Below are 122,479 nucleotides of genomic sequence, written 5' to 3' on the forward strand. Positions count from 1 at the left end.
ACTGTTAAATGAGCTAAAATGGATGAAGGCAAATGACTTGCCATGGCTTTAGGTAAAAAGTGATGCTGAGGCTGGACGGATAGTAAAAACCAAGTGTTACTGGACTCAAACATAAAACGAAGGGGTGCATGTTTTGATACAATTCCAATTATTGAATAGCTTCTATAGCAAGATAAAACTATAAAATTCTGGACCAAAATAGAGTAAAAATTCTAAATATCTACAAAATAATATGGATACTATGAATAGACTTGTTATTGTTCTTGTAGCTATGCACAACCTGTGAAACAGTTAAATTCAAAGATTTCAGTATAACTTTTGAATTAAAATAATAAATTTCAATATATACCTTATAGCTTTATTCTCACTGAAGATTTCACCAGTTTTATTCTTGGCACAACTTATTTCAAATTTGTAAACTGGTATAAAATCACTTGAAAACAATTTTGATCTGACATGCTAAATTGTGAATTGTTGTTTTGTCACAGGGGAAGCTCATCATAACTCTTTTGTGCTGGAATAAACTGGAGGAGTTCCATCTAGGGGCATAACGCCTTTAGCTACTCCCTTTTTTGCTTCTTTCCTGTTTTAGCAAACTTGCGGTAACAAAGGAGAAAGCATTTTGTGGTGACAAATACAACAGTTGCCACACAGGCCAGCAGGAACCCAATCACATCCAGAGAGTGGTACTGGAACCAGGTGAGGTTGTGGGCGGCTGGCCTCAGGTGCTTGGCTCCTTTGTGGCGCATGACAAACTCAATCCAGAAGACTGCTCGGTCCAGGGGCTTTATAGGCTGATTGCGTTGAATGGTGGATAACCACATAGCCTTCTCTTTGTAGCTAAAGGAAAAGCAAAGAAACATCAATTTATAAAATGACCTAGCTTGTGGGGCAATTGTTGTATTTGTTATCACCAAATGTAGTGAAACAAATATACTCACGCAGGATTGTTAATGACTTCCTTCAATGCATTGAGCAGATCTCTTGATGACATTGTTTCCAAGTCCACTCTGACAGCTGCTCCCTTGGCTTTCACTCGGGCAATGTTATCAGGTTGATCAGCAAACAAAGGAAGGCCCACCATAGGGATCCCATGGTAGATGGCCTCATAAATGCCATTGGTACCACCATGAGTTATAAAGGCTTTGGTTTTTGGGTGACCTAGAATTGAGTGGATTTCAGTAAAATTATTAATTAAAAGTCTTAAAAATAAAATGAGAAATGAGCATTATAAAGCAACTGAAATAAGCAGTGTCTTTTAGATAACATATGAAACTGTATTTAAATTGCTTAGAAATCCCTAAGTCTGCTGGAGAGGTAAGTGAAGATTTCATAAGGAGCGATGTTACTTGAACTTCACAAATGAATCCAAGATTGGTAGGTGAAAAACCTGAAAGGGAATTCTGGGTAAAAGAAAACATTTTTGCAACAAAAACAGGGAGGGCATGTCAGAAATATAATCTCTAAAACAATAATGAAGCCATTTAGTCTGATAGGAAGTGTGTCAAGGAAACAAGAAGGGTAAATGGTAGTGGCAGTGGAACCAGAGGAAGGAAAAGCTACAATTTATCTTGAAATGTGTGACCACTTGATGTAAAAGATATGGATGTTTTATGATAGAAAATGGAATGCCACAGGTAATAAAAAGAGGAACTCTTATTTTTAAGTATCATTTAAAACATCCCTAAGGAGCGCTCAAAATTCTCCAAGGCAGGCTTCAGCAATGCGTGAACTGTGAAATTCCAGATTATTAAGCTGGTTTTAGAAAAGGCAGAGGAACCAGAGATCAAATTGCCAACATCTGCTGGATCATCGAAAAAGCAAGAGAATTCCAGAAAAACATCTATTTCTGCTTTATTGACTATGCCATAGCCTTGGACTGTGTGGATCACAATAAACTGTGGAAAATTATGAAAGAGATGGGAATATCAGACCACCTGATATGCCTCTTGAGAAACCTGTATGCAGGTCAGGAAGGAACATTTAAAACTGGATATGGAACAACAGACTGGTTCCAAATAGGAAAAGGAGTACATCAAGGCTGTATATTGTCACCCTGCTTATTTAACTTATATGTAGAGTACATCATGAGAAACACTGGGCTGGATGAAGCACAAGTTGGAATTAAGATTGCCGAGAGAAATACCAAATACCTCATATATGCAGATGACACCACCCTTATGGCAGAAAGTGAAGAAGAATTAAAGAGTCTCTTGATGAAAGTGAAAGAGGAGAGTGAAAAAGATGGCTTAAAGCTCAACATTCAGGAAAGTAAGATCATGACATCTGGTCCCATCACTTCATGGGAAATAGATGGGGAAACAGTGGAAACAGTGTCAGACTTTATTTTGGGGGGCTCCAAAATCACTGCAGATGGTGATTGCAGCCATGAAATTAAAAGACGCTTACTCCGTGGAAGGAAAGTTATGACCAACCTAGGTAGCATGTTAAAAAGCAGAGACATTACTTTGTCAACAAAGGTCTGTCTAGTCAAGGCTATGGTTTTTCCAGTGGTCATGTATGGATGTGAGAGTTGGACTATGAAGAAAGCTGAGTGCTGAAGAACTGATGTTTTTGAACTGTGGTGTTGGAGAAGACTCTTGAGAGTCCCTTGGACTGCAAGGAGATCCAACCAGTCCATTCTGAAGGAGATCAGTCCTGAATATTCGTTGGAAGGGCTGATGTTGAGGCCGAGACTCCCATACTTTGGCTGCCTGATGCAAGGAGCTGACTTATTGGAAAAGATTCTGATGCTGGGAAAGATAGAGGGCAGGAGGAGAAGGGGACCATAGAGGATGAGACGGTTGGATGGCATCACCGACTCAACGGACATGAGTTTGGGTAAACTCCAGGAGTTTGTGATGGACAGAAAGGCCTGGCATGCTGCGGTTCATGGGGTCACAAAGTGTCGGACATGACTGAGTGACTGAACTGAACTGAACGGAAGGAGTGGAAAAGATAGGTGTAAGGAGGGAATTCAGAGACAGAACAGTGCACAGAGTTACTTAAAAGTTCACAGTGAAAAGTAATTATAGCCAAAGTAAACATATCTTGCTTCTGGATGTGAAGGACGTGACCATGTATAACACAATGCTGTTAAATTTTCTCCTTTCTTCTTCCCCACCCGCCCTCTCCCCCCCCCCCCCCCCCCCCGCCTCTGGGCTTGGAAATAACAATGAAGAAATAAAGTTTTCTTACTTAAACTCAAAGGAATGTTGGATGTTTGTTTCCTATTGAAGTAGTATCACTCTGCTTACCTGTTACTCATGTTTTCAATATTTTTCTGCCAAGTCTTACCAAGAAGGTCGTTTTGGGGGATCCACTTATACAGACGGGTATTGGGCCCTAGGGTATCTGGTTTCTTGCCATCATATCTCCATAGAACCTGTTAAGGTAAAGGAAATACCTTATTCCATGAATTAAACCTCAGAGTCATAGTGTTAAAATTTTAAGCAAATAAAATTTAAATGCCTCTGTATAACAGATAAATAAATCTGAACATAAGGCCTTAATTGATAATAACTGCTAATATACTACTTAATAGCAACACCCACAGTTGATGTGCTCATTTTTAGGTTCATTCTGAGATGGAATGCAATCATGTCACATATGATGACATAGACAAATAGGTTTTCAATGACAAATTCAAATATTTAAGAAATTTTTAGATGATCTTATTTCTAGTGCAGAAAGACTATGGCAAATTACTAATAAACCACATATTTTTGTTTTAGTTTGTATTCTAAATCTCATTTTCAAATGTATTTACCAATTTCTTTTTAACTGTTATGGAAGTGCTTACTTATATCCAAATGTTAATACAATTTATTTTATTAGAATTTTACAATTTTTGATTGCAAAGAACAAAATGCACGCAATGTGCAAATTAAGAGAAATGCTCTGCTTATTTATAGTTTATTAATAATAAGTTAATTAGGGCTGTCTAGAAAATATAACTTCATTCATATTACAAATTGTTAAACACTACTTCCAAAAAGAATGACAACTGGAATTTTTTTTTACATAAATCCAGATTATTGGAGAAAGAAATGGCAACTGACTCCAATAATCCCACCTGGAGTATCCCATGGACAGAAGCAAGGTGGGCTACAGTCCATGGGATCATAAGAGTCAGACATGACATTGACTAAACCATCACCACCAGATTATTACCACTATTATCATACTAGGCTTGGAAATGTTTTACCTTTAGAAAAAAAGAGTCGGTTGGTAATTTGTAAGGGACAACAAGGCTGTTGAAAAAGTTTCAAAACTGTGTCACTAAAGTTATTCAACTGACCCTGAATGCTTCAACAATGAAGCAGAAAGCACCAACAGCATTGATTAATATGGTCTCTAGGTATCGTAGCAAAGTAAGGACCAGTTTTGTAATTCCAAGCTATTCTCATAATAGATTATAATTTATTAGTGTTTAACTTTTATTTGCTCTGTGAATGTAAAGTAACTTAGTTTTTCAGCAAAAAATTAGCATAAACAATTAAGAGAAGCCAACCTTTCTCTGACTAGCAACCTAGAAAGCAAACTGATTAGATCTGTTCCAAAACTTAGGGAATGTAAAAGGGACCAGGAATTCCTGGCAAGCACAAACTGCAAGAATCACTCCAAACTTTTATCAATATTGCTTAATATTATTGAGAGGCTACATATACCATGAAAATTCAACTCCTAAGAACATCTGTGTGTCATGTCTTCAGGAGTCCTTCAGGAAAATAGGCAAATAACAAGACATAATTTAGTGATTTCTTTTCCTGTCCACACTACCATTACAATACCAAAATTCATACTGCATCTCTTAAATATTTTTCTTTGTGATTACAGTGTTAATCCAAATTTAATGTCAGTTGAAGACATTCTATGTACTGTTCTACCATCTACCATATATATTTTGTCTATATATATATATAATCAGATAATTTGGAGATATCTTAGTAGTTTGTCCTTCTTGCATAATATATCTGTAATCAGGTTTTTTACAGAATTTAATAGTTTCCTTAAGTACTCATCCACTATTAAGTTACTTTACGTACTTTTTGTGGAATCTGGGCAAGAGCTGATGCAATTACATTGACTTTTTCTTCTGTTATGTTACTGATCATTGACCCCAAAGTAAACACCACAATACCATTTTCTCCAGAGCTCTGAACAAACTCTTCCATTTCCTGTGAAAAAGAATTTACTTCATCACAAATGAGCAACAACAGCATAGCAAACAGTATTGAAAGGTTTGCCAAAAAAGAAAAAAAAAAAACAACTAAAGAGACAAAATCAGATATAGTCTAGAAATCATTAGTCACTTTTTTTAATATCATGGTAAAATGAATACAACATAAAATTTTACCATCTTAATCATTCCTATGTGTATGGTTCGGTAATGTTAATTATATTCACATTGTGCACCAATCTCCAGAACTTTTTCATCTGGCAAAGATGGAAATTTGTACCCATTAAGAAACTCCATTTTCATCTTTCCTTAGTCCCTGGAAACCACTACTCTACTCTATATTTGCACAGATTAGTCTAGATACTTTTTTCAAGTTGAATTGTACAGTCTGTCTTTTCACCTCTGGTTTAATTAACTTAGCATAAGATTCATTCATGTTGTGACATGTGTTCAAATTTTCCTTTAAAGACTAAGTAATACTCCATCTTTTTGTATCTACAAAATTTTATTTATTCTGTTTATGGACATTCAGTTGCTTCAACCTCTTGGCTTTTATGAATATGGTGTGAAAATATCTCATTGGGATCTTCATTTCAATTATTTTCGATATATAACCAGAAGAGGAGTTGTCAAATCATATGTATCGGTGCTAGGCTTCAACAGCACATGAAATGAGAACTCCCAGGTGTACAGGCTGGATTAGAAAAGGCAGAGAAACCAGAGATCAAATTGCCAACATCTGTTGGATCGTAGGAAAAACAAGGGAATTCCAGTGAAACATCTACTTCTGCTTTATTGACCATGCTAAAGCCTTTGACTGTGTGGATGACAACATACTGTGGAAAATTCCTAAAGAGATGGGTATACTGCCTTACCTACATTCTGAGAAACCTGTATGCAGGACAAGAAGCAACAGTTTGAACTGGACATGGAACAACGAACTGGTTCAAAATTGGGAAAAGACTAACTCAAGACTGTATCTAGTCACTCTGCTTATTTAAGTAATAGACAGAGTATACCATGCAAAATGATAGGCTGGATGAAACATAAGCTGGATGTGTCATAAGCTATTGATATTGGGAGAAATATCAACAACCTCAGATATGCAGATGACACCACCTTAGTTACAGAAAGTGAAGAGGAGCTAAAGAGCCTCTTGAGAGTGAAAGAGGAGAGGGAAAACACTGGCTTAAAATGCAACATTCAGAAAACTAAGATCAGGGTATTTGGTCCTATCACTTCATGGCAAAGAGATGAGGAAACAATGGAAACAGTGAGAGACTTTATTTTAGGAGGCTCCAAAATCACTGTGAACAGTTACTGTAGCTATGAAATTAAAAGATGCTTGGAAGGAAAGCTATGACCAACTTAGCATATTCAAAAGCCAAGACATCACTTTGCTAACAAAGGTCCATACACTCAAAATATGGTTTCTCCAGTAGTCATGTATTGATGAGAGAGTTGCATTATCAAGAAGGCTGAGCACCAAAGAACTGATTCTTTAAACTGTGGTGCTGGAAAAGACTGTTGAGAGTTCCCTGGATGGCAAGGAGATCAAACCAGTCAATCCTAAAGGATATCAATCCTGAATATTCATTGGAAGGTCTGATGCTTGGGCCAATACTTTGGCCAGCTGATGTGAAGAGTTAATTCAATGGAAACGACCCTGATGCCGGGAAAGATTGAGGGTGGTGGGAAGGAATGACAGAGGATGAGCTGGTTGGATAACATCATTGACTCAATGAACATGAATTTGAGCAAGCTCCAGGAGATAGTGAAGGACAGGGAAGCCTGGCATGCTGTAGTCCGTGGGGTGGCAAAGAGTCAAACACAATATAGCAACTGAATAGAAAGAGTAACCTGTATTGACAGGTTTAAATTAAGAAGTGTGTATTATTCTTACCACATAGTATATAGTTAGTATATAAAGTGATTTCCTTCCTGCCCTCTTGATTCTGGAACATGCTAACTTCACATCTTTGACTTTGGTCAGTTGTGGTACTCAATATTAAACACCAAAAATTCATTTTAGAAAATTTTGAGGAAACTCCATACTGTTTCTGAAGGTGAAAGTGTTAGTTGCTCAGTCCTGTTTGACTCTTTGTGACCCCATGGACTGTAGCCTACCAGGCTCCTCTGTCCATGGAGTTCTCCAGGCAAGAACACCAGAGTGGTTTGTCATGTACTTCTCCAGGGGATCTTTCCTACCCAAGGATCAAACCTGGGTCTCCCTCATTGCAGGCAGGTCCTTTGCCATCTGAGCTACCATGGAAGCCCCTACTGTTTTTAGTAATACCTGTCTTTTTTAGCAGATGACATCCCTGAAGTCCTTGGGAAGGAAATGGATGAGATGAGATCAATTTCTTCTATTATGTGTATTTCTACAAACGTGTTTGTGTATAAGTGGGAAATGAGATAGAGCCAATACACAGTGGTGACAAGGAGATACTGTGAAACAATATTATAGAGAGACTCTTCATCAGTTATGTTATTAATTACTAATCGATTCTTGGAAATTTACAGTGCAGGGTTCATTTCACCTCTAATTCTTTATTACTATAGATTTACTAAATCATTTATTTATTTCAGACAGATTTTCTGAAGAATTATTTTAAATTTTAGTTTATTCATTATGATTTCATTTTCCTTACTGTGAGCACTAAGAAAAATCCATGATTCAAATTTGTTTATGTCTGTCATTTTCTCATTTTCTTACATGAAACTTTGTCATAATTTCCCCAACTCTGTCTTGCTAAATTACTAATTACTGATATTGAAGAGTCTGGCTTGTAGTTTGAAAGTTCTATGAAACCGTCCTATGACTCTTATATATAACCCAGAGATATGCTTGAATAGCAAAGTCAGACATGATTTAACAATTGAACAACAATAGCAATGCTGGAGCAGTTACATTTTTGAGTTACCATATTACTGGGTTTGTTTATATATGACATCCTTTGTCATGAACTAATATTGTATAATTGATGTCACAGTAGAATGTGCTATGTGTAACCACTGTGAAGGAACCTAACATCATCACCTCAGTCCCCCCAGGAGCACAGTGGGAGAAATACCCTTTGGCCTTCTGCAGTAGATGTCTGGTCACATTTTAAGTTCATTTCAAACTAAATAAAGCTCCTCAGAAGTTCAGTTCAGTCACTCAGTATTGTCTGACTCTGTGACCCCATGGACTGCAGCATGCCAGCTCCTAGTGAATCCGTATTTTCCTGCAACTGTTTCTGAATTATTTTGTCTTGTGATTCTTGACTCCACTTCATTTTTTAAAATTGTTGCATTTTATTCTACTATTAACAGAGGAATTCCACATTTCTCAATATACTCTACTACAAAAAATATAAATGAGCAAAATTTTCCTGGATATCTGATGTAATCCATGCACTCACCTTTTCTTATTTCTTTCTTCTGTTCTAAATTCACTATTCTTTTCTCTCTTGAGATAATGACTGAACTCCTCTATCATAGAATATATACTTTCTGATCTTAATTTTTGGCATAAATTTTTTTCAAAACTATTTTTAACAGAAAAAAGAAACAAAAAAAAAAAGTTCAGACTTTAATACTGCAGACTACATATTGTTTAGCACATTTTTCAGAATTTAATTTGACCCTAATGATATCAGTCACAGTGATAAGGTCACTAAATTTTCCTATGTCTCACATAGTGCATCCAGGTAATGTATGCATTCTAGTGACCTATAGCAGGATTTAAAGTTACTTGTCTTCAGTGTTTCCTCTCAATGACTTGCTACCCAATGGTGCTTCATCTATACTCTGAAAAATGCATCTGTTTGTTATTATTATAATATATTCTCTTTTCACAAATTAATTACTGATATGTACTGGCTAGTCTCATTCCCTGATAATTTTTTATGAAAATAATACAGTCTTATTGCAAAAAAAAAAAAAGCAAAAGCATAGAAAATTAAAATAAGAATAGATTTACTAAACTCTCTATCCAGGAATTCCTTAGTTTCAAATTCACATGTTTTTATAAGAAATTGAAATATATCTTATACAGAAAATATTATATAATTTCAGAACTATAACTTAATTTGATACTTTATATTTTATAATGTGATTGCCATTTTATTATTTATTGAAACTCTATTATGTCTAGTAATTATCATTACTTTTTGTGGTGAGTATTATTAAGATATATTCCCTTGGAAAATATGATTATAATATTATACTGTTGTGTATATTCACTGTTCTGTAGTTTATATCTCTAGGACTTATTTATTACAAGATGCAAACTTGTACCCTTAAATATCTCTCCTATTCTCTTGTCCTTTAGTCCTTGGTAATCTTTATATTACTTCTGTTTTTACAAGTTTGGCATTTTTAGATTCTGGGTCCAAGTGATATCATACATTGTTTTTTCTGTTTTTTCAAAAGGATAAATAAAACTGACAACATCTGACTGTATTTACCAAGGAAAAAGGATTCAAAACATGAAAATGAAATAGGAGACATTACAACTGATATGACAAAAATTTGTAGGCTCATAACAAACAACTATGATGAATTACATGATAACAAACTACACATTGGAAAAGAATAGACAGCTTCGTAGAAACACACAATCTAAATAACCAAGACTGAATCAGGAAGAAATAGAAAATCTGAACTGTCATAATGAGTAAAGATATTGAATCAGAAATCAAAAATCTCCTAGCACACAAAACTCAGAACCAGACGCGTTCACTGATAAATCATATGACTATTGAAAGAAAATTAATGTTAGTCCTTCAGAAAAATCTTCCACAAAATTAAGGGGTTGGAGGGAACGTTTTCAAACTCATTCTACAAGGTGAGCATTACCTTGATACTAAATAGATAAGCACATTACAAGAAAAAAGCTACAGGCGAATATCCAGACTGAATGTATATGCAAAGATTATCACTAAAATATCAGCAAACTGAATTTAAGAATATATTTAAAAGATTATATACCATCAGCAATGGAATATTTCTCTGGGAAGTAATATGGTCCAATATACCCCCAAAATATTTGTAATACATTGCAATAATAGAATGAAATATAAAATAACTTGGTCATTTTAACAGATGTACAAAAAAAAAAAAAAAAGCATTTGAAAAGATTCAGCATTCTTTCATGATAGAAACCCTCATTTTTTAGGTATAGAGGGAACATACCTCAATGCCCAAAGCTAACATCAGAGAAGGCAATGACAACCCACTCCAGTTCTTTTGCCTGGAAAATGCCATGGACAGAGCGGCCTGGTGGGCTGCGGTCCATGGGGTCGCTAGGAGTCAGACACGACTGAGCGACTTCACTTTATTTTTTCACTTTCATGCATTGGAGAGGGAAATGGCAACCCACTCCAGTGTTCTTGCCTGGAGAATCCCAGGGACAGGGGAGCCTGGTGGGCTACCGTCTATGGAGTCGCAGAGAGTTGGACACGACTGAAGCAACTTAGCAGCAGCAGCAAAGCTAACATTATCCTCAACAGTGAAAACTTGAAAGCTTTTTGTGCAAGACCAGGAACAAGAAAAGGATGCCACTCTTACATTGATTCAACACTGTACTAGAAATCCTAGTTAGAATAACTAGGCAACACAAAGAATAAAAGGCTTCTTAATCAGAAAGGAGGGCTTCTCAGTGGTAAAGAATCTTCCTGCCAATGCAGTAGATGTAGGAAACGCAGGTTCAATCCCTGGGTCAGGAAGATTCCCTGGAAGTGGAAATGGCAATGCATACCAGTACTGTAGCCTGGAAAATTCCATGAACAGAGGAGGCTGGTTGAAGTGGGTAGCCTATAGTTCAGAGGGTTGCAAAGTCAGACACAACTGTGTACTTGAGCACACGTGCATGCACAACAGAAAGAAAGAAGTAAAATTGTCAGTTTTTTTTGCAGATGGCATAGATTTTAGCACAGAAAAAATAGATTTAACCACAAAACTGAGCTAACCAGCTATTCAGTAAAGTTGCATGATATAAAATCAATATAGAGAAATCAGTTACATTTGTATGTACTATGAATGGAAAAGCTACCCCATTTACAATAGGACCAAAAATAAGAAAATAACTAGAAATGTAACCAGTAAAGTGAAAGATCTTTACAGTGGTAACTCCAAGACTTTGTTGAAAGAAATAGAAGAAAACATAAATAAATGGAAAGATATCCTATGTTCATGGATCAGGATATTTATATTGTTAAAATATCCATGCTACCCAAAGCCAAAGGCATCACACCTCCAAATTTCAAATTATAGTACAAAATTGAAGTTGCTCAGTCGTGTCTGACTGTTGTGACCACATGGACTATAGCCTGCCAGGTTCTTGCATCCATGGGATTTTCCAGGAAAGAATACTGGAGTGGCTTGCCATTTCCTTCTCCAGAGGATCTTCCCAACCCAGGGATCGAACCCGGGTCTCTAGCATTGAAGGCAGATTCTTCACCAGCTGAGCCACACGGGAAGCCCATCTACTTTGCTATGGTACAAAGGGATAGCATTTAAAGCAATATGGTACTGGCCTATAAATGCACACATACCAATGAAGCATAATACAGGGTCTAGAAAAAATCCCTGCATATATACTGAACTAAAATTCAACAAAGGAGCCAAGATACCCAATAGGGAAAAAATAATCACTTCTTTTACTTTTGAAAAACCTGAGTAAACGTAGGCAAAAAAATGAAATGAGACCCCTATCTCACACCCTCAAAATATTACTTCAGATTTATCAAAGACTTAAGCATAACACCAGATACCATAATACTTTTAAAGAAAATGTAGAGATGATCTTCCTTAACAGTAGTCTTGAAAGTGATTGTTTTTGGATATGACATTAAAAAAAAATCAACAAGTGGGACTACATCAAACTTAAAAGCTTCTGCACAACAAAAGAAACAATCAACAAAATGAAAACACAAACTACAGAATGGGAGAAAAATTTCACAATTACACACTGAGTGAGGAACTAAGGTCCAAAATATATATAGCACTCACAAAACTCAGTAGCAACAAAAACATCAATTAAAGAATAGGCAGATAAACAAAACAGACATTTTTCAAAAGGACATCCAAATAGGTAGTTATCAATATCACTAATTATCAGAGAAATGCAAATCAAAGTTAGAAAGTCTACACCAAGAAGAGAAAAATGTTAATGAGAATGTGAAGAAAAGTGAATGCTTTTACACTGGCAATGGGAATGTAAATTGGTTCCACCTTTACCAAAAACAAAATGAAATTTCCTCAAAAAATTAAAAATAGATCTACTGTATGATCCAGCAGTTCTACTTCTGTGTATATAACCAACGGAAATAAAAACAGGGTAGATGAAATACATGCACTCCCATGTTTAGTGCAACAATATTCACAATAATCAAGGGAACAACTTAAGTGCCCATCAATGGATGAATCAATAAAAATGATGTGATAAATATATACACAAACATGAACACACACACTCAGAATATAATATTAACACCAGTGAGAAAGAAGGAAATCCTGCCATTTTTAACAACGTGAATAAACATAGAGGACATTATGCTAAAATTTGTGTTTTCATTCTAATCTTTATTCTACTATCATTAAATGTGCATTTGATACATATATTTTGAAAATTGTAATTCCAGCTTATATTATGTTTTATCCTAGAAGAAAACTGATCTTATTATATTTATTTTTTCCAACTAAACCTCATAGCTGACAGTGTAATTAAGCATTCTTTGATGAAATCATTGTAATGTTATGATGTAAGCATTTATAAATTATTTAACCATTGCTTTATTTCTAGTGCTGACATTTTTGAATTATTGCCCAGAATATTGTTAGGACATCTTGATTATTTTCTCTGTATAGTTTCATATAAGTATATTATGAACCCAAAATCTATAAGCATTTTTACGACTCGATGCATTTTGTCAAATATTCTAATTCTTTAAAAAGGGCAGAAATTTTCTAGAATCCAATAATTACTGGAAAAGTTAGTAGTGTGAATAAACAGTTTCCTTATGCGATTAAGTCCTTACAGTCATTAGTTGGAATTAAATATTGTTTCTTCAGCTTGATAATAATATAGCAAATATTGCTAATTTATCATGATTATACTACTATTCATGTTTCCCTTCATTCTTCTTTCTCCTCTCCTAACCTCCCCTCTTACTAACATTATCACTTTCCTGAAATGAAAAAGTGGAAATTTAAAAAATAGGGTTAGATAGTACAGAACTTTCACTATCTTATCTCAGCCTTTGGACTCTGGGAAGGTTACTATAGGTAATCCAAACAGTTTGCAATTAAAACAGATATTACATGCTGCTATATCTAAAATGGATAACCAGCAAGGATCTAAATGATAACATAGGAAACTCTGCTCAATATTAAGTGGCAGCCTAGATGGGAAGGGAGTTTTTGGGAAAATGGAGACATGTATGTGCATGGCTGAGTCCCTTTCCAATAAAGTTGGAATCAGTTTAAAAAACAGAGAGAAAAAAAACAACAGATATTGAATTTTACCCTTGTAAAAGATATCAATTTCACTTTGCCACCAATAAAGACTAGACAAAAATGGTCTATTAAGGGTTCACAGGACCTCCCTGGTGGCCCAGTGTCTAAGAATCCTCCTGGCAGTGCAGGGAATGTGTGTTTGATCCCTGGTTTGGGACGATCTCACATGCCTCAGGGCATCCCCAGGGGCAACTAAGCACGAGCACCACAACTACTGACCCTGCAAGTCTAGAGCCTGCAGGCCACCTCGCTGCAACTAGAGAAAGTCGGTGCAGCAACGAAGACCCGGTATGAATAACATTTGATTAATTTTTAAAAAGAGACCACAAAACAGTTGGCTAAAGATTACTTGCTTTCTATTTATGTCTTAAGTCAATTTAAAACAGACTAGATTCTTGCTTTCTTTCATAAGGATTATTACCCTATAAATAGAATTCCTTATATTTTGAAACTACAGATGGTTTTAGATTCAATTGGTAGAAATTGTGGGCCCCCCTTTTTAAAAAAAAAAAAAAAGAAATCTGTGCATTATTTATGGTTCTTATATATGCAGGGTAAATTTTCTCTGGGTACATTCTGTTAAGCATCTATGATGTTGAGACCTGCATTCCTTAAGGGAACTTTTACTGAGGTTTTCTAAAGGGTTCTGGATAAAACTCATGAGAGTCCCTTGGACTGCAAGGAGTCAATTCCAGTTAATCCTGAAGTCAATCAACCCTGAATATTCTTTGGAAGGACTGATGCTGAAACTGAAACTCCAGTACTTTGGCTACCTGATGTGGAGAGCCAACTCATTAGAAAAGACCCTGATTCTGGGAAAGATTGAGGGCATGAAGAGAAGAGGACGACAGAGGATGAGATGATTGGATGGCATCACCTACTCAACGACATGAGTTTGAGGAAACCGCCAAGAGATGGTAAAGGACAGGGAAGCTTGGTGTGCTGCAGTCCGTGGGGTTGCAAAGAGTCAGACATGAATGAGCAATTGAACAATAAGAGGATTAGTGTAGGCAGAAAACATCTGTTCTATTATGATAGATGGAGTTATCTCTTATGCTGTAAGATGTAAACCACTGGGATTTCAAACAAAGAATGGTTTAAATGCTGATGTGAAAGCAAGTAAGGGTTGGATTTAGCTGCAAATTACTAAGGCAACATTTATATTGGTGAAGAAGATTTTTCATTTTATCTAGAGCACTGGTAAGGAGCCTCAATACTTACCAAAAAATTTTTACATCTTGCTCATCTGATTGCCAAAACCTTTAAATTCTTAATATTAAAAAAAGTTTAAATGTCAATTAAACTTTATTTAAAGTAAATTTTGTTGAATTTATTGAATTATATTTATTACCTTTTAATTAAGTTAACTTTTAAAATTTGCTTTTAAAAGATTCCATGGGATATCTATTCTCTGACAGTTTGCTGAATAATATAATCTTGATGATTAGGACTATCATTGCAATTTCAATTAGAAATTAGATCTATGTGGCTGGCACACATTGGATTATTGACAGTATGTTATAGTAACAAAATAAAAATAATAAAAATAATATTTCTTCTGGATCACTGAGTATGGGCCAATGACATTTTAGATATTTCACATGTATTAACACATTTTTTCCCTCAAGGACAATATGAGGTTGGTGTTATTATTATAAATTAGTGTGGTTATATCTCTATGAACATTTTTGTCTAGTTTTCCATCACTGCCTATATCTTGCAACAATCTACTAAATGGTGTCCCTTTCCACTCTTGCCCCTTTACAATCCAACCCTGTGACTATATCCTGTGATTGTTTTTTTTAATGTGATCATCTCTCCCTTTTCTTCACCCTTTTAATTTTCTCCCTTATGTCCTACTAGATGTGCCAAACTTCTTATAATTATGTGTCTGGAACCTAACTCTCCAGCATTTTCTGCCTCTTTACTCAGCCTCTTCCTGTTTAGACAGAACTTGGACTTCTTGGGAACTGACACTCCTATGCTTTTCTTTTGTATCTTCCTCTACCTTCAGTTCAGTTCAGTTAAGTAGAGTTCAGTCACTCAGTCATGCCCAACTCTTTGTGACCCAATGGATTTCCTACTTTAGCATTCCAGTCCCCTATAATGAAAAGGATATCTTTTTTGAATGTTAGTTCTAGAAGGTCTTGTAGGTCTTCATAGAACTGTTCAACTTCAGCTTCTTCAGCCTTACTGGTTGGGGCATAGACTTGGATTACTGTGATATTGAATGGTTGGAATATCAGAGATTGAACAGAGATAAATCAGAGGTTGATGGAAATAAACAGAGATCATTCTTGGAAATGAACAGAGATCATTCTGTCATTAATGAGATTGTATCCAAGTATTGCATTTCGGACTCTTTTGTTGACTATGATGACTACTCCATTTCTTCTAAGGGATTCTTGCCTAAATAAGTAGATATAATGGTCATCTGAGTTAAATTCACCCATTCCCATCCATTTTAGTTTGCTGATTCCTAAAATGTTGATATTCCTTACCTTCGATTATTCTTGAGCATCCTTTAGATTTAACCTTAATTATCAATGTCTCCAAGATATTTACAGGAGAAATATTAATAACCTCAGATATGCAGATGACACCACCCTTATGGCAGAAAGTGAAGAAGAACTGAAGAGCCTCTTGAAGGTGAAAGAGGAGAGTGAGAAAGTTGGCTTAAAGCTCAACATTCAGAAAACTTAGATAATGGCATCTGGTCCCATCACTTCATGGCAAACAGGGAAACAGTGGCTGACTTTATTTTTCTGGGTGCCAAAATCACTGAAGATGGTGATTGCAGCCATGAAATTAAAAGACTCTTACTCCTTGGGCAGAAGGTTATGACCAACCTCGACAGTATATTAAAAAGCAGAGATATTACTTCTCCAACAAAGGTCCATCTAGTCAAGGCTATGGTTTTTCCAGTAGTCATGTATGGATGTGAGAGTTGGACTATAAAGAAAGCTGAGCACCAAAGAATTGATGCTTTTGAACTGTGGTTTTGGAGAAGACTCTTGAGAGTCCCTTGGACTTCAAGGAGATCCAACCAGTCCATTCTAAAGGAGATCAGTCCTGGGTTTTCATTGGAAGGAATGATGTTGAAGCTGAAACTCCAATACTTTGGCCACCTGATGCAAAGAGCTGACTCATTGGAAAAGACCCTGATGCTGGGAAAGATTGAGAGCAGGAGGAGAAAGGGATGATAGAGGATAAGATGGTTGGATGGCATCATCAACTCAATGGACATGGATTTGGGTGGACTCCGGGAGTTGGTGATTGAAAGGGAGGCCTGGTGCACTGCGGTTCATGGGGTCGCAAAGAGTTGGACACGACTGAGCGACTGAATTGACTGACAAGATATTTTCTATGATTCCTGCTGGATGTTTCTTTGGTATTTTCATCTTTCCTTGTAGTAACACATTTTATTATTTGCTCTCATTCTGTCTTTCTAGGTAGAGTGTCAGGTGGCAGAAACTGTGCCCACACCATTCCTCTGGATTTTAGCACTATACTTGTCCCTTTTTATTTAATTCTTTAATGACTATTTGATTCTCTATTATGTACTGAATTATCAAGGCTTTAATTTAACTGACATAGTCTCAAAGTCTCCCAGGTATCCCACTTTATTTTGCAATGATAATGAAATTCAAGTACTTGTGTTGGTATGGAAATATATCAGTTTCTAACTGAAAGGTCACTTTATCCAGCTTCCCATATATGATTCACTGTAATCAAAATTCTAGAATTTTGTAAGATTATTCTTATTGAAAATGCAAAGTTAACAAAGCACAACAAAGAAGAGTAGGTGACCTGAGGCAGGGGTTTGGCAGGTTTGCAGTGGAGGCCTCCAACAAATTCAAAATTTGGCAGCACTGGGCGAGGAAATTCAAAATCCCAGTAGGTTCGAATGAGCCACATATCAGCTTTTCCAACTGTCTCTAATAATGTAGTGGGTCTTCCTTAAATGAAAAGCAAAAACAAAATAACAGCAAATATTAGATCAAATGAAAATATTACCATGTTAAGTAATATGGGGATAGGAATTTGGAATAATATAGAGAAAGATATTTGAAAGTGTATGTTCTTTGATAAAGCAAATATATATATGTGTGTGTGTGTACATATAATATGATATGATATAATGAAATATGATCTGGAAATGTATGCATACATTGAATAATATAATATATATTATGGAAAATGAGCTACACAAGTAAAAACAATTTCTAAATGCTATCTAGATACTTGCACTACAAATGTGTTTGTAATCCCTTAATTTACTTGTCTTCATTTATCAAGATATTTTATGAGGTTTCCAGTGACGTTTTTAAGTTGAAAGATGAAGTTTCATGAGTTACGTATATAATTGTTTGGAGATATCCTAAGTGCTTCAATTTGTGGTTTACAATTTCCTGGAGTGTCCTGTACTAGTAAGGGGCCACAAGGTTCTACGTTACCCTATGATTTAAGTGTTTCCATAATATTTATGGGATTGATGGGTCATTTTGTATTTTCATTCCCTCATTTCCTTGTAAGAGACAAATCCTGTGGCTTTATGTTTATGTGGTCACCTTCGAAGGCACTTGGAAAATTAGGACTTCATGCTACCAACCAAAAAGATGACTTACCCAGTACTTCACTGTAAAACTCGTTCCATGTCTTCTCATCAAATATTTGGAACCAGAAGTCAAAATAAAGTACATATATCATATTTTTGACCCTTTCCATGAATGTCATGTGATCACTTAATGCTGAAAATATAACAGGCACATAGGATGGTGGGAATGAAAGTTTTCCACTATATTTTTCAAACAAATAGCCAGGCGAAAAACGGAGACTGTACACTAAAGGTATTCTAAGTACCTCAGTCAGCAGCTCACCACAGGGTCCAGCGGCATCTGCAAGAAGGACATCAAACCTTGATTCCTGTAGTTTTGTCATAAGTTTCTTTTTTGAAACAACTTCTTTACACATTTTCATAAGCATTCCAGAAAATTCAAAAATTAAGCTTTTCAATTCTCCCAATGATGAAACATTTGTCCAAAATGAATTTTTTGCCATATAAGTCCATTTTTCAATCAAATTCTTGATAGCATTCTCAAAATCATCTTTAGTTAAAGATACAGGGAAAATCTCAAACTTAAAAGCAGATGGTTTGTTGGCATCAGTAATAGTGGAAGCTGAAGATATTAGAACAGTCACCTCATGACCCCTCATGACTAGTTCATCCAGAACTGCCTTCATATTCATCCAATGACTAAATTCCACTGGCCACACCAGCACCTTTCCACAAGTCCCAGAGCTAAAATAGCAAGTCAGCTGTAGTAGCAGCAGAAGTGAGAGCCATTTCATAGACATTTTGCTCACATGCAGTACTTAAAAAGTACTCTGTACTTTTGGTATTGTTCATGCTTATATCCAAGGAGAAATCAATCAGGAAGTTAAAAGTTAACTCCTAAAAAAAAAAAAACAGTTAACTCCTACACTTCAAATAACTAAATTTTATGAGTAGTCAGCACCTATGGAAATTAATTGAAAGGGCAAAGTGTAGAACATTTCATGATAATAAAGTGTTTAATATTGTTTTGTCAGTATTATCACTGATATAAAAGTCAATGATCTTGCACATGCAAGTCAACTATGTTATTAACATGTAAGAGAGAAATGTATAGACTACTGTAATAACAATAGCATGTGAGTGGATCTTATGTCTGCAGTCTCCTTGACATTGAAGTAGATAAGATGACATCCATAAGTTGGAAGGTTAGGAGTTCCAAACACCTGTACCCCCCACAAAAACAATAAACGAACAAGTAGAAACCAATTTAAATCACACTGGGTAAGTTCTGGACTACAACAAAAATGGAGCAGAAACCTTTGCAGAATGCAAAAACTGAGGATGGCCATGTAGCAAAGCCTGGGAAAGCTTTTTAACTAGATCACCATCTCTTCTAGTTCAGAGTAGCTTGCCACCAGCAAGGATTCTCTCAAAGGGATTTCATCCCATGGAGGAAAGGAGAACAGAACTCTGGCAAGTCTCACCATCATAGACATTTGCAGTCTTTGCTACTGAGAACTTACAGTCTTTACCAGCACTGATTCCAGCTGACAGAGCTACCCAGAGTCCTTGCTACTGTGTCCTCCTTGTATTTTGACAAGTCACTGTGGGGATACCTGGTCTTGGGGTCCTGTCACCTCCATACACCCCCATACTTTCCTTGATTGTGACCACAGTGCCCTGACATGTATGGGATAAGGGCTGCTGCTGCGTGCTCTGCCCCCAGCTTCTACCTTAGTGCTTGGTCTTATAACAAAAGCCATGCTGCTATTGCTTGAACCTGACTCTGTATTCCTAGTTGTAGCTTTGACTGGTTATTACTTAGGCTGAGCTGCTGCTGTTCTACAACTTATTCCTGGGTCCTAAATCTCAGCTTCACTTTAGCACTGTTTGGGCCACAGTGCTCCTACACTTTACCTCACTGTGCTAAGTCAGTGCTTTGACCCACCACAACTGGGAACACACCACTGCTGCTCTACAGTCCACCTCATGGGTCCTGACACGTGGCTTTAAACAGGCCATCACTGGGACCATAGTGCTGCTACTCTGTGACTTCTCCTGAGGCCAGAGTTGGAATTTTGACTCATCATTCCAAGGCTGTACTGCTATATGACATTGCACTCCTGGTCCTAAGCTACTGTGGAATTCTGTCATATCAGGGCTTGCACCACTGCTGCATTCTCCCTACTCCCAGTGTTGCTGAAGCAAACAACAAACATAGACCCCAGTTCCATGGGAGAATTATATATGCTTGTACCTTCGAGACTGGTACTGCTGCCCCCCCAGTACAGTTGTACCTCAGCAACAAAGCAATATAATTGTTCCATGTGAGCCTGACCTAAGGTCTTTGGCTCCACTTCCTTTCTGAGTGCCAGTATGAATCTCCTCAGTTACAACTAACTTCCATTGGCCAAAGAGATCAGTAGGACCTCAGAAGCCTTTATTGCCAAGTACCTCAATGGCCCTAGCCAACACTGGAGAAAGCAATGGCACCCCACTCCAGTACTCTTGCCTGGAAAATCCCATGGACTGGGGGCCTGGAAGGCTGCAGTGCATGGGGTCGCTAAGAGTTGCACACAACTGAAAGACTTCACTTTCACTTTTTGCTTTCATGCATTGGAGAAGGAAATGGCAACCCACTCCAGTGTTCTTGCCTGGAGAATCCCAGGGACAGGGGAGCCTGGTGGGCTGCCATCTATGGGGTCGCACAGAGTCGGACACGACTGAAGTGACTTAGCAGCAGCAGCAACACTACCACTACCTGTGAGAACACTCTAGCTTTGGTCACAGAAGACCCATGCAGTCTGCACAGATGTTGATCTATGCTGATGGAGATGCAGAGAAATTATGCAGTCATGCACTCCCGAGAACAAAGATATTACATCCCACCCATCTAGCACCCTCACAGCCAACTTGAGGTGAAAATCTTTCCCCAACAAAGTGAGTTGAAAAAGACTGGAGAAGGTGACAGTTACCTTTAATACAGAGACATCATCAGAAGCAATCAGAAAAGTGGAAAAACAAGGAAAATTAACATCACCAAAGTGACAAACTGCTACTAATAGACCCCAAAGAAATATAGATCTACAAGTTACCAGAAAATAAGTCAAAGCAATTGTTTTAAGGAAGATATGTGACATTTTATAGGACATAGACAATTCAATGAAATCAGGAGAAACAATGCATGAACAAATAAAAAGTTTAAAAATGAGACAGGGCTTATAAAAACAAATAAACAGAAATTATAGAGCTGAAGAATACAGTGAATTTAAGAATACAACTGCTATCTTTAACTTTAACTCTTAAATTATTGCAATAAATTAAAATCCAATGAAGATTTTCAACAGTAGAGTCACCAAGAATTAATAGAAGGAAGAATACTCAAATTTGGGGACAAATCTCTTGATATTATCCAGAGATGGGGAAAAAAAGTAAGTATAATGAAAAAGAATAAAGTAAACCTGTGTGAACAGTGGGATACTATCAAGGAAAGAGTATTCACATTATAGGAATCCCAGAAGGAGAAGAGCAGACAGAAAATTAATTTAAATAGTTAATGGATGAAATTTCCCAAATCTGTGGAAAGCTGAGGACATCTAAGTACATGAAGTCCAAATATCCCCAAACAGATTCAATCCAAAGAGCTCTTCATTGAAAAGCATTATAACCAGGCACTCAGAATTCAGAAAATATAGAATTTGGGAAGCATCAAGAAAAGAAAAGACTCATCATATACAAGGGAATACTGATGAAATCATCAGTAGATTTCTCTGTAGAACCTTTTAGGCCAGAAGAAAGTGTATGTTGTACTTAAAGTACTCAAAGAGAATACCATCAACCAAGAATTCCTTGTTCACCAAGTCATCCTTCAAAAATGACAAAGACTTCCCCAGACAAACAAAAGCTGAAGGAATTCATTGCCAGTAGACCTGCCTTAGAAGAAATGCTAAATGAGGTTCTTCAAGCTGAAACAAAAAGACATTAATTAGTACCATGAAAACATATGACAACATAAAACTTACTGGTAAAAGTAAACATATAGTGCAACATAGAATGCTCTAATACTGCAATGATAAACTCTACCATATAGATTAAAAACAAAAATGTATTAAAAGTATCTGTATCTACAATATTTTATTAATGAATGCACAGTACAAAAATATTTTAAGTGAGACATTAATAACATAAAATGTAGAGGGTGCCAGTTAATATGTAGAATTTTTTCATGGAATAGATGTTAAGATTTTAGTTTAAATTAGAATGTTTTACTATAAGACATATTATGAAAGCTTCTTGGTAATAACAAAGCAGAAACATAGTAACTACACAAGCCATAAAAGAATAAAAGTACACTACTCCCAAAACATCAATTTACAAAGTAAAACAGCAAGAGAGATAGAAAAGAAATTACAAAGAATCTGAAATCAATTCACAAAATGATGACATATGTTAATAATTATTTTAATATAAGTAGACTAAATTGTTCAATCAAAAAATATTGAGTGGCTGAATAAATCAAAAGAAAAAGACAAATCAAGATCTGACTATAATGCTGCTTATAAGAGACTCACTTAGGTTTTAAGGATACTCATAGACTAAAAATGAAATTATGCATAAATATATTCCATGCAAAGGGAAAGGGAAAGCAAAAGAAAGTGGGGGTAACTTGTATCAGACTAAATAGGCTTTAAGTCAAGAGCTCTAACATGAGACAAAGAAGGCCATTATGTAATGGTAAAAGGGTCAATTTTATGAAATGTGTAACTACTGTTAATATATGCACCAAGTATAGAAGCACCTGAATATAGTAAAAAAAGTCACAGATCTGAAGGGAAAAATAACAATGCAATAATAATAAGAGACTTCAATATCCCACTTTCAACAACAGAGAAATCATCCAGGCAGAGAATAAATAAGAAAATAATGGAAATTATGAATGATGTGAAACTAGAAATCAAAAAAAAGAAGAAAAACTGGAAAATTCAAGTGTAAATTAAACAATGCCCCCTTGAACAATGAATGAGTCAAAGAGGAAATAAAAAGGGAAAAAATAATAACAAATATCTGTAAGAAAAATATCTCAAATAGCCTAACCTGAAATATGAGGAGTTAGAAAAAAGAGAATATGTTAGCATAAGGAAGGAAATATTAAATATCAGAGTAAAATAAATGAAATAGAAATCAGAAAAATAAATACAAAAGCAAGGAAACTATTGGTGACGTTTCTAAGAAATCACAGCTGTAAATTTTTGTTATGTTTTGCATTCTCTTGTGTGTATGTATGTGTGTTAGTTACTCAGTCATGTCTGACTCTTTGCAACCCCATGGACTAGTTCTCCAGGCTCCTCTGACCATGGAATTCTCCAGGCAAGAATACGGGAGTGGGTAGCCATTCCCTTCTCCAGGGGATCTTATGGACCCAGGGATCAAACCCAAGTCTCCTGCACTGCAGGCAGATTCTTTACCATCTGAGCCACTAGAGAAGCCCCAAATTTTATTAATTTATTTCCTTTTGGCTGCACTGGGTCTTTCTCTAGTTGCAGTGAGCAGAGGCTACTCTCTGGTTGTGGTGTGCAGGCTTCTTATTACGGTAACCTCTCTTGTTGCAGAGCATGACCTCTGGGGTGCTTGGCCTTCAGTAGTGCACCTTGCGGACTCTAGAGTGCAGGGTCAGTAGTTAGGGAGCATGGGCTTAGTTGCTCTGTGGCATGTAGGATCTTCCCTGACCAGGGTTTGAACCAGTGTCCTCTGCACTGGCAGTCAGATTGCTAGCCACTAGGCACGTGGGAAGTCTCTTCTCCTTCAATATCTTTTGCTTTGTGTATTTTGATCTCTGATGTTAGGTGCATATATCTTTATAATTGACGTATACCAGCTTGGATTGGGAGTGCAGTGAGGCAGCAACTATCAGCACAAAGCTTCCCTACCCTGTTTGTTGGCAAGCCAGCACATGTGCACTCTTTGAGAACAGATTCTAAGCTTCTCTAGCCCTTCTATCTGTCTCAGCAGCCAAAAGGGCTTGTCTCCTCCACATAAGACCTCAGGACTGGGATGTACACTCTATGGCTCCACTTAATCCCCAGGGTGAGGGTCTATCTCTGTAAACCTTCTCATCCTTCAGATCTGTTCCAGGGGCAGAAGTCCCAAACCTGTTTTTATCCATCTTACTCAGTTATTTGTAATATATCATTAGTTGTTAAAGAGTTTTTCCAGTTTCCAATTAGCTTCCTGTGTGAACTGTTGCACATGAAGATATATTTTTGATATGTTTATGGGGAGGTGGTGATCTCACTGTCCTCCTAATCCACCATCTTAATCAAATCCTGTACCATAAATTTAATTCCTACATCTTTAATAAGAAATGTTATTTTCATTTACATTTGAAACATGTTATATTTAAAAATACATCAGGTAAATGTGAAGACTAAAATTATTATGGCAATTTTCTGATGCATTTACATGATAACAGTTAATGCAAATTGCATTTCACTCTATACAGCAATTATTTTTACTGCTTAAAAATGTTAGCACATTCAGTCTTTCATCAACTTCATGAGGTAGTTAATACCAATTGTGTGCATAGCGCTGTTGTGTCCAACTCTCTGGGACCCCATTGATTGTAGTCCACAAGGCTCTTCTGTCCATGGAATTTTCCAGGCAAGGAAATAGAGTGGGTTGCCATTTCCTTCTCCAGGGGATCTTCCTGACTGAGGGATAGAACCCGCATCTCCTGCACAAGCAGGTGGATTCTTTACCACTGCGCCAACTGGGAGGCTCAGTTAACATCACTACCTAATCTGTATCTCACTGAACAGCTGAAATAATGTCATTGATTAACTTGCCAAACCCCACATATGAAACTCCAGTACTTTGGCCACCTCATGCAAAGAGTTGACTCATTGGAAAAGACTCTGATGCTGGGGGGGATTGGGGGCAGGAGGAGAAGGGGATGACAGAGGATGAGATGGCTGGATGGCATTACCGGCTCGATGGATGTGAGTTTGAGTGAACTCCAGTAGTTTGTGATGGACAGGGAGGCCTGGCGTGCTGTAGTTCATGGGGTCGCAAAGAGTCGGACACGACTAAGTGACTGAACTGAACTGAACTGAACTTAACCCCACATAACTCTATAGTAGTTTTACAGGGACTTAAATTTTGGCTATCTCTGTTCCAAGTGCAACCTCTAAATCATTATGGTATGGTGGTTCCCTTTTCTGGGTTACAGTTATTTTCAAAATGTAACATTGACTGTTATATTTTAATTGTAATATTATGACAAAAATGTAATTATTGTTCCTGTTATGTGTTAGTGCATATAATTTGCCCTTAAATATACTGGCTTAGAACAACAATAATCATTTTATCTCTCATAGTTGTAGGTGTTGGCTGGGCTTGGCTAGGTGATTCTTTTACATGGTGTCTCACATGGTTAGTCTTGTGATGACGGGTTGTAATCATCTGAGGGACATACCAGGTGATTGATTTGAGAAGAGTCAAACTGGTGGAAGCCTGGAACTACTAGGACTTCTTAGGCATATCTATGTCTCTCTCCACCAAATGGTCATTTTAATGGAAACTTTGGGTATGGTGAGTAGGGAGATAGAAAGCTGAGAAAGAGAGATAAAGATAAACAGACATAGACATAAAGACAGGGACAGAAAGAAAAATGGAGACAGAATGTGTTGTATTTTATAACTGAGCCATGGAAGTTAAGCTGAAACATTTGTGAGACAGCAACCAGACTTAACTAAAGTTCAAAAGAGAGGAAATTACTCAATGGGAGAGCTGTCATAGTACTTGTAGTTATGTCTCAAAAACGCTATAAATCTAAGTATAGATGTATGCCAGCAGAAGTCCCTAAGCTATTGAAAATTTCATTTAAATATTGATGTTTAAACCACAATAATGACATTTTTGTGAGTTAAGATTTTACAACTATTGACATTGTAAATACAGTGTGGTAATATATCTATTTATAATACTTAAAACATAAAATAGGTGTCCTAAAACAGCCCCTAATTTGATGCTAATATTATCCCAAATTTCTAGTCATTTCAAGTCTTGAATGAAACTAATACACTGATAGCATGATATTAAAATCTTAGAACTTAATATCATGAATTAATATGTTGATTTCACCAATTATTTTTAAAGTCAATTAATAAATGAAAATATAATTGTGAATGTCAAATAATGAAATTTAGAGAAAAAAATTTAAATTCCCATCATTGGAAATTCAGTATATTCTTTAAGATCATTTCCTCTGTGGTTATATAAGTTTGCATATATTTAATTTTATTTCCAAAGGAGAGTGTCATTCTTAGGCTGTGTAATTCCTAGAACTTGTTCTTTATCTAGTAATGTGACATGGAGAGCACTCAACAGTATTTCCTATAATCTACCTGTTTACTCCAGTGACCATATCATTCATGCATACCTACGCTGTAGGTTTGTACACTGACTGCCATTTAAGTGCTAGTGGAAGTATTCAGAATATAATGATGACCATACCAAAGTCTTTCTGCCTGACAGATAACTAGATACAGAGTTGTAAAAACATCATATATTAATGCTTATTTATGGAGTCTAGAAAAATGGTCCTGATGAACCTACCTGCAGGGAAGGAATAGAGGTGCAGACATAGAGAACAGTCATACAGATGGGGAAGAAGAAAGGGGGCAAGTCCAGAGAGTAGCACTGACATGTTTACACTGCGCATGTGTGCTCAGTCATTCAACATGCCCAACTCTTTGTGACTCCATGGACCTTAGCCCACCAGGCTCCTCTGTCCATGGGATTTTCCAGGCAAGAATACTGGAATGGGTTGCCATTTGCAACTCCAGGGGTCTTCCCAACCCAGAGATCGAATCTGCCTCTCCTGCATTGGCAGGCAGATTCTTTACAACTGCGTCAACTGGGAAGCCCATATACACACTACCACATGTAAACTAGATAGGAGTAGAAAACTGCTCTAAACACAGGGAGCTAAACTTGGTGATCTTAGAGAGATGGGATCTAGAGTGGTGGAGTCAGGGGATGGGAGGAAGGCTCACAAGGGAGGGGATATATGTATACATATAGTTGATTCATGATATTGTAGAGCAGAAACTAACAACATTGTAAAGCAAATATATTCCAATAAAAAACAGCAAAGGAAGAAAAACATATGTCCATTTCCAGAGAAGTAGTTCTACCAGAATATTTGTTCCACAAATCACTTGTAGGAAAATAACTAATTGACCTAATTTGCATTTCTAAAAGCATGAATGGCCTTTGTCATTTTTCATAGGTCATTGGCCATTTCACTTGTCAATTTCTTGTTCATATTCTTTCTTTATTTCAGTATTGGACTGTTTGACTTTCTGTTGGAGATTTGTAGTAGTTCTCACTGTACAATGACTACCAGTCATTTTTAGTTTGCCTGTGTTGCAGGATAGATTTGAGGAAGAATAGTTAAGCCTACTGGGCTTCCTAGGTGGCACAGTGGTAAAGAATCTGTTTGCAACGTAGGAGACACTGGTTCAATCCCTGGATTGGGAAGATCCCCTGGAGTAGGAAATGTCAACTCACCCCAGCATTCTTGCCTGGAAAATTCCATGGACAGAGGAATCTGATGGGCTATAGTCCATGGGGTCCCAAAAGATTTGGACAAGAGTTAGCAACTAAACAACAACAAAATAGGAGGCAGGTAACAGCTGCTATTTCTAATTCCACAAATATTCCACTGGGAAATGAGTTATACTGGATGAAGGCAAATGGCTTGCCATGGTTTTAGATAAGAAGTGATGCTGAGGCTAGATGCACAGTAATAACCAAGAAGTTTTAGAGGTCTTACAAGTGAAACAAAATTGTGAATTTTTAAACACAATTCCAATTATTGAACAGTTTCTGTAGCAAAATAAGGCTACAATATTCTGCACCAAAGTAAAGATAAAATACTCTGCATATCTGCAAAGTAATATTTATATTATAAACAGACTTCTCCTTATTCTTGGGTCTATCAGTTCAGTTCATTCACTCAGTGTTGTCCAATTCTTTTGTGACCCCATGAACTGTAGCATGCCAGGCTTCCCTGTCCATCTCCAACTCCCGGAGTTCACCCAAATCCATGTCCACTGAGTTGATGATGCCATCCAACCATCTCATCCTCTGTCATCCCCTTCTACTCCTGCCCTCAATCTTTCCCAGCATCAGGGTCTTTTCCAATGAGTCAGCTGTTCTCATCAGGTGGTCAAAGTATTGGAGTTTCAGGTTCAATATCAGTCCTTCCAATGAACACCCAGGACTGATCTCCTTTAGGATGGACTGGTTGGATCTCTTCTGTCTATACACAACATGAAAAACACTATTATGTTCAAATGTTTCTTTTCAATATAACTTTTGAATTAAAAAAATAAATTTCAACATAGACCCATATAGTTTCATGTTTATTTTATTTTTCATGAGCTTTTCTCTTGGCATGACATATTTCAACTCTTAAAAAGAAAATCCCTTGAAAATAAACTTTAATCTGAGGTACTGAATTGTGAAAAGTTGTTTTGTCACAAGAGGATAGGATCCTTATCATAACTCCTTCTTGCTGGACGAGTTTCATCTATGGAGTAAACTTGCTCCAGTTCTCAGATACAGATATTCCCTTTTCTCCTTCTTTCCTGTTTTAGCAAACTTCCAGAACCAAAACAGATAGCATATTGTGATGACAAATACAACAGTTGCCACACAAGCCAATAGGAACCCAATCACGTCCAGTGAGTGGTACTACTACCAGGTGAGGTTGTGGGTGGCTGGCCACACGTGCTTGGCTCCTTTGTAGCATATGGCAAACTCAGTCCAGTAGACTGCTCAGTCCAGGGGTCTTACAGGTTGATCATGGTGAATTCTTGATAGCTTCATAGCATTTCCTTTCTATCTAATGAAGAAGTACAAAGATAGCAACATTGAAAGAAAGCTACTTTACTTAAGCATACCAATGGCATAGACGGTTTTCAAAAAGAGTCATACAAATTCAAAGTAAATATCATACAATTACATAAAAGTGAAAGTGAAAATAACTCAGTTCTGTCCAGCTGTTTGCGACCCCATGGACTGTACAGTCCATGGAATTCTCCAGGCCAGAAAACTGAAGTGAGCAGCCTTTCCCTTCTCCAGGGGATCTTCCCAACCCAGAGATCGAACCCAGGTCTCCGGCATTGCAGGCAGATTCTTTACCAGCTGAGCCACAAGGGAAGCTACAATTACAGAAGTAATAGTCTATTTTTAGTTGGGTCCTCATTGAAAGTTTGATTTTTACATTGAAATTTTAGATTGACAGTTATTTAAAAAGTGAATATGTAAGGTCAGGTGGAAAAATTCAATCTTTTCTACCATAGGAATTGATAAGAGCCATTCCAAACACTGTAAGTTGGATAGTGGAAAGGCGAGTTCATGATGATATTCTTGTGGAAGTATAATAGAACAGAGTAATAGTGTAATAAAAAATGAAATGACTCCTAACCAGTCCAGGTGCTTTGACTCTTCTCCATTCCACCATCTATTTTCTACCAGTGGACAAAATTATTTTTTGGAGATACCTATTAAGTTATTACATTTCTCTACTCAAAATTTCCATCTGGCTTCTTATCACATTTAGAATAAAACCCAAATCTGTTCTTTGGTCCATAGTATCCTACATGCTCAGACCCCTGGTAATCCCTTCCTTGATCACTTTGTTCGGCCACTCTGTGGTAAGCACATTGGCCTTCTAGCCGTTTCTTGATGTTACAAATGTTTTCCTACCATAGGACCTCTGAACTTGCAGTCCCTTTTGTCCTTCTGGAATATCCTTCCCCACAACATTTTGGACCTTGTTTCAAGCTCTTGATTGAAGGCTTTGTCTCAGTATTACTTTCAGAGTGCAGAGTAGCTTTTCTTGATCATATTAAGATAGTTCAGTTCAGTTCAGTAGCTCAGTCGTGTCTGACTCTTTGCGACCCCATGAATAGCAGCACACCAGGGATCCCTGTCCATCACCAACTTTCAGAATTCACTCAAACTCATGTCCTTCGAGTCGGTGATGCCATCCAGCCACCTCATCCTCTGTCAACCGCTTCTCCTCCGGCCCCCAATCCTCCCAGCATCAGAGTCTTTTCCAAAGAGTCAACTCCTTGCATGAGGTGGCCAAAGTATTGGACCTTCAGCCTTAGCATCAGTCCTTCAAAAGAACACTCAGGACTGATCTCCTTTAGAATGGACTGGGTGGATCTCCTTGTAGTCCAAGGGGCTCTCAAGAGTCTGCTCCAACACCACAGTTCAAAAGCATCAATTCTTCGGCACTCAGCTTTCTTCACAGTCCAACTCTCACATCCATACATGACCACAGGAAAAACCATAGCTTTGACTAGATGGGTCTTTGTTGGCAAAGTAATATCTCTGCTTTTGAATATGCTATCTAGGTCAGTCATAACTTTCCTTCCAAGGAGTAAGTGTCCTTTAATTTCATGGCTACAGTCACCATCTGCAGTGATTTTGGAGCCCAAAAATATAAAGTCTGACACTATTTCCACTGTTTCCCCATCTATTTGCCATGAAGTGATGGGACCAGATGCCATGATCTTCGTTTTCTGAATGTTGAACTTTAGGCTTAAAGTTTTTTCACTTTTTCACTCTCCACTTTCACTTTCATCAAGAGGCTTTTTAGTTCCTCTTCACTTTCTGCCATAAGGGTGGTGTCATCTGCATATCTGAGGTTATTGATATTTCTCCTGGCAATCTTGATTGAAGCTTGTGCTTCTTCCAGCCCAGCGTTTCTCATGATGTACTCTGCATATAAATTAAATAAGCAGGGTGACAATATACAGCCTTGACATACTGTTTTTCCTATTTGGAACCAGTCTGTTGTTCCATGTCCCATTCTAACTATTGCTTCCTGACCTGCATACAGGTTTCTCAAGAGGCAGGTCAGGTGGTCTGGTATTCCCATCTCTTTCAGACTTTTCCACAGTTTATTGTGATCCACACAGTCAAAGGCTTTGGCATAGTCAATAAAGCAGAAATAGATGTTTTGCTGGAACTCTCTTGCTTTTTCCATGATCCAGCAGATGTTGGCAATTTGATCTCTGGTTCCTCTCCCTTTTCTAAAACCAGCTAGAACATCAAGAAGTTCACGGTTCACATATTGCTGAAGCCTGGCTTGGAGACTTTTGAGCAGTACTTTACTAGCGTGTGAGATGAATGCAATTGTGTGGTAGTTTGAGCATTCTTTGTCATTGCCTTTCTTTGGGATTGGAATGAAAACTGACCTTTTCCAGTCCTGTGGCCACTACTGAGTTTTCCAAATTTGCTGGCATATTGAGTGCAGCACTTCCACAGCATCATCTTTCAGCATTTGAAATAGCTCAACTGCACTTGCATCACCTCCACTAGCTTTGTTTGTAGTGATGCTTTCTAAGGCCCACTTGACTTCACATTCCAGGATATCTGGCTCTAGGTGAATGGGAGTGAGCACACCATCATGATTATCTGGGTCGTGAAGATCTTTTTTGTACAGTTCTTCTGTGTATTCTTGCCACCTGTTCTTAATATCTTCTGCTTCTGTTAGGTCCATATAATTTCTGTCCTTTATCGAGCCCATCTTTGCACGAAATGTTCCCTTGGTATCTCTAGTTTTCTTGAAGAGATCTCTAGCCTTTCCCACTTTATTGTTTTCCTCTATTTCTTTGCATGGATCCCTGAGGAAGACTTTCTTATCTCTTCTTGCTATTCTTTGGAACTCTGCATTCAAATGGGTATATCTTTCCTTTTCCCCTTTGCTTTTCACTTCCCTTGTTTTCAAAGCTGTTTGTAAGGCCTCCCCAGACAGCCATTTTGCTTTTTTGCATTTCTTTTCCATGGGGATGGGGTTGATCCCTGTCTCCTATACAATGTCACGAACCTCCGTCCATAGTTCATCAGGCACTCTGTCCATCAGATCTAGTCCCTTAAATCTATTTCTCACTTCCACTGTATTATCATAAGGGATTTGATTTAGGTCATACCTGAATGGTCTAGTGGTTTTCCCTACTTTCTTCAATTTATATCTGAAATTGGCAATAAAGAGTTCATGATCTGAGCCACAGTCAATTCCTAGTCTTGTTTTTGCTGACTGTATACAGCTTCTCCATCTTTGGCTGCAAAGAATATAATCAATCTGATCTTGGTGTTTACCATCTGGTGATGTCCATGTTTAGAGTCTTCTCTTGTGTTATTGGAAGAGGGTGTTTGCTATGACCAGTGCATTCTCTTGGCAAAACTCTGTTAGTCTTTGCCCTGCTTCATTCCGTATTTCAAGGCCAAATTTCCGTGTTACTCCAGGTGTTTCTTGACTTCCTACTTTTGCATTCCAGTCCCCTATAATGAAAAGGACATCTTTTTTGGGTGTTAGTTCTAAAAGGTCTTGTAGGTCTTCATAGAACCGTTCAACTTCAGCTTCTTCAGCGTTACTGGTTGGGGCATAGACTTGGATTACTGTGATATTGAATGGTTTGCCTTGGAAACGAACAGAGATCATTCTGTCATTTTTGAGATTGCATCCAAGTACTGCATTTCGGACTCTTTTGTTGACCATGATGGCCACTCCATTTCTTCTGAGGGATTCCTGCCCATAGTAGTAGATATAATGGTCATCTGAGTTAAATTCACCCATTCCAGTCCATTTCAGTTCGCTGATTCCTAGAATGTCGACGTTCACTCTTGCCATCCCTTGTTTGACCACTTCCAGTTTGCCTTGATTCATGGACCTGACATTCCAGGTTCCTATGCAATATTGCTCTTTACAGCATCAGACCTTGCTTCTATCACCAGTCACATCTACAGCTGGGTATTGTTTTTGTTTTGGGTCCATCCCTTCATTCTTTCTGGAGTTATTTCTCCACTGATCTCCAGTAGCATATTGGGCACCTACCGACCTGAGGAGTTCCTCTTTCAGTATCCTATCATTTTGCCTTTTCATACTGTTCATGGGATTCTCAAGGCAAGAATACTGAAGTGGTTTGCCATTCCCTTCTCCAGTGGACCATATTCTGTCAGACCTCTCCACCATTACCTGCCCATATTGGGTGGCTCAACATGGCATGGCTTAGTTTCATTGAGTTAGACAAGGCTGTGGTCCATGTGATTAGATTGACTAGTTTTCTGTGATTATGGTTTCAGTGTGTCTGCCCTCTGATGCCTTCTCGCAACACCTACCGTCTTACTTGGGTTTCTCTTACCTTGGATGTGGAGTCTCTCTTCACGGCTGCTCCAGCAAAGCACAGCCGCTGCTCCTTACCTTGGATGAGGGGTATCTCCTCACCGCTGCTATGCTATGCTATTTACTCTGTAGACATTTTAAAATTTGTTGTATTTTCTAAGATAAACCCTTAAGTTGAAGCATGCATGAAAGCTGCACAATTTCAAGTAAACAGCTCAAAACTCAAATAAGCTAGAAAATCATCACCAAGTGAAACACAAATATAACTCCTACCCAGATCAGGCTTTAGGGTATTATAAACTCCTGATAGGCATTCTTTCCTGGTAGAAGCTTCCAGACACTTCTCTCTTCTCCAGATTAAGTACTAGCCTGACCTCTAACACCGTACAATGACTTAACTTGTGTACATATTGGAATCATATGGTATGTAGTTATTCCACTGTTGTATAGTATTCTCTTGTTTGATAATACCACAAATTATTTATTCATTGTTTGATCATCGGGCATTTGGATTGCTAACAGCTTTTTGGTCATTACTAGTTATGTGGGTGTAATTATTCTGATATATGTATTTTGGTTTATATATTTATACATGTTTATTAGTTATATATCTAAGAGTGGAATTGCTGAGAGAAGGCTGCATGCATGTTTAGGCTTCTTTAATATTATTAAACAGTTTTCTGAAGTGGTTTATTAATTTGTGTTATCAGCAGTGTGGAAAGGTTCCTTTTTCTCCACATTCTTGTGATGGTTCTCAAATTTTAGTTTTTATGATGACATATAAATGAGATTTAATTTATATTTTCTTGATTACTAGTGAAGGGGATAAAGCTGTATATATTTTGCCAGGAAGTGTTATCTTTTGTATAGGTATTTTAATACATCTATTTTAAGATTGAGGAAATTTCTATTTTTAGTTTGTAAAGTATTTCTTTTGATATCATGAATGGATGTTGACTTTTATCAATTATTTAATCATTAGACTGGTCATAATATTTTTCTCTTTTATGTTGACAATTTATTGAATTATATCACTCATTTTTGTACATATAAACAAACAAACTTTCAATCCTGGAATAAGTCCATTTTGATCAAGGTGTTCTGTACTTTTTATATGGCATTCTAATTCTTTTGTATTTTATTTATGGAAGGAATTGTGTTAAAAATTTTTGTTTTCCTGTAATGTCCTTATGTTTTTGATATTAGGGATTATGGCCTCATAAAATGACCTGTAAAGTGGTAATATGTTTGAATTATCTAGAAGAGTTTGTGGAAGATCAATAGTACTTCTTTTCTTAATTATTTGGAAATATTTACTGATGAAGGCATCTGAGCTGGGAGTTTCCTCTGTGGGAAATTTTAACAGTTTTAACAGATTCAATAAAGTATGGAAATATTTAATTATTAAAAATATATTCAATTAATTTTTGTAAAATATTGTGTTTCAGAGGACACTGGCAAGAGAAAAATAACTAAATGATGGAAAGTATATTTGTGAACCATATATCTGAAAAGGGACTTATGTATATGACACATAAGAGTTCTAATAGCTCAATAATAAAAAAGACAACCAAATTAAAAAAGTAGATAAGGGATTGGAAGAGACATGTCTCTAAAGTGATACAAATGGCCAATAAAAACATGAAAATATTCTCAGCATTAGTAGCCATAAGGAAAATGTAAATCAAGACCAAAGAGTGATCATACTCATTACCATGCCTATAATAAAAATTATAAAAGATAATAACATGTGTTGGCAATGATATGAAGGATTAGAACTCTCATACACTGTTGGTGAAAATGTAGAATGATGTGACTACTTTGGAAAAGAGTTTGGTAGTTTCTCATAAATATAATTATCCTATGACCCTGTGCAGTAAAAACCTGTGTTCACACAAACATGTATAACAGCATATAGATTCTTTTCATTATAGACAAAAGTGAAAAAAATAGAAATGCCCATCAATTGACGAATGTATTATTAGAATGTGGTATGGTATGGATATACTATAAAGTATTATTCAATAACAAAAATACTGGTACATGCTGCAATATAGATCTAACTAAAAACTTTTTCCTAAGAAAAAGAAGTCAGTTGTAAATGACCACATATTGTATGATGCTATTTAAATAAAATGTTCAGAATAAAAAAAACCTATTGAGACAGGAAGATTAGTAATTCTTAGTATTTTTAGAGTTTCAGAAATTTTAAGCATTGAATTAATATCTTTCTCATTTTACAGTCTTATATGGGTAGGCTTTGTATGCTCAGTCAACTCAGTTGTGTCTTAACTCTTTGTGACTGTAGCCTACCAGGCCCCTCCACCTGTGGGATTTTTCAGACTAGAAAAATCCACTTCAGCCCACTGGAGTGGGTTGCCATTTCCTCCTCCAGTGGATCTTCCCAACCCAGGGATCAAACCCATGTTTCCTGTCCCTCCTGCACTGCGTGGCAGATTCTTAACCACTGAGCCATCAGGGAACCCTTGTATGGATTCTGTCATACTTTTAAAAATGCATACTGTTACAATAAGCTCTATAGAGATCAGATTTCTTTTCTTTTCTTTTTTGCATGGAAAATTATTGCACTGATTAGTTGCTCTTTTGGAGAAGGAAAAGATACCCCACTCCAGTATTCTTGCCTGGGGAATCCCATGGACAGAGGAGCCTGGTGGGCTATAGTCTATGAGGTCACAATGAGTTGGATACAACTTAGCACCTGAACAGCAGCAGCTGCTCATTAAATTGATAGGATTAAAAAGCAACTTTGAAACAACTGGTTGAATGTAAAAGTGAAATTCAGATTGGTTATATAATTTTAAGTATTTTAAAATTAGCCTCTTAATAAGGGAAATAAACATATTACTGTTGAAAAAAGAACTTATCAATCTATAGATACTACCAAGTTAAAGAAATGCTATACTCACAAAGGGTCATAAATGACAGTCTTCAGTGCACTGAGCAAGTCTGCACTTGACATTGTGTTCAAGTCTAGTAGCTATTCCCTTGGCCTCCATGTGAGCTGTATTATTGGGTTGGTTAACAAACATAGGGAGTCCCATCATGGGAATCATATGGTAAATGGCTTCAGGAATGCCATTGCCACCACCATGAGTGATAAAAGCTTTGGTTTTCGGTTGACCTAAAAAATATTTCAATGAGAACAATAAATTCTGAGTCCCATGGTTAGAAACAGAAATTGACAGTATAAGTCAACAGAGAAGGCAATGCTTTCTGCTGAGGATTGCTATGTTCATGAGATCATGCAAACATTTGTGAATTTCCAAAGAAAGCCCATCTGAATAAATGAGGGAAAGCTACACATTAGAGGGGATATTAGGGCAGAGTTGCTTTGTCCAGAGGACAAGTGTGGACTGATTCTTGATTTGAAGAATGCCCTGTTCAAAACCATGGAGGTGAAGAAACATTGTTTCTTAGGAATAGAGGAAATGATTCATTCTGATAATGTATGGAGAATCTCAGGGGGCATTTGGCAATAGAGGAAAAATGATGGATGTGCTGTTCATAAAGTCATCTTCTATCAGCTACACTTTGATTTTTAGGCAATGTGAATTACTGAAAGTTCAAGAAAAAGTATGGATGTTTACTATAAAGAAAGCTGAGCACCGAAGGATTGATGCTTTTGAGTTGTGGTGTTGGAGAAGACTCTTGGGAGTCCGTTGGACTGCAAGGAGATCCAACCTGTCCATCCAAAAGGAAATCAGTCATGAATATTCATTGGAAGGACTGATGCTGAAACTCCAATACTTTGGCCACCTGATGCGAAGAACTGACTCATTTGAAAAGACCCTGATGCTGGGAAAGATTGAAGGCAGGAGGAGAAGGGGATGATGACAGAGGATGAGATGGTTGAATGGCATCACCGACTCAATGCACATGAGTTTGAGTAAACTCTGGGAGTTGGTCAAGGAGGCCTGACATGCTGCAGACCATGGGGTCGCAAAGAGTCGGACATGACTGAGTGACTGAACTGAACTGAACTTCCCATATAATCTTAGATAAAAGCACTACAATAGTAGTAGAGCTGAGATAGAAGAGTGAGGGAGACAAGAAGACCAGTCAAAAAGCTATCGAAAATTTATAGATGACAGATAATTATCATCAAGTGTTGATGTTTTACCTTTCTGTTCCACTATTGTCCCTGAGATTTAATTAGAACTTAGTATTTTTTTTTTTTTTTGCCATCTTCTTACCAACAAGATCATTCTGTTGGATCCACTTAAAAAGATGAGTGTTATTTCCCAACATATCTGGTTTCTTCCCACTGAATCACCACACAACCTATTAAGACTAAGAAAAGACTGAACTCCATGAATAAGATCACAGTCTCAGAGCATTTTAGAAGTTAAAATCTAGTAAGAAGTCATTTTGCCCCATTTCTTTCAATGAACAGATGCGGGCATTTCTTCTCAGGAATGTTAAATAATGTTAAATAATAGTTCAAAAAATCAAAGCAGCAAAAATCTGGGACCCTGTTGATCAATTTATCATTTTGTTTACTACAACATGCTATGACTAGTTTTAAATACTTGAGGGAAATTAGCTTGTAAATAATGTAATTTAATAGCTAAAAGCATTCAAGAATCAACCAGGACTGTAGTGTGTACAAAAAGCTGACTGAAATTTCTGCAACTTCATTTCATGTGACTGTCTTATATAACAAACCTGTGGTTTGACTCTAGAAAATACTTTGCTTGCTCAGCAGTTTCTGAAAGAAATCGGTGAAGATATGCTTATGTTTATTTTCTCCATGAAGCATTTTGATGGAAATGTGTCTCTTTCTATTTGATTTTGTGAACAATATTATACTTTCTTCTATGTGGTATAATGAGATAAAATTTCTTCAACTAGTTGAGAGAATATAAATTATTTTACACTGCATATTGGAAAATCACTTCCTATAATCTTTGAAGTATAAAATTGCTAAGACATTTTTTCATTTTGTTTTCCTCTAAAGGTATTAATAGTGGAAATATCCATGCACATATTTTGTACAAACCTAGGGATTGCAGAATAATAAAAGCAATAAATTTTTTAAAAAAGAGAGTGCCACATTAATTTTCATTGATTATTATAAACTGAAATAAGCAATTTAGAAGTTTGTGCTGTTGAGAGATTTAATTGCATTTTTTACAATAGAAAATACTAATTTAGAATGTTTCAGCGATGCTATGTCTACCCCAAAGAAATCACTGATGCTGAAATTCTCATTTCTCAGTGGAATGAAATACCCTCAAATCCTAGATTAGTGGAGTAATGTTTTTTATGTTTAAGGCACATAACTGTATATTACTTGTCAAGGCTGTCAACCTGAATCAAGGTTCTCAAAGATGAAAATAGTCAGGGTTGTTTGGGATAGTTTAGGGCAAGTAGTTCACAGCTAGTGAACGAGTACTGATGGATTTATACTGCCATAAAAATAACGATAGGACTTTAGCAGGAAGCTCTTCTCTAATTTTTTTTCTGCTAACACTGACTCTTCCATGCTTCCCAGTTTTTGCCTCTTCTCTTCCTCCCCACCTCTGAGAAAGTAGTTGTTAATACAGTCAGTCAGAATAGTATGCTGATTAGGTCAAGCTGCTAATGGTCAGGACTAAGAAACCTTAAGACTTCCCTGGTTGCTCAGATGTCTGCGTACAATTTGGGAGACTGGGATTCAATCCCTGGGTTGGGAAGATCTCCTGGAGAAGGGAATGGCAACCCATTACAGTGTTCTTGCCCCCCCACCCCAAGAAAAAGGGGGCTTAAAGAAATATTTGACTTCCTTTGTGGCTTGGATGGTAAAGCATCTGCCTACAGTGCGGGAGACCTGGGTTCAATCCCTGGATGGGGAAGATCTCTTGGAGAAGGGAATGGCAATCCACTGCAGTATTCTTGCAGCACCCGCCCCCCCCGCCCCTTAAAAAAAGGGAGCTCAAAGAAATACTTCTGGAGAAAGAAATGGCAATCCACTCCAGTACTATTGCCTGGAAAATCCCATGGACAGAGGAGCCTGGTAGGCTACAGTCCATTGGGTTGCCAAGAGTCGGACATGACTGAGCGACTTCACTTCACTTTCACAAAAGACCTTAAAGTTGGAGCCCATGCCCCTTCCTGTCATCTTTTTCTGCTTTAACAGGAAAAAAACCTGGATCCCAGGCTTCTCTCTTGATCTGTTCCTCAACGAATGATTTTAAGACACATGCTGTTTTCATCTTGGGAAAAGAGGGAGCAGGAGTAGGAGGAAGGATTTGAATCTTTATGCTCCAACTCAGTCTTTTTCAAAATTCTGTTTTGAATATTGAATATCGAGTGCAGCTACCAAGTGAACTGCAACAGGATACCTCTCAGATGCTCAGAACTCCCAGAGTCCCCTCAGGAAGTCCCCTAGGAAACATTGTGATTTGTGGGGCAAGATTTGGATGTTTTTGTGTTCTTACTGTTAACTTAATAGCACTAGAATCTCAAACATAATCTCTAAGACAGAAATGTCTCTCAGAACAAAGTAAAACTTGAATTGGAACATTTAAGCACATATGTCCCCCTTGTTCCATTTTAAAATTCAAATTCGAAAGAAAAATGAGATATACCAATTCATTTTGATCTAACCATGTTATGATATTCTCTGTTTCTCTCCCCTTTGCAAAAAACATTCTAATGGACCCACTCCAGACTTTAAAGAGATTCATTCAAATAGCTGTTCAGTACAAAGGTAATTGGAATCTGGGCAAGGGTTGATACAATCATATTAGACCTTTCTTCTGGAAGGTTTTCAACCACTGACCCCAAAATCAGTATTACAAAGCCATCTTCTCCAGAGCTTTGGACAAACTCTTCAATTTCCTGAAAAGAAATAATTCATTGTATTCTGAAGGGGAATCAGCAGAGAGAGGGTTTTTGTTTCATTCATTCTTTCTTTAGTTTGTTTGAAGAACATGAATACATACATTTCTAAAGAGAGAGAATTATTAGAATAGCATCATCTTCTAATATGCTAAACTATTAAAACACTTTAGAAAGAGATGTGTGATATGCAGTTCATTTTCTTTAACCAATGTATTATCATTGACTACTAACAAGTACAGTGATTTATTTATCACTTACCAACAAAGGATGTCACTAAAGTGAAAGTCTCCAGGGAAGAACATTTCACATTGTGACAACACAGGTTTGATTTTCTTAAGTGACTTTTGAAGATAATGTAATTTTTATTCCATGTCTCAAACAATAGCAGGACCAGGAATTTTTTTCTCATTCTCTGTTAAATATTGCTAAGATCCAGAAACAATGGCTTAGTAATTTGTCCCAGGATGACAGGATTCTACAAACACACAAGTAAAATAATATGCTTATTAAAACATATGGCTTGCTCACCAGGACAAGATTCAGGACCTTACTGTGTCCAGAAATCCAAAGTTATGCCTTCAACTTTGCTAAATTCCAACCTGTTCCTTACATTACAAAGTCCTCCTTAATATCACCAACCAGAACTCAACATCTTAGGTAACCTTACTCTGACTTCCTTTTACTGAAAATTGATGAAACTCTGTCAAAGTGCTGTTCCTTTTTCTTATAATAAGTTAAATAATCCTAGCCTAGCAAGATCAAGGTTTTTTTTTTTTTTTCTTTTCTTTCTTGGTTTGTTTTGGAGAAGTTGACAAAAGACAGGCATTTAAAAGGACCTGAACTCCTAACAGAATTCTTCAAATAAAATGAAAAACAGTCTGTAGCTCAGCTTCATGAATTTGTATGTCATTCTTTGTCCAATGTATTTGTTACTGAATTGATCTACTTTTCTTCTTAGCAGTTTTCAGGACAGGTCTTCTGATATATAGGCTTTCCTGATTATAAGGCTACCTATGATAATGTAAGGGTAATGGTGCTTCCCTAGTGGCTCAGATGATAAAGAATCCACCTTCAAGACAGGAGACCCGGGTTCAATTCCTGGGTAGGGAAGATCCCCTGGAAAAGGAATGGAAACCCACTCCCATATTCTTACCTGAAGAATTCTATTGACAGAGGGGCCTGGTGGGCTATAGTCTATGGGATGGCAAAGAGTTGTACATAACTGAGTGACTAGTACTTTCACTTTTCCCTTTTTCATGATAATATGAACAGATTAAAGGTTACATATAATTGCTTTGGTAAAAGAAGAAAAGCATTCTTGTTAAATCATCTCTATATAATTAAATAAGAACTCTCAATTTATTAACCATGATTTATTATTTACTTATTGGTGTTTCAAATTCCCAATTCCCACAGTTCCCTAAATTTAAGCCTCAGCTAAGACTCTGATCTATTAAACTTCTTATATTATAGTAATTGTCTGAAAGAGACAAAGACTGCTGAAAGTATTTTTTCTTGTCTTGAAAGTTTATTTCTTTTTTCTTCCTATCTCATGCTCTGATAATACTGGGTATGCTACATTAATTTCATATCTGTTAAGGAAATAGCTTTTCAAAACTTCCCATAGCTTATTTTTCCCTACTTTTTTTTAAAACAATGAAATTCAATATCATATATTATCACTATTTTTATATGGGATGTTTAAATGTTGAGTATAAATTTGATTTTATTTCTGATCTTGGCCGAGATATTTTAAGGATACTGATGCTATGATATACAGTGAATGTGACAAATTTTGCCTGTAAGCTGTTTGTTTTTGGTGGATTTTATGCCACAAGAGTGTGACTTATTGGGTAAAACATCTGATCAAGCTATCTAAGACTAATTATCATTTATGACATTAAGTTACAGAAAACTTTCATCTACATTTGTAAATGTGGGTCCTATTGTGCAGGTTTTGAACTTGGTCTTGGAGAAGACTCTTGAGAGTCCCTTGGATAGCAAGGAGATTAAACCAGTCAATCCTACAGGAAATCAGCCCTGAATGTTCATTCGAAGGACTGATGCTGAAGCTGTAGGTCCACTACTTTGGCCACCTAATGCAAAGAACTGACTCGTTAGAAAAGACCTGATGCTTGGAAAGACTGAAGGCAGGAGGAGAAGGGGATGACAGAGGATAAGATGCTTGGATGGCATCACCATCTCAATGGACATAACTTTGAGCAAGCTCTGGGAAATGATAAAGGACAGAGAAAGATGGAACGTGGCAGTCCATGGGGTGGCAAAGAGTCAGATATGACTGAACTACTGAAAAACTCCAGCAGATCTCCTGACTCAGGAATTGAGCTCACATCTCCTGTAACTCTGGCATTGGCTCGTGGTTACTTTATCATTGGACCATAAAGAAGCCTGGACATCAAAGATTTGATGCTTTCTTGAAACTCAGCATTCATAAAACTATGCTCATGCATCTGGTCCCATCACTTCATGGCAAATAGATAGGGAAACAATGGAAATAGTGAGAGACTTTATTTCCTTGGGCTACACAATCACTGCAGATGGAGACTGCAGTCACAATATTAAAATATGCTTGCTCCTTAGAAGAAAAGCTATGACCAACCTAGACAGCATATTAAAAAGCAGAAACATTGCTGACAAAGGTCCGTCTAGTTGAAGCTATGGTTTTTCCATAGCTTCCCATGGTAGTCATGTATGAATGTGAGAATTGGACTATAAAGAATGCAGAGTGCAGATGAATTGATACTTTTGAACTGTGGTGTTGTAGAAGACTCTTGAGGGTCCTTGGACTGCAAGGAGATCCAACCAGTCCATCCTAAAGGAAATCAGTCCTGAATATTCATTGGAAGAACTGATGCTGAAGCTGAAACTCCAATACTTTGGCTACATGGTATGAAGAGCTGACTCCTAGGAAAAGCCCCTGATGCTGGGAAAGATTGAAGGCAGTGGGGAAGCAGATGACAGAGGACGAGATGTTTGGATAGCATTACTGCTTCAATGGACATGAGTTTGAGCAAGCTCCGGGAGAAGCCAAGCATGTTGCAGTTCATGGGGTCAAAAAGAGTCAGATGTGACTGAACAACTGAGCAACAACAACATTGTGCAGGTTAATACTTTTTTTTAAATTTAATTTTATTTTTAAACTGTACAAATTGTATTAGTTTTGCCAAATATCAAAATGAATCCGCCACAGGTATACATGTGTTCCCCATCCTGAACCCTCCTCCCTCCTCCCTCCCCATACCATCCCTCTGGGTCGTCCCAGTGCACCAGCCCCAAGCATCCAGTATTGTGCATCGAACCTGGACTGGCAACTCGTTTCATACATGGTATTATACATGTTTCAATGCCATTCTCCCAAATCTTCCCACCCTCTCCCTCTGCAACAGAGTCCATAAGACTGTTCTATACATCAGTGTCTCTTTTGCTGTTTCGTACACAGGGTTATTGTTAGCATCTTTCTAAATTCTATATATATGCGTTAGTATACTGTATTGGTGTTTTTCTTTCTGGCTTACTTCACTCTGTATAATAGGCTTAACCAGTCACTTTCTCCTTGGTATTTACCTTACTATATTTGTTTCCAAGCCTGGTTAGTGAGATCAGGCAGGTTGAAAAGTCAAAGTTGAAAATTAGTCTCTCAGTCACATCTGACTCTTTTCAACCTTATGAACTGTAGCCTCCCTGGCTCCTCTGCCCATGGAGCTCTCCAGGCGAGAATATTGGAGTGGCTTGTCATTTCTTTCTCCAGTGGGTCATCCCTACCCAGGAATGAAATCTGGGTCTCCTGCATTGCAGGCAGATTCTTTACCAACTGTGGATTAAAGAAATCAGGAAGTTTACATGATTGAAATAAAACTATACCTAATGAAATTAGGCATTGTGTCATGAGTGCTAAGTAACTTCACTAGATTCCAACTCTTTGCACACCCATGGACTATAGCCTGCCAGGTTTCTCTGTTCATGGGATTCTCCAGGCAAGAATACTGGAATTGTTTCCTATGCCCTCCTCCAGGAGATCTTCCTGATCCAGGGATCCGATCTGCGACTCTTACATCTCCTGCAACGGCAGGCCAGTACTTAACCATTAGCACCAGTTCCTGAGAGAGGCTTATTTTCATGAATTGTATTATCAGGATGCAATGATTTCTGGTCTGTTTTGTGTTGTGAAGTTCTTTCACCTCAGATAAGATCAGGAACAATACTGAAGTGCATTCACAAAGTTTTTGGAAAAAAATATGAGTTTGCCAGTACACACACACACACACACATACCCCAGAAGGAATCCCTCCAGTCTAGATACTGGTGACACTGCTTAAAATTCAAATACTATTTTAATATTTTCTTCGTTTTTCAATTTCAGAGACAAATTCCTTTGGCCAAAAGTTCACTAAAAAAAGAAAGTCTTGAATCAGTTCTAATGAGGTGGATGAAACTGGAGCCTATTATACAGAGTGAAGTAAGCCAGAAGGAAAAACACCAATACAGTATACTAACGCATATATATGGAATTTAGAAAGATGGTAACGATAACCCTGTATACGAGACAGCAAAAGAGACACTGATGTATAGAACAGGCTTATGGACTCTGGGGGAGAGGGAGAGGGTGGGAAGATTTGGGAGAATGGCATTGAAACATGTGAAATGTCATGTATGAAACGAGATGCCAGTCCAGGTTCAATGCACGATGCTGGATGCTTGGGGCTGGTGCACTGGGACGGCCCAGAGGGATGGTATGGGGAGGGAGGAGGGAGGAGGGTTCAGGATGGGGAACACATGAGAAATAAAGGAATAAAAAATTAAAAAAAAGAAAAAAAAGAAGAAAATAAATAAATAAATAAATAAATTTAAAAAAAAAAAAAAAGAAAGACATGGCAGCCAATAGTTATGAAGCACTATGTTTTGGCAGTGTGTAAGGACTTCATGTACATGCAATCTAAGTCGTTTTAGTTGTGTCCACTCTTTGCGACTCTATGGACTGTAATTTGCCAGCTTCCTCTGTTCTTGGGATTCTCTAGGCAAAAATACTAGAGTGGGTTCCCATGCCCTTCTCCAGGGGATCTTCATGACCCAGGGATTAAACCTGAGGTTCTTTACCTCTAGCACCACCTGGGAAGCCCAAGGCCTTTATGTATCTGGCGGATTGTTTTTATTCTCAGTAGTTCTGGCCTATAAAGTAGACCACACTTTTCTTCCTTTATTCTCATGCATCCATATTTTATAGAAAAGGTACTTTGGCAGAATTTGCTTTTGATATATTTTTTACTTATCATAGTACCATGTATTAAAGCACCAGATTCCATCAGTTCAGTTCAGTTCAGTCTCTCAGTTCCATAGTCTTTGAATACTCTCATATATTTCCCATTTTAATATGGCATTATCAGAATTTGATTCTTTGAGATATTTCATTGCAATTTACTTTAATAAAATATGAGAGATCACTTCCACATCACCTCAATCTAAAATATCTTTTGATTTGTACTTTATTATAAGTAATTGTTTAACATTCATATTTTTTCTGGCTGACCAGTCTATAAGATCCCCAAGGACTACCATTGTGTCTCTCCCTTTCACCCCTCCTTCTTCAGTACAGAGTAAAGAATCTGACATCTAGCAGACAAAGAAAACATATTTGTTGAAAAAATAATGTTTCTCATGTGTTGCAAGACTTTATCATAGTGGCTATATCCACATAATATTGCATTTCTCTCATATTTTTATGACTGTTATATAATCCAGAATATTCAGTAATAGTGAAACATGAAACACACAGTGAGTGAAGGAATGGTGTGAAGAAATTTTATATATTGCCCATATAACTTCCAGAAGACAGTATTTGGACTGGGAATGGAAAATTTCCTTCAAGATAAAAATTTTACCTTGTGCAGGGGTTTGGCAGGTTTTCAGTGAAGTCCTCCAACAAAATCAAAATTTGGTAAGAATGGTTGGGGAAATTCAAAATCCCAAGAGCTTTTTATCAACCAAAAATCAGTTTTCTCATTAATTCACAGATTGTAGTGGGTCTTCCTGTAGTGGAAGTTAAGAAAAGGAATATATGGAAATTTGTGAATATATACCCATTTTTCTTAGATGATACAGCAATAAAGCTTCTGTTCTGTGTAAGCCAAGATGAACAAATAATGCCAGTGTTTTACAGTTTAAACAAACATATATAGAGAAAAAAGAGAGGGAAAAACACAGGTAAGTGAGAAACTTATACAGCTCATTATAACCTCTTCCCTTGGCACCTTTGAACCTTTCTAGGTTCATATACCATTAAAGATTAACTCTTGTATCATACGTTACACGTTCACTAATAGATTTTAATTCTAAGTCAATTTTACTCTGTAATTATTTACATATGTGACAAATATTGCATTCTAAATGATCATCTTCTTGTTTTCCACTGTATAGCATTAGATTTCTATCACTTTCATAATATTTGTGCATTTTTAATAACATTCTGACATTTTAAACATTTTTTTAAACTAACTGAGGATCCCATCTTCCAGGGAGAACCCAGCATTGTGTGATTGCCATGCACCCATTGGCAGGGGAAGCTTCTGGTGCTAATAGGTTAGAGGGAGGATTCTAAAATGGTGCTTGCCAGGGTTGGTGTCAGAATGGTGGAACGAGATTCCAAAAATGGCTACCACCAGAGCCATATCCCCAGGTGTAGTCCCAGCTGTACAATGCCTCTCCAGGAGATGCTCCAAGATCAGCAAGTGGTTCTTGCCCAGGTGTCTTTCAAACTACTGAGTCTGCTGGAACTCAGACTAAGTGAGATTTTGTGTATACCCTTTGAGAGCAGATTCTCTGTTTACAGAGTCTCCTGTTTTCTCGAATGGAAGCCACACTTGCTTTCAAAGCCAGACATTCTGGGGTATGTCTTACCAAAATAGAGACCTTGATGTGGGGGCCGAAACCCCTGTCTCCTGGAGGAGGACTTCTATGCTTGTGATATTCCTCCTGTTTGTAGGTGGCCAACCTCAGGTTATGGGTCCCAGTTAGACTGTATCTCTGCTCCTCCTACTTGTCTTGTTGTGGCTCCTTCTTTATATCTGTAGTTGTGGAAAGTCTTTTCTGATACTCTTCAGGTCGTTCTCAAAGATAATTGCTTTGTGAGTAGTTGTATTTTGGTGTGTCCATGGGAAAAGATAAGTCTAGGGTCTTTCTACTTCACCAGCTTGATCTCACTCACATAGGTATTGTTTTCTAAAGATTATTAATGACTTTCCACATCAAATATGGACCAACAGCATGAAGAATTTGCACTTCTCACACTTGTTTCAGTCTGGTCTTCAGGTCACCTAGTCAGCCACCAGAGGATCCTGGTTACTCATGAGAACTTTTCAGAGGATAGATAAAGGTAAGAAAAGACCCTCCAGTAGTTTAAGAAGCCTCCCTAATGATGCAGATCTCGCTGGGAATCAATAGCCTTCCCTTCCATAGCTAAAGTCTCAACTTTTTTTCTGTACGTTTTGAAGAATAAAGCTTATTGTGGGACTAAATTTTTGAAACATCTGTGATCAACAAGTGTATGATGATCGAGATGCACTAAATGAAATGATGGCTTTCACCTCCATCTTTATGTTATTTATTTTTTCTCTCCTAGGAAATTTGAAACATTCTGACTATATCGATTACTACAATCTAATGGCAATGGAAGGCTGCTTGATAACTGCCTAAAAAGGAAAAAAGGATGGGCAGCTAAGGAACTATCTTATGATTCAGTCTGTCAAGTGTGTTCCTGTGTCTAAATTTGTGTCTTTGGTCTCCAGAAAAATTATAAATATTGGAAAAACTAAAAGTAAATATTAAAAAGCACATCAGAATGAGTGATAAGGGAGATTCACCTACTAAAGACTGACAAAAATCTTCCTTTTTAGTATTTATAACTTGGTTAAAGGATCTCCTTTGTTAATTTCTATTCTTAGAATAAATCAGCAATGCTGTGAAGGCTCCTTGTTCAAGGAATGACATAAAAATTCTGGAAAGCCAGGCTAGAAAACCTGCCTTGGTTGCAAAAGTCTATTTGCACCAGTCACTTGCACTTCTGTCCCCGTACTTACCTAAAATTTCTCTAAGCTTTTTTATGGCTTTGGATTATTTGCTTAGTATATATTCACACATACACTCATTCACAGCCCAGCATCCTATTGTGACTTTTTGCTATTTTTTGCCATGTCTTCCTTCACTTTGCTGTGCATGTGCTTATTATGTTACCTCACTTACAAGCTGCTTTTCTATGACCTATGATTCCTGATGAACTTTTATCTTAGAAACTTTAATCTCTGAATTATTTATTTTAGAAACGTTGGTCTTTGGATTATTTGCTTAGTCTTTTATTTTAGATAGGCCTAATCATCCTCCAGTTCATTCACCAACCAGCTTTCTACACTGACTGTTTGGCATGTGATGCCCTTTATCACTTCACATCAACTTGCATGACCCTGCTATGGAACCTCGCCTAAGAATTTATTTTCTATGACCTGTGATTCTTGGTTAATTTTTAGCAGATTTGTTCCTAGACTTTGGTCTTGGTTCTATTTTTCAGGCCTCTACCTCCTATAACCTCATACAATATATATGTAATTTTAATCTTGAATATTGCATATGCAATATATATATAATCTTAAATTAACCTTGCAAATCTTCTTAGCCATTGAGAGCAATAAGGAATTTCTGCCAAGGGTGGTTTCCAAAATTTTTACAATAATTTCCAACCACAAAGATATATATATATATATATATATATATATATGAGTAAAAGGTAGTGAGGGAACATCTCTCTTGGCAAAGATAAGTTTGGTTAGTTGAGTGATATGGAGAATGTCTGTTATAAGACCACCACAATGAAGAGAAACTAACCTTTTCTATACTGTAGTGTACTTGATGCTTACCATAATATTTCTCCAAATCATAGATAAAGTTTTGAAATTAGAGTCTCATGTTTTGTTTTGTTTTGTTTTCATGTAACACATTATGCAAAGTGGTTACTCTGAGGCCAGACATCTATGTTTTAATCCCATCTCTGTCACTTGCTGCTGCTAAGCCACCAGCCCACCAGGCTTCCCTGTCCCTGGGATTCTCCAGGCAAGAACACTGGAGTGGGTTGCCATTTAATTCTCCAATGCATGAAAGTGAAAAGTGAAAGTGAAGTCGCTCAGTCGTGTCCGACTCTAGCGACCCCATGGACTGCAGCCTACCAGGCTCCTCCGTCCATGGGATTTTCCAGGCAAGAGTACTGGAGTGGGGTGCCATTGCCTTCTCCGCATCTCTGTCACTTACTCCCCATGAAAACTTGAGTAGGTTACCTTACTTAAGTTCAGGTATGTATAAAATGAGAATAATACTGCCCGTGAATAAGATTTCTATGTCTCTATCCTATGAATTAATAAATATGATGGACTTAGATGTCCTGGAAGAGAGTAAATTCTCAACAAATATTTACTAATTTCCTTCTGCTCCCCACATTAGTAAACAACAGAAAAGAAGAGGAAGTTCAAAAAGTATTTGTTGTTGAATGGATGTACTCACAGAATCAAGATTAGAAATCATCCAGATATGCGTGATATGTTTTGCTCTGGAATGGCCGATTCACATCAATATATGACAAAAACCACTATAATATTGTAAAGTAATTAGACTCCAATAAATTTTTTTTTTAAGAAATCATCCAGATATGAAGAATCTATTGGACTCTCACCTTTTGCTTACTTTTTCAAACTGAAGGTATTAGAATCAGAAAGCAGACATTGATAATTCAAATATTATCCCCTGATGTTTTTTTACATTCTAATATTAATCTCTGATATTTTAAGTTTACTTGCTGTTCAAGGAACTCTCAAGAGTCTTCTCCAACACCATAGTTCAAAACCATCAATTCTTCTGTGCTCAACCATCATTATGCTCCAACTCTCTTATTCATACATGTCTACTGGAAAAAACATAGCTGTGACTACACTGACCATTGTCAATAAAGTAATGTCTTTGTTTTTTAACATGTCTAGGCTTATTTTAATATGCTGTCTAGGTTTGTAATAGCTTGTCTTCCAAGGAGCATGTGTCTTTTAATTTCATGGAGCAGTCACCGTCTGCAATGATTTTGGGGCCCAAGAAAATAAAGCCTGGAGAAGGAAATGACAAACCACTTCAGTATCCTTGCCTTGAGAACCCCAGTAACAGTATGAAAAGACAAAATGTTAAGACACTGAGAGATGAACTCCCTAGGTTGGTAGGTGCCCAATATGCTGATGGAGCAGAGTGGAATGGAGAAATAACTCCAGAAAGAATGAAGAGGCTGAGCCAAAGTGAAAACAATGTCCAGTTGTGGATGTGACTGCTGATGGAAGTCAAGTCTGATGCTGTAAAGAACAGTATTGCCTAGGAAACTGAAATGTTAGGTCCATGAATCAAGGTAATTTGCAATTGACCAAACAGGAGATTTTGAAAAATTGCTTAGTTGAGTAAATTCTCAAAGTCATGACAATACAAAAAGTTATGACCAATCTAGACAGCTTATTAAAAAGCAGAGACATTACTTTGCTGACAAAGGTCCATCTAGTCAAAGCTATGGTTTTTCCAGTAGTCATGTATGGATTTGAGAGTTGGACTCTAAAGAAAGCTGAGCACCGAATAATTGATACTTTTGACTTGTGGTGTTGGAGAAGAATCTTGAGAGTCCCTTGGACTGCAAGGAGATCCAACCAGTCCATCCTAAAGGAGATCAGTCTTGGGTGTTCATTGGAGGTACTAATGTTGAAGCTAAAACTCAAATACTTTGGCCACCTGATGTGAAGAACTGACTCATTTGAAAAAAAAAAAAACAAAAAAACCCCTAATGCTGGGAAAGATTGAAGGCAGGAGGAGAAGGGAACAACAGAAGATGAGATGGTTGGATGGCATCTCCAACTCAATGGACATGAGTTTGAGTAAACTCTGGGAGTTGGAGATGGACAGGGAGGCCTGGTGTGCTGCAGTCCATGGGGTTACAAAGAGTCGGGCATGACTGAGCGATTGAACTGAACTGAACTGAAACAGGAGATAGTAAGAGTGAACATTGACATTTTAGGAATCAGTGTACTAAAATGGAGCAGAATGAGTAAATACAATTCAGATGACCATTATATCTACTGTGGACAAGAATCCCTTTTAAGAAATGGAAAAGCCTTCATAGTCAAGAAAAGAGTCTGAAATGCAATACTTGGATGCAATTTCAAAAATGACAGAAGGATCTCTGTTCGATTCTAAAGCAAACTATTCAATACCATAGTAATCCAAGTATATGCCCCAATCACTAAGGCCAAAGAAGCTGAATTTGAATGGTTCTCTGAAGACCTACAAGACCTTCTAGAACTAACATCAAAAAATATTTCTTTTTCATCATAGGGGGCTGAAATGCAAAAGTAGGAAGTCAAGAGATACCTGGAGTAACAGGCAAATATGGCTTTGGAGTACAAAAATGAAGTGGGGCAAAGACTAACAGAGTTTTGCCAAGAGAACACTCTAGTTATAACCAGAGAAGATTCTACATGGGACATCACCAGATGATGGTCAATACCAAAATCTGACTGATTATATTTTTTGCAGCCAAAGTGGAAGAAGCTCTATACCGTCAGCAAAGAAAAGATGGGAGCTGACTGTGGCTCAGATCATGAACTCCGTATTACCAAATTCAGACTTGAATTGAAGAAAGTAGGGAAAACCACTAGACCATTCAGGTATGACCTAAATCAAATCCCTTACGATTATACAGTGGCAATGGCACCCCACTCCAGTACTCTTGCTTGGGAAATCCATGGACAGAGGAGCCTGGTAGGCTGCAGTCCATGGGGTCGCTAAGAGTCGGACACGACTGAGCGACTTCACTTTCACTTTTCTCTTTCATGCATTGGAGAAGGAAATGGCAACCCACTCCAGTATTCTTGCCTGGAGAATCCCAGGGATGGGGGAGCCTGGTGGGCTGCCATCTATGGGGTCACACAGAGTCGGACACGACTGAAGTGACTTAGCATAGTATTAGCAGTGACAAATAGATTCAAGGGATTAGATCTGATAGACAAAGTGCATGAAGAACCTTGAACAGAGGTTCACAACATTGTACAGGAGGCAGTGATCAAAACCATTCTCTCAAAAAGAAATGCAAAACAGCAAAATGGTTGTCTGAGGAAGCCTTACAAATAGCTGAGAAATGAATAGAAGCTAAAGGCAAAGGAGAAAAGGCAAGATATATCCATTTGAATGCAGAGTTCCAAAGAAGAGCAAGGAGGGATAAGAAAGCCTTATTAAGCGATCAATCCCAAGAAATAGAGAAAGCATTAAAATGGAAAAGACTAGAGGTTTACTTAGTAAATGACATTTAATCCATTGAGAGGTAAAGAGTAATACTAGATAGTTTCCAGAGAAACTCATTCACAACTAAGCAATTTTTATTCTCAATAGAGATACTAGATAATGGAGATGTTAGAGAGATTAAAATAATAGAAGAACTGAATCTAGATGGAGAAGTCAGGAACTTTGATTCTGAAAGCTAAACAGAGCCTCAGCTATGAGTTCATAGAAATGTTTAATTTTAAAGACAAATAAACACAAAGTTTATACAAAATATCAGATTGCTTTGGACATAGATTTTTTTTTTTACTGATCCAGGTTTAGAAGGATATTTCCTCATGACTAAACTTCATTTGATTTTTAAATATAGTTAATGAAATTTCTTACTATAGCATATCAGAAATGGCTAATACTCTTTGTAATTCCTCCTATTAAGAGGTGGAGGCTATTTCTTCACCCTTTGAATTTGGGCTTTCCTCCTGACCTGGTTTACCAATAGAAGGTGACAGAAGTGATTTTGTGTGACTTCCAAATCTAGTCTAAAACTTTCATGCAACCTATTCTAGAATTCTGCTATCATCTAAAAAGGTCCAAGGTTTTCTGTTGGAGAGGTCACCTGGAGGAGACATCAAAGTATCCTGCTAATCTGCAAACCCCAGCCATGTGAGTGACACTTTCTTGGACTGTTCCACTTCTGTCAAACCTGGTAACTAACAGTAGCATAAAGATTAAGCCCAGGCAAAACCCACTGAAGAGACATTTTCTTATGCCCAGCCCATTTTTCTGATTCATAGGGTCGTGTGCAAACAGTATGGTTTCTCTTTTAAACCATGAGTTTTAGGATAGCTTATTTTACAGCAATAAATAACAGACATTATAATTTATGAAAAGTGCAGTGCATATGTAGCTTTCAAAATAAATAAGCCTCAGGAATATTAACATATTGGGTTATTATTGTCACAGGAACATCTCCAGTGTCACAGAGTTCTAGACTACTTTGCACATTCTCCTGAATAGTTGATACCTTTTGACTAAGAAGTTGTTATATTTCCATTTTGACACTAAACATAAGAAGATACAAATTATACCACTCTAACCCACACAAAGAAGATAAGATTTCTTTTCATCTACTGGAGGGAAAATGTAATAAACCAGACTTACCTAATACTTCACTGTAAAATTTATCCCACTTCTTGTTAAAAGTCTCATGCAAAGTCAAAATATAGGTCATACACCATATTTGTCACTCTCTCCATAAATATCATTTTGTCACTTAGTTCAAATATTATAATAGGTATGTAGGAAGGAGGTCATATAAGCCCTCCACAGAGTTTTCCATATGTATTGCCTGTGGTAAATTTAAGACTGTAGACCAAAGGTAGGGTAAGCAGTTTAACCAGCAGCTCAACACAAGGAGAAATTGCATCTCTAAGAACAACATCACATCTGGACTCTCTCAGTTTTTTCATAAGTTTTTTTGTTTAAAACTGCATCCGCATAGAGCTTTTGAACAGTATCAGAATATTTGTGATATGTTTTTTTGCATCTTTGAATCATATGCCCATAATGTACTCTTTGGTAATTCATATGCCCATATCTTGATCTATTTCATAAAATGCAAATCAGGCTCATTCTTAGTGAAGGATATAGGATAAGCCTCAAATTTAAGGGTAGATGGTTTACTGGGATCCACCAGGATGGAAGCTGAAGATGCTAGCACAGTCACTTCATGATCCCTCTGAGCAAGTTCATCCAAAACTGTCTTGAAATTGATCTAGTGATTCTATTCCATTGGACACACCAGCACCTTTTCACAGAAGTCACAGCTGAAATAAAAAGAAAGCACAAGAAGAAAAGCCCATCTCTTAGACATCTTGATAAAATCCAAACCTTCATAAGCTTCCTTAATTTCAGAGGTAGCTCTCTGTTATATCCGGGACAGAATCAATTAAGTAGTTAAAATATAACTGCCACTTGGTAAGGTCACAATGACTATGAGCTAAAGACTGTTTCCAAGAGTCTGCCTAGGCAATTTCTCTGCAAGCTAATCTCCAGTTTAGAGGCTTTGGAAAGCAAATAGATAAAAGCACAGAGGATTTTGTGATTTTGTGTACAATAAATCCCTGGCTGTAGGGTAAGAGGAAATTGCCTAGGATGTAGAGAATTTTCAGATAAGGAAGCAGCATGTGTCAACAGAGATACATTCTGATTTGTTTGAGCATTCCAAGCATTTCTTTCTGCATATTTTAACACCTATTTTATTAGCTCTATTTCATTTAGCTCACCTTTGTTCTTTTGACTGAAGTTATTCCTTCAGTTCTTTGACTGAAGTTTTTCCTCTTTATATGAACATGAGCATCTTTTGAATATAACTTTAATCAGTTTAGTATAGCTTTAGTCACTTTCCTTTGAGAATATTGCTTCTGAATTATGATCATTTCCTTTTCTGAACATTTGTAACCTTTCTTCTATTCCTCTCACTTCTTCAATACTTTCTCTAAACTTACTCTTTGAAAGAATTTATCCTCTTAAGTACCTTCTTCTGAACTTCATTTTGTATCCTATTTTTGTAATTGAGGTATGCTATATTAAAAATCTTACCAGGAATTCACATCAAATTATAAACAGGAAGGGGAAGATGCATGTAATGGGATAGATTTGTTTTCATGATATCAATAATCAACTGACTTGAAATGAGAGGAGAATCTCTCTTAAGAAGGATTTGAATATAGATTCTAAGCAAAACATTCATTCTGCCAGTGAAATAAGCTTTGATTTCCTGGACACTGAGGAAAGAATTAAAGGGAAAACATAGATGTGAAGATATAGAAAAGGAAAGGGAAATGGATAGTGCATGCCTATGATGGAGGCATTACTTTTAGTTATGACTATTTTGGTTATGAAGCCCCTTGTAAGTCCCTTTAGAACACAGACCAAGTCTCCCTGGGAGAGTAAAGAAGTGATGTTCACAAAGTGATGTTTGTGCAGAGAGTGAGTACTGACTAGTGTTTTGTCAAGTATAAAATTTATGTGGGGGGAATTTAGATTTAGAGAGCAATGTAAAAATGCATGGAAGCCTGAAAGAACACAGTTTCCTCCGAGTATAAGGAGAAATTTACTGTGGTTATATAAATATTTGCTCTGTAAGCTGTGAGGAGCCTTGGAAAGCTTCAAGCTCTTTAGAGATATTTCCTTATTTCATTTTTGAAAATTTTCTTATGGCAGGTTATGAGAATGTAGATATGACATGAAAGAACCCCACAAAAAGGGGACTAATCTGGATGATTAATCTGGGGCTAATCTGGGGGCTAATTCCAGAGGAGAGGTAATTAGCACTTCAAAGAGCATGAAAGTGAAAGTGCTAGTTACTCAGCCATGTGCAACTCTCTGTGACCCCATGGACTGTGGCCCTCCAGGCTCCTCTGTCCATGGAATTCTCCAGGCAAGAGTACTGGAGTGGCTTGCCATTCCCTCCTCCAGGGAATCTTCCTGACCCAGGGATTGAACCCTGCTTGGAGTCAATGTTTGAGTTGCAAATCAAATGGTTTCTTGTTGAATTATTATTTCTCAGATTGATTTTATTTTAGCTTTCAGTATTTGTGTCTATGAGCTATAACAATAAGATCATTCCAGTGATCCATTTACAAAATGAGTATTGGGTCTTAAGATGTTCTGTTTCTTATCACCATGTCTCTGTAGAAGCTGTTAATACAAAGAAATATTTTCCTTCTATGATGGGAAGGACAGAATCATTGAATTTAATTTTGTATTAGTTTATTAGTTCTTTTTTAAAATTGCTGGCGTAACAATTTACTACACACTCAGAACTTTAAACTTTATGAATTTACTTCTTAGATCAGAAGTCTGATGGACTAAACTCCAGGTGCTGGCACAGCTAAGCATGTCTTTCTGGAGGCTTAGGGGAAGAATCTGTTTCTTTTTCTTTCTCAGATTCAGGAGGCTGCCTGCATTCCCTGGTGCATTTCTCCCCTAGTTTCTGCTTTCCAACTCCTTCCTCCATTCCAAACTCAGCATCAGCAGATTGATTTCTTCTCATCTTGGTATGTTTCTGGTTCTCTGAACCTAGGTAAAGTTCTCTACTTTTAAGAAAATTTGGATGTGATTAGATGGGCTAGACCTGGATAATGCAAGATATTCTCTTCACTTCAAAGTTTTTAATTACAACATCTGCAAAGTTCACTAAAATTCACCACGTGTGTTGGCATTTCACAGTGTCTGGGTAATAGGGCTTAGATGTCTTTGTCAGTGATTATTCTGCTAACAGCAGTCTATCCTCTGGGCCTGAGTTTCATGTTCATCACACACGCAAAATATATACACCTCATCTTTAGGTTTCTAAAAGTCTCAACACATTACAACATGATCTCAAGATCCTAAATCTCATTCTTTATATCATCTCAATAAGGTACTGGAGAAGCTCTGGATATGATCCATTATGGAGCATAAGCCCTCTCCTTTGAGTCTAAGGAACAAGTTATCTGCTCCCCAAATATAATGATGACAGATCTAGCATAACGCTATAGACACCATGTTTCAAAGGAGGAGGAAATTAGGATAAAGTGTAACTTCCACCACTCCCTCTGGTTTGAATGATGCACACCTTCAGTGTCTCCAAAGAGTCTTTTGTGTGACTGAATACCTTTATCTTTTGATCTTTCTGCTGCTGTTGCTGTTAAGTCGCTTCAGTCGTGTCCGACTCTGTGTGACCCCATAGATGGCAGCCCACCAGGCTCTGCCATCCCTGGGATTCTCCAGGCAAGAATACTGGAGTGGGTTGCCATTTGCTTCTCCAATGCATGAAAGTGAAAAGTGAAAGTGAAGTCGCTCAGTCGTGTCCAACTCTTAGTGACCTCATGGACTGCAGACTATCAGGTTCCTCCATCCATGGGATTTTCCAGGCAAGAGTACTGGAGTGGGGTGCCATTGCCTTCTCCGGATCTTTCTGAAGTATTAGCAAAAGATTTGATAACCACACACTTGGCTGTTTCTCCAGAGCATTTTTGTTTTGTTTTACAGTGAATCTCTTAATACTAGTTTCCTTTGCAATCCGGACAGATTGAATTTCACAAGCCATCAAGTCCAGGTTACTTTTTAATAGTTCTTTCATCACTTTACCATCTCTCCTGTCATATTTTACTATAAGCAGCAGAAGAAACCAGTCAGTATCTTGAAGCTTTTCTTGCAAATCTCAGCTAGATGTACAAGCATGTCACTTACAAATACTTCATTTCATGTAGGCATAGGACACAATTTCTTTAAGCTTTCTGATAAATACTTTAAGCTTTCTGATAAAAGATTTACCTTTCCTTCAGTTTCCAATCAAATGCTTTTCATTTCCTTTTGAGCACTCACTGGCAGCAAATTTAATGTCAATATTTATATAAACAGTTTACTTTTTTTGATTTAGGTATTCTCTAAGCCATTTTATTTATTCATTTATTTTTACTATGATCGTTATTTGTTTTTGGAGTATATATGTAGTGACTTGCTTATGTTTCCTACCCATAGGATATTTCTCAGGAAATTTATATATTTCTATATTATGTACTGAATAATACTATCACCATTGATGTGGGTGTATGAATAAAATTTATTCTTCTTAGAGAGACAATATAACTAATTTTTTATTATATAGTAGTGGGAAAACCCGTTTCCTAGAATATCATAGACAGAAATCATGGACCTGCATCTAATGTGTTTTGTCACTGAGGGCCTACTCAGTAGTTTTAATATAGAAGTATCAGGGGAGTTTGTAATTCCCTTGGTTCTGTCTCGTCACAACAAAAATTTTAAGCAATGGGTGGATCAGCATTACAGCCCTCAGACGAACCAGCTGTAGCTCCGTGTACAGCTCAGTTTTATTTAGAAAGTAAAGGAAAATACATCCTCCAGGCATGACGGCATGCCGATCCAAAAGACACGAAGGGAAGAGAGGCCCCCAGCCCAATTTTGGCTCCCCTTTTTATACGTTTTTTTTTTTTTTTCTCCTCCCGCTGGGCCTGCCCTATGTAAATTGGGCTAGCCAGGAGTGCTGCTTATTTTACCTGAGGTCCTCACTCCAGTCCCCGGACCTTTCTTTGTTCTATTTTCGCGGGCTTTTCCCTTCCTTATCTTTTAGCCACCACCATTCTGGACTCCTTTTTCCTATTCTAACTACCTAACAGATATAAAAAAGCCCATAGGAATGACAGAAATAATAATGTTATTATTCACATAGCCACAAGAATGATCACCCATATTATAGTCAGTTTATCATTATTAGAGAAAATGTGAAAATTATCAGGATCTTCTCTCAGGTGATATATTTACATCTATAAAACATCGTAAACATCTATAAACATCTAAAACCATCTGTAAAATATCATAAATCTAACTAAAGCCTGATTATGCAACCAAATCAATTGAGTAAAATCCCAGAGAATCTGAAATCACTGGAATACATATATATATTAAGGACAAATTTCTATGAAGTACATGCAAGACCAGTTTTAAAATAACACTCTGTAGGTGGTTTGGAAAGAATTCAGAACAAGAAAGAACCTAGCCTCTAGTTCAAAATAAATAAATAAATAAATAAAATTGAGAAAACTCAAACTGATCTTACAATTTTAAAGAAGATTTTAAAGAAAGGGGCTTATTTAATTTTTTTCTAGGATAGACCTGACTCTGCCACCTTTCCCCCAAGTTTATACATGTTCAATCCTAGCTGAGAAAGTTAGAATTGTTTATCTGATTACTCAGAAGCAATTAAATTGATTAAGTCATATTCTGTCTGAGCAGGTGAGGTGGTCCAGTGGCTCCATACTCCCAAAGCAGGGGGCTTGGGCTTGATCTGTGGTAAGGGAGTTAGATCTCACATGCTGCAGCAACTGAAGAGTTCATATGCTACAACTAAAGACCCTGTGTGTCACAACCTAAAAAAAAAAAAAAAAAAAATCCTGCATGTTGCTACTGAGACTGCATGGTCAAATAAATAAATTAGTAAATGAATGGGCAAGTGAAGAGACAGTAAATAAATTCAGGAACCTATGGCTTAACATTTCTCTTGGCTCTTCCCACTTAAAACCAGAGAGGAACTGTCCATCTTTAGACTGACTTTTGGTCTCTAATCTCTATTTCACAATTTAAAAGGATTTGCAGTGGCCTATGCCATCTGTCTTAGGTGACACACCAAGTATGCTATTCCCCACTTTACATGGTACTCAATTGGAAAAAGGGAATATGAGCAGGGGCAGAGTTGAAAATCATTGTGAACCTGGAATCAGAGCTTGTTGACTCAGCCTTTTACCAAACTCTGCACTGAGTAACAAGTGCAGGATTTGTTGGAATGAGAGCAGGACTCCCTCTGGTGCTGCTTTCAGGCTTCACATTTTATTAGAAATCATTGAAATAAATGGGTTTCCTAGGTGCCACTAGTGGTAAAGAACCCACCTGACAATGCAGATGACATAAGAGACATGGGTTTGATCTCTGGGTCAGGAAGATCTCCTGGAGAAGGGCATGGCAACCCACCCCAGTATTCTTGAGTGGAGAATCCCATGGACAGAGGAGACCATCAGGCTACAGTCCACTGAGTAGCAAAAAGTCGAACACTTTTTAAGTGACATAGCATACAGCACATTGGGATGAAGTCTGGTTGATGGATGAGTCTAAGCATTCTTTTGTTCCTGGTCATAAGACTAAAATCTCCTTCTTAATTTATATTCATATAATTTTCTGAACACAAAGCAAAATTTGCAAAACTAAGATGATTTTATAAAAATATGGAACTGACTGCAAAGACTGAAAGTGAAAGTCACTCAGTAGTGTCTGAGTCTTTGCAACTACATCGACTATACAGCCCATGGAATTCTCCAGGCCAGAATACTGGAGTGGGTAGCCCTTCCCTTCTCCAGGGGATCTTCCCAACCCAGGGATCGAACCCAGGTCTCCCGCATTCAGGCAGTTTCTTTACCAGCTGAGCTACCAGGGAAGCCCAAAAGATACTTGATTACACATGCATTTTGAAATTTTACCTCCTTTTACAATGTTGACTGGAAAAAAAAATATGCACAACCTGAAAGCTGAGAGTTAGGTTTTATTTGGTGGGAATATTAGGACTTGAGTTGAGAGGCAGCATCTTTGGCGACCATGGAGAAAGCTGACTCTATAACAAGTTTTGCAAAGAGGGACAGGTAATCTGAATATTAAAAGACTACTGTTAAAAGCTAAATTTCTAACATGAAAAGATTTAGCGATCATCTATGTAATGGAAGTTGTAAGCCTCTGGGCTTCCTGAAATCATTTCATTCATATGCATCAAGCTATCAGAGGCCTCACAGAGACTGAACCAGACCTTCCTTTGAGTGTTTGAGTGTCTCCTGTGGAGTCATGGGTCAGCAGTGGCCTGCCTTGGGGACAGGCACTCTGGCTGCAGCAGATCTGGGACACGCAATGTGTGGCATAAGCCCTCTTGGAGGAGGTCGCCATTAGCCCCACCAACACAGCCACCAAGCAGACGACCCACAGACTGCAGGATAATTATACCAAAGAAATTCTCACACTGCTAAGAAAGTTCTAGGACGCACAACAGATTTCCCAACCTGGGAACTTGGCAAAGGGACTGAGAACCCCCAGGGAATTTGACTTTGGAGGCCAGTGGGGCATGACTATGGCACTTCCACAGGACTGGGGAAACAGACTCTTGGAGGGCACAAAAAAACCTTGTGCACACCAGGACCCAGGAGAAAGGAGCAGTGACCCCACAAGAGACTGACCTAGACTTGCCTCTGAGTGTCCAGGAGTCTCTGGCAGAGGCATGGGTGGACAGTGTCCTGCTGTGAGGTCAGGGCCATTGAAAACAGCAGTGAGGGCATAAGTCCTTTTGAAGGAGGTTGCCTGGAAAGGAGACAAGAACTAAACTGAAGTGTATTAATTTTGGTAAAGGCTCTCTAGGATAGTGGGGTGGCTTCCCTTGATACAAAAATCATAATTTTATTGTCTGACAGATCCTTTAAGGCTGAAAGGTGCTTTCATTTCATGTTGCCATATGGGTTACTGATATCATATGCAATTTTATCTGAGACTATTAAAGGCTGTCTCTGTGGGGAAAGAACTGAGAATGAGATATTAGGATCTCAGTCTCCTTGGTTAAGTTTGGAGTCAGAAACCAGAACCTTGGTGGAATTAGAGTGGATTCAGAAGTAAAGAACTTGGGGAGGAAATAAAATTGAGAAGCAGAAGGTTGGTAGTAATTCAATGTGCACTGCCGACCTAATCGTTCTCTATTTTACAAGCAGCATACCTTTCTAAGTACCAATTATATTACCATTTAAAATACAGTAGATAATCTCATAAATGTAAGGAGTGTGATAAATCTGAAACAGAAAATCATTATTTTTGGTAAAATAGATAAAACATGACAGAAAAAAATGCTTTCCTCATTTTAAAAAGCAAGGAAGTTTGAAATTAAAAACAGAAAATATGAGTCATTCTTAATAATGTATAGAATGTGACTTTGTGTTCACATATGTGTGTATATACACTTTATTGTTCAGTCACTCAGTCATATCCAACTCTATGCGACCTCATGGACTGCAGCACACCAGGCTTCCCTGACCTTCACCAACTCCTGGAGCTTGCGCAAACTCATTTCTCTTAAGTTAGTGATGCCATCTAAACATCTCAGTCTCTGTTGACCCCTTCTCCTCCTGCCTTCAATATTTCTCAGCATCAGGGTCTTTTCTAATGATTCCACTCTTTTCATTAGGTGGCCAAAGTATTGGAGCTTCACTTCAGCATGAGTCCTTCCTATGAATATTCAGGATTGATTTCCTTTAGGATTGGCTAGTTTAAACTTCTTACAGTCCAAATGGTTCTTAAGAGTCTTCTCCAACGCCACAGCTCAAATGCATCAATCCTTTTGTGTTCAGGCTTCTTTATTATGCAACTCTCACATGCATACATGACTACTGGAAACACCATAGCTTTCATTATATGGATCTTTGTTAGCAAAGTAATGTTTCTGCGTTTAAACACACTGTTGGGTTTGTTATAGCTTTACTTTCAAGGAGCAAGTGTCTTTTTATTTCATGGCTGCAGTCACCATCTACAGTGATTTTGGAGTCCAAGAAAATAAAGTCTGTCACTGTTTCCATTGTTTCCCCATCTATTTACCATAGACAACCTTTGTCAGCAAGATAATGTCTCTGCTTTTTAATATGCTGTCTAGGTCGGTCATAGCTTTTCTTCCAAAGAGTAAGCGTCTTTTAATTTCATGGCTGCAGTCATCATCTGCAGTGATTTTGGGACCCCCCCAAAATAAAGTCTGTGGTGGTATCCCTTGTTTCCCCATCTATTTACCAAGAAGTGGTGGAATGCTGCCATGATCTTCATTTTTTGAATGTTGAGTTTTAAGCCAGCTTTTTCACTCTCCTCTTTCACTTTCACCAAGGGGCTCTTTAGTTCCTCTTCACTTTCTGCCATAAGGGTGGTATCATCTGCTTATCTGAGGTTATTGATATTTATCCTGGAAATCTTGTTTCCAGCTTATGCTCCATCCAACCAAGCATTCCACATGATGTACTCTGCATATAAGCTAAATAAGCAAGGTAACAATATACGGCCTGTACATACTCATTTCCTAATTTGGAACCAGTGTATGTTCCATGTCCAGTTGTAACTCTTGCTTCTTAATCTACATACAGATTTCTCAGGAGGCAGGTAAGGTGCCTCAATTCATCTATTGAAGAATTTTCACTTTGTAGTGACCCACAGAGTCAAAGGCTTTAGCATAGTCATGAAGCAGAAATAGATGTTTTTCTGGAACTCTCTTTCTTTTTTGACAATCCAAAAGTGGTTGGAAATTTGATCTCTGGTTCCTCTGCCTTTTTAAAATCCAGTTTGAATACCTAAAAGTTCTTGATTCTCATAGTATTGAAGCCCTGCTTGGAGAATTATGAGTATTGCTTTGATAGCAAACTATCACACAATTGTACTCATCTTACATGCTACACCAAAGCCTTTGACTGTGTGGATCACAATAAACTGTGGAAAATTCTGAAAGATATGGAATACCAGACCACCTGATCTGCTTCTTGAGAAATCTGTATGCAGATCAAGAAGCAACAGTTAGAACTGGACAGGTTGGAACAACAGACTGGTTCCAAATAGGAAAAGGAGTACATCAAGGCTGTATATTGTCACCCTGCTTATTTAACTTATATGCAGAGTACATCATGATAAATGCTGGGCTGGAGGAAGCACAAGCTGGAATCAAGATTGCTGGGGGAAATATCAATAACCTCAGATATGCAGATGACACCACCCTTATGGCAGAAAGTGAAGAAGAACTAAAGAGCCTCTTCATGAAAGTGAAAATGGAGAGTGAAAAAGTTGACTTAAAACTCAACATTCAAAAAATGAAGATTTTTTGTCATGACTGAGAAACTTGAGCAGGATTTCATAAAATAGTCACATATTAAGTATAAATATTTAAAAAATAAAGTATATTAAAGCATGCTATTTTAATTGACAAGAAAAGTCAGAGATCATCAAACTCCTGAAAAATATTTTATCAAACTTAAACTGGAAATATATGACATGTTACAAAGGTTTAGCTTGTGCATACCTAAAATTACTACCATGTTGTTAATATATTTAATATAATAATGTATAAATATTTAAAGAGGTGAAACTTGTGGTTAAGAAAAACGTTGGTCTCTACAAGATAGAGTTTATTCATTTATTTGCTATGGTAGTTGTTTTGTATAAGCTCAGAAATTGTTCAGGGCATCCATTTTGTGAGTTTAATTAAACTCCATTATGCTACCTCATTTGGTAATAACAAAAAAGTGAAGGTATATCTTGACGTTGGTAGAAAGTAACAAAAGATTAAATTATGATTTTAAAGAATATTTGAGGAAAGAACATTATCTTATTGCCAGAATATAGCACTGTGGTAAATTATAGGTTTGGTTACATTAATTTTATCATAAGCAAGACAGCATTATGTTTACACTTTTTAAACTATATGCCTTAAATCATTATAATTAATTATTCAAAACCTCATAAAATTGAGAAAATCTCTTTATAGTTAATTCCACATCTAAAAATAAATTTATCTTTACCTTGTTCTTATTTGTGCCACTGTTGCTGTAAAAAGCAGATAACTGCCCAAGTGATTTATAATTATTCTAAGATACAGACACAAGCTTGGGTTATAAATATCAAAAGCTGTGGTAGATCATTTAATGAACTTGATTACTACTGTGTAATGCTATCATAGTAAGACCAAACAATTTTTTGATCTCAAGGTCAAAACATACTGGAGGATAGACCTCAAGGGCAACATCCTGGAAGATAGATTTTTTAGAAAAGAAAGGGAAAGACATCTTTATTTTTATTAATAATCAACTTGTATCCTCATGTTACTTCAGATTTCTGGCTGGCACTAGTTAATAAGACATCTAGGTACTTATGCTTAGTTTAGTGATCACAGTACAGTTCATGAGAGGACCAGGAAAAGTGATGAGACAAAGGAAGAAGAAGAAATGGGCAGACTCCTGGGTTTCCGTTTATTGGAGAAACTATCCACATAGCAAACAGCATTTTTGAGAAACACATATTCCTCCAAAAGTATTTGCAATATAGCTTTTTAGTGGTTTGCTTCTTCTTTTTCACATATGTACTTTGTAAGTAAAATTAATGTAGGAAAGAATTAAATAGATTTTTAATTTAAAAGGATAGGTATTAAATTCTAATCATTTACTTTTGCTCCATTGTACCATCAACCTTGCTAACATCTGATAATCAGCTATTTCTCTGAAGCCAGGAAGGGTTATTAATACAATACAAATGAAGTATTATCACTATTAACACCCAAATGAAGGGGAATCTTGAAATGAAAGATGGAAAATAGTGTTTACAAATGGGAAAAAGTCTGATGTGTCATCTGGAAGAAAATTGATGGTGTAAAATGTGCTTTAGGGCTCCCCAGGTGGCGCTAGTGGTAAAGAACTTGCCTGTGGATTCAGGAGACGTAAGAGATGCAGGCTTCATCCTTGGGTTGAAAGGATCCCCTGGAGAAGGGAATGACAACCCACTCCAGTACTATCCCATGTACAGTGGAGCCAGGCAGGCTACAGTCCAGGGTGTTGCAAAAAGTTGGACACAATTGAAGTGACTTAGGCAGCAGGCAGCAAAATGTGCTGTACAGCAGAGTAGAAACTCTGAGTCTCCTGATCTTCCTGACTGGAAGGAAAGCTCTGGCTAAAGTGTACTCTACACTACTCCTTGTCCAGTTTCTTTAGAGAATGAGTAATAATGAGTACATACTGAAACCAAAATCATGTTTGATTTTCAGGAAATATTCAATATGTTCAGTACTGAAAATAGAATTAATCATTACATTCCTAAGACCTCAAACAGCAGCTCAACTGGTTAAACTGAAATTGATAAATAAAACACTGAGACTTTAATGGTAGTAACTACCATTTGTTTAATTGTTTATATTCTCTATTTCAAGAATAGATTATTTTAAAACTTATTTCTGAATCATGTGGCATATTTTGGGAGTAAGTCTTTGATCTTTGGCTTGATAAACTGAGGAATGGACAAGAATCCAGTGGAGTAGGAGAGGAGTCTCTACTAATCAATGGCTGGTTACTTCCGTGAACCATTCCAAGGATTCCAGGCCAACCGCTAAAAAAACAAACAAAAATACTACTACTCTCTCTTTTTCTTCTTTTCAGTTTTACTAAACTTCCAGCAAAAAGACAGGCAACATTTAGTGACCAGGAATGTAACAGTTGCCACACAGGCTAGCAGGAAGCCAATCACATCCAAAGAGTGGTGCTGGAACCAGGTGAGGTCATAGAAAGCTGGTCGAAGGTGCTTGGCTCCTTTGTGGCGCATGACAAACTCAACCCAGAAGACTGCTCGGTCCAGGGGTTTCACAGGCTGATCATGGTGAATTCTTGATAACTTCATCGCATTCTCTTTATAGCTAAAATTGAATATATAAATAACAACTTGAAAAGTTTATTAAGGACACCATATACCTAAAACTGTTGTATATTATTAAAAGTATATTGCATAATTATATGATATGTGTGATAATGAGATCACTGAGACTACAGAAAGCACATGACAATTTGTTTCCTCTTGATATGATATGATATGATATATTTCTAGATATGATGGCCTATCAGTTGGAATGTGATGGATGCTTTATAGTCTCAGTAATTATTGGAGGTAGGAGAGAAAATAATTGCCAGTTGGAAATAGCATTCTGAAAGTACAGAAATAGGAATGGATTAATATGTAGCTTGAGAATATAGAATTTTGATCTCACTTGCTGAGTGCGGCACTGGGAACATGATAGTGTCAGGAAGCAGCATTGAGGGCAGATTTATGGAAAAGAGATCCTTCTCTCACCCCTTCACTCTTCCCCAGGTTTGATCTGGAGTATCAGTGTTAATAAGACTTCAACAGTAATAGGAAATGGTTTTGGTTGGTGATCTTCATGGTCCTGACATTCCAGATGCAAACAAAAAGCTTCATGTGACCCTCTGGGCAAGAAGTAGGGCTTGAGACTGAATAGATGCTGCAATTTTTGCTTCAGGCTACCGAGGGCTGCATAGGCAGTGGTGAGATGGAAGGATGGCAATTGTTAGAACACTAATCCTTCTAACTTCTGTCAAAGAACAGACCAGGGTTTTGATTTAAGGCTTTGAATGGCTGACTTAGAAGCAAGATTTCATTGGGTTTGTGAATGAGGGGGATTATTCACCCACGCTGAAGGGCAGTCATCATTGATAGAAAATACAGAACATTGCCTTGCAGAAAATGGTGGAACAGCATGTAAAAAGTTCTGAGGAAGAGAACTATAAACCAGAAAAACTTAAACAAATCCCTTTTCCCCTTTGGTTTTAAAAAACCAGGCATGTCTTTTTAAATATACAAGAATATAAGGAATAAGTACCTCTGAATACATCTCAGGAAAACAAACAGTATCAACAGAAGTTCCAAGACAGACATGGTAACAAAATATTTATCAGATAAAAGTTAATAAAATGAATTGAAAAACTGTGATAAAACACAAATTGCATCATTAAATCAATATAAATCTGAAATTAATGCTAAATGATATTGGAAATTGTGGTCATGGACAAGACGTACATGTTATCAACTTTGATAACATTACATTGATAATATAGCAAACAAATCTAAGATGTGATGTTTAAAGCACGCTGATGGAACCTGGGGCCTGTATTACAGAGTGATGTAAGTCAGAAAGAGAAAAACAAATATCATGTATTAATATTGGAACCTAGAAAAAATTGTACTGATAATCCCACTTGTACAATAGGAATAGAAATGCAGACATAGAGAACACACTTGTGAATACAGCCAGGGTAGGAGGGGATGGGATGAAACGAAAGAGTAGCACTGACGTATATACACACCATGTGTAAATTAGATAAAGCCAGTTAGAAGTTGCTGTATAACACAGGGAGCTCAGCCTGGTGCTCTGGGGCTTCCTAGGTGGCTCAGTGTTTAAAAAAAAAAAAAAAAATTTGCCTGCCAATGCAGGAGATGCAGGAGACTGAGGTTTGATCCCTGGGTCAGAAGATCCTCTGGAAAAGGAAATGGCAACCCACTCCAGTAATCTTGCCTTGAGATTTCCATGGACAGAGGAGCCTAACGGGCTGTAGTCCATGAGGTCACAAAGACTCGGACATGACTGAGCGACACACACAGACACAGAGATGGGATGGGATGGGGGTCAAAGGGAGACTCAAGAGGGAGGGAATATATGTATACTTAAGGATGATTCACATTGTTGTACAATACTAACCAATATGACATTGTAAAGCAATTATTCTCCAGTTATAAATAAGTTAAACCAAAACGAGAGATACTGATAGGAAGTTAAGTGACTTCATAGTGAAAAGTCATTCAATACTGAAGAAAATGAAATATTTTAAAAATTATTTTAATCTTTAATGTCAATGCTTATTTATAGATTTATGTCAAAATTTTACTAAGAATTTATCTGATATTAAAGAAGTATTTATCCAAGCCTGGCAATTCTTTTAATTTTATATAGTTTCTTTCTCCAAAGAATATATTTGTTTTATTTATGTGAAATAGAATTACATAATAAATTTAATCTTTCATTATTGAGAATTTATTTATGATCACAGCTAATCATCATGTTGTAAAAAGTTTATTTATTTATTACTCATACCTGTGCCTTATTATTCAAAGCTTGTCTCACCAGTCTCCCAAGTCCTAGGTCCTGAAAACACCACTCTGCTCTCTGTTTGAATTTCTAGATTGCATGTATAAGTGACATTGAATAATATTTGTCATTCACTGTCTGACTTACTTAACTTGGCCAATGCCATGGTTTCACAAATGACAGTATTTCCTTTGTCCTATTTCTGAATAATGTTCCTTTACATACATGTACCACATCTTCTTTATTCATCCACTGACAAACACTTAAGTTTTAGTCATATCTTCATTACTGTGAATCAAGCTGCAATTAGCACTGGGGTGAAGATATCTCTTCCACATTCTGTTTTCATTTCCTTAGATATATATCCAGAAGTGAGATTACTCAGTCTCAGTGAGTGAAAGTCAATGAAAGTCATTCAGTCGTGTCCAACTCTTTGCTACCTCATGGTCTATACAGTCCATGGAATTCTCCAGGCCAGAATAATGGAGTGGGTAGTCTTTCCCTTCTCCAGGGGATTTTCTCAACCCAGGGTTTGGATCCAGCTCTGCCACATTGTAGGCAATTTCTTTACTAGCTGTGCCACAGGGGAAGCCCAAGAATACTGGAGTGGGTAGCCTATCCCTTCTCCAGTGGATTGTCTAGTAGTTCTGTTGCTAATCTTTTGAGGAGTTCCCATATTAATTTCCATTAAATTACATTCTCACCTGGAGTGCACTGGGGTTCCTCTTTTACAACATCCTCACCAATACCTCTTAGACCGTGTATTTTGATGATGGCCATTCTAACAGTTTCAAGCTGATCTGAAACTCAATATTTGAAAAACTAAGATCATGGCATCCAGTTCTATCACTTTGTGTCAAATAGAAGGGGAACAATTGGAAGCAGTGGTAGATTTATTTTTGGGGGGCTCTAAAATCACTGCAGACAGTGACTGCAGCCATGAAATTAAAAGAAGCTTGCTTCTTGGAAGGAAAACTATGATAAACCTAGGCAGTGTATTAAAAAGCAGAGACATCACTTTGCCAACAAAGGTCCACATTGTCAAAGCTATGATTTTTCCAGTAGTCATGTATGAATGTTATTTTGTGCATGTGTGCTCAGTCAAGTCTGGCTCTTTGAGACTCCATGGGCCGTAGCCCTTCAGGCTCCTTTGTCCAAGGAATTTTCCAAGCAAGAATACTGGAGTGGATTGCCCTTTTCTACTCCAAGGAATCTTCTCAACTCAGGGATTGAAACTGCATCTCCTGTGGCACCTGCATTGACACATGGATTCTTTACCACTGGACCATAAAGAAGGCTGAGCAACAAAGATTTGATGCTTTTAATTGTGGTGCTGGAGAAGACTCTTGAGAGTCCCTTGGACCACAAGGAGATCAAACCAGTCAATCTTAAGGAAATCAACTATGAATATTGAGTGGAAGGGCTGATGCTGAAGCTGAAGCTGAAGCTCAATACTGTGGCCACCTGATGCAACGAGCCGACTCATTAGAAGAAACCCTGATACTGGCATAGATTGAAGGCAAAAGGAGAAGGGGGCGGCAGAGGATGAGATGGTTAGATAGCATCACCAACTCAATGGACATGAATTTGAGCAAACTTTGGGAGATAGTGGAGGACAGAGGAGCCTGGCATGCCGCAGTCCATAGGCTCACAGAGTTGGACACAACTTAGTGAATGAACAGCATCAACAACAATTGTAACAGGTATGAGGTGGGATTTTGATTTGTATTTCCTGATGCTTAGTGACATGAAGCCCTTTTTCATGTATCTGTTGGTCATTTGCATGTCTTCTTTAACAAAATATCTATTTAGTACCTCTGCTCATTTAAAAACAAATTTTGTTTTTTTTTTTGCTATTGAGTAATGAGTTCCTTCAGAGAAGGCAATGGCAACCCACTCCAGTACTCTTGCCTGGAAAATCCCACGGGTGGAGGAGCCTGGTAGGCTGCAGTCCATGGGGTCGCGAAGAGTCGGACATGACTGAGCGACTTCACTTTCACTTTACACTTTCATGCATTGGAGAAGGAAACGGCAACCCACTCCAGTGTTCTCGCCTGGAGAATCCCAGGGACGGGGGAGCCTGGTGGGCTGCCGTCTCTGGGGTCGCAGAGTTGGACACGATTGAAGCGAATTAGAGCAGCAGCAGCAATGAGTTCCTTATATCATTTGTACATTAATCTCTTATCAGATGTATACTTTTCAAAATGTTCTCCAATTTTGTAGATTCCCTTTCATTTTACACATCATTTATTTTTCTGTGCAGAAGTTTTTGAACTTGATATAGCCCCACCTATTGAGCTTTGCATTGGTTCCTTGTATTTTTGGTGTTATATCCCAAAAATTGTTTCTAAGACCCTTGTCAAGTAACTTTTCCTCCTCTTTTAAGATAGCAGCTTTATGGTTTCAGGTCTTTTGCTTAAGTCTTTAGTCTATTTCTAGTCAATTTTTGTAGGTAATGTAATATGGGGGTCCAAATTTCATTTTCCTGCATATAATTATTTAGTTTCCCCAGTACTACTTATTGAATAGATAACACTTTTCCTATAGAGTATTCTTCACTTTTTTTTTTCAAATATTTTTCAAGTTTACATATGAGGGTTCGTATCAGGGCTCCTAATCCTTTCCATTGGTATGTATGCCTATTTTTATTCCAATGACATTTAAAAAAAAATTACTATAGCTTTGTAGTACAGTTTGAAATAAGAAGTGGGATGCTTCCAACTTCGTTATTTCTTGGGATTGCTCTGGTTGTGATCTCTTGTGGTTTCATACAAATTTAGAATTTGTTTTTTCTATGTCTGTGCCCCAGAAGGCCTTAGAAATTGGTCACTCAACCCATTCTTCATTTTCTGCCAAGGAATTCTTTCTAGCTGAAAGTTCTCTCTTGGTGATGAGTAATGCTGGCTTGGGGATGATGCTGGTAAAATAAAACTGTCATCATTCTGTTCTTGTGTGATTTATCTCAGTTTTTTTGTTCTACTGTGTTGCTAAAATTTCTTACATGGCCTTTAGGGCACTCCCAGAGATGATTTTGTTCATAAATAGTGTCTAATTGTTGTTCTTTGCCAGGGAATGAAGAGGCTGGGGTCTTCTCTACTTCCTTGGATCTCTCAATTTTTCTTCATTCACTTTTTCTGTTTTTCATTTAAAATATACCAATATAGATGGTAACAATAACCCGGTGTACGAGACAGCAAAAGAGACACTGATGTATAGAACAGTCTTATGGACTCTGTGGGAGAGGGAGAGGGTGGGAAGATGTGGGAGAATGGCAGTGAAACATGTAAAATATCATGTAGGAAACGAGTTGCCAGTCCAGGTTCGATGCATGATGCTGGATGCTTGGGGCTGGTGCACTGGGACGGCCCAGAGGGATGGTATGGGGAGGGAGGAGGGAGGAGGGTTCGGGATGGGGAACACATGTATACCTGTGGCGGATTCATTTTGATATTTGGCAAAACTAATACAATTATGTAAAGTTTAAAAATAAAATAAAATTGGAAGAATAAAAAAAAAAAAAAAAAAAAAAAAGAAAATTTTAACTAACAAGTATAGTCCTATTTTTAAACAAAATTATTTATATTATTTTCTATTTATAAATTAACACTATTAATTTCTATTTATAAATTAGCACAAGGAAATAGTGGAAGTTTCTAAACTGTCATTCATTATAGCTACATGAGGAGAGTTGAGTGAGTTTTTATTTTTATTTACCTTTGTTTTTGTCATATTGCCTAAACTCTTTATAGTGATAATATCTGCAATTTTTAAGAAATAAAAGTACTGTTATTAATAAAAATTTGTATCTTTTCAACAATAGCTCACTTTCTTTAAATAAATGTAGTATTTCTTCAAGATTGTAGTCTATCATTCATTAGTGGTAGGTGACAAAGTACTTTCACAAAATTTAGGAAACATAAAATAATCTAATTTGCTATTAGGTATGTGCTGGTGATCATGTAAAAGTTGTCAATTTAAAAATTTATGAAACTATTCTTCAAGAAACAAGATGTTTCTTCTTAGAAAAGAATATATTCTCTACTCACAAAGGGTTGTTAATAACTGCTTTCAAAGCATTAAGCAGATTTTCACTTGTCATTCTTTCCAAGTCTACATCAACGGCTGCCCCTTTGGCTTTCATACGAGCAACATTATCATGCTGATCACCAAACATAGGAATTCCAACCATAGGGACTCCATGGTAAATAGCTTCATAGATCCCATTGGTTCCACAGTGAGTGATAAAAGCTCTGGTTTTTGGATGACCTAAAAATTAAAATTAAAAAAAAATTATTATTCTGTTGTAAGAGTGTCAGAAACAGAAAATCATGATACCTTCATAAATCATTAATTCTATTAAGTGACATCTTCTATATAATTCTATGCCATGAGGCCTCATATAAATTCTTATAGGCTCCAAAGAAATCAGCAATTAATTACTCCAGCTAAGTATAATTAGTGATTCCAGCAAGTAAGTCATTCTACAGACAACTGAGAATTTTCCTGCAGAATAAACGATGAAGAGTACTTGTCATTTGACAAGTTATTGGAGGGAGAATACATCAACAAAAAAGAATGGAAGGACTGAAGAAACCAAATATTTTTGTTAGTGGGAAAATACTTTTGTTGATGGGAAAGGGGTGGTGAGATGTGCAGGGTTTCCATACCAGAATGTTAGCATCAGTTCAGTTCAGTTCAGGTGCTCAGTTGTGTCTGACTCTTGGTGAATCCATGGACTTCAGCTCACCAGGCTTTCCTGTCCATCACCAACTCCTGGAGTTTACTCAAACTCATGTCCATTGAGTCGGTGATGCCATCCAAACATCATCCTCTATCATCCCCTTTTCCTACTGCCTTCAATCTTTCCAAGCATCAGGGTCTTTTCAAATGAGTCAGTTCTTCACATCAGGTGGCCAAAGTATTACAGTTTCAGCTTCAGCAACAGTGCTTCCAATGAATATTCAGGACTGACTGCCTTTAGGATGGACTGGTTGGATCTCCTTGCTGTCCAAGGACTCTCAAGAGTCTTCTCCAACACCACAGTTCAAAAGCATCAATTCTTCAGCGCTCAGCTTTCTTTATAGTCAAGCTCTCACATCTATACATGACTACTGGAAAAACCATAGCCTTGACTAGATGGACCTTTGTCGCCAAAGTAATGTCTCTGCTTTTTATAGGCTGTCTAGGTTGGTCATAACTTTTCTTTCAAGGAGTAAGCATCTTTTAATTTCATGGTTGCAATCACCATCTGCAGTGATTTTGGAGACCCCAAAAATAAAGTCTGACACTGTTTCCACTGTTTCCCCATCTATTTCCCATGAAGTGATGGGACCAGATGCCATGATCTTAGTTTTCTGAATGTTGAGTTTTAGGTCAACTTTTTCACTCTCTTCTTTCACTTTCATCAAAAGGCTCTTTAGTTCTTCTTCACTTTCTACCATAAGGGTGGTGTCATCTGCATATCTGAGATTATTGATATTTCCCCCAGCAATCTTGATTCCAGCTTGTGCTTCATTCATTCCAGCATTTCTCATGATGTATTCTGCATATAAGTTAAATAAGCATGGTGACAACATACAGCCTAAACGTATTCCTTTCCATATTGGGAAGCAGTCTGTTGTTCCATGTCCAGTTCTAACTGTTGCTTCCTGACCTGTATGCAGATTTCTCAAGAGGTAGGTCAGGTGGTCTGGTATTCCCATCTTTTTCAGAATTTTCCACAGTTTATTGTGATCCGCACAGTCAAAGGCTTTGGCATAGTCAATAAAGCAAAAATAGATGTTTTTTTGGAACTCTCTTGCTTTTTTGATGATCCAACAGATGTTGGCAATTCGATCTTTGGTTTCTCTGCCTTTTCTTTAACCAGTTTGAATATCTGGAAGTTTACAGTTCATGTATTGTTGAAGCCTGGCTTATAGAAGGCTTGGAGAATTTTGAGCATTATTTTACTAACATTTGAGATGAGTGCAATTGTGTGATAGTTTGAGCATTCTTTGGCATTGCCTTTCTTTGGGATTGGAATGAAAACTGACCTTTCCCAGTCCTGTGGCCACTACTGCATTTTCCAAATTTGCTGGCATATTGAGTTTATCATACAAAAAGGCTACAGCAATTACATGTGTACTCTGTTTAAGCATTTAACTCTATAGTAATAGAGAGCCATTTGTATTATAGATGGTGAAATGGTTTGCCAGATTTTTCCCCCCATATGGTTGTAGTAGGCAAAAGAGAATAGAAGTGGGATAAAATGGATGAAGAGAATCAGGAGGTTTCTGCAATATTGTATACAAAAGTTAATGGGAGCCTGATATAAAGATACTTTATTTGACTTTGATTCTCAGGAGGGAGAGACTATATCATAAGTGAGAGAATTATAAATTTGATATTTGTGTTACAGTTTGACAAAGATCCTTGACCAAAGTCTAGTCAGACTTCCCTGAACTCTTCTCCACTAGAATTTTATTTTGGTTCTACTTTATCTCTGCATTGCCCAATTTTAGCAAGCACTCTACTAAGTCAGTTTAACAGATCAGTGTTGATGTCTGATCATCTTTTATAGCTGCCACCTCTTCTCTCACTATCCCCCAAGTGATATGTGATGACCTTAGCATGCCTTCAGTAAGAATCTAATTAGGTTAGTTTTGCTAGACTGTTCCTTTGCACCTGACATTTGCTCTTTCTAATTTTCCATACAATGAACTTCCACTCACTATGCTCTTTTGTGATAAATTCTCCTATTTTCCTTTCTGCATGCAGCGTTGAATCCAGGCTCTCTGTCATATTATAAAAGTCCATTGCACTAATAACTATACTTATCATGATGGTTTTGAAAAAAGTTTGCCTTAGTCTTTAAAAAGTGTCAGGAATAATCTTTTCTTTTACAAACTCCAGAAGAAATGTGAAGAAAACATTAAAGCTTTTTTTTTGGTTGTTGTTATTTTAAATACAAATTTGTTGGATTTATCTGTTATTGAGCAATCAGTCACATTATCCCTCATTCAGCTCTGTTTATTTTTCTTTCTTTGGTCTTACCAAGAAGATCATTCTGTGGAATCCATTTATATAGTCGGGTATTGGCTCCTAATGTTTCTGGTTTTTTTCCTGTGTATCTCCACAGAACCTATTAAGATAAATGTCTTTATTAGAAGATTTTAAGAATCACAACCTGTCAAAAGAAAGCGGTTAACCTAGGATTAATCAGGTCTGATGCCTCTAGGTGATAAACAAGCAAACTGAGGCCCTAAGTGATTAGGTAATGAGTGTTTTTAAGCCATTGACACTACAACCATATTTTCTAAGGCTTGAAACAATGTAGTCATTAGGTTATCATCCTTGGATTAAATGTAACTTGTAGATGAAGAAAAATGACAATCTGTATCTGAAACAACAACATACTGGTATTACTAGGCTACTCTGGTAAAGGGGATTTTTGAAACAAAATTTTCAGAGGCAAAGGGGAGGGATATTATTTACCTCTTTTGATCTTTTTTTAATATAGTTACCAGTAACAGAAACTCATATAGTAAAATACTGGTAATGATATTTTTCATTTTAAAGTATTGTAACTATATGATCAACCTAGATAGCATATTCCAAAGCAGAGACATTACTTTGCCAACAAAGGTCTGTCTAGTCAAGGCTATGGTTTTTCCTGTGGTCATGTATGGATGTGAGAGTTGGACTGTGAAGAAGGCTGAGCACCGAAGAATTGATGCTTTTGAACTGTGGTGTTGGAGAAGACTCTTGAGAGTCCCTTGGACTGCAAGGAGATCCAACCAGTCCATTCTGAAGGAGATCAGCCCTGGGATTTCTTTGGAAGGAATGATGCTGAAGCTGAAAGTCCAGTACTTTGGCCACCTCATGTGAAGAGTCGACTCATTGGAAAAGACTCTGATGCTGGGAGAGATTGGGGGCAGGAGGAGAAGGGGGGTACAGAGGATGAGATGGCCGGATGGCATCACTGACTCGATGGACGTGAGTCTGAGTGAACTCCGGGAGTTGGTGATGGACAGGGAGGCCTGGTGTGCTGCAATTCATGGGGCCACAAAGAGTCGGACCCACTGAGCGGCTGAACTGAATTATTGAGTCTGGTGGCATTAAAAACATCCACAATGGTGTGTAACCATCAACTCTAACTGCACACTGAATATTTTCATCATCCTTCATGTCAGTTCTGTATCATTAAATAACTCCCTATTCCTCTCATTCCCTAGCCCCAGATAACTTCTGTTCCACTTTCTGTCTCTATAAATTTGATTACTTTGGTAACAAGTACAAGTGGAACCATGCAATATTTTTCTTCCACTGACTTAGCATTATTTTATTTCAGGGTTCATTCATTTTGCAACATATCAGAATTTCCTTTCTTTTTTAAAGTTGAATAATGTTTCATTGGCTTCCCCGGTGGGGGAGCACAGGCCATAGTGACAGCACACAGAGTGTGGCCGAGAGGAGCTAACCCACGTCCGAGGTCAGGGGTGTAGGCTGGGAGGAGCAACCCCACCTCCAAAGATCAGTGGCTGCAAGGGTGCAGGAGGGCCTAGAGGAGCTATTCCACGTTCAAGGTCAGGAGGTGCGGTAGTGAGGAGATACCCCTCGTCCAAGTTAAGGAGCAGTGGCTGTGCTTTACTGGAGCAGCTGTGAAGAGATACCCCACGTCCAAGGTAAGAGAGATACAAGTAAGACAGTAGGTGTTGCAAGAGGGTGTCAGAGAGCAGACACACTGAAACCATAATCACAGAAAGCTAGTAAATCTAATCACACTAGGACTACAGCCTTGTCTAACTCAATGAAACTAAGCCATACCCATGGGGCCACCAAAGACAGGTGGTCATGAGGGAGAGGTCTGACAGAATATGGTCCACTGGAGAAGGGAATGGCAAACCACTTCAGTATTCTTCCTTTGAGAATCCTGTGAACAGTATGAAAAGGCAAAATGATAGGATACTGAAAAAGGAACTTCCCAGGTCAGTAGGTGCACAATATGCTACTGGAGATCAGTGGAGAAATAACTCCAGAAAGAACGAAGGGATGGAACCAAAGCAAAAACAATACCCAGTTTTGGATGTGACTGGTGATAGAAGCAAGGTCCGATGCTGTAAAGAGCAATATTGCATAGGAACCTGGAATGTCAGGTCCATGAATCAAGGCAAATTGGAAGTGGTCAAACAGGAGATGGCAAGAGTGAATGTCGACATTCTAGGAATCAGTGAACTGAAATGGACTGGAATGGGTGAATTTAACTCAGATGACCATTATATCTACTACTGCGGCAGGAATCCCTCAGAAAAAATGGAGTAGCCATCATGGCCAACAAAAGAGTCCGAAATGCAGTACTTGGATGCAATCTCAAAAACAACAGAATGATCTCTGTTAGTTTCCAAGGCAAACCATTCAATATCACAGTAATCCAAGTCTATGCCCCAACCAGTAACGCTGAAGAAGCTGAAGTTGAATGGTTCTATGAAGACCTACAAGACCTTTTAGAACTAACACCCAAAAAAGATATCCTTTTCATTATAGGGGACTGGAATGCAAAAGTAGGAAATCAAGAAACACCTGGAGTAACAGGCAAATTTGGCCTTGGAATACGGAATGAAGCAGGGCAAAGACTAATAGAGTTTTGCCAAAAAATGCACTGGTCATAGCAAAAACCCTCTTCCAACAAGACAAGAGAAGACTCTGCACATGGACATCACCATATGGTCAACACCAAAATCAGATTGATTATATTCTTTGCAGCCAAAGATGGAGAAGCTCTATAGAGTCAACAAAAACAAGCCCAGGAGCTGACTGTGGCTCAAATCATGAACTCCTTATTGCCAAACTCAGACTTAAATTGAAGAAAGTAGGGAAAACCACTAGAGCATCCAGGTATGACCTAAATCAAATCCCTTATGATTATACAGTAGAAATGAGAAATAGATTTAAGGGCCTAAATCTGATAGATAGAGTGCCTGATGAACTATATGGAATGAGGTTCGTGGCATTGTACAGGAGACAGGGATGAAGACCATCACCATGGAAAAGAAATGCAAAAAAGCAAAATGGCTGTCTGGGGAGGCCTTACAAATAGCTGTGAAAAGAAGAGAAGCGAAAAACAAAGGAGAAAAGGAAAGATATAAGCATCTGAATGCAGAGGTCCAAAGAATAGCAAGGAGAGATAAGAAAGCCTTCCTCAGCAATCAATGCAAAGAAATAGAGGAAAACAACAGAATGGGAAACACTAGAGATCTCTTTAAGAAAACTAGAGAGACCAAGGAAACATTTCATGCAAAAATGGGCTCAATAAAGGATGGAAATGGTATGGACCTAACAAAGCAGAAAATGTTAAGAAGAGGTGGCAAGAACACACAGAAGAACTATACAAAAAAGATCTTCACGAGCAAGACAATCACGATGGTGTGATCACTCACCTAGAGCCAGACATCCTGGAATGTGAAGTCAAGTGGGTCTTAGAAAGCATCACTACCAACAAAACTAGTGGACGTGATGGAATTTCAGTTGAGCTATTTCAAATCCTAAAAGATGTTGCTGTGAAAGTGCTGCACTCAATATGCCAGCAAATTTGGAAAACTCAGCAGTGGCCACAGGACTGGAAAAAGTCAGTTTTCATTCCAATCCCAAAGAAAGGCAATGCCAAAGAATGCTCAGACTACCACACAATTGCACTCATCTCACACACTAGTAAAGTAATGCTCAAAATTCTCCAAGCCAGGCTTCAGCAATACGTGAACTATAAACTTCCAGATGTTCAAGCTGGTTTTAGAAAAGGCAGAGGAACCAGAGATCAAATTGCCAACATCTGCTGGATCATGGAAAAAGCAAGAAAATTCCAGAAAAACATCTATTTCTGCTTTATTGACTATGCCAAAGCCTTTGACTTTGTGGATCACAAAAACTGTGGAAAATTCTGAAAAAGATGGGAATACCAGACCACCTGACCTGCCTCTTGAGAAATCTGTATGCAGGTCAGGAAGCAGTAGTTAGAATGGGACATGGAACAACAGACTGGTTCCAAATAGGAAAAGGAGTATGTCAAGGCTGTATATTGTCACCCTGCTTATTTAACTTATATGCAGAGTACATCATGAGAAACGCTGGGCTGGAAGAAGCACAAGCTGGAATCCAACATTGCCGGGAGAAATATCAATAATCTCAGATGTGCAGATGACACCGTGCTTATGGCAGAAAGTGAAGAGGAACTAAAAAGCCTCTTGGTGAAAGTGAAAGAGGAGAGTGTAAAAGTTGGCTTAAAGCTCAACATTCAGAAAATGAAGATCATGGCATCTGGTCCCATCACTTCATGGGAAATAGATGGGGAAACACTGGAAGCAGTGTCAGACTTTATTTTGGTTGGCTCCAAAATCACTGCAGATGGAGATTGCAGCCATGAAATTAAAAGACGCTTACTCTTTGGAAGAAAAGTTAAGACCAACCTAGATAGCATATTCAAAAGCAGAGACATTACTTTGCCAACAAAGGTCCATCTAGTCAAGGCTATGTTTTTTCCATTGGTCATGTATGAATGTGAGAGCTGGACTGTGAAGAAAGCTGAGCACTGAAGAACTGATGCTTTTGAACTGTTGTGTTGGAGAAGACTCTTGAGAGTCCCTTGGACTGCAAGGAGTTCCAACCAGTCCATTCTGAAGGAGATCAGCCCTGGGATTTCTTTGGAAGGAATGATGCTAAGGCTGAAACTCCCGTATTTTGGCCACCTCGTGCAAAGAGTTGACTCATTGGAAAAGACTCTGATGCTGGGAGGGATTGGGGGCAGGAGGAGAAGGGGACGACAGAGGATGAGATGGCTGGATGGCATCACTGAGTCGATGGACGTGAGTCTGAGTGAACTCCAGGAGTTGGTGATGGACAGGGAGGCCTGGCGTCCTGCGATTCATGCAGTCACAAAAAGTCGGACACGACTGAGCGACTGAACTGAAATGAACTGAATGTTTCATTGTGTGTGTGTATATATATATATATATATATATATATATGTATATATATAAATGAGTTCTTAGTCTCTAAGTCATGTCCACCTCTTTGAGGCCCTACTGACTGTAGCCCACTAGGCTGCTCTGTCCATGGGGATTCTCCAGGCAATAATACTGGGGTGGGTTGCCATGCCCTCCTCCAAGGTATCATCCCAACTTAGGGATTAAACCTAGGTCTCCTGCATTGAATGTGGATTCTTTACTGTCTGACCTCCAGGGAAGCCTATATATATATATATATATATATATATATATATATATATATATATATATATTGCAAAGCAGAAATAGAGACACAGGTGTAGAAAACAAATGTATGGATACCAAGGGGGAAATCAAGTGGGATAAATTGAGAGATAGGGATTGACATATATACACTAGTGATACTATGTATAAAATAGATAACTAAGGAGAACCTATTATAAAGCATAGGGAACTCTACTCAATGCTCTGTGGTGACCTAAATGTGAATGAAATCCACTAAAGATGGGATATATATATACCTATAGCTAATTCACTTTGCTGTACAGTAGAAACTAATACAGCATTGTAAAGCAACTATACTCCCATTAAAAAAAAAAGAAGTTATTTATCCATTCATTTTGCTATCATGAATATTCTTGCTATGATTCAATTCAGTTCAGTTAAGTCATTCCGTCTTGTCTGATTCTGTGTGACCACATGGACTGCAGCAGGCCAGGCCTCCTTGTCTATCGCCAATTCCTACAGTTTACTCAAACTCATGTCCACTGAGTCAGTGATGCCATCCAACCATCTTATCCTCTGTAATTGCCTTCTCCTCCTGCCCTCAATCTTTCCCAGCATCAGGGTTTTTTCAAATGAGTCAGTTCTTCGCATCAGGTGGCCAAAGGATTGGAGTTTCAGCTTCAGCATCAGTCCTTCCAATGAATATTCAGGACTGATTTCCTTTAGAAAGGACTGGTTGGATTTCCTTGCAGTCCAAGGGACTCACAAGAGTCTTTTCCAACACCACAGTTCAAAAGCATAAATTCTTCAGTGCTCAGCTTTCTTTATAGTCAAGATCCCACATCCATACATGACTACTGGAAAAATCATAGCTTTGATTAGACAGACCTTTGTTGGCAAAGTAATGTCTCTTGCTTTTTAATATGCTGTCTAGGTTGGTCATAGCTTTTCTTTCAAGGGGCAAGTGTCTTTTAATATGGCTGCAGTCAACATGTGCAGTGATTTTGGAGCCCAAGAAAATAATATCTGCCACTGTTTCCACTGTATCCATGAAGTGGAAACATCTATTTGCCATGAAGTGATGGGACCAGATGCCATGATCTTAGCTTTCTGAATGTTGAGTTTTATGTCAACTTTTTCATTCTGCTTTTCACTTTCATCAAGAGGCTCTTTAGTTCTTCACTTTCTGCCTTAAGGATGGTATTATCTGCATATCTGGGATTATTGATATTTCTCCCAGCAATCTTGATTCCAGCTTGTGCTTCCTCCAGCCCACCATTTCTCATGATGTACTCTGCATATAAGTTAAATAAGTAGGGTGACAATATACAGCCTTGATGTATTCCTTTTCTTTTTTGGAAGAAGTCTGTTGTTTCATGTCCAGTTCTAACCGTTGCTTCCTGACCTGCATACACACTCTCAGGAGGTCAGTCAGGTGGTTTGGTATTCCCATCTAAGTGTTTTCCAGAGTTTGTGGTGATGCACACAACCAAGAGAGTTCCTGAAAAAAACATCTATTTCTGCTTTATTGACTATGCCAAAGCCTTTGACTGTGTGGATCACAATAAACTGCGGTGTTGGAGAAGACTCTTGAGAGTCCCTTGGACTGCAAGGAGATCCAACCCATCCATCCTAAAGGAGATCAGTCCTGGGTATTTATTGGAAGGACTGATGTTGAAACTGAAACGCCAATACTTTGGCCACCTGATGAGAAGAGCTGACTCATTTGAAAAGACCCTGATGCTGGGAAAGATTGAGGGCAGAAGGAGAAGGGAATGACAGAGGAAGAGAATGTTGGATGGCATCACCAACTCGATGGACATGGGTTTGGGTGGACTCTGAGAGTTGGTGCTGGACAGGGAGGCCTGGTGTGCTGTGGTCCATGGGGTCACAAAGAGTTGGACACTACTGAGCGACTGAACTGAACTAAACACAATCAAAGGCTTTGGCATAGTCAAAAAGCAGAAATAAATGTTTTTCTGGAATTCTCTTGCTTTTTCAGTGATCCAAAGGATGTTGGCAATTTCATCTCTGGTTCCTCTGCCTTTTCTAAAACCAGCTTGAACATCTGGAAGTTCACAGTTCACATACTGTTGAAGTCTGGCTTGGAGAATTTTGAGCATTACTCTCTTAGCGTGTGAGATGAGTGCAATTGTGCGGTAGTTTGAGCATTCTTTGGCATTGCCTTTCTTTGGGATTGGAATGAAAACTGACCTTTTCCAGTCCTGTTGCCTCTGCTGTGTTTTCCAAATTTTCTGGCATATTGAGTGCAGCACTTTCACAGCATCATCTTTTAGGATTTAAATAGCTCAACCAGAATTCCATAACTGCCAGTAGCTTTGTTTGTAGTGATGTTTCCTAAGGCCCACTTGACTTCACATTCCAGAATGTCTGGCTCTAGGTTGGTGATCACACCTCACGATTATCTGGGTCATGAATATCTTTTTCGTACAGTTTTTCTGTGTATTTGCCACCTCTTCTTAATATCTTCTGCTTCTGTTAGGTCCATGCCATTTCTGTCTTTTATTGTACCCATCTTAGCGTGAAATGTTTTCTTGGTATCTCTAATTTTCTTGAAGTGATCTCTAGACTTTCCCATTCTATTGTTTTCCTCTATTTCTTTGTACTGATCACTGAGGCAGACTTTCTTATCTCTCCTTGTTATTCTTTGGAACTTTACATTAAAATGGGTATGATTATTGATGTGCAAATATCTGTTTTAATCCCTGGTTTCAATTCCTTTCAATATATGGGCCAAAATTAAAATTTCTAAGTCATATGATCCTATGTTTAAATTTGCAAGAAATCATAGGAAAATTTTCCACGACAGATGCATCATTTTTCACTCCTAGTAGCAGTACACCAAGTTCCATTTCTCTATGAACACTTGTTGGTAGAGAACCAACACTTGTTATTTTCTTCTCACCAACACTTGTTACCAACTTACCAACTTGTTACCACTTCTCATCAACACTTGTTATTTTCCTTTTATTTTTCTTTTCTGATAATAGCTATCTTAAAGAGTGAAGTGTTATTTCTATATGCCTTTGATTTGCATTTCCATAATGATAAATGAGCTTCTTTTCATATACTTTTGACTATTTGTATCTTCTTTGTAGAAGTCTACTCAAGTACTTTTTCATATTTCAGCTAGATTTTTGTTGTTGTTGTCATTGTTATTGAGTTGTAGCAGTGTTTTATGTATTGTGCACCTTCATTCTTTATCAGATACATAATTTGAAAAGATTTTCTCACAATCTGCATATTTTATCTCACTTTCTTAATAGTATCTTTTGATGCACAAAGTTCTTAATTCAAAGAAGTCTAATTTATATATTTTTTCTTTCTGCTTTTGCATTTGGTGTCTTACCTATGAAAGCAGAATCCACTGTGGTGAAATTTTCCCTTAGGATTTTCTTGTAAAAGTGCTGTCATTTTACTTCTAAAGTCTCTGATAGATTTTTGACTTGATTTTTTGTGTATGTCATAAGGTGACCATTCAGTTTGCTTCCTTTGCATGTGGATTCAAGGTCTTCTCTGCTAGTCTTCTGGTTATCCTCATTAATAGTTAATGAGAGCAATAAATTATTGCTCTTTGGTATGCCAGAGGGAAGAAGTGAGCTCAGGGTCTTCCTACTCTGCCATCCTGGCTGCACTTCTCTCATAGTTTCTTATAATCCTTTTCATATCTATAAAACCATTAGTAATCTCTCTAGGTTCATTTCTGACTTTAATTATTTTCATTTATTCTTTTTTTCCCCTTTTTCCAGTTTAGCTAATGTTTTGATAATTTTGCTGATCATTTCAATGAACTAGCTTTCAGTTTTATTGATTTACTATTTTAACTTTTTTTTATCTCTGCACTAATCTTCGTTATTTCCTTCTACCAACTTTGAATATAGTTTGACTTCTTTTTGTAGTTCTTTAAGATATAATATTAGGTTATTGATTTTAGGTCCTTCTTCATCCTAAACATAAGCACGTTTACCTATAAATTTCCCTATTATCCCTGCTTCCTCTGCATCTCTTGTTTCAATCTCTTCTGTTTCATTAATTTAAAAACTATTTTTAATTGTTCTTGGGATTTATTCTTTGACCTATTTATTCTTAACTTCAAATCATACAAAAACTCTGCTCCTTAACATCTCCATCCAAGCCTTTCTGTAATTGATGTCATAAATTACATATTTAATCAGTGTTCCTAATTATATAAATTAATAATCATTTTAATGTATTCTTAAAAAGTATTGAGAACATTTAAAAAAATTGGACTTACAACCAAAAGTGCAGGAAAAACAATGATGTTTGCTTTGTCCTGTTTGCCTTTTTCTTTTAATACTTTTTTTGACCACCATCTGGCAGGTGAGAGGGCTTCCCTTGTGGCTCAGCTGGTAAAGAATCCGCCTGCACTGTGGGAGACCTGGGTTTGATTCCTGAGTTGGGAAGATCCCCTGGAGAAGTGCTACCCACTCAAGTATTATGGTCTGAAGAGTTCCATGGATAGTCTATGGGGTCGCTAAGAGTCGGACACAACTGAGTGACTTTCACTCACAACCAAAATTAGAATGATACCAGCATTTAAAATTACTTTTGTTTTTACCTTTACTGAAGCTATTTATTTATTCATGTGGTTTGTGTTACTTTCCAGCATCTTTTCCTTTCAGCCAAAAAGAGTCCCGTTTGCATTTTTTTATTGGCAAAGTGCAGAAGTGGTAATGAGGTACCCCAACTTTTGTTTTTCTGGTAATGTCTTAATTTCTACCTCACCTTTGAAGGAAATTTTGCCAAATAAAATTCTCAGTTAATGCTTTTTTTTTTTTTTTTTTTCCCTTTCAGCAGTTGGAATTTATCAATCTACTGCCTTCTGGATTCCAGAGTTTCTGATGAGAAATTTGCTGATCATCTTAGGGATGAATTACTTCTGCCTGGGCTTCCCTGTTGGCTCAGATGGTAAAGAATCTGCCTGTAATGTGGGAGACTTGGATTCGATCCCTGGGTTGGGAAGATCCCTTGGAGGAAGGCATGGCATGGTATTCTTGCCTGGAGAATCCACAGGAACAGAGGAGCCTAGCAGGCTACAGTTCATGAGGTCACAAAGAGTTGGACACGACTGAGTGACTAAGCACAGCACTTCCATCTAGTTTCTTTCAGGATTTCCTCATTGTCTTTGACTTTTGACAGCTTGATTTTACTTTTTTTTTTGTATAGATGTCTTTGATTTTATTCTACTTGAAGTTCTCTAACTTCTTGAATTTTTAGATTCACGATGTCTTTCATTAAAATATTTCATGCCATTATTTCTTTAATATCCTTTCTACCCATTTCTCTTTTCCTAGAAGTCCCACAATTTTTATGCTCATTCATAGGGTGGTGTCCCACTGTTGTTTTAGGGTTCATTTTTCTTCATTTGTTTTTCTTTTGAGTCCTCCAATTTGATAATTTCAATTATCCTTTCTTCAAGTTTGCTGATACTTCTGCATGGTCATGTCTGATTTGGAACCACTGATGTGAATTTTTCATTTTAATTATTGTAATTTTTAGCTCCAGAATTTTTTTTGTTCTTTCAATTTCCCCCTTTATCAGTATTTTACTTCATTTCTACTTCATTTCCTTCTCTTTATTGTTCTCTTTCTTTGGCTCTCTGTGCATCTTTAAGACAGTGGTTTTAAAGGCTTTTTTCCAGTAATTGCAAAATCCAGGCTTCCTCAGGAATAGTTTCTCTCAATTAATTTTGTTCCTTTGATTGAAACATATTTTATCTAATTTTTTATCTTGCCGTATTTGTTGAAGACTGTACTTTTGATTTTTATAATGTACTAATTCCAGAAATCAGATTCACCCTTCTTCTTAGTGTCTAATTTTCTTTTTTTTTTGATTGTTGAAGAATTTATCTTTTCCAGGAATCAGGCTATGGTTAAAGCCTTAGGACTTTAAGGTCTTTTCAGGACTTTTATGAACCTGATTCTTTCCCTGGATATGAATAAAGCTTTCTAAATTTCACTGTATGTGAGTTTTTTTTTTTAATAGCCTAATTCTTTAATGTCTGATTCTCAAATGAAGGAAAAAAGGGACATAATTTTAAAAAATAGTGCTGATTTTTTTTTTCTCCAAATGAGTTGGACTTTAATTTTTTTTTTTTTTTTTTTTTTAGCTATACCTTGAGGCACGCAGGATCTTAGTTCCCAACCAGGGATGTAACTCATACTCCCTGGTATAAACTGCCAGGGAAGTTTACAGGAAGATATTTTTACAATAACAATAATCTCAGCTATTGACTGGTGATTGTTAGACACTGGGGTAAGTACATTCATATGTTGTCTCTTTTTATTCTCCATAACAAGTCTATGAGGGAGGCATTATTTACACATTTTATATACGAGGAAAACTTCAAGTTAGAGTTTATCTAATTTTCTTGTACCAAAGCCAGGATTGAAACATGCTCTATATGACTCTAAGCCCATAATCTTAACTCAGTAAGCAAGTAAGTCCTTTGAGCCTGAATTCTGTCATTTGTTCTGTTTTTTTTTTTTTTCTTTTTTTTAAATAGACTTGTTCTGATTTTTCATGGATCATAATAGTCCCCTCCTATGTATGAACTCAACATCTAAAATAACCATTTATGCTTATGGTTATTAAGCATATGCATTAAGCATGTTTATGCTTATGGTTATGCTTATGGTCAAACTTATAACAAGTTTAAGCCTCTACTTTCAGAAATCATTCACCATTTGAAGGATGGTGTCTAATAAGTGGACCTGAATAACTGAATCTTCTTAAATGTGTCAAATTTTCCAAACATCTAACCCATTGCATTAATCTCTAGATTTATGTTTATTCTAATTATACTGTATCATAAAGGTTAAAACATATAAGCTTCTGATAATGGGATTTGAAATAATTGTGGCCAATATGTGCGACTACAGCTCAGTGATCAAGGGCACTAATCATCAATAGGGTAAAGAACCCCAATATGTGAAGAATAAGGCCTTCATTGCCCATCATGATGCCAGTAAATTATACCAGGTACACAGGCATGCTGACTGCCAGCAGGTTGGATAATGGAGGTTTTGAAGCTGGTACTGTGCTAAAGGGCTGAAATGACCAAATTAACTATAGTTTACCAGTCTGGCTTTACCCTTCAAGTTGCAAGTACTCAGAGTTCCAATATGGTTACTTCAGACGGCTTCTTTTTTAAAAAAATTTGTATTGGAGTATAGTTGGTTTTAAATATTGTGTTAGTTTCACATGTACAGCAAGGTGATTCAGTTATACATGTGCATATATTCACCTTTATTAGATTTTTTCCTGTATAATTCATTACAGAGTATTGAGTAGCATTCCCTGTGCTCTACAGTAATTCTTTTTATCTATTTTATATAAAGCATTGTGTACATGTTAATTCCATTCTCCCAATTTATCCCCCCATCCGTCTGGTAATCATAAGTTTGCTTTCTGTATCTATAACTTTATTTCTGTTTTGCAAATAAGTTTCATTTGTACACATTCTTTAGATTCCACATATAAGTGATATCAAATGCTCTCAGTCTTTCACTGTCTGACTAATTTCATTCAGTGTGACAATCTCTAGGTACATTCACATTCGTGCAAATGGCATTATTTTGTTCCTTTCTATTACTGAGTATTCCATTGTATATATGTACCACATCTTCTTCACCCATTCCTTTGTCGATGGACGTTTAGGTTGATTTCATGTCCTGACTATTGTAAACTGTGCTGCTATTGAACACTGTGGTGCATGTGTCTTTCTGAATTATGGTTTTCTCCAGATATAAGCCCAAGAATGGGATTGTTGGATCATTTGGTAGCCCTATTTTTAGTTTTTTAAGGGATCTCCATACTGCTCACCATAGTGGCTGTACCAATTTACATTATCATCAATATTTTTTTACATTTATTTATTTTAATTGGAGGTTAATTACTTTACAATATTGTATTTGTTTTGCCACACATCAACATGAATCCGCCACAGGTATACACGTGTTCCCCATCCTGAGCCTCCCTCCCTCCTCCCTCCCCGTACCATCCCTCTGGGACATTATCACCAATATTGTAAGAGGGTTCCCCTTTCTCTTCACCCTCTCCAGCATTTACTGTATGAAGATTTTTTGATGATGGTCACTCTTTTCAGTGTGTGATGATACCCCATTACAGTTTTGATTTCTATTTCTCTAATAATTAGTGATGCTGTCCTAATTTTCATGTGTTTGTTGGCCATCTTATGTCTCCTTGAGAGAAATATCTAGTTAGATCTTCCACATTTAAAAAATTTTAATTATATATTGAGCTGCATGACCTGGTTGTATATTTTAGAGATTAATTCCTTCATTTGTAATTTTTTTTTCCAATTCTGATGGTTGTCTCCATTTTGTTTATGGTTTCCTTTGCCTGCAAAAGCTTTTAAGCTTAATTAGGTCCCATTTGTTTGTTTTGTTTTTATTTCCATTACTCTAAGTGGTGGATCAAAAATATCTCATTGAGTTTTATGTCAGAGAGTATTCTGTCTATTTTTTCCTCTGAGAGTTTAATAGTATTTGGTGTTACATCTAGGTCTTTAATCCATTTTGAGTTCAAATTTATGTATAGTCTTAGGGAGTATTCTGATTTTATTCCTTTAAATGTAGCTATCCAGTTTTCCCAGCACCACTTATTGAGGAGACTGTCTTTTTTTTCCACTGTATATTCTTGCCTCCTTTGTCATAGATTATTTGGCCATAGATGTGTGAGTTTATTTCAGGAGTTTCTTTCCTGTTTCATTGATCTATATTTCTGTTTTTTGTTTGTTTGTTTGTTTTTTGTTTTTTGTGCCAGTACTATATTCTCTTTATTACTGTAGCTTTGTAGTACAGTCTGAAATTGGGAAGCCTGATTCCTCCTACTCCATTTTTCTTTCTGAAGATCACTTTGGCTATTTGGGGGGTTTTGTGTCTCCGTACAAATTGTACATATTTTTTTCTATTCTAATTCTGTGAAAAATGCCATTGGTAATTTGATAGGGATTGTATTAAATCTGTAGATTGCTTTGGATATTATAGCCATTTTCACAATATTGATTCTTCCAAACCAGGAATATAGTAAATCTCTCCATCTGTTTGTGTTATCTTTGATTTCTTTCATCAATGTCTCATAGTTTTCTGAGTATAGGTCCTTTGCCTCCTTTGTTAGGTTTACTCATAGGTATATTTTCTTTTTGATGTGATAGTAAATGAGACTGTTTTCTTAATTTTTCTTTCTGGTCTTTGTTGTTAAGTACATAGGAATGAAAGAGATTTCTGTGTATTGATTTTGTATCCTGCAACTTTACCAACTTCATTCTTGAGCTCTAGCAGTTTTCTGGTAGCATATTTAGAACTTTCAATGTATAGTATCATGTCTTCTGCAAATAGTGAGAGCTTTATTTCTTCTTTTCTAACTTGAATTCCTTTTTATTTTTTCACTCTAACTGCCATGGTTAGTACTTCCTAAATGAACTTCTCTGGATAGTAGAAAAAGTTGAGGTGACAACTACAAATAAGAAAACCTCAAATGGTAAAGGTACCTAGTAAGGAAAACACACAGTAAAGACAGGATAACATCCACACACAAATATGATACTGAAACCAGCAACTGTGACAAGTGATTACAGATGTAGGAGACTGGAAATGCATTTTTGAAATGATATTTGAAAGTAAAAGATCAACAACTTAAAACAACCTTGTTTATATGTGAAAGTGAAAGTTGTTCAGTCGTGTCTGACTCTTTGAGACCCCAAGGGTATATTCCAAGTATATTCCAAGTCCATGGAATTCTCTAGGCCAGAATACTGGAGTGGCCAACCTTTCTCTTCTCCAGGGGATCTTCCCAACCCACTGGATTGAACCCAGTCTCTCACGTGGATTCTTTACCATCTGAGGCACAAGGGAAGCCAAGAATGCTGGAGCGGGTAGCCTATTCCTTCTCCAGTGGATCTTCCAGACCCAGGAATAGAAGTGGGGTCTCCTGCATTGGAGGCAGACTTTTACCAACTGAGCTATCAGGGAAGACCCTTGTATATATAGAGAGAGACTGCTATATCAAAATCTTATGGGAAATGCAAAGCAGAATCTGCAATAGATTCACACATAAAAGAGAAACAGCAATCAAAACACAAAGCAAAATATGGTCATCCAGCCACAAGAGAAGATGGGAAGAAAGAAAGGGAAGAAAAAAATCTGTGGAAACAAACCCCAAACAATTAAGAAAATGGCAACAGGAGCATACATATTGATAATTCTCTTAAATGCAAATGGATTAAATGCTCTAACCAAAAGACATAGACTGATAATTGATAAAGAAAACCAGACTCATATATATGCTGTCTCAAGAAACCTAGTTTAGACCTAGGGACATATACAGATTGAAAGTGAAGAGATGGAAAAAGATATTCCAAGCAAATGGAAAGTAAAAGAAAATAGAGGCAGTAATACTTATATCACACAAAATAGGCTTAAGATAAAGATTGCTACAAGAGAAAAGGAAGGACACTACATAATGATCAAGGGATCAATCTAAGAAGAAGATATAACAGTTTTTAAAGTATATGAACCCAACCTCGGAGAGCCTCACTATATAAAGTAAATGCTAACAGCCATAAAAAGGGAAATCAATAGTAACATAATAATAGTGGGGGCACTTACACCAATGGGCAGATCTTCCAGACAGAAAATGAATAAGAAAACACAAGTCTTAAATGACATATTAGATCAGATAGATTTAACTGATATTTATAAGACATTCCATCTGAAAGCAGCAGAATACTGTTTCTTCTCAAGTGCACACAGAGCATTCTCCAGGATTAATCACACGTTGGGTCACAAAGCAAATATTGGTAAATTTAAGAAAATTGAAATTGTATCAAACATCTTTTTCTGATCACAACACTATGAGATTAGAAACCAGGGGGAAAACAGGGGGAAAAAATTAAAATAACACAAACACATGGAGGCTAAACAATGTTACTAAACAACCAGCATATCACTGAAGAAATAAAACAGGAAATTAAAAAAAAATTAATCTAAAGACAAATAACAACAAAAATGCAATATCCAAAACATAAGGGACACAGCAAAAGAAGTTCTAAGAAGGGAAGTTTTTAATAATACAATCTTAATTTAAGTAATAAGAAAAAACTAAAATAAATAACCTACCCTTCCACCTGAGGCAGCTAGAGAAAGAATACACAAAACCAAAGTTAGTAGAATGAAAGAAGTCATAATGATCAAAGCAGGAATAAATGAAATAGAGACAAAGAAAACAGTAGCAAAGATCAATGAAACTAAAATCTGGTTCTTTGAGAAATAAGCAAAATTAATAAAATTTTAGCCAAATTCATAAAGCAACAAAGGGAAAGGGCTCAAATCAATAAAATGAGAAATAAAAAAGAAGTTACAATGCACAATACAGAAATACAAAGGATCATAAGGGACTACTAGAAGCAACTGTATGCCTTTAAAAGACAACTTGAAAGATATGGACAAATTCTTAGAAAAGTACAGTCTCCCAAAACTGAACTGGGAAGAAACAGAAAATATAAACAAACCAATCACAAGTACTAAGATTGAAACTGTGATTTAAAATGTTCCAACAAACAAATGAACAGAACCCAATAGCTTTACAGGCTAATTCTGTCAAAATTTAGAGAAGAATCAACACCTATTTTCCTGAAACTCTTTCAAAAAATTGCAGAGGAAGCAACGTTGTGAAGCTCATTATATGAGGCCATTATCACCCTGATACCAAAAATAGAGATATCACAAAAAAAGAATATTACAGGCCAATATCACTGATGAACATAGATGCAAAAATCTTTAACAAAATACTAGCAAACTGAATCCAACAATGCATACAAAGGATCATACACCGTAATCAAGTGGGATTTATTCCAGAGATGCAAGGATTGTTCAGTATACACAAATCAATTGATGTGATACACCACATTAACAGTTGGTAAAGAATCTTTCAGTCAGTAAAGAATCTGCCTGCAATGCAGGAAACCCAGGTTCAATTCCTGGGTCAGGAAGATCCCCTGGAGAAAGAAATGGCAACCCACTCCAGTATTCTTGCCTGGAGAATCCCATGGACAGAAAAGCCTGGCAAGCTACAGTCATGGGGTCACGGGAGTTGGACACGACTTAATGACTAAACCACCACCACCACCACCACATTAACAAACTGAAGAGTAAAACCATATGATCATCTTAACTGATGCAGAAAAATCTTTTGACAAAATTCAACACTCATTTATGATAAAAACTGTAGAATGTGGGCATAGAGGAATGCTACCTCAGCTTAATAAAGACCGTATTTGACAAACCCAGGGCTTCCCTGATAGCTGAGTTGGCAAAGAATCCACCTGTGATGGGAGACACCCCAGTTCCATTCCTGGGTTGGGAAGATCTGCTGGAGAAGGGATAGACTACCCACTCCAGTATTCTTGGGCTTCCCTTGTGGCTCAGCTCGTAAAGAATATGCCTGCAATGCAGGAGACCTGGGTTAGATCACTGGGTTGGGAAGATCCCCTGGAGAAGGGAAAGGCTACCCACTCCAGTGTTCTGGCCTAGAGAATTCCATGGACTATACCCATGGTTTGCAAAGATTTAGACATAACTGAATGACTTTCACTTTCATGACAAACCTATAGCAAACATTACTCTCAATGATTAAAACTGAAAGCACTTCTTCTAAGACCAGGAACAAGACAAGGACGTTCCCTCTCGCCATTTTTAATCAACATAGTTTTGGAGAGACAGTTTTTGGTTCCTGGAAATTCAATACTTTTATGATGATGTCTTTTAGGTTAAATGTTTAAATGGGTATTACTCCTACAAAGCAATTTTTTTAAAGTAATTTGGATATAAATATAAGAATTGTCATAATTGTTGTAAAGGCCTGTTTTAACTAAAACTAGGAAAAAATTAAAAAGTATATAGCTGGAATATTATAAAGTATACTTATAAATCTTTTACTATATTATTAAAGTTTTAACTATTTAAGAATTATTATTGATTAGTGGGCATATATGATAAGCCCATACCAAACATTATTCAAAATGGTGAAAAACTGAAAGCATTCCTCCTAAGATCAGGAACAAGACAAGGGTGTCCACTCTCATCACTATTATTCAACATAGTTTTAGAAGTTCTAGCTACAACAAGCAGAGAAGAAAAAGAAGCAAAAGGAATCCAGATTGGAAAAGAAGAAATAAAGCTCTCACTGTTTGCAGATGACATGATAGTACACATAGAAAACTCTACTAAAGATACAATCAGAAAATTACTAAAACTTATCAGCGAATTTAGCAAAGTCTCAGGATACAAAATCAATACACAGAAAACACTCACATCCCTATATACTAGCAATGAAAAATCAGAAAAAGAAATTAAGGAATCAACCCCATTCACCATTGCAACAAAAAGAATTAAGTGTCTAGGAATAGACCTACCTAACCTTGGACTGCAAGGAGATCCAACCAGTCCATTCTAAAGGAGATCAGTCCTGGATGTTCATTGGAAGGACTGATGCTGAAGCTGAAACTCCAATACTTTGGCCACCTCATGCGAAGAGTTGACTCAGTAGAAAAGACTCTAATGCTGGGAGGGATTGGGGGCAGGAGGAGAAGGGGATGACAGAGGATGAGATGGCTGGATGGCATCACTGGCTCGATGGACATGAGTTTGGGTGAACTCCAGGAGTTGGTGATGGACAGGGAGGCCTGGTGTGCTGCAATTCATGGGGTCACAAAGAGTCGGACACAACTGAGCAACTGAACTAAACTGAAGGAGAAAAAAGAACTACACACAGAAAATTATAAGATGTTGATGAAAGAAATCAAAGATGATATAAACAGATGGAGAGATTATCCATACTCCTGGATAGGAAGAATCAATATTGTGAAAATGAATATACAACCAAATGCAATCTACAGATTCAATGCAATCCTTATCATATTACCAGTGGCATTTTTCACAGAACTAGAATAAAAAAAAATCACAATTCATATGGAAACACAAAAGACCTCAAATACCCAAAGCAGTCTTGAGAAAGAAGAATGGAGCTCGAGGAATCAAGCTTCCTGATTTCAGATTATAGTACAAAGTTACAGTCATTAAGACAGTATGGTACTGGCACAAAAACAGAAATATGGGCCAATGGAACAAGATAGAAAGCCCAGAAATAAACCGATGCACCTATGGGTACCTTATTTTTTACAAAGGAGGCAAGAATATACAGTGGGGCAAAGACAGTCTTTTCAATAAGTGTTGCTGGGAAAATTGGACAGCTACATGTAAAAGAATGAATTTAGAACAATTCCTAACACCATAAATAAAGATAAACTCAAAATGTATTAAAGAGCTAAATATAAGACCAAAAACTATAAAACTCTAAGAAGAAAACATACACAGAGCACTCACTGACATAAATCAAGGCAAGATCTTCTATGGTTCACCCCCTAGAGTAATGGAAATAAAAATAAAAGTAGACAAGTGAGACCTGGTTAAGCTTAAAAGCTTTTGCACAGCAAAGAAGCTATAAACAAGGTGAAAAGACAGCCCTCAGAATGGGAGAAAATAATAGCAAATGATACAACTGACAGAGGATTAGCTTCCAAAATATACAAGCAGCTCATACAACTCAAAACCAAAAAACAAACAACTCAATAAAAAAAATTGTGAAAAAGACCTAAACTGACATTTCTCCAAAGAAGACATACAGATGGCTAACAAACACATGAAAAGATGCTCAACATCACTCATTATTAGAGAAATGCAAATCAAAACTACATTGAGATATCACCTCACATCTGTCAGAATGGCCATTGTCAAAATGTATACAAACAATAAATGCTGGAGAGAGTGTGGAGGAAAAGGAAACCTTTTGTACTGTTGGTGGGAATGTAAACTGATAAAGCCACTATGGAAGACAGTATGGAGATTCTTTTAAAAACTAGAAATAAAATCACCATGTGTTGTGTTTTAAGTTGCTAAATTGTGTCCAACTCTTGCAATCCCATGGACTGTGCCTGCCAGGCTCCTCTGTCGATGGGATTCTCCAGACAAGAATACTGGAGTGGGTTGCTGTTTCCTTCTCTAGGGGATCTTCCTGACCCAGGAAACGAACCTCGAGTCTCCTGCATTGCAGGCAGATGATTTATCAACTGAGCTATGAGCCCTGAAGAAACCAAAACTGAAAAAGACACATTTATCCAAATATTCATTGCAGTACTATTTACAATAGCTAGAACATGGAAGCAACCTAGATGACCATTGACAGATGAATGGATAAATAAATTGTGCTACATATACATAATACGATATTACTCAGCCATAAAAAAGGAACTCATTTGAGTCAGTTCTAATGAGGTGGATGAAACTAGAGCCTATTATACAGAGTGAAGTAAGTCAGAGAGAGAAAGATAAATATTGTATACTAATGTATATATATGGAATCTAGAAAGATGGTATCAAAGAATTTATTTGCAGGGCAGCAATGGAGAAACAGACATAGAGAACAGACTTATGGACATGGGGAGAGGAGACGAGAGGATGAGATATATGGAGAGAGTAACATGGAAACTTACATTACCATATGTAAAATAGATGAAGTGAAGAAGTGAAGTGAAAGTTGCTCAGTTGTTTCTGACTCTTTGCGACTCCATGGGTATAGTCCATGGAATTCTCCAGGCCAGAATTTTGGAGTGGGTGGCTGTTCCCTTCTCCAGGGAATCTTCCCAACCCAAAGATCATACCCAGTTCTGCTGCATTGTAGGGGGATTCTTCACGAGCTGACCCACAAGGAAAGCCCAAGAATACTGGAGTGGGTAGCCTATCCCTTCTCCAGAGGATATTCCCGACCCAGGAATCCAGCCGGGGTCTCCTGTCTTGCAGACAGATTCTTTACCAGGTAAGCTATCAGGGAAGGCTGTAAAATAGATAGCCAGTGGGAATTTGCTGTATGTCTCAGTGAACTCAAGATGGGGCTCTGTATCAACCAGAGAAGTAGGATGGGGAGGGAGATGGAAGGGAGGTTCAAGAGGAAAGAAACATATGTATACCTATGGCTGATTCATGTTGAGGTTTGACAGAAAACAGCAAAATTCTGTAAAGCAATTATCCTTCAATTAAAAAATGAATAAATTTAAAAAAGAATCATTATTTAGGGTTGCTATTTAGGATCATTTTTAGGATTAATTTTCTAGGATTATTAGAAGAATATTTATATTTAGGATTATTTTTAGAATCTAAGCTCTTGGTTTCAGGTTCAACAAGGACTCATGTTCAAAAAAATAAATCATAAGGAAGTATAGTCCCAAGACATTCTGTGAATCGAGCCTATTATTTTCATTATCTTTTCCTTTACTCTCTGTCATGTTATTTGCAACTTGTTTATATGCTTCAGATTTAAAGAAAATATAAGAACATCCAAAAAAAAGTTAGATTACATGGATGCCTTAAAACATATACACAAAGCTGACTGATCATTTAACAATAGCAAATGATTAAGTTTTAGCTCGTTATTTAAGGAAAATACTGTAATAGATTTTCCTGTGAATAATGCCAGTTTTAAAGCAAGGTAGCAATCAAATATCCCCTTTTAACATTTATACTTTTTGTTTGGAGTTCACTTAAATTGACATTACCAATATCAATAGCCTTTTCTATGCCTTAAAAGTATACTTTTATAGAAGTTTTAAAACAACTGTCCCTGAAAAAAATATTATCTGACCTTCTGTGGAATCTGGGCAAGGGCTGATGCAATCATATTAGACTTTTCTTCTGAGAGGTTTTTGATCATTGACCCCAGAGTAAACACCACGACTCCATCTTTTCCAGAGCTTTGAACAAACTCTTCTAATTCCTATGAAGAAAACAGTGTTTGTAATATAAAGCTTACAGTTATAACAGATGTCACACTTTTTTCTCAATGTGTCTGAATAATTAGAACAATTCTGTACTTTCACATGTTAATGATTTGACTGTAAAGAGATGACCTGAAATCATTTCTTATTAAACAAATTAAAAATTATTTTTACTAAAGGCTCATTTAGTAAAGCATATTTCAGGTATGTATGTTTCTGTGCCTGCATGTTTGTGTTTGCAAATTATTGACTGCCTGTTATCTTCTGCCATTTGCTGAACTCTTGACATGTATCATTTAGCTTACATATATGGTAATTTTATGAGATATGTATACATTTGCATATCTCAGTAAGGTTAAGTAATTGTCCAAGCCTACACAACAGTAGGTGGCAGAGCAAATTTCTACCTTTAAGCTAAATAGTTCTGGTGCTGCACTTTATATTTAGTCTTAGAAGATAATAAGATTATATTTCATTTTTCTGCTGAATCATGGTCAGCACAATGACACGATTTTGGTATATTAAATTTTCCCTGTTTTCTAACTTTCAATTTTCTTTTATTTTGGTTATATTTGTTTTTTATATAAGCTTCCACAAACACAATCAGGAATGAGGTAGCCAAGTAACTCCTGACCAGACAAGTAATGCAGAAATACCTATAAAACATACTCTGAGGATTATAGGAATATAGTAGAAATATATAATTTTGAGTTAAAAATAAAAACAGCATATTCAATCATACTGAAATAAAAAGAAATCTTTTCATCCTATATTTAAATACTAGCAAAACTAAGTTAATTAAATAAGACAAGAAAAAATACGTGAGACTTAAAATGGAAAGCCAGGTAAGAGATTTATTTTCAGGGATTTCTCACATGGTTATGGAGGCTGGCAAGTTTAATGTGCAGAACAGCCCATTAGGCTGGAGACTCAGAGAAGAGCCACTGCTGTAATTCAAGTCTGAAGGCTACCTACTGGCAGAATTCAGTCTTTTGTTATATTCACATCTTCAACTAATAGGATGAGGCTTATCCACATAATGAAGAGTAATTTGTTTACTCAAGGTTCACATATTTAAAAGTTAATGTCATCTGAAAATAGCCTTTCAGTAACTTCCAGAAAAATGTTTGTCTAAATAGCTGAGTACCTAGCCAGGGAAATTAATACATAAAATTACCCATTACACTATATTTACAGATGACTTGACTTAAAATATAATGTTATCTTTATTTTCAATTATAGCATGGTATTCTTGAGATACTAGAAAATATTTTAAAATGTATATAAAATAGATTTTCATGAATAGTGATTGGACTTTGAACAAGAAAATATTGAGCACTACTTCAATCAGATAATACATAATCCAAAATAATGGTATTCACCTTTTGACTGTAGTGTATAGCCTAAGAAAATAATGACCGTTAAATTCTATTCTGTATTCTCAGTTTGCAGATCAAATCTTAATAATAGTTAACTAGAAATCATTTAAGAGATAAACACTCCTATAGGAAAATAATAAGCATGTTTAATTACCTTAGGTAGGGGCTTTGCAGGCTTGCAGTGCAGTCCTCCAACAAATTCAGTATTAGGTAAATAGGGCTGAGGAAATTCAAAATCCCAGTAACTTCGAAACAACCACATGTCAGCTTTCCCCATAATCTCACATAGTGTGGTAGGTTTTCCTGAATAAAAATGAAGGATAATAGAGGGAAAACAATCTGATATGGTAAATGGAAGATATTTCTCCACCTAATTTTCTAAGTAAATTCTTGAAGACCAATACTGAGCCTTTGCAACCCAGCTTATGTATCATTTGGCCTTTTACCCTGAAGAGGACACAAGAGTCAGAATATGAAGAAGTAAGCACAGATATAAGTATGGAGCAAAACCAAAAGCCTGTTGCTTTCTCTCTGTCAATGGAGTCTTTCATCTTGAGCTAAGCCTGTGCTTCTAGTAAGTTTAAGAAACTTAGGCAATGATCCTCAGCCTTCTGTAGTAGAGTCACACCTTCTGAAATTCCAATTTATCTCATCCTCATTGCCCAAAAAGTCTCTGACTATGTTTAAAATCAACTTGTGTTTTATCCTTTTTTTCCTACTGTTTTCAAGTGTGCTGTCACAAAAAATTACATCCTGAATACTTTTAGTACAACTCTTAAAGTGATTGTTTCCTTTGCTATAGTAAAGGAAAGTTCTTATTTTACAAGATTTCATCCTCTTTGGTAAAGATATTGTATTGCACAATAATCTGGTGGTGAAATATTTGCCATTTTGACATATTTAGTTAACAAACAGTACAAAAAGGGTTTCTTTGAACTGAATTGGAAGCCAAGTGAATATTTACAGAATAAGAACTCAAATTAGTGACCCTGAATTGAATCATCTTCCTTAGTTTCAACCAGAGTTTCATCTCTGAATTCTATATATCTACTGCTGTATACCAAACCTTATCCAGAATTTTGGTGTCCTTTTGAAATATGTGCTCTGTGTCACCAATAGGAGGAAACCATAGCTATCTTGTTTCTTACTACATGGCTTGTTGAATATTCTCCTTGATGTCCTAAGTGTGCTAAGGTTTTTACCAGAAACATATAAGGGATTTTGAACTCCTAGGAAGATCTATCTGCATAAGAGACCAAGGCAAATCTCAGTAAATGAAGGGCTTGACTCTGGTGATTACAATATCCAGTTTCATACTCAACACATATCTTTATGAAAATGTGTGCACACTTTAGGTTGTTGTTTGTTTTTTAATTTTCTCTAACTTTTGAGTTAAAACACATTGAAATTAATTGTTAACGGGCATATTTTTGTCTGGTAGAAAATATCATTTCCCAAATTATGATTTTATTGCCCTACAGCATTTTTTTGGACCATTTTTGTATCTAACCTAGTGCTCTTATCCTAAGATTACTTTATCCCCCAAGAGGTTTATAAATAGTTTCTCAATTTTTTGAAATTAATGCTGTCTTTCTGGTTTATTCATCAATTATTTGAACATATCTATGACATATTTTAATGAAAAAAATTATATATTATGAGTTATACTTTTAAAATTGAAAAACATACTTGGAATGCATTGTATAATGATGATTTTAAATTCTGAATAGCCAATTGCATCTATATCTTGTAGCATTTTAACATATATAAGTAAAAGAAATGCATTTCTTCTATTTACCAAGTATTTAATTCTTCTTCTCAGATTATTCTAAGTTGCTAAGAACTATGGAAGAATCAGGGATAGAGTAATACCCTATCACTAGAAAAGATGTCCCTAAACTGAGTTTCAGACTGCTGGGACCAGAAGTAAACCAGTTCAATCCAGTTGAAAGACTTAAATATAAGACCTAAAACCATAAAATTCCTCAAGGAAAACAAATGGGAAATAATTCTTGACACTCATCATGGCAGTGAATTTAAAATGTAACACCTAAAGTATAAGTAACAAAATTAAATTAAAAATTAAAAATGAACAAGTGGAACTGTTCAATTAGAAGGTTCTGCACACTGCACAGAAAAAGAAATGATCAACAAAATAAGAAAGGAGCCTATGAAAATAGAGAAAATATTTGCAAACCATATGCCTGTGTAGGTGCTGCCACCTAAAATATAGAAGGAACTCACACAATTCAATAGCACAAAAACAAATAATTAACTTTTAAAAAGTTAGCTGAGGAACTGAAGAAACATTCAGTTAGTCAACAAGAATCTGAAATGGTGCTCAACATTACTAGTGACCAAGAAAATTCAAAGCAAAACCACAAAGAATTAACATCTCATTCCTGTTAAGAGGGCTATCATCAAAATGACAGGAGACAAATGCTGGTGAGGAGGTAGTGAAAAGAGATGAACAAATTTACACTGTTAGTGCAAATGTAAATTGGTAGAGCCAATAAGGGAAATGTTATGGAGGTTCCTAAAAATTTTAAATTAACTTGATTTTATTTGATTTTACCATATGATCCAGAAATTCCACTTATAGGTATGAAAATAGGAAAAAAAAAAAAAAAAAACCAGATCATTGCACTCTTAAGCTCATTGCTACAGTATTTACAATAGCCAAAATCATGGAAATTATCTAAGTGTTTATAAATACATGAATGGATAAAGAAAATATCATTACAGATAGAATGGAACATTATTAAGTCATGAGAAACAAGGAAAACTTGACATTTGCCTCAACATGGATGGACCTTGAGGATATTATGTTAAGTGAAGTAAGACAGGGAAATATATCACTTATATGTGGAATCTAAGAGAAAACAAAACTAAAACAAACTATAGACATTGAAAAAATTGGTGGTTGCCAGATGCTAGGGTTGTAGCATGGTCACAACAGGTAGTTGAAGGTGGTCAGATGGAACAAAGTTCCAGTTCTAAAGTAAGTCATCTAGTAATTTACAGCATGGTGACTATAGTTACTAATACTGTATTGTGCTAAGAAAGTAGATCTTTTGAGTTCTCAGATAAAAACCCATTTAGAACTATGTGTAGTGATGGATATTATCTACAGTTATTGTGATTATTTCACAATATGTAGAAATATCTTATCATTATGTTGTATACATATGATGAAACAAAATTATTTTAAGGCAGGGCAAGAAATATTTTTCATAAAAATTTCTCTGCCACTTGAGTCAGTGCCCAGCACTCCTTGTTTTAGTGTGCAATGTGCTTCTGCATTATGTATTAACTAGATCCCCATAGAAGACACAGGGAAGTTTACTCTACAAAAAAGCAATTTCCTCCTGACCCCAGCAAGGTAACTAACTCCTTGGGAGGTAACATTCCTTTCCTAATCTCTTTAGGCGTCACAATGACCCACTACTCACTTTTTAAGACTGCATAAACTGGCAATATATTGCTTTAATGGATGACTCTTTCATGTATAATCCTTTCCCTCAAAAATTTATATAACAGTGCTTTGACTTCTAATGTGCAGAACATTCCTCAGATCTTCCTAACAGACTTTCTCCAGGGTTACAATCCTCAGATTGGCTCAAATAAAATTTTCCATTTCCTTCTTAAGTTGACTCGATTAATTTTTTGTCACCAACTGAAACTAATGCAATGTTACATGTTAGTAACACCTAAAAAAAACCAACTAAATGATGTAAAAAAGTACTGCTTTCTCAAAAGTAATTTACCTTATGCAAAATTTATTTAACATAATCACATAAAATAATAAAAAATAAATTATTCAAAAGGAATGAAAGAAGGGGTAAATGGACTTTCGTGAGCTCTTCCACCAAAGTTTTTTAGTTACTGAAAGCTGGAGGATCTCCACATTATCGGGAACATTGGTATGATCAAATCAGAGTAGAGAAAAACTTTGTGCTCAGGGTCAAAAGTCACTAGTTCACCTCTAATGCAATTTTAAATAGAACAACAGAAACAAAACACCAAGGTGATTTACAAAATCTGGAAACATGGTCCTTTAGAAAAAAAAAAAAAATTTTTTTACACTTTAGAAGACAAGAGCAGATGAAACCAAACCACATTATTTATTTTCTAGTTTCATGCTAGAAAATTATTTATTTTCTAGTTTCATGCTAGAAAATTATTTATTTTCTAGTTTCATTGCAAACCTGGCCACCAATTAACCATTCCTTCACAGGACATAAATATAAAGTCTTAGGAAGAGCAAGTTAATCAGAAAGAAAACAGGCTGCGAAAGACGAGAAACAAAATTCAGAGAAGTAGTCCAGGTTTATGAAAATTAAGCACACTGTCAGATTTGGATTTTCCAGACACTCCAAGAAATCATACATAAATATAGAGAATATTCCTTCTCGGATATATATTTGGGGTTCCCCTGATGGCTCAGATGCTAAAGAATCAGTCTGCAATGCAGGAAACCTGGGTTCAATATCTGGGCTGGGAAGATCCCCCGGAGGAGGGAATGTTATCTGTATTCAATCATATAACACAAAACCAAAAAAAGAGTGTTATTATTTCTTAAATTCAAAACAGTGTAGCCACAGGTGCTTGGATCTTCTTCTAAAATATATTTTGTAAGTTTTCATACAGTCAGATAAATATTTACATTTTTATAGGCTATAAGAATACTTATTATATACATATTTCTCTTACCTAAAACCTTGCTGTAATACTCATCCCATTCTGGAAATATATAATATGAATATATCATGTCACTCACTGTATACAGTAACCAGTTCTCCAGCCTCTGTATAAAAGTCATCTTGTCTGTCAGTCTTGATGTGACACCAGGAACATATGAAGAAGGCATAGGAAGCCCAGCACACAGTCTTTCAATGACATTCCCATAGAAAAGTCGAAAAGTGTATACAAATGGAATATTCAGGAGTTCAGCCACCAATTCCCCACAAAAACTTAAAGGGTCAGCAATACAGACGTCGAACTTAGCTGCCTGTAGCCTGCTGAGTAACTCCTTGTTTGTGATAGCACTGTCACACACTCTTTTGTTTGTTAATAAAAATCTTCTGCCTATATTTGCCAGTTTTATTTGCATTTCCCACCATGAAAGTTTTGACAGTTCAAACGTAGCTTCATAGAGAATGGTATTGAGCTCTTCCATGAAAGTTTCTTCAGTTACTGAAAGCTGGAGGATCTCCACATGATAGGGAATCTTGGTACGATCAATCAGAAGACTTTGTGAAGGTACCAGGACAGTTATCTCATGCCCACGAAGGTGAAGCTCTTCTAGAATAACTTGTAAATTAATCCAGTGACTAAAATCCGCAGGCCATACAAGAACTTTGCCTGTCCTTCCAGAGTCAAGGAGACATAGATGCAACATGAAAAGGATGCAGAAGACTTTCACAGTCTTCATGGTTAACACTTGATCAAATTAAATCTGGGTTTAAACCAAATGCATGAAACACAATCCAAAGATCTCTCCTTAACAATCCCAATCAATTTATAGTGGTTGGGCTGAACTTTGAAGTGTGTACTTTGTATTATGGATTAAAATGAAAAGCAACTGCTTTGATGGGAAAAAAAAAAACAAAAAACCTCAATACACTGAGTTAGGAAATATATACTCAGGCTTAAAAACAAATCCATAATAATTTCTAAGTAATGCTAGAAAATCCAGCATTATGTGATTGCATATTCTCTTAAGGCTAAAGTTTTTAAATTTTTTTGTTTTATTTGAATGTTCATTTGAACAGGAAGATCTCTGTAGTGTTTCTTTTACTGATAACTCTGCCAGATATTGTAGGTATGGAAGGGATCATCACTTACTGCCAGAAATATGCATACTTTAAGAGATGTTAAGGCAGGGAGATTTATTTTTAATTTTAATTTTATATTGTATTATAGTTGATTAGCAATGTGTTAGTTTCAAGTGTACAGCAAAGTGATTCAGTTATATGTATATATATTTTATATATGGTTTTTTATTTTTATTCTTTTTAAAATTTCTATTTTAAATAAAATACATATTTTAAATTCTTTTTAAAATTCTTTTTGCATTTACATTGCTACAGAATATTGAGCAGAATTTCCTGTGCCATATAGTAAGTCCTTGTTGGTTCATCTATTTTAAACAGTAGCTTGTATATGCTAATCCCAACTCCCAATTTATTGCTCCCCCCACCTTACCTCTTTTCTAACCATAAGTTTGTTTTATAATATGTTAGTCTGTTTTTGCTTGTAAACAAGTTTTGGTGTTGGAGAAGACTCATGAGAGTCCCTTGGACTGTAAGGAGATCCAACCAGTCCATTCTAAAAGAGATCAGTCCTGGGGGTTCTTTGGAAGGACTGATGCGAAAGCTGAAATTCCAATACTTTGGCCACCTCATGTGAAGAGTTGACTCATTGGAAAAGATTCTGATGCTGGGAGGGATTGGGGGCAGGAGGAGAAAGGGACAACAGAGGATGAGATGGCATCACCAACTCGATGGCCATGAATTTGGGTAAACTCTGGGAGCTGGTGATGGACAGGGAGGCCTGGTGTGCTGCAATTCATGGGGTCACAAAGAGTCGGACATGACTGAGCGACTGAACTGAACTGAACTGAAGTTCATTTGTATTTTTTTTTTTTTAGATTGCACATAAAACAATGTGATAGTTGTCTTTCTCTGTATTCCTTATTCACTTAATATGATACCTCCAGGTTTATCTGTGCTGCTGCAATATTTTGGAGATTAATGCCTTGTCAGTTTCTTCATTTGCAAATATTTCCTCCCACTCTAATGGTTGCCTTCCCATTTTGCTTATGTTCTGCTTTGCTGTGCAACAGCTTTTGAGTTTAATTTGATCCCATTTGTTAGTTTTGTTTTCATTTCCATTACTCTAGGAAATAGATCAAAAAAAGATATCATTGTAATTTATTCAGAGAATGTTTTGGTGTTCAGTCTTACATTGGTCTTTAATACATTTTGAGTTTATGTTTTTGTATGATGTCAAATAATGTTCTTTCATTCCTTTACATATATTTATCCAGTTTTCCCAGTGCCACTTATTGAATAGCCAGCCTGTTCTCCATTGCTCCTTTGTCATAGATTAATTAACAATAGGTCTGTTGGGTTATTTTTGAACTTTCCATCCTGTTTCATTGGTCTATGCCTCAGTACCATACTGTCTTGATTCTGTAGCTTTGTAGTAGAGCCTGAAGTCAGGGAATCATCTTATTCCTCCACCTCTGTTTTTCTTTCTCAAAATTGCTTTGATTATTCAGGGACTTTTCTGTATGCATAATTTTTTAAAATTGTTCTAGTTTATGAAAAACATGCTTGGTAATTTGGTAGGGATTGCATTGAATCTGTAGATTACCTTGAGTACTATAGTAATTTTTATAATATTGATTCTTCCAATTCTTTCCATCTTATTGTGTCATCTTTATTTCATCAGTGTCTTATCCTGTTCAGAGCACAGGTCTTTTGCTTCCTTGGTAGGATTATTCCTAGATATTTTATTCTTTTTGATGAAATGATAATGGGATTTTTTCTTTAATTTCTTTCTGATTATTCATTGCTGGTGTATAGAAATAAAACAAATTTCTGTGTGTTAATTCTGTATCTTGTTTATTTAACAAATTCATTCCTAAGATCTAGTAGCTTTGCATAGCATCTTTAGGAGTTTCTATACATAGTATAATGTTTTCCATAAACAGTGATAGTTTTATTTCTTTTCCAAAGTTTTTATTGGTGTATAGTTGCTTTATATTGTTGTGTTAGTTTTTGTTGTACAATAAAGTGAACCAGCTATATTTATACATATGTACACTCCCTCTTGGACCTCTTTGTGAACCCCCATCCCACCATCTAAGTGACTGCAGAGAACCGAGCTGAACCCCCTACACTATAGAACAGGTTCCCACTATTTATCTGTTTTACACATGTTAGGGTACATAAATCAAACCCAATTTCCCAATTCATCCCCCTCCCAAGTCCACGTGTCTATTCTCTATGTCTGCATCTCTACCCCTGGCCTGCAAATAGATTAATCTGTACCATTTTATTTTTTAGATTCCACATGTATGCATTAATAAATGATATTTATTTTTCCTCTGTATTACTTTACTCCAAATGACATACTCCAGGTCAATCCACCTTTCTACAAATGATCCAGTTACATGTCTTTTTGTGGTTGAGTAATATTCCATTATATATATGTACCACACCTTCTTTATCCATTCATCTGCTGATGGGCATTTAGGTTGCTTCTATGTTCTGGGTATTGTATTAGTAAATAGTGCTGCAATGACATTTGAGGTGCATATATCTTTTTCACATATGCTTTTCTTAGAATATATGATCAATGTGGAATTGCTGATCTTATGGTAATTCTATTTTTAGTATTTTAAGGAATATGTATATTGCTCTCCGTAGTGTCCGTATCAACTTACATTCCAACCAACAGTGCAAGAGGGCTCCCTTTTCTTCATTCTCTCTCTAGCATTTATTGCTTGTAGATTTTCTGATAATAGCCATTCTGAATGGTGTGAGGTGATGCTGCTTTTCAGTTGAGCAGTCCTGTCTGACTCCTTGCAACCCCATGAACTGCAGCACACTAGGCCTCACTGTCCTTCCCTATCTCCTGGACTTTGCTCAAACACATGTCTACTGAGCCACTGATGTCAATCAACCATCTCATCCTCTGTCACCCCCTACTCCTCCTGCCCTCAGTCTTTTCCAAAGAGTAAACTCTTCATATCAAGTGGCTAAAGTATTGAAGTTGCACCTTCAGCATCAATCATTTCAATGAATACTCAGGGTTGATTTCCTTTAGGTTTGACTGGTTTTATCTCTTTGCTGTCCAAGAGACTCTCAAAAGTCTTCTCCAGCATTAGAGTTAGAAAGCTTTCATTCTTCAGTGTTCAGCCTTCTTCATGTTCCAAATCTCACATTCATACATGACTACTGGGACAACCATGCTGCTGCTGCTAAGTCGCTTCAGTCGTGTCTGACTCTGTGCGACCCCATAGATGGCAGCCCACCAGGCTCCCCCGTCCCTGGGATTCTCCAGGCAAGAACACTGGAGTGGGTTGCCATTTCCTTCTCCAATGCATGAAAGTGAAAAGTGAAAGTGAGGTCGTTCAGTCGTGTCCGATTCCTAGCGACCCCATGGACTGTAGCCCATCAGGTTTCTCCATCCATGGGATTTTCCAGGCAAGAGTACTGGAGTGGGGTGCCATCACTTTCTCCAGGGACAACCATAGCTTTGACTATATGGACCTTTATCAGCAAAGTGATGTCTTCACTTTTTAATACATTGTCTAGGTTTGTCATAGCTTTACACTCAAAGAGCAAGCATCATTTAATTTCATGACTGAAGTCACCATCTTCATTGATTTGGGAGCCCAAGAAAATAAAATCTACACTGTTTCCACTTTTCCCCCATCTGTTTGCAATGAAGTTATGGGACCAGATGCCATGATCCTAGTTTCTTGAATGTTGAGTTTTAAGCCAGCATTTTCATTCTCTTCTTCCACCTTCATCAAGAGATTCTTTATTTCCTCTTTGCTTTCTGTCATTATGAGTTAGAACTTAAACATAACATATTTTATTAAGCATAGTGAGGAAATGAAAGCATTTATAGCTTGTAAATCAAAATTTCTCAACCATTATAGAAAGTTTGTAGAAATAAACTTTCTTTATAAAATATTTTACACATGGAATGAATATTTTCTCTATGGATGGAAAGAAATCCTGGTGAATCTGCATCAATATAGAGGGCACTTACGCAGCTGTTGTGGTTTCCCTCCATGAAGAATCGTGGTTTACATCTGAAAATTACATTAAGTGTGAAAGGTAGATACCTGAATTTCATGGTGTCATTTTGACACTGATATTATATATGAAGGAAATACATCTAAATGTATGAAGGACTATTTTGGGGGAAAATAAATGGCAGGAACTGAGAATGAGAGATAGGATCTCAGTATATCTGGCAAAGTTTAGAGAAAGAATCTAGAACCATGGTAGAGCTGGAATGAGATTCAGAAGCAAAGAACCTGGGGAGAAAGTAAAATTGAAAAGCAGAAGAAGGTAGGCAGCAATTCATGTACCCTGCAGAACTTATGTTTTCTGCTCTACAGGCAGCAGATCCTTCTAAATCCCAACTTTATTATCATTTAGAATATCACAGTTGATACTCCCATTAATTTAGGCAATATGGTCGATCTGAGTCTGCAGGTAAATTATCTTTGGTAAAATATATAGAACATAGTAGAAGCAAATGTTTCCCTTATCATAAAAGGCAAGTAAGTTTAACAATCAAAGCATGACACTGCATGAATAGCTTTTTTTTGTAGCATATAGAGCATGACCCTGTGGTTATATATATATATGTGTGTGTGTGTGTGTGTACACACAGGAGCAAAGAAACTTGTGTCTACCTGTTAGCATTAGCATTTTAGATTATCATGATCCAGAAAAACTTGAGCAGGATTTCATAATATAATCACACGTGAATTGTTAAGTAAAGATATTTTAAAGCATGTTACTTTAACTATGAGAGCCAGAGGTCATGAAACTCCAAATAAATAGTTTTTATTAGCACTTAAACTTGAAAAATGTAAATTTTACAAAGGTTTAGCCTTTGCATACCTAAAATTATTGTCAGATTTTTAATATAATGAATATAATGATGTATATATGTGCTAAGTCACTTCAGTCATGTCTGAGTCTTTGCAACCCTGTGGACTGTAGCCAGCCAAGCTCTTCAGTCCATGGGATTCTCCAGGCAAGAATACTGGAGTGGGTTGCCATGCTCTCCTTCAGGCAATCTTCCCGACCCAGCGATCAAACCCATTTCTGTCTCCTGCTTTGACAGGCAGGTTCTCTATCACCAGCATCACCTGAAAAGCCCCATAATGATATATCAAAAAGTAAATATTTGTGTTTTAGAAAAACTTTGGCTAGAAGATAGAATATATGCATTTAGTTGTCAGAGTGATTCTTTTGAATAAACTCAGAAAATTCAGAAATGAGATACCTAAATCCTGAGTTACTTAAATTCTTTTATGTTAACACTATTGTATATTAATGAAAAGCAAAGAGATATCTTGAGTTTGGCATAAAATGACCAAAGATTAAACTATGATTTAAAGGCTATTATAGAGATGGAGTACAAGATGGAGAAGGAGTAGGTAGGTGAGGAGTACATCTCTCTCCATGGTACATCAAGAATACACCTTCAGACATGGCAGTGCATGCAGAACACCAGCTGAGAGTGGACAGGAGTACCTGACCAGAGGGAAAGAATATATAGAACCACGCAAAACTCGGTAGGATGAAGAAACTAGGGAGAAAAACAGGAGTGTTAGTAGGACTGGGCTTGCCCTCAGTGGGTGGAGGAACTGAAGCAGGGGTCTGATCTCCACATCAGGGCAATTGTCTGGGTCGGAGGAAAAATATTTAAGGCTGAGAGTGAAACAGCTGATCTGTGGCAGCCTAAATGGAATGAGAATCAGACAGCCCTTGCTGCAGCCATACATACCCAGACAGGGATGCAGGTCCCCTGGAAGGTGCAGCGGCTGGGAGCTGGGGTTTAGGGATTGCGGAGCAATCCCAGGGCTAGGGTTGCTGTTGATTGTGGAGAGATGGAATGAGGGGATATGAGGGAGGCGATTGTGGTAGGAAGTGCCTGTGGAGGAAAGCCGGGCAGCCATGGAAGCAAGGCGATACTGCTGGATCACGCATAGCGGGGGTGGAGCCATCACCATAGCTTCTCTCTCCCGACATGCCAGCATCAGCAGCTGAACAATAGAGAGGCTGGCCCATCAAAGGCCTGATGCACTGAATTATAGAGTAGGAACCTACCTAGAGTTCCACTTTAAGTGCCTGATGCACAGACCTGATGAGTAGGACCCCAGCCAGGCCACTCTATGTGCCTGACGTGTTGAACAACAGAGAAGGACCCTAGGCAAGGGAACCCTCTAAGTGCCTGAATGGGCAGAGCTACAGAGAAAGAATTCTCTTTTCCAATGCCTGAAAGTGAAAAGTGAAAGTGAAGTCATACCCTTCTAGAGCATTATATTTCCTGCTTCCCTAGCCAGCAATTCCCCTGAGTACCTGGTGCAGCCAGAACCCCAGCAACCCAAGCAGCAGCACTGCCTCCACACCTGGTCCTCATGGGGGCAGACACAAGTCCTCCAGGGAAGCCTCAGGAGCAAACTCCAGTGGCTACCCACATGCAGAGGTGGAAATAAAACCACAATTGAAACCCAGGCAGTAGTGAGGCTAAGGAAGAAGGCCTAAAACCTTCCCACCAGCTGTACAAATGCCAGATTAAATCCACACGATCAACTAGGCAGGCTCTGTGTCTATGGAATATATTAAAGGACACTGAGAGCTCCCACAAAAGAAAATGCACTAGTTCTGATAGCTGTGGACATTGGAGGCAAGAACACACAGGACTCGTACCAGATTAGAATCTGAACTACCCCAACAGCAGGTCCAGAGACCAGCACAATGTTGGAGGGCACCCTAAGGAGGTGAGTTGGACTGTGACTTCCAGCGAGGAAAAGGACTTTGGCAGTTATTGGCACTATGAAATCTAATTAAGCTTTTGAGCTTTTTTATTTTTTTTAAGTCACTTTTTTTTTTTTAATTGCTGGTATAAAACTCTTCTTCTACATTGGGCTTTTGCAGTTCTGTGGAGCTTTCCTTTTTTTGTTGTTTTCTTTCTTCCTTTTTTTTTTTTTCTTTTCTCTTCTTTAATTTTAATTTTTTAAATATATTATTATATTTTTTACATTTATTTCTTTGTTTGATTTTCTATTGTTATTTTCCCTTTGCAGTTAATTTTTAATGTATACAAATCTTTATCTACCTCTATTTAACTTTGCATATCTATTCTTTCATTTTCTTCTTTCTTCCCTTTCCTCTCAACATATTTGTTAGTTTTGTCTTCATTTATTCCCCTCTTGGCACCTTGCTTTAGTTTTTCTTTCCAGTTTGTGTTTTATTTAGTTTTGCTCTTAACTGGTAGATGTAATTTTTGGTTTCCTTTGTTTGCTGGGTCAATCTACTGTACTTTATTTAGTTGGACTGTTTTGATTTTGCTTATGGGTGTATATGTATATATGTATATTCCATTATTTTAAATATTATTTGCCTGATTTTGTAACTGCCATTCATCAGGGATTCATTTTTGATTTCTCTTTTTGGGGTATTTGTTTTAATCTTACTTAATGCCATAACAAACCACTTGTGGAATCTTCATTCCTGACCAGAGATCAAGCCCTGAGCCTTTGGAGTGGGAGCATTGACTCCAACACCCTAGACTACCAGAGAACTAACCTTAGGGAGTATCAAATAGTGAGAACTCACACAAAGGAAACCACCTGAATGCAAGACCCGGCATCACCCAACCACCAGTAGCACCCTGTACATCTAAACAACAAGCAAAACAAAATACAAACCCAGTCATCAGCAGACAGGATTAACACCTCCCTCAACCTTGTCCATCAGAGGAAAAGCAAACAAACCAAAAAACAATTCCACACAAATCTCACTCTATAAGCTTACACAAACCACTGGACCAAGCTTAGGATGGAAGAAACCAAAAGTAAGAAAGAATTCAATCTTGAGGCCATGGAAAAGAAGACCTCAAACACAATGAGCTAAAAAAAAAAAAAAAAAAAAAAAGAGGAAAAGGCAGAGAAATACTACACAATGAAGGAAAAAACTAGAAACACAGAAGTCCAAATAAATAATGAGGAAATAGGCAAACTACCTGAACAAGAATTCAGAATAATCAAATAAAGATGATCAAAAACGTTGAAAACAAAATGGACAAAGTACAAGAATCAAATAACAAAGAACTAGAAGGATTAAAGGATAATCATACAGAGAAAAACAGCACAATTACTGAAATTAAAAATACTCTAGAAGGAATAAATAACAGAATATCTGAAACAGAAGAAAGAGTCAGTGAGCTGGAAGATAAAATGGTGGAAATAACTTCTGAAGAACAGTATAAAGTAAAAAGAATGAAAAGAAGTGAGCATTCCTATACACTAATAATGAGAAAATAGAGAAATTAAGGAAACAATTCCATTCACCATTGCAATAAAAAGAATAAAATACTTAGGAATATATTTACCTAAGGAAACTAAAGACCTGTATATAGAAAACTACAAACACTGATGAAAGAAATCAAAGTGGACACTAATAGATGGAGAAATATATCATGTTCATGGATCGGAAGAATCAATATAGTGAAAATGAGTATATTACCCAAAGCAATCTACAGATTCAATGCAATCCTTATCAAGCTACCAATGGTATTTTTCACAGAGCTAGAACAAATAATTTCACAATTTGTCTGGAAATACAAAAAAAACCTCAAATAGCCAAAGCAATCTTGAGAAAGAAGAATGGAACTGGAGGAATCAACCTGCCTGACTTCAGGCTCTACTACAAAGCCACAGTCATCAAGACAGTACGGTACTGGCACAAAGACAGAAATATAGATCAATGGAACAAAATAGAAAGCTCAGAGATAAACCCACACACCTATGGACACCTTATCTTTGACAAAGGAGGCAAGAATATACAATGGAGAAAAGACAATCTCTTTAACAAGTGGTGCTGGGAAAACTGGTCAACTACTTGTAAAAGAATGAAACTAGAACACTTTCTAACACCATACACAAAAATAAACTCAAAATGGATTGAAGATCTAAACATAAGACCAGAAACTATAAAACTCCTATAGGAGAAGATAGGCAAAACACTTTCCGACATACATCACAGCAGGATCCTCTATGACCCACCTCCCAGAATATTGGAAATAAAAGCAAAAATAAACAAATGGGATCTAATTAAAATTAAAAGCTTCTGCACAACAAAAGAAACTATAAGCCAGGTGAAAAGACAGCTTTCAGAATGGGAGAAAATAATAGCAAATGAAGCAACTGACAAACAACTAATCTCAAAAATATACAAGCAACTCCTACAGCTCAATTCTAGAAAAATAAATGACCCAATCAAAAAATGGACCAAAGAACTAAATAGACATTTCTCCAAAGAAGACATACAGATGGCTAAGAAACACATGAAAAGATGCTCAACACCAATCATTATCAGAGAAATGTAAATCAAAACCACAATTAGGTACCATTTCACACCAGTGAGAATGGCTGCAATCCAAAAGTCTACAAGCAATAAATACTGGAGAGGGTGTGGAGAAAAGGGAACCCTCTTACACTGTTGGTGGGAATGCAAACTAGTACAGCCACTATGGAGAACAGTGTGGAAATTCCTTAAAAAACTGGAAATAGAACTGCCATACGACCCAGCAATCCCACTGCTGGGCATACACACCGAGGAAACCAGAATTGAAAGAGACACATGTACCCCAATGTTCATCGCAGCACTGTTTATAATAGCCAGGACATGGAAGCAACCTAGATGTCCATCAGCAGATGAATGGACAAGAAAGCTGTGGTACATATACACAATGGAGTATTACTCAGCCATTAAAAAGAATACATTTGAAGCAGTTCTAATGAGATGGATGAAACTGGAGCCTATTATACAGAGTGAAGTAAGCCAGAAAGAAAAACACCAGTACAGTATACTAATGCATATATATGGAATTTAGAAAGATGATAACGACAACCCTGTATGCGAGACAGCAAAAAAGACACAGATGTATAAAACGGTCTTTTGGCCTCTATGGGAGAGTGGGGGGTGGGGGGATAATTTGGGAGAATGGCATTGAAACATGTATAGTATCATATGTGAAACAAATCACCAGTCCAGGTTTGATGCAGGATACAGGAAGCTTGGGGCTGGTGCACTGGGATGACCCAGAGAGATGGTATGGGGAGGGAGGTGGGAAGGGGGTTCAGGATGGGGAACACGTGTATACCTGTGGCAGATGCATGTTGATGTATGGCAAAACTAATACAATATATTAAAGTAACTAATAATAAATAAATAAAGAAAAGAAGAAAAAAAAAGAAAACAAGTGAGGATAATCTCAGAGACCTCAGGGACAATATCAAATACACCAACATTTGAAGTATAGGGGTCCCAGAAGAAGAAGAGAAAAAGAAAGGGTGTGAGAAAATTTTTGAAGAGATTATAGCTGAAAATTTCCCCAACATGGAAAAGGAAAGAGTCAATCAAGTTCAAGAGACACAGAGTCACTCAGGATAAACCCAAGGAGAAACATGCCCGGACACACGCTAATCAAACTAACAAAGACTAAACACAAAGAAAGACTATTAAAAGCACCAAGAGAAAAGCAACAAGTAACATACAAGGGAAATCCCATACGTTTAACAGTTGGTCTTTCAGCAGAAACTCTTGCAGGCCAGCAGGGAATGGCAGGATATATTTAAAGTACAGAAAGGTAAAAACCCACAGCCAAGATTACTGTACCTGGCAAGGATCTAATTCAAAATTGATGGAGAAATAAAAAGCTTTTTAGACAAGCAAAAGTTAAGAGAATTCAATAGCACCAAACCAATTTTACAACAAATGTTGAAGGGACTTATATAGTCAATAAATACAAGAGAAGAATAAGATCTAAAAAATCAGCTCCAAATAATTAATAAAATGGCAATAGGAATACACATATCAGTAATTTCTTTAAATGTAAATGGATTAAATCCTCAAACCAAAAGACACAGACTTTCTGAATGGATATAAAAACAAGACTCATATATATGCTGTTTATAAGAAACCCACTTCAGACCTAAAGATATATATAAATTGAAAGTAAGAGGATGGAAAAATATCTTCCATCAAATGAGAAGTAAAAGAAAGCTGGAGTAGCAATTCTCATATCAGACAAAATAGACCTTAAAATAAAGAATACTACAAGAGACAAGGAAAGACACTACATAGTGATCAAGGGATCAATCCAAGAGCAAAACATAACAACTGTAAATATCTATGCACCCAACATAGGAGAACCTCAATAAATAAGACAAACACTAGCAGACATAAAAGGAGAAATTGAAGTAACACAATAATAGTAGGAGAATTTAACACCCCACTCACACCAAAGGACAGATCATCAAAACAGAAAATTAATAAGGAAACATAAGTCTTAAATGATACATTAGATGAGATGGATCTCATTGATATCTTCAGAACATTCCATCCAAATGCAGAAGAATACACCTCCTTCTCAAGTGCACGTGGAACGTCCTCCAGGATAGACAACATCCTGGGTCACAAATCAAACCTCAGTAAATTTAAGAAAATTGAAATCATATCAGGCATCTTCTCTGACCACAGCACTAGGAGACTAGGTATCAATTAGAAGAAAAAAGCTGTAAGAAACACAAACACATGGAAATTAAACAACACGTTTTTAAATAACTAACAGGTTACTGAAGAAATCAAAAGGGAAATAAAAAAAATTCTAGAAACAAATGACAATGAAAACATAACAACTCAAAACCTATATGATGCAGCAAAAGCAGTTCTAAGAGGGAAGTTTATAGCAATACAACCGTACCTCAAGAAACAAGAAAAACATCAAATAGACAATCTAGCTTCACACCTAAAACAACTGGAAAAAGAAGAAGAAGAAGAAATTAGTAGAAGGAAAAAAATCATAAAGATCACAACAGAAATATGTGAAAAAAAATGAAAGAAATAATAATAAAGATTAATAAAACTAAAAACTGGTTATTTGAGAAGATAAACAAAATGACAAACCTTTAGCCAGACTCATCAAGAAAAAAAGAGAAGAATCAAATCAACAAAATTAGAAATGAAAAAAGAGAGGTTACAAAAGACAATGCAGAAACACAAAGGGTTGTAAGAGACTATTAGGAACAACTATATGGTAAAAAAGTAGATAGTCTGGAAGAAATGGACAGATTCTTAGAAAAGTTCAATCTTCCAAGACTGAACCAGGAAGAAATAGAAATTATGAACAACCCCATTACAAGCACTGACATTGAAGCTGTGATTAAAAAAAAAAAAAAAAAAAAAAATCCCCCAAATCAAAAGCCTAGTACCAGATGGCTTTACAGGAGAGTTCTATCAAACATTTGGAGAAGATATAATGCCTGTCCTCCTAAAACTCCTTCAAAAAATTGCAGAGGAAGGAACACTTACAAACTCATTCTACAAGGTATCACCTTGATACCAAAACCAAACAAAGACAACACAGAAAAAGAAAACCATAGGCCAATATCACTGATGAACATAGATGCAAAAATCCTCAACAAAATTTTAGCAGACAGAATTCAGCAAAACATCAAAAAGCTCATACACCATTATCAAGTTGGGTTTATTCCAGGGATGCAAGGATTCTACTATATAGAAATCAATCAATGTGATACATCATATTAACAAATTGAGAGATAAAAGCCATATGATAATCTCAATAGATGAAGAAAGAGTCTTTGACAAAATTTAGCACCCATTTATAATGAAAACTCTTTTAAAAATGGGCATAGAAGGAATCTACCTCAACATAGTAAAGGCCATATATGATAAGCTTATAGCAAACATTATTTTCAATGGTGAAAAACTGAAAGCATTCCCTCTAAGATCAGGAAAAAGAGAAGGGTGTCCACTCTCATCACTATTATTCAACATAGTTCTGGAAGTCCTAGCTATAACATTCAGAGTAGAAAAAAATAGATAAAGGAATCCAGATCAGAAAAAAAGAAGTAAAGCTCTCACTGTTTGCAGATGACATGATACTGTACATGGAAAACCCTAAAGATAGTATCAGAAAATTACTAGAGCTAATCAGTGAATTTAGCAAAGTTGCAAAATCAATACACAGAAATCACTTGCATTTTATGTAATAACATTGAGAAATCAGAAAGAGAAATTAAGGAATCAACCCAATTACCATTTCAACAAAAAGAATAAAATATCAAGGAATAAACTTACCCAAAGAGACAAAAGAACTGTACACAGAAAATTTTAAGACACTGATGAAAGAAATCAAAGATGACATAAGCAGATGGAGAGACAGTCCATACTTCTGGATAGGAAGAATCAATATTATGAAAATGACTATACTACCAAATGCAATCTACAGTTTCAGTGCAATCCTTATCAAATCACCAATGGCATTTTTCACAGAAAAAGAACAACAAAAAAATCACAATTCATATGGAAACACAAAAGATCCCCAAATAGCCAAAGCAGTCTTAAGAAAGAAGAATGGAGCTGGAGGAATCAAGCTTCCTGACTTCAGATTATACTACAAAGCTACAGCCATCAAGACAGCATGGTGCAGGCACAAAAACAGAAATATAGACCAATGGAACAAGATAGAAAGCCCAGAAATAAACCCATGCATATATGGGTACCTTATTCTTGACAAAGGAGGCAAGAATATACAATGGGATAAAAACAGCCTCTTCAATAAATGATTCTGGAAAAACCAGACAGCTACATGTAACAGAATTAATTTAGAACACTTTCTAACACCATACAAAAAGATAAGCTCAAAATTGGTTAAAGAGCTCCATGTAAGACATGGAGGAAAACATAGGCAGAGCACTCGAATACATAAATCAAAGCAAGATCCTCTATGACCCACCTCCAAGAGTAATGGAAATAAAAGCAAAAGTAAACAAGCGGGACCGATTAAACTTAAAAGCTTTTGCACAGCAAAGGAAACTATAAGCAAGGTGAAAAGACAACCCTCAGAATGGGAGAAAATAATAGTAAATGAAACAACAGACAAAGGATTACTTTCCAAAATATACAAGCAGCTCATACAACTCAATACAAGAAAAACAAACAACCCAATGAAAAAGTGGGAAAAAGACCTAAAGAGACATTTCTCCAAAGAAGACATACAGATGGCTAACAAACACATGAAAAGATGCTTCACATCACTCATTATTCAATTCAGTTCAGTTCAGTTCAGTTCAGTCGCTCAGTCGTGTCCGACTCTTTGCGACCCCATGAATTGCAGCAGGCCAGGCCTCCCTGTCCATCACCAGCTCCCGGAGTTCACTCAGACTCACGTCCATCGAGTCAGTGATGCCATCCAGCCATCTCATCCTCTGTTGTCCCCTTCTCCTCCTGCCCCCAATCCCTCCCAGCATCAGGGTCTTTTCCACCGAGTCAACTCTTCGCATGAGGCGGCCAAAGTATTGGAGTTTCAGCTTTAGCATCAGTCCTTCCAATGAACACCCAAGACTGATCTCCTTTAGAATGGACTGGTTGGCTCTCCTTGCAGTCCAAGGGACTCTCAAGAGTCTTCTTCAACATCATACATCAGAAGACTCCAACACCATACATCAGAAGCATCAATTCTTCAGCACTTAGCTTTCTTCACAGTTCAACTCTCACATCCATACATGACCACTGGAAAAACCATAGCCTGACTAGATGGACCTTTGTTGGAAAAGTAATGTCTCTGCTTTTCAATATGCTCTCTAGGTTGATCATAACTTTCCTTCCAAGGAGTAAGTGTCTTTTAATTTCATGGCTGCAGTCACCATCTGCAATGATTTTGGAGCCCAAAAAACAAAGTCTGACACTGTTTCCACTGTTTCCCCATCTATTTCCCATGAAATGATGGGCCAGATGTCATGATCTTAGTTTTCTGAATGTTGAGCTTTAAGCCAACTTTTTCACTCTCCTCTTTCACTTTCATCAAGAGGCTTTTTAGTTTCTCCTCACTTTCTGCCATAAGGGTGGTGTCATCTGCATATCTGAGGTTATTGATATTTCTCCCGGCAATCTTGATTCCACTTTGTGTTTCTTCCAGCCCAGTGTTTCTCATGATATACTCTGCATATAAGTTAAATAAGCCGAGGGACAATACACAGCCTTGACGTACTCCTTTTCCTATTTGGAACCAGTCTGTTGTTCCATGTCCAGTTCTAACTGTTGCTTCCTGACCTGCACACAGGTTTCTCGAGGCAGGTCAGGTGGCCCAGTATTCCCATCTCAATGGCCATCATCAAAAAGTGTACAAACAATAAGTCCTAGAGAGAGTGTGGAGAAAAGGGAATGCTTTTGCACTGTTGATGGGAATGTAAATTGAAAAGCCACTATGGAAGATGGTATGGAGATTCCTTTAAAAACTAAGAATAAAACCACCACATGATTTAGCAAATCCACTCTTAGGCCTATATCTTGAGAAAACCAAAATTGAAAAAGACACATGTATCCCATTGTTGATTGCAGCACTATTTACAATATCTAAAAAATGGAAGTAACTTAGATGTCCATCAACAAATAAATTGATAAATAAATTGTGGTACATACACACAATGGAATATTACTCATCCATAAAAAGGAGCACATTTGAGTCAGTTCTAATGAAGTGGATGAACCTAGAGCCTATTCTTCAGAGTGAAGTAAGTCAGAAAGAAAAAGATAAATATCATATTCTAACACACACACATATATATGGAATCTAGAAAAATGGTACTGAAGAATTTGTTTGCAGGGCAGCAATGGAGAAACAGACATAGAGAATAGACTTATGGACATGGGGAGAGGGGAGGAGAGGGTGAGATGTATGGGAAGAGTAACATGGAAACTTACATTACCATATGTAAAATAGATAACCAGAGGGAATTTGCTGTATGGCTCAGGAAACTCAAGCAGGGCCTCTATATCAACCTAGTGGTGTGGAATTGGGAGGGAGATGGGAGAGAGGTTCAAAAGGGAAAGGATATATGTATACCTAAACCTGATTCATGTTGAGGTTTGACAGAAAACAACAAAATTCTGTAAAACAATTATCTTTTAATTAAAAAAATAAAGACAATTATAAGAAAGGTTATTATCATATTTTCTATGATAATTAGGATTATGGTATATTATTGCTGTAATTGCATGCATAATATCTTTAAGCAAGTTCCATCTGTGCTTGCATTTTTAAGCTCTGTTCCTTAAAGCAATATAATTATTTAATTATTCAAAGCTTCATAAAATTGAGAAAACATATTTTTAGCTCCTATATTTCCTTACATTTAACTACTCAGCTAATAATAAATTATGATTACTTTGTTCTAATACCTGTAAAAAGACAAATAATTGCCCAAATCATTTCTATTTATCCTGATAGTTTTATATTTGCTCTATTTTTACATTTGGTAGACATATTTGTTCTTAGTTATTTTAGGTCTATTTTTTAATTTATAGATATCAAAGTCCATGGTAAACCATTACTGAACTTGGTTAATACATAACATCATCTGAGTTAGAATGAATATTTTTTTTTCCTTGTCAACAAATTATTGGAAAGCATATTGAAGATAGTTTTTTTAGAAAGTAAATAAAGAAATATTTTTTAAATGGAGAATTTGGTGGAATTTCAAAACAAAGACATGAGCAGAACCCCCCACATTCACCTACAGGATTACAGAAGGAAAGAAAAAAAATATTCTGTTTTTAGAGACAACTTTACTTTTTAAATTCAACTGTCTTCATATTTGATGAAGGTTTCAGGCTGATGCTAGTTGATAAGAAGCCAGTACTTGTGCTTAGAATAGTGCTCACAGAACAGGTCATGAGAGGACCAGGAGAAATACTGAGACCAAGGAAAAGAAAGAAATGGATCAACTCTTGAGTTTCTGATGGAGAAATCAACCACATAGAAAACAGCATTTATTAGAAGTGCATTTTCTGTCCAAAGTATTTGCAGTGGAAACTCTAAACAATTTGCTTCTTCTTTGCAATATTTATATTGTAAGTAAAATTAATGAAGGATTAAAATTAAGTAATTTTTTTGGTGGTTGTTCATGTCCAACTCTTGTGACGATATGGACTGCAGCACATCAATCTCTTCCGTCCTTCACTGTTTCCCATTGTTGTTGTTTGGTTGCTAAGTTATGTCTAACTCTGTGCAATCCCATGGACTGTAGTCTGCTAGGCTCCTCTGTCCATGGGATTTCCCAGCAAGAATACTCGAGTGGGTTGCAATTTCTTCCTCTGGGGGATCTGCCTGGTGCAGGAATCAAACACAAGTCTTCTACATTGGCAGGCAGATTCTTTACCACTAAGCCAGCAGGGAAGCCTGATGGCTTACAAAAATCTTACAGTGTTTTCTCAAATTTATGTCCATTGAGTCAGTGATGCTATTTAACCATCTCATCCTCTGC

General features: G+C 37.0%; 2 protein-coding genes and 1 pseudogene across 3 annotated transcripts; all 3 read right to left on the bottom strand.

Annotated features, from left to right (window-relative positions):
• Positions 1–350: 350 nt before the first annotated feature.
• LOC540544 (UDP-glucuronosyltransferase 2B17) lies at positions 351–19,074 on the bottom strand. 2 transcript variants are annotated; one of them, XM_024993589.2, is made up of 7 exons: positions 18,887–19,074; positions 18,313–18,582; positions 17,495–17,643; positions 5,049–5,180; positions 3,298–3,385; positions 942–1,161; positions 351–840 (listed from the first exon to the last, which is right to left on the bottom strand). In XM_024993589.2, the coding sequence occupies exons 2-7, from the start codon at positions 18,419–18,421 to the stop codon at positions 561–563; spliced, it is 978 nt and encodes a 325-aa protein (XP_024849357.1). In that variant the 5' UTR covers positions 18,422–18,582; positions 18,887–19,074; the 3' UTR covers positions 351–560. The 2 variants fall into 2 exon arrangements, with proteins under 2 accessions (XP_024849357.1, XP_002688378.1); XM_002688332.6 differs by having other exon boundaries at positions 18,313–19,074.
• Positions 19,075–28,832: 9,758 nt separating this feature from the next.
• Positions 28,833–54,119, bottom strand: LOC781478 (UDP-glucuronosyltransferase 2B18-like; annotated as a pseudogene).
• Positions 54,120–66,122: 12,003 nt separating this feature from the next.
• On the bottom strand, positions 66,123–104,858 carry MGC152010 (UDP glucuronosyltransferase 2 family). The gene is given in 6 exon segments (NM_001075724.1): positions 66,123–66,649; positions 72,937–73,156; positions 75,923–76,010; positions 97,849–97,980; positions 99,515–99,663; positions 104,074–104,858. Coding segments are annotated over 6 exon segments (1,590 nt in total). The 5' UTR covers positions 104,795–104,858; the 3' UTR covers positions 66,123–66,369.
• Positions 104,859–122,479: the final 17,621 nt, after the last annotated feature.

This window comes from Bos taurus, chromosome 6 (assembly GCF_002263795.3).
Source record: "Bos taurus isolate L1 Dominette 01449 registration number 42190680 breed Hereford chromosome 6, ARS-UCD2.0, whole genome shotgun sequence".
Lineage (NCBI taxonomy): Eukaryota > Metazoa > Chordata > Mammalia > Artiodactyla > Bovidae > Bos > Bos taurus.

What these genes read in the sequence shown, in the direction of transcription:
- LOC540544 (XM_002688332.6), bottom strand. Translation starts at nt 19,042, where the DNA reads ATGTCTATGAAATGGCTCTCACTTCTGCTGCTACTACAGCTGACTTGC. An exon ending in GTTTTACAGTGAAGTACTGG is followed by an intron (nt 17,644 to 18,312) that starts GTAAGTCATCTT and finishes TTTTCATTTAAG; the next exon opens with GAAGACCCACTACATTATTA. An exon ending in CTGCCAAACCCCTGCCTCAG is followed by an intron (nt 5,181 to 17,494) that starts GTCACCTACTCT and finishes TCTTTTTCACAG; the next exon opens with GAAATGGAAGAGTTTGTTCA.